General features: G+C 40.4%; 7 protein-coding genes across 9 annotated transcripts; 3 read left to right on the top strand and 4 right to left on the bottom strand.

Moving 5' to 3' along the window:
* Positions 1-8,264: 8,264 nt before the first annotated feature.
* Positions 8,265-15,223, bottom strand: amdhd1 (amidohydrolase domain containing 1). The gene is made up of 9 exons (XM_078243244.1): positions 15,015-15,223; positions 14,385-14,491; positions 14,200-14,264; positions 13,838-14,115; positions 11,967-12,192; positions 10,984-11,108; positions 10,447-10,540; positions 10,187-10,347; positions 8,265-9,108 (listed from the first exon to the last, which is right to left on the bottom strand). The coding sequence occupies exons 1-9, from the start codon at positions 15,149-15,151 to the stop codon at positions 9,003-9,005; spliced, it is 1,299 nt and encodes a 432-aa protein (XP_078099370.1). The 5' UTR covers positions 15,152-15,223; the 3' UTR covers positions 8,265-9,002.
* Positions 15,224-17,627: 2,404 nt separating this feature from the next.
* On the bottom strand, positions 17,628-20,344 carry snrpf (small nuclear ribonucleoprotein polypeptide F). The gene is made up of 4 exons (XM_078243242.1): positions 20,226-20,344; positions 19,050-19,175; positions 18,292-18,356; positions 17,628-17,905 (listed from the first exon to the last, which is right to left on the bottom strand). The coding sequence occupies exons 1-4, from the start codon at positions 20,226-20,228 to the stop codon at positions 17,839-17,841; spliced, it is 261 nt and encodes an 86-aa protein (XP_078099368.1). The 5' UTR covers positions 20,229-20,344; the 3' UTR covers positions 17,628-17,838.
* Positions 20,345-24,405: 4,061 nt separating this feature from the next.
* Positions 24,406-51,416, top strand: ntn4 (netrin 4). The gene is made up of 10 exons (XM_078243241.1): positions 24,406-24,829; positions 26,606-27,159; positions 33,790-34,068; positions 40,960-41,086; positions 42,070-42,255; positions 48,261-48,474; positions 48,919-49,013; positions 49,488-49,556; positions 49,703-49,876; positions 50,292-51,416. Exons 1-10 carry the CDS (start codon positions 24,784-24,786, stop codon positions 50,429-50,431), a joined length of 1,884 nt encoding a protein of 627 aa, XP_078099367.1. The 5' UTR covers positions 24,406-24,783; the 3' UTR covers positions 50,432-51,416.
* Positions 51,417-58,704: 7,288 nt separating this feature from the next.
* On the top strand, positions 58,705-68,172 carry usp44 (ubiquitin specific peptidase 44). Its single transcript, XM_078242786.1, has 6 exons — positions 58,705-58,797; positions 60,955-62,662; positions 64,342-64,540; positions 66,818-66,926; positions 67,082-67,323; positions 68,031-68,172. Exons 2-6 carry the CDS (start codon positions 61,112-61,114, stop codon positions 68,153-68,155), a joined length of 2,226 nt encoding a protein of 741 aa, XP_078098912.1. The 5' UTR covers positions 58,705-58,797; positions 60,955-61,111; the 3' UTR covers positions 68,156-68,172.
* Positions 68,173-71,012: 2,840 nt separating this feature from the next.
* metap2a (methionyl aminopeptidase 2a) lies at positions 71,013-81,477 on the bottom strand. Its single transcript, XM_078281693.1, has 11 exons — positions 81,292-81,477; positions 76,531-76,614; positions 76,365-76,427; positions 76,041-76,143; positions 75,148-75,309; positions 74,558-74,739; positions 73,749-73,843; positions 73,556-73,652; positions 73,009-73,112; positions 72,379-72,494; positions 71,013-72,031 (listed from the first exon to the last, which is right to left on the bottom strand). The coding sequence occupies exons 1-11, from the start codon at positions 81,446-81,448 to the stop codon at positions 71,779-71,781; spliced, it is 1,416 nt and encodes a 471-aa protein (XP_078137819.1). The 5' UTR covers positions 81,449-81,477; the 3' UTR covers positions 71,013-71,778.
* Positions 81,478-82,844: 1,367 nt separating this feature from the next.
* Positions 82,845-97,478, bottom strand: vezt (vezatin, adherens junctions transmembrane protein). 2 transcript variants are annotated; one of them, XM_078242514.1, is made up of 12 exons: positions 97,347-97,478; positions 96,051-96,188; positions 91,683-91,772; positions 91,372-91,556; positions 90,328-90,606; positions 89,243-89,389; positions 88,572-88,719; positions 87,810-88,162; positions 85,988-86,181; positions 85,608-85,714; positions 85,224-85,431; positions 82,845-85,025 (listed from the first exon to the last, which is right to left on the bottom strand). In XM_078242514.1, the coding sequence occupies exons 1-12, from the start codon at positions 97,380-97,382 to the stop codon at positions 84,472-84,474; spliced, it is 2,439 nt and encodes an 812-aa protein (XP_078098640.1). In that variant the 5' UTR covers positions 97,383-97,478; the 3' UTR covers positions 82,845-84,471. The 2 variants fall into 2 exon arrangements, with proteins under 2 accessions (XP_078098640.1, XP_078098639.1); XM_078242513.1 differs by having other exon boundaries at positions 89,243-89,401.
* Positions 97,479-97,906: 428 nt separating this feature from the next.
* On the top strand, positions 97,907-120,858 carry fgd6 (FYVE, RhoGEF and PH domain containing 6). 2 transcript variants are annotated; one of them, XM_078281691.1, is made up of 21 exons: positions 97,907-98,154; positions 99,914-101,990; positions 105,501-105,612; positions 108,681-108,748; positions 108,851-108,881; positions 111,274-111,425; positions 112,315-112,471; positions 112,845-112,932; positions 113,553-113,603; positions 113,710-113,768; positions 113,853-113,924; positions 114,413-114,481; positions 114,653-114,736; positions 115,564-115,643; positions 115,746-115,848; positions 116,332-116,475; positions 116,562-116,664; positions 117,286-117,380; positions 117,490-117,618; positions 117,707-117,855; positions 119,110-120,858. In XM_078281691.1, exons 1-21 carry the CDS (start codon positions 98,145-98,147, stop codon positions 119,150-119,152), a joined length of 3,876 nt encoding a protein of 1,291 aa, XP_078137817.1. In that variant the 5' UTR covers positions 97,907-98,144; the 3' UTR covers positions 119,153-120,858. The 2 variants fall into 2 exon arrangements, with proteins under 2 accessions (XP_078137817.1, XP_078137818.1); XM_078281692.1 differs by having other exon boundaries at positions 99,914-101,981.
* The last annotated feature ends 873 nt before the right edge of the window (positions 120,859-121,731 follow it).

Below are 121,731 nucleotides of genomic sequence, written 5' to 3' on the forward strand. Positions count from 1 at the left end.
TCAACATACTATACTATGACTTTTTTCAACATAGACTATGACTTTTTTATGATTTTTTCGACATACTATACTATGACTTTTTTATGACTTTTTTTCGACATACTATACTATGACTTTTTTTGACATACTATGACTTTTTCGACATACTATACTATGACTTTTTTAAGTTTTTTTTCGACATACAATACTATGACTTTTTTCAACATACTATACTATGACTTTTTTTTCGACATACTATACTATGACTTTTTTCGACATAGACTATGACTTTTTTATGATTTTTTGACACTATACTATGACTTTTTCGACATACTATACTATGACTTTTTATGATTTTTTTTGACATACTATACTATGAAGTTTTTTTCCGACATACTATACTATGACTTTTTTAACATACTTTACTATGAGTTTTTTTTACTTTTTTTCAACATACTATACTATGACTTTTTTTTCAACATACTATACTATGACTTTTTTTTGACATACTATACTATGACTTTTTTCCAACATAATATGCTATGACTTTTTTTGACATACTATACTATGACTTTTTTTCCAACATAATATACTATGACTTTTTTTGACATACTATACTATGACTTTTTTCCAACATAATATGCTATGACTTTTTTTTTCAACATACTATACTATGACTTTTTTTCCAACATAATATGCATAATATGCTATGACTTTTATCGACATACTATCGACATACTTATCGACTTTTTTATGATTTTTTTCAACATACTATACTATGACTTTTTTTCTGGGATAATATACTATGACATTTTTTTCTACATACTATACTGTGACTTTTTTCGACTTACGATACTATGACCTTTTTCGACGTACTATACTATGACTTTTTTGTGATTTTGAGGTACTATACTATGACTATTTCAACATACTATACTATGACTTTTTTTTCAACATACTATACTATGACTTTTTATGATTTTTTTGACATACTATACTATGACTATTTCGACATACTATACTATGACTTTTTTATGTTTTTTTCGACATACTATACTATGACTTTTTTTGACATACTATACTATGATTTTTTTTCGATATGCTATACTATGACTTTTTTTCGACATACTATACTATGACTTTTTCTCGACATGCTATACTATGACTTTTTTCGACATACTATACTATGACTTTTTTATGACTTTTTTTCGACATACTATACTATGACTATTTTTTTTCGACATACTATACTATGACTTTTTTATGATTTTTTTCGACATACTATACTATGACTTTTTTTTCGACATACTATACTATGACTTTTTTTCGACATACTATACTATGACTTTTTTCAACATACTATACTATGACTTTTTTTTCGACATACTATACTATGACTTTTTTCATACTATACTATTTTATGACTTTTTTTCGACATACTATACTATGACTTTTTTTTCGACATACTATACTATGACTTTTTTCGACATACTATACTATGACTTTTTTTTCGACATACTATACTATGACTTTTTTTTCGACATACTATACTATGACTTTTTCAACATACTATACTATGACTTTTTTTTCGATACTATACTATGACTTTTTTTCGACATACTATACTATGACTTTTTTCGACATACTATACTATGACTTTTTTTGACATACTATACTATGACTTTTTTCGACATACTATACTATGACTTTTTTTCGACATACTATACTATGACTTTTTTTCAACATACTATACTATGACTTTTTTATGACTTTTTTTTCGACATACTATACTATGACTTTTTTTTCGACATACTATACTATGACTTTTTTATGATTTTTTTCGACATACTATACTATGACTTTTTTTCGACATACTATACTATGACTACATACTATACTATGACTTTTTTTTCGACATACTATACTATGACTTTTTTTTCAACATACTATACTATGACTTTTTTCGACATACTATACTATGACTTTTTTTTTCAACATACTATACTATGACTTTTTTATTTTTTTCAACATACTATACTATGACTTTTTTTTCAACATACTATACTATGACTTTTTTTCATGATTTTTTTCGACATACTATACTATGACTTTTTTATGACTTTTTTTTCGACATACTATACTATGACTTTTTTTGTCAACATACTATACTATGACTTTTTTTTTCTCGACATACTATACTATGACTTTTTTTTTCAACATACTATACTATGACTTTTTTGTGATTTTTTCGACATACTATACTATGACTATTTTTCGACATACTATACTATGACTTTTTTATGACTTTTTTTGACATACTATGACTATTTTTTCGACATACTATACTATGACTTTTTTATGACTTTTTTTCGACATACTATACTATGACTTTTTTTTCAACATACTATACTATGACTTTTTTATGATTTTTTTCGACATACTATACTATGACTTTTTTTCAACATAATATGCTATGACTTTTTTTCAACATACTATACTATGACTTTTTTTTCAACATACTATACTATGACTTTTTTTTGACATACTATACTATGACTTTTTTCAACATAATATACTATGACTTTTTTTCGACATACTATACTATGACTTTTTTTTCAACATACTATGCTATGACTTTTTATCGACATACTATCGACATACTTATGACTTTTTTATGACTTTTTTTCAACATACTATACTATGACTTTTTTCTGACATAATATACTATGACTTTATTTTTTTCGACATACTATACTGTGACTTTTTTCGACTTACGATACTATGACCTTTTTCGACGTACTATACTATGACTTTTTTGTGATTTTTCGAGGTACTATACTATGACTATTTCAACATACTATACTATGACTTTTTTTTCAACATACTATACTATGACTTTTTATGATTTTTTTTGACATACTATACTATGACTTTTTCGACATACTATACTATGACTTTTTTATGACTTTTTTTCGACATACTATACTATGACTTTTTTGACATACTATACTATGACTTTTTTGACATACTATACTATGACTTTTTTCAACATACTATACTATGACTTTTTTTCGACATACTATACTATGACTTTTTCTTATACTATACTATGACTTTTTTCAACATACTATACTATGACTTTTTTTTATTTACATACTATACTATGACTTTTTTGTATTTGCATACTATACTATGACTTTTTTCGACATACTATACTATGACTTTTTTTTTTATATAATATACTGACTTTTTTTTCAACATACTATACTATGACTTTTTTCTACTTACTATACTGTGACTTTTTTCCAACATACTATACTATGACTTTTTTCTACTTACTATACTGTGACTTTTTTCTACTTACTATACTATGACTTTTTTCCAACATACTATACTATGACTTTTTATGATTTTTTTCAACATACTATACTATGACTTTTTTTTTAACATACTATACTATGACTTTTTTGATATTTTGACGTACTATTCTATGACTATTTTTCAACATACTATACTATGACTTTTTTCTACTTACTATCGACTTTTTTTTTCGACCATACTATACTATGACTTTTTTTTGACATACTATACTATGACTTTTTTTTCAACATAGTATACTATGACTTTTTTCCAACATACTATACTATGACTTTTTTTTAACATACTATACTATGACTTTTTTTCAACATACTATACTATGACTTTTTATAATTTTTTTGACATACTATACTATGACTTTATGTTTTTTTCGACATACTATACTATGACTTTTTTTTGACATACTATACTATGACTTTTTTCTACTTACTATACTATGCCTTTTTTTTAACATACTATACTATAACTTTTGTGATTTTTCGAGGTACTATACTATGACTATTTTGACATACTATACTATGACTTTTTTTTTGACATAATATACTGACTTTTTTTCGACATATACTATGACTTTTTATGATTTTTTTTCGACATACTATACCATGACTTTTTTTTCTCCAAACATACTATACTATGACTTTTATGACCTTATTGAAATACTATACTATGACTTTTTTCGACATACAATAGTGTCTTTTAGACACACTTATACTTACTTTACTTTGATATACTATACTAATGAAAATGTCATTGGCATGCCATAAGTCATAAAAATCAAGAAACGAACAGATTAGAAAGTAACAATCAAAATATGTACAATACATGTGAATTCAAATGTGTAAATTTGTGTTTGTGTTAATTTTCTGCAGAAATGTGCAAAATTGTCCAAGAAATGTTCAAAGGTTCATAGTACAAAGTGCAGTATAAAAACAATATGCAATATACAGAGATATAGTCCCAAATATGTCCGTAATAATAACATATATAGATGTGAAAGCACAGCCTCCTGCCAGTGGAGTGATTTGAAGAGTTTGTCCATGGTGGGCGGGGGGGTCGGCCAGACTCTTTCCTGCCTGCCTCGTGGTCCTGGAGGCATACAGGTCCTGGAGGGATGGCAGATTACAGCTAAATCACCTTCTTAGTGGAACGAATGATACGCTGCAGTCTGGTTCTTGGCTGTAGTAGCAGTGTACTGTACCAGGTGGTGATGGAGATGGTGAGCATGAACTCAATGATACCTGTATAAAAATACACCATTGTTGATTTTGGCAAGCTGCACTTATTCAGCTGATACAGGAAGTATATCATCTGCAACCTTTTTAACTTCATGTCCCGGGTGATGATGGAGCCAAGGAAGCGAGGACTCAACAGTGTTACATACATAATGTACTATGACTTTTTAGTGATTTTTCCAGGTACTATACTATGACTATTTCAACATACTATACTATGACGTTTTTATGATTTTCTGGACATACTATACTATGACTTTTTTCGACATAATATACTAAGACTTTTTTTTCAACATACTATACTATGACTTTTTTATGATTTTTTTCCACATACTATTGCATGACTTTTTTCGACATACTATACTATGACTTTTTTTTTTCAACATACTATACTATGACTTTTTTCGACATATACTATGACTTTTTCTTTTCTTCAACATACCATATTATGACTTTTTATGATTTTTTTCAACATACTATACTATGACTTTTTTTCCGGGATAATATACTATGACTTTTTTTTTCTACATAGTATACTATGACTTTTTCGACTCACTATACTATGACTTTTTTTTTTTTTTACAAATTTCGACATACCATACTATGACTTTTTTATGATTTTTTCGACATACTATTATGACTTTTTATGATTGTTTTTGACATACTATACTATGACTTTTTTTTCTAACATAATATACTATGACTTTTTATGATTTCTTTCGACATACCATACTATTTTTTTATGATTTTTTCGACATACTATTATGACTTTTTTGTGGGGTTTTTCGACATACCATACTATGACTTTTTTCTATTATTTTCGACACACTATACTATGACTTTTTTATGTTTTTTTTTTAGATATACCATAGTATGACTTTTTTTCAAAATACTATGGCTTTTTTATGATTTTTTTTCGATGTACTATACTTTCTTTTTCATGATTTTTTCGACGTACTATACTGTGATTGTTTTCGATTATACTATGACTTTTTTTTCCCCGACATAATATACTATGATTTTTTTTTGACATACTATACTATTTTTTTTTTGACATACCATACTATGACTTTTTTATGATTTTTCGAGGGACTATACTGTGACTCTTTCGACATACTATACTATGACTTTTTTCCAACATAATATACTGTGACTTTTTATGATTTTTTTTGACATACTATACCATGACTTTTTTGTGATTTTTCGAGGTACTATACTATGACTATTTCGACATACTATACTATGACTTTTTTCCAACATAATATACTATGACTTTTTATGATTTTTTTTGACATACTACACTATACCATGACTTTTTTATGTTTTTTTCGACATACTATACTATGACTATTTTGACATACTATACTGACTTTTTATGATTTTTTCAACATACTATACTATGACTTTTTGATGATTTTTTTTACATACTATACTATGACTTTTTTCGTGACTTTTTCAACATAATATACTATGACTTTTTTTTTACATACTATACTATGACTTTTTTTTCTAACATAATATACTATGACTTTTTTTTTTTTTTACAAATTTGGACATACCATACAATGCCTTTTTTTTTTTAACATACTATATACTATGACTTGTTTGTGATTTTTCGAGGTACTATACTATGACTTTTTTTCGACATACTATACTATGACTTTTTATGATTTTTTAACATACTATACTGACTTTTTATGATTTTTTTTGACATACTATACCATGACTTTTTTTTCTCCAAAATACTATACTATGACTTTTTTTCTACTTACTATACGACTTTTTTTTATTTTTACTACAAACTTTTGGACATACCATACAATGCATCAACATACTATACTAATGAAAATGTCATTGGTATGCCATAAGTCATAAAAATCAAGAAACGAACAGATTAGAAAGTAACAATCAAAATATGTACAATACATGTGAATTCAAATGTAAGAGCTGTACACTTTTTATAAATATATATTTATAAGTTCTGCAGAAATGTGTAAAATTGTCCAAGAAATGTTCAAAGGTTCATAGTACAAAGTGCAGTATAAAAACAATATGCAATATACAGAGATATAGTCCCAAATATGTCCGCAATAATAACATATATAGATGTGAAAGCACAGCCTCCTGCCAGTGGAGTGATTTGAAGAGTTTGTCCATGGTGGGCAGAGGGGGTCGGCCAGACTCTTTCCTGCCTGCCTCGTGGTCCTGGAGGCATACAGGTCCTGGAGGGATGGCAGATTACAGCTAAATCACCTTCTTAGTGGAACGAATGATACGCTGCAGTCTGGTTCTTGGCTGTAGTAGCAGTGTACTGTACCAGGTGGTGATGGAGATGGTGAGCATGAACTCAATGATAGCTGTGTAAAAATACACCATTGTTGATTTTGGCAAGATACAGGAAGTATATCATCTGCAACCTTTTTAACTTCATGTCCCGGGTGATGATGGAGCCGAGGAAGCGAGGACTCAATAGTGTTACTTACATAATGTACGATGACTTTTCAAGGTATACTATGACTATTTCAACATACTATACTATGACCTTTTTCGACATACTATACTATGACTTTTTTCGACATATACTATGACTTTTTTCTATTATTTTCGACATACTATACTATGACTTTTTTTCAACATGCTATACTATCACTTTTTCGAACAATGATTTTTTAAAACGTTTTTCCAAGATGCTATACAATTACTGTTTCTACATAATATACTATGACTTTTTTGTGATTTTTTTTGACGTACTATGACTTTTTTTTTAATAATACTATACTATGAATTATTTTACCGTTTTCTGACATTATATAATGAGTTTTTGATGACTTTTTCGTCATACATTACTATGACTTTTAAAACCTTTTTCTTTTACATATACTGTGACTTGTTTTAGACATACTATACTGACTTTTTTTTCAACATGGTATATTATATAGTATGTCATCATAATGTATCAAAAAAAGTCATGGTATAGTATGTCGGAAAAATGTATGAAAAAGTCAATATAGTATGTCGTCAAAATGTATCAAAATAAGTCATAGTATACTATGTTGTCAAAATGTCACAAAAAAATCATAGTATGTCGTCAAAATGTTTAAAAAAAAGTCATGGTACAGTATGTTGAAAAAATTTATGAAAAAGTCATAGTATTGTATGCCGAAAAATGTATGAAAAAGTCATAGGATAGCATGTTGTCAAAATCTATCTGAAGAAGTAATAGTATACTATGTCGTCAAAATGTATTAAAAAAAAAGTCATAGTATAGTATGTTGGAAAAATTTATAAAAGTCATTGCTACAATGTCAAAAAAGTCATAGTATGACGGAAAAATATCAAAAAGTTTTTTATGTAAAAATGTCATAAAATGAACTTAACGAAAATTGTGTATTAACTGTTCAATAAAAGCACTCTTCACAAATGTGAAGTTTTGTTTCAGTGTACTGACAATTACTGACTCATTGACCTCAATAATTTTCTTTTCTTCTGCAGTCTTTACTCTATAGTTTTGATATCTGCTTTCACCTGACGGTCAGACAGCAGCTATTTGATATACAGATCAAAGTAGGGTGAGCACCAGGTCATTTCACATGTTAACAAAGGTCACATCATGTCAATCAATAACCTGTTTGATCACTTGAGGTGTGAAATATTTTACCTGTTTTCTGAGGTGATAATGAAATTCTTTTGCTGCTGTAGTCCCTGAATAACTGCTTTACAGAAACAGAGATAGATGAATAGAGAGGCAGATTTTAATCAACAGTTAACATGACATTTATCTAAAAACAGTAGACAGAGCTAGGCTACTGGTCTCCCCGTTTCCAGAAACATACACATATTTCAAAAAATGTCAAAGTAATACCTTAAAGGTCCCATGACATAGTGCTCTTTGGATGCTTTTATATAGGCCTTAGTGGTCCCCTAATACTGTATTTAGCCTTGGTGCAGAATTACAGCCACTAGAGCCAGTCCCACAAAGAGCTTTCCTTAGTATGTGCCATTTCTGTGTCTGTAGCTATTGAGGAGGGGGGGGCAAGGTGGAGGGTGAGGGTGATGCCTTGATCAACTGCCACTTTGCTCGTTTGAAAGCCATGATGTCTCTCTCTCTGTCCAAATTCTCTGGGTGGACAAAGCAGAGAAAGGGGAGGTAACCTTCCTCCTTATGAGCTCATAAAGAGAAAGATTCCAGATCGGCCCATCTGAGCTTTCATTTTCTCAAAGGCAGAGCAGGATACCCAGGGCTCGGTTTACACCTATCACCATTTCTAGCCACTGGGGGACCATAGGCAGGCTGGGAGAACGCATATTAATGTTAAAAAACCTCACAAAGTGAAATTTTCATGCCATGGGACCTTTAATATCGTATAGCTGTCTATCACAATTATTGATAGCACCTTCACCATTTCTTTCTGATTATAAGTCCATAGTTTTGCCATTATCAACGACAATGTTTCCTTTAATGATGACGTAACGGATCAACTCCTGATGTCCTCCTAGCTGGTAGATAAGATGTTCCCATCTGCAATAAAAGGAGAGGGTCTGATTTACAACACTTTACACAACAATACCACTACTTACAGTTACATCTTTATTTTAGTTAGACCTGGTCCTTTAGCATGGTATATTTAGGTATTATATACATATAGCATTTTAGGAGGAACAACTTTGAAACAGAGTGTGTCAACAGAACTTCCCATTAATTCACCATTCACTATTTCTGCTTTTACTAAGAATGGTGTAGTTCTTATGAGGTGTTCAATGTAGTTTGAAGTACTTAAAGCCCTCTATTGGACATTTTGTGAACCGCATCTCATTCAAGCCTGGATTCTGATATAAGCAACAGCTGTTCAACAAATATTTCCCACAAAGGAATCAGAGCTGTTGCAGATTTATGCAAAAGTTAATAATGTACATATGACGGCAATGTATTTAAAAAAAAAGGCATAGTATCGTATGTCATCAAAATGTCAAAATGATTAAATGCCGTCCCATTTTAGGTGACTGCCACCCAGTGTACAAAAAAGCATATTACGTATAATAATCACAAAGACAAAAAATAAATGGCTCTTACATGTATCAAAATTAAAGGTATTTGTCATGCAGAAAAATAGCCTTGTTGAGTGTTAATTATACGTTATATTATTGTATTATTATTTTTACTGATACTTTAATGTGCAAGTAGGATTTTATTGTTGTAGTTGGTTGAGGTGGTGCTAATTTTAACTGTTTTACTGAAGTTTATAACAAATACTTTAAAAAGATAATCATGTTCTGTATGTAAATATGTAAATGTTCAATCTGAATAGTTACTATTTCGACAAATAACTATAGGGGATTATAAAGTACAATATTTCCCTCTGAAATGTAGTGGAGGAGAAGTGTGAAGTAATTAATGGGAATATTAAAAAGTACAGTACTTGACTAATTGTTATTTTTACCACTGGAACCTTGCTGGTCATCATTACTATCCATACCTTTGTTTTGATAATTGTTGCCGATTTATACACAAAATGTATCTATGATCGTCTCATAATAAATATATGATGCTATAGACTCAGACACCTTTCCGTTTGTGTTAATCTTGACATGTGATTTACCGTGTGGTGTTGAGGACCAGCAGGTCTCCGTGTTTGTTGACCTCCAGGGAGCCATGTGTGTGGGAGCGCCCCAGGGCGTAGGCTGCGTTGATGGTGGCCGCAGCCAAAGCCTCAGGCATGGACATCCTCATGTTGACACACGCCAGGTGCATGACTATTGGCTGAGGACGGAGACAAGACAGAGAGAGGAAAACGCAAATAAACAGGATAGAGACAAGAGATCAGTTGCAACTACCATACAACACTTGTGTTGTTCTCACCATGGAGCAGCAGTAGGCGTTGGGGTTAAAGTCGCTGCCGAGGGCGACAATAACTCCAGCTTCCAACATATCTCTGGCCCGAGGCTGAGGCAGCCTGAACACAAGCAAATTATTAGACAACTCAAAGCTATGAGGGGGGTGTGAGTATTTCTGTGTGTTACAAAGTGGTGGAGGAAGTATTCAGATCTATCAAAAATAGTTGCCAATTATTTTTCTGTCAACAGCTAATCGATTAATCTACTAATCGTTTCAGCTCTTCCTGTATATACAGTACTGTTTGGTAGTTACATTAAACAAAGCATCATATTTAATAAGCTCTTTGTATGTTGAATACAATTTTGTAAAGTAACTAAAGTTCTTAAATAAATGTAGTGGAGTAAAAAGTAAAATATTTCTTTCTGCGATGTAATGGAGTAGAAGTTTAAAGTGGCATGAAAACAAAATACTCAAATAAAGTACAAGTACCTCAAATTTGTACTTAAGTACCGTACTTCAGTAAATGTACTTAGTTACATTCCACCACTGGTGTTACAGTACCGTAGGATGTAAGCTGTAGTTGGTAAAAGGACGGCGGCAGTTCTTGCTGTTGCCATGGCAGCAATCCCCTGGTCTGTGACCTCCTCCAGGTGACTGATGGCCAAGGCTCCGAGCTCTGCACCCAACTGACACACAACTACACACTCAGGTTAACACGATTAATATTCGATAAATTGATTAACAGTCGATTAATTGATCCGTTTATAAACAAAAAATTAATCAGCAATTCGGTAACACTTTACTTGAAGGTACCTACATAAGAGTGACATGACACTGTCATGAACACATGACACTGTCATGAACACATGAACCCTAACCATAACTTGTCATGACAAAAGCCGTCAAAAGCGTTATGTCATAAACGTTTGACTTGTTAATAATGTTTATGACACGTTCATGACAGTGTCTTATGTAGATACCTTCAAGTAAAGTGTAGCCAGCAATTCTAATAACTGATTAGTCAAAGTAATTTCTAAAACAAATGTGCTGCTTTTCTCAGTTTTTATGATTGTACACAGAATGTCTTTAAATTTTGGACTGTTGCTCTGACAAAAACTAACAATTTCAAAATATCAACGTGAGCTCTGGAAAATAGTGATTGAAATGTCCCCCTATTTTTTAAGCTTTAAATACCAAACAACTAATGAACAACAGACATACACATTAGCAGCTAAAGACCCAAATATTTTTCACAGGATTTGGTGGAGACCAGAAGAGAGAAAATAATAATTGGAGTTCTATTTTAAGGTCATAATGTTTCAGAGGGGTGATAATCCCACTTTTAGGCCATTTTGAGGCTGTAACATGTGGTGCAGTTGAACTGTATTGCATTACACTGACAGGTGTTCTTAGAATTTAGTCTACCCATACTGATATAAATGGAGTGCACAACATATGAGAAACACAATGTGTCAAAGGCCCATTTGGGAGTTCTTCTGCACTCAAAAGTGGCTAAAAAACACAGCTTTAGGAGTAAGTGATACCTGAGCAGAGTTCATGGGATGAAGCTCATCTCCGTGGAAGTTGATGTGGAGGCCCATGTCTTTGCCGGCCTGCAGGATGGAACGAGTAGAACTGAGGTCAAACACTCCCTGCTCACAGAACACGTCGATGTTGTCGACTCTCAGAGTCCCAGCAGCCATCTGTTCCTTCAGTCGTGGCAGCTGAACCTGCAGGATGTCCTTTGTTGCTTCTGCAACTGTCTTCCCTCTAAATAAAAGAACAGAGAAGATTGGTTAGATATTTACTTTCAGGATGTGATGTGAAATGAGCAGTCTTGTATAAAGTACTTGAAAGCAATACTTGAGTAAAAGTACAAGTATCTTACCAGAAAATGACTTTGGTAGAAGTTAGAGTTACCTTTTAGAATATCACTTGAGTGGAAAAAACTTAAAACTTAAAGTATCTGATATTTACAGTACTTAAGTATCAAAAGTAATCTTCTGATATTAAATGTACTTAATTGTTAGAAGTAAAAAAAAAACTTTGATTATGAACTTTATTGTTGCTTACTTACAGTAAAGCATAACAGTCGGGGTTTTCACACATTCTTAAACATCAAATTCAAAGTCTGACATCAACAAAGAGAAAAACAGAAACAAATATTTTTTGTGAGGAAAATCTTTCACTCCAATGTACATAAACATTTCTTGCAAGTAATGAGTAACGAAGATGCTTAGGGGGGAAATCTATCAGAGTAAAAGTATACATTTAATTTAGGAACTGTAGTGGAGTAAAATGAAAGAAATTTAATAAGTTTCAAGAAATATAAATAACGAAGTAAAGTACAGATTAGGTCTGCTGGAACGAATTCCGAAAGTCGAATATAATTCGAATAGTAAAACAAGCAATACTATTCAAATGCTGAAATTACTATTGATGTGATTTCTTTTAATAAATAGGTTGGCTAACGTTAGCTAATCTCCCTCTTCTCATGTCTGATGAACAATAAGTTACAGGAGTGAGAAACACAAGGCATTGTGAGCTAACGTTACGTACCGAGTAACGTTAGTACTCGTGCAGTGACAAGCTGCGGCTGGAAATCGAAAGAAGGGTGGAAAATAGTTTTAACATGACTTTAAAATCGACGTCATCCACCGAGCCAAAATGCTTATGTTATCATTAGTTAGCTCGTTCTGGTTTCTTAACTGCGTCGCGAGTTATAGGAGCTTAGCTGGGAGCTTCATGGAGACAGCTAAAGACTATGTTAGCTGCCCTACAGCTGTCAGCGTCAGCTTCTACTTCATATATTTCCTTCTAACAGAACCGTTTGGCTTAGTTATCAATGCCGTTAGCATCGTGGCTAACACTTTTGTTACTTAGTTTATGACAAATCGTTTCAGCTGTGCTTTCTAACATGATGTCATTGTGCTAACCGAGCAACGTTAGCCTTTACAACAGTGCCGCTTCACGAAACATGTAAGAGCATGTTTCATTACAGAGTTCTCTGTTGATTTGGGTTTGTCGCTGTGTGCGTGTTGGAAAATAATGTAAACGGAGAGCGGCGTGCCAGAAATGCAATGCGCCATGACGTAGAGCCCCTTCAACGCCAGGCTGATGTTGGAAGTCCCTCTAGTGGACAGAATGTGTAACAACAACCACATGCTTATAGTGGCATTGACAATGCATAAGCCTGAGTAGCGTAGTACATATTTATAACAGGCTGCATTTAATATTTGAATATTATTTGAATATTTAAAAAAAAAAAAATACAAATGAAATTCAAATGGTATTATAGAGGAAGACTGACAGCTCTAGTACAGATACATGAACATTAGTAAGTACAGCAACAAAGTATTTGTACTTTGTTACATTACAACACTGGAAATAAGAAAATGTTGAGGAAGGTCCATACTTGGGCACTGCGTGGGCTCCACAGTAGGTTGAGGAGATGTTGATGGGCAGGGTGCCCCTAGCCTCCTCGATCACCTCCAGCATCTTAAGCTCAGTCTGCAGATCCAGTCCGTAGCCGCTCTTACACTCCACCAGGGTTGTACCTGCTCGCTGCATTCGGACCAGCCTGCTGCTGAGGGAGGCCAGCAGCTCTGAGGACCTGGCAGCTCGGGTGTTCTCCACCGTGAAGTGGATCCCTCCACCGGCCCGGTGCACCTCCATGTAGGTGGCACCTGCCAGCTGCAAGAGTAACATTGCATTTTATAAAACAATGTAGCTCCAGTTATGGAAGTAAGATCAACAAACAATCAAAACATGATTTACCTTCATTGCAAATTCATGCACCCTGTCACCAGCCCAGACTGGATGGGTGTGGGCGTCAACCAACCCTGAAACAAAAAGCTTTTTAAAATACTAATCACTGATTTCATGTAATTGTATAACCAGTCCAAAAATCCAGTCCCAAAAAATATAACTTGCATGTAAGCCTCTGCTGAGCTGATACTCACCAGGCAGGACACACATTCCTGAAGCATCAATCACTTTATCAAAGTACGCTTCTGGATACTGTGCTCCGATGATTTCTGCAGGCCCCACGGCTTTAATGAGCCCATCACTGGATGAAGAAATTGGTTGCTTTAATGTCACTTTAAAGCCCAGCTTGGATCTGAACATACAGCTATAAGGTTGACAATGTAAAGCTTAGACTAATGGCCACCGTGCAGAGGAAAAACCTTTTTGTAAACACCCTCAGTCCAAACTATACATTTTAATAGCACCCGTATAGAATAGAATTATATTAAATGTCCAGAAACCAATATATGAAGTGGTTATTAATGAATACATTTTAAAAGTGATATTAACAGAAAAGTTTCTCTCTTTCTTTTCTTGGTGTAATGAGCCATTACAGCCTGTAGGGACACCAGTGTGCATATATTTCCCGTTCCCTTTGGCTTTTACATATAAAACCTGCAGATCAACTAGAGCTGGGCTGACATTTAGTATGCAGGTACGAAGAGCAGCTACACAGTTAATAACTAATGCTATTTGTGTAACATTTCTTCACTAACTCATACAATATTTAACAACAGGTGCTCGCACATGCTTATACATAGTATGAAGTAATCTCAGATGCTTACCTCCCTATCACCACGCTCCCATTTTCAATCACAGAAAGATTTTGCATCCCATGTTTAGTCATGAACTTCTCTCCGTTGTTGCAGATCAGGACCACCTGTTTGGCATTCTTCACCAGGAGTCTATAATTTTCGGACATTTTGATTCATCCAAAGCAGAAACACTTCTCTTCAGAGTGACTGGCTTTCAACTAGTTTGGGAACAGGCAAATATTTGTTCAAGAGAGCAGAGTTTAAAGTGCACAGTAAGGGGTGGTGCTTCTGCCACAGACATCACAGACAACCAGTAATCATTGAAGAGGAATTTACAGTGGGGAGAACAAGTATTGGATTCGATTTTGGAGGTTTTCCCACTTACAAAGCATGTAGAAGTCTGTAATTTTTATCATAGGTACGCTTCAACTGTGAGTGACGGAATCTAAAACAAAAATCCAGAAAATCACATTGTATGATTTTTAAGTAATTCATTTGCATTTTATTGCATGACATAAGTATTTCATACATCAGAAAAGCAAAACTTAACATTTGGTACAGAAACCTTTGTTTGCAATTACAGAGATCATACGTTTCCTGTAGTTCTTGACCAGGTTTGCACACACTGCAGCAGGGATTTTGGCCCACTCCTCCATACAGACCTTCTCCAGATCCTTCAGGTTTCGGGGCTGTCGCTGGGCAATACGGACTTTCAGCTCCCTCCAAAGATTTTCTATTGGGTTCAGGACTGGAGACTGGCTAGGTCACTCCAGGACCTTGAGATGCTTCTTACAGAGCCACTCCTTAGTTGCCCTGGCTGTGTGTTTCGGTTCGTTGTCATGCTGGAAGACCCAGCCACGAACCATCTTCAATGCTCTGAGGGAAGGAGGTTGTTGGCCAAAATCTCACGATACATGGCCCCATCCATCCTCCCCTCAATACGGTGCAGTCGTCCTGTCCCCTTTGCAGAAAAGCATCCCCAAAAGAATGTTTCCACCTCCATGCTTCATGGTTGGGATGGTGTTCTTGGGGTTGTACTCATCCTTCTTCTTCCTCCAAACACGGAAAGTGGAATTTAGACCAAAAAGCTCTATTTTTGTCTCATCAGACCACATGACCTTCTCCCATTCCTCCTCTGGATCATCCAGATGGTCATTGGCAAACTTCAGACGGGCTTGGACATGCAATGGCTTGAGCAGGGGGACCTTGCGTGCGCTGCAGGATTTTAATCCATGACGGCGTAGTGCGTTACTATTGGTTTTCTTTGAGACTGTGGTCCCAGCTCTCTTCAGGTCATTGACCAGGTCCTGCCGTGTAGTTCTGGGCTGATCCCTCACCTTCCTCATGATCATTGATGCCCCACGAGGTGAGATCTTACATGGAGCCCCAGACCGAGGGAGATTGATCGTCATCTTGAACTTCTTCCATTTTCTAATAATTGCACCAACAGTTGTTGCCTTCTCACCAATCTGCTTGCCTATTGTCCTGTAGCCCATCCCAGCCTTGTGCAGGTCTACAATTTTATCCCTGAGGTCCTTACACAGCTCTCTGGTCTTGTTTGATTGAGTGTGTGAACAGGTGTCTTTTATACAGGTAACAAGTTCAAACAGGTGCAGTTAATACAGGTAATGAGTGGAGAACAGGAGGGCTTCTTAAAGAAAAACTAACAGGTCTGTGAGAGCCGGAATTCTTACTGGTTGGTAGGTGATCAAATACTTATGTCATGCAATAAAATGCAAATTAATTATTTAAAAATGATACAATGTGATTTTCTGGATTTTTGTTTTAGATTCCATCTCTCACAGTTGAAGTGTACCTATGATAAAAAATTACAGACCTCTACATGCTTTGTAAGTAGGAAAACCTGCAAAATCGGCAGTGTATCAAATACTTGTTCTCCCCACTGTACATATTCTGTTAGATACATATGGCCAATTCCAAACTGGACCCTACAGCCTTCCTACTAGGGCTGCACAATATGACCTAAAATCGATCACGATTAATTGCACATTTTACCTTGCTAACAATAAATGAACAATAATTAATCACATTGTTCTATATAATCTTTTCTGAAGCCAAAATGTTTCCAGACGACGGACACTGCGGTTTCTTTGGGCACAAGGTGCTCAGTTGATTCAGAGTTTGAGTTATCCTACATTGTGCTTTCCACGCGGATGACTGGTCCCAAAGTCATGTGACTACACATGCGGTAGAATGTTTTTAAGGAGAAAGTAGGCCTATCAACAGTACTAAATTGTTGTCATGGGAAAAATACGTTAACAGCTTCAGAATTTCGATGTCAATGCATTTTCGATTAATCGTCCAGACCTACTTCCTATGCATGGAGGGTCCGCGACATTGTCATTCCAAACCAACTAGCGGGGAATGGAAGTGTTATAAAGCCCTCTAACAGGCTTACAGACCACACTCTTCTTAAGTGCAGCGCCTCCTTTGTGCCTAGAGGAAACGCTACATATCTAATGTGAATTCCGTGCGGTTATTTCCAAAGACATTATTTGATAAGACTATTATTGTATGCACACAACAGTTGTCGCCTGATATGAAACCATGATTATAAAAAGTTACGGCAGCGGGAGGATGTAGGGGCTAGATTGGTTATCACATGCAAAAACCACAACAATCATGTTTAAGAAAGGGTACAATAATCATTTTATTGTGTCTGTATCACAAAGTCACAACATAAAATTGAACTTACAGTATCAATTTCAAAACTGCTTGAAAAAAACCCTAAAGCGCAGGCGTTCATTTGTTTCACATGGTGAAAACACAAAACGCACATCAACTCAACTACAAGGTACAATCACACAACAGGGCCAAGTCCTCTTCACCAACATCACTCCCTCATTTCTCCATCTTCCTCCTCTTCTTCTACACCTCTGATGTACAAAACATTATTGCACCTGTGGGTATGAAACACACCTGTTAGCACACAGTGCTGCCATAACTGGCTGCAGGGGAAAAGACAGAAGCACAATAGCTTGATCGTGTAGTGCTCCTTTTGCTACCACCACTGATTTCTTTGAAAAATGACACGTTAATTATTAACACAAGTTAGTTGAGGTAGTTAGGAATCTTAACTAAAAAAATAACTATATCGTTTTGCCAGAAACTGCTTTTTTGCAGCCAGATTTCAGTGTACTGCTGCATTTTTCATTAAAAAACACAAGTATCTTACTTTAAATTACTTTGTTGAAAAGCAGCAAATGTAAAATTAAGTAACTAATAAAGATTCTACTGAACTAGTTATGGAATAAAAATAAAAAGATATTTTAGGTTGACAACAAACCTGACAAGCACTTCACCAAGATGACCCGCCAATGCTCCATCCACGTACTCTTCTGTGTTTGCCAGCTGTCAGGAAAACATGTAAATATAAAAAAGGTCAAGATGCCACCCATAAGGGTGTATTTGCACTGTTAAGGGGGAATCATGTTCGCTGATCTGAATGGTAAAATCCCAATAAATCACGAAGAGGAAAAAAACTGTCCGCACAACTTATACTGCAGAACATGAGATGCTGGCAACTCTGCAATGTATGTTAGGTCAGAAAAACTAGGCACCGTGCACTCTCACAGCCCATAAAAGTATATGATAGAAGAAGAAAAAAAAGAAGAAAAAAATTATATATAATCTCTCTCTTTCTGACTTTGTAGAATCGACAATTGCACTTGTGCAAAAAGTACAAAAGCACGTGTTATAATTTGCTTGTTAAAGAAAATGATGTTCACTAGTTGCTGCTCACATTAAGGAAAAACGGAAGCTCTGAAGCCAGTAATGCTTAATTCATCCAACATTTTCTTTGTGATATGACTCTTGCGGCTTTACATGAGGAAATATGCAGGTGTGAAAAAGTCAAGATGGAATAACAAATGAACAAAAAAGCAAACTGCTTTGTGATTGACTTACCATTGTTCAACAATGCTGCAATATCCCAACGTACTCAAGTCAAATATTCTCTTTGTGCAACCAAGGATGGCACATATCTGTGTTGATGAATAATATTTGTATTGGAACAAGACATACTATACAATACGTTGCTCTCACCTGCATATTCATGTACCCATCCACAGACACCAGGTAGCCCTTGTACTCCATACCCCACTTCAGTTTCACCATCACCGGCTTGCCTGTCAGGCCGTTCAAGAATGGCTTTGGGTTCAAAGGTAAACTCTATGGAGAAAAAAAAATGAGGCAGGTTATTATACACAGTTGACCACCTTTTGGCTATATTACATAACTATACATGTATATTGTGACAGCATTGCCAACATTAACCAAGGTATTACTTATTGTCGCAAATAATGTTATTCTCTAAATAGACAGCTCATGCCAAATTTAGTTTTAAAAATCTGCCAAATAATTTTGGCTTGGCATATCAGCAGCATGTCAAATGAAAACATGCATCTAGTGACCTTTCCCGGATATGTGATGATATAACGTTAATAAATTCGGCCGAACACTCATTTCTTATTTCAAATTAAAAAATGTAAACACAAAACAACTCTCTGAAGCGGATGGGTTTAAATGTATGGCAGTAAAGAAGATAACGTTAGGTAAAACATTTCTAAGTCAATATTTACGTGTTGGTGCTGTGTTGATTGGATGTATGCCAAAATGAAAAGCTGCTGCTGGTGTAGCTGGTTCTGTATTGTACAGAATTGCTGCCAACCCCAGCCAAAATGCTTAATGAGAACACCCATTATTGCACTTCTTTGTTCATACGGTTTCAGCCAACAGTAACGTTAAGTCAATGAGGCTGCGTACAATACAGACAGGCAACCTAAACAACGATGTCTTTACGGGAGAAAAAGCGTTTAGGTGCAGCAGGATCTGGAATGTATAAAACGTACTGCTTGCTGATAAGCATATGCTTTCTGAATTAGAAGATTTTAGAATGGAGTTTGGTGGGCCTTTTTTCTTCACAGAAATTGGGCCAAACTCAAACAGGCGGCATACGTTCACTGGTAAATTACGTTACGTCGCCGAATAAACGATTACATCAACCGTAGTACTATTTAAGTAACTAAATACTACATTGTACGCTGCTTGTGAGCGTAAAAGTGAGATTCATTCATTCATTCACTTTAAAATCATGAATGACAAGCGAGCGTAGCTAATGCTAACTTAGCAAATAGGCTACTTTCTTTGCGCAGTGATAGCGAAAACAATCCCACTGAACATCTAATGAGTTGATGGTAAACATTAGTACGATGTACTCACCATTTCTGTTCTACTCAATGCTGTGTGGGAATTAATAAATTCGGTATGTTTTCGTCACAAGAACGTTCGTACTTCGCAAAGCAGCACACGCTTTACCGCCGAACAGGAAGTACAATACTTTGACCTGTGAGGGGTCTTCATGTTTTTACATACTGCCACCTGGTGGTGAGAGGTTTACACTGCAACATACAGCTCAAGTTCCCCTTTACCAGAAGATGTGTTTTGCATATTAATCCTTCAGGAAAAGGTAACTAAGTACATGTACTCAAGTACTGTGCTTAAATACAATGTGAGTTACTTTTACAATGCATTATTTCAAATATCCTGCTTTACTTCTACTCCACTACATTTCAGAGGCAAATATTTTACTTTCTACTCCGCTATATTTGTCTTTTTGTAGACAGCTCTTGTTTATAGTCACTCTACAGATGAAAATTGCATCTAGGACCCCTTGCCATATTTACATGATGAGTTACCATTTACACCAAAGATATGTTTTTTCTTCTAAAAACTGCTGCTTCTGCCGACTTCTCACATTTAAACAATTGAAAAGTTTAAAGAGGTAAATAATCTAACATGACATCACGTAAATAAATGATAAGAAAACTACAAGTTTTATTGTTTTTATCATGTGCTGTGGTAAATGTAAAAAATAAAAAATAAATTATAGCCTTCCTCTTGTCTCTGACTCTAAAACCTAAAACTATTCAGTTTACAATCAAATAAGAAAAGCCAATCCTCACAATTTATTTTCTGTCAAATAACTAATTTATTATTTGAATAATCATTTTATAGCTGTAACAAGTTAAAGTGAGTTTAAAGTGACTTTATGAGGTGCATGTGTTATTCCCTCTTGCATCATAATACTATGCTCGAACTGACATTCTTTAAAATGTGTCATATGATAACTGTAAGGTTGAGTCCAAAGCAAATTAAGTCATATTTTCTTCTGAACTATATCCAGCATCACTGTCAGTCTCTCTATCTGCCCTGAGTTGAACTATACTGTATGCGTAACACCATGCTCTATAGAATATTTCACTTTAACATGAACCTGGCCAAAGCTCTGACCTGTTTAGGAGCAAAAAGTGAAATGACTGTCATATCTAGGTCGTCTTGGCTCTCTGTCTGGGCAGCTCTTTCTCTCCAGGCACAAACAGTCTGAAGATTTCACTCATTTTTCTGTGTAAAAGCATTCAACTGTTACTAAAGCATCCAACAAGTTCAAACCTGATACATTAAATAAAACCAACATCTGACTTCCTACAGTGAAGGGCTTGGTTCTGTCAAAAAATTCCTCTAAAATTGCACTAGAGCTTTCTTTGCATGTTTGAAATACTCATGTCCTTACATCATTTAGCCTATTTTTCTTCTCTCTCCTTTTGAGTTGGCCCCCGTGTAATTAACCAATCCGTCCGTCAGTTATGGCATGTTAACAATGTGTGTATGGTTGAAAGTTAGGAGCAGGAGCAGGGCCAGAGGGGTGACACTGGCCACAAAACGACCACAAAGTGATAGAAAATGAGTAAAAACAGACACAAAACAGCCACAGAGACAAAAAAGCGTCCACAAAGAGACACAAAACAACCTCAAACAGATGAAAAGAGACCACAATAAGACAGGAAATGTCCACAAAAAAACACAAAACGTCCACAACGAGATGCAAAGCGGTCACAAAAGGATGCAAAATAAAAAAATAAAAAGACATAAAACAGCCCAAAGAGACACAAAAAGCATCCACAAAGAGATGAAAAGAGAGCACACTGAGGTGAAATATGACCACAAAGAGACAAAAAATGACCACAATGAGATGCAAAGCCTTTTAGTTGTTGGTATCATCATTTGGAGGAAGACAGCTTTGTTGAAGAGGCCAGTCGAATCATTCCAGTCTGATGCCAAACAGCCCTTTGAAGTCTGCAGAGGAAAGCTGAGAGACTAAAGTTAACAGTGAATGGGCCTGTGGAGTGCATGAACTGCAGGAAGTGTAAAGCATGGGACTCACAAACCTCACAGCTGTGTGCAAAAGTCCACTGTTTGACGGACAACTTAAAGACCTTGCTTCTTCACCTTCTTGCCAAGAGTTAGATGCGAAGATACCACACTCATGTCTGTACCATAAAGGTCTGTACACTTCGTGCTATGGCTTAGCATAGCACAACATCTGGAAACAGGGAGTTTAAATCTGTGAGAAAGATCCCAGTTTTCTTTCTCCACAAAGAGTAAGACTGATGACTGAACCAGGACAGACAGAACAAAGTGAACAGGTGAGATAGTTTCATTTGGCTCACTGCTTATTGGTCACGGGTCAGAAGCACAGAAAGCAGGTCATGGTCCGATTACACAGCAGACAGAGAAGCCAAAGCCATGCTGTGTTCAGTCGAGCTTGACCCAAATGGGCCGGAGCGGAAAGAATAGTTTTTCATCATGAATTTTTTTGTACCACTACTGAGCACAGGGGGGCACACTGCAGCCTACACAGTGTTGTCTCGTATTGTTCATGCAGGCCCAACAATAATCTAAGTTGTGGTAATTTAAAGCTTCATGTTACATATATTTGAATTCCTTTATCCTGCCCCTCTCTTCTTTATATGGGCTATTAAGCAGCCATTGTTGGGAGAAGACAGCCATGTGGAAAGCAGAACTGGAATTTAAAACCTTGCAATTTATTTGGCTTGCATATTTTACTGGTTTTGTCTGGACACCAACAATGTTGTCAACAAAGGCTTCAGCGGAGCAACCAATCGGTGTAATTTGTAACGCATCAGCAGCATCACTTTGTGTTTGCGCTCTCTCCTTCCAAAGCCAATTAGTCAGAAATGTGGATATGAGCACTCATTTACGCCCCACATCAGCTTTTCATCAGATTCCACGTGGGCTATACAGGGGGCCACACTTGGACGTCTGGTATTAATATAATAGTCACTCACTAATCACACTGTTATCACACTGTGTTAAGTCTGTAGTTGCAATTACCTTAACATTAACATACTTACACATTGATGCATCAACAATAATAATGTACTATATAATAATATATCATTCACAGGGGCCATTATTCTGCAGAACCAGGACTTTTACTTTGAAACATTTTACTGACAATACTTCTGTACTTTCACTTAAGTAAGACTCAAAATGAAGAACTTTTATTTTGGTGGATTTTTGCATTGTTTTGAACAATCTGAATACTTCTTCCATCACTTTACGTGACAGGTTTGTCCCAGATATCAGTGGTGGAATATAACTGCAGGTAAGTACTCAATTAGTTCAAAATACTAATAGATTATGATATATTAATTTAGATGAAGTATCCCAGCAGTATATAAAGTAATTAAAAGTAGCTCTGCATTTACCAGCTGTAACATTAAAGTACATTGATGCATCAATGATTATTGTAGTTTAATATATATGATTCTGAAATGGGCCATTCTGCATAAAGAGTACTTCTATTTCTGGTACTTTAAGCAGATTTTGATGCTAAACTTTTACAGTGGTGGAACAAGGTTTACTCAAGTTTAACTTTACTTGAATATTTAAATGATATGCTACCTCATACTTCTAATCTACTACATTTCAGAGGTAAATGTACTTTTCACTTCACGTCAATTATTTAAGAGCTATAGTTAATTTTCAAATCAAGATTTTACATATAAAAAATATGATCCGTTTATAAAATATGATCCATTGTTACAGATTAAACTATCAAAAGTATCCAAAGCAGTTCAAATGTAACATTAAACCTACCTCATACATCATTTAAGTACATTTTTTGCTAATAGGCCTACTTCTCTACTGCTTTTTGAAACACTGAATGCATGGCTTTTATTTGTAATAGAGTATTTTTATACTGTAGGATTGCTACTTTTACTTACGTAAAATATCTGAGTCTGAGTACTTCTTCTCTTCCAGCACTGCCAGATACCCAGAGACGTTTTGTGGTTGGTCTCTACTGTTGAATGGGATAAAACCTCTCATTAGACTTTAATCCTTATTTCGTTGACTCTCTGAACTCCTCACAAAGGCCCCCTGGAGTTTCCTCATGGACCGTCATGTTGGGAGCCCCCCCGGTGTGAGTAGCAGGTTGTGGGCTCCATCCATTGCGCACAAACTGGATGTTCCTTTAAATGAGAGAAAAATGCGGAGGAGAGGCGGAGCTGCTGCTGCTGTCACTACACAACCTCTCTCCGTCTCCCTGCGATCCTTAGAAATAGATGTGCGGGGCAGAGCGGACAGCAGGCGCACACTGTGGGGAAATGAAACACGCTGCAGGTCCCGAAGCAGCAGACGAGCTGAGCAGAACCGTTCACTTCATCTCCAGTCTTCTCCTCTCTCAGCGGGACATCACACACCGTCCGGGGTCATGCTGTTTCTTCATGAGTTATTATCGGCTTATTGGATCGCAGCTGAGTGAAAGAGAAAGTCCACACTGGATTTGAACCTACGCACTTGTCTCTCCCACCGTGGATGAAATCTTTGCATAGCCTACTTGATGTCTGAATAACTCCTCGTATTTTCTCCCTCTTCTCACATATTTCGGATTATTCCTTTAAAACAAGGAGATATGTTGGTCTTATTTGTAATCAGCCTGGCCGTGTTGTCAAATGCAGGTTAGTGTGTGTGTGTGTGTGTGTGTGTGTTTTTACATTAAACATCCTATTGTCAGTTATTGTTATTAATGAGCAGCGGAGTGCACCAATGCAGAACAATGCAGAATCATTTTATTCTTTCACTAGAAGAGTTCCTACTTTGCATTTCTAAACACTTGGACTCGCATATTAAACGTTTAGAGTTGATTCCAAATCGCCTAAATAATTAAACTCAAGTTTACACATTGACTTCTGATGACACAGAACAGTAGAAGAAATGTCTAAGCCGCATTGTTGTTCACTGTGACAGATTTGAATGGAAGTTCGGTATTCAAAACATACGAGTTGTGATTTGTCTTTTTCGATCAATAGCTTCCAAATTAGGTATATGTACATATATATGCAAGTTGAGTTCTTGTAAAATTAAATCTAGTTTAATTTAAACATTTATTTATTAGTTTACTTCCTATTAATTAGCACCAAATGTTTTTTTTTATTATTCAGTTGAAATGTTTCCCCCATGACCTCCACACATACAGACAGTTATGTAATTCATCATGAACTCCAGTCTAACAAAGAACATCCCTCTAGAAAAGGTTCCTCAGTGCAAAAGTTCAATAATTCCGGCTCTGAGGTTAATAATATGAGCCCATCTGTGAAGTCATTGACATGAAAAACAAAGTGAGCTCCAGGTTTTAGTTAATAAATCCAAGATGGAAGATGACACTGTGGCCCTCGGGGGGTTTGCAAAGCGTCTGGAAGGCGTCTGAATGCTGCTCATCCTCCCCGAGCTGCCAAACTTTATCTGTGTTAGAGTCCACGCTGGCTGCAGTCTGCGGCAGGCAGGTGCACAATGCTTCTATTATCCCTTTAGCATAACATTTCCGATCGAGGTAAATCATTTGTGTACACACACACACACACACACTGAGTCACTCTCAGCTTGCCCACTCACTCTCACACAGACTCTGACAGATTCAGATGTGTCTGTTTACTAAACTCTCCAAAACCTCCAAACCTGCTTAAAGAGGAAGTATAAGCTCCCGGGTCACAGTGGGGCATTGAATGCTGACTGCAAGACATTTTTATTGCTTAATATGGTCAATTATTACACAAAATGATCCGCTTAGATAGGAAGAGTTTTCTTAAATGTTCTTCTGTTGCAGGGGCGATTCTAGGATCAGACCTGTAGGGGGGCTCAGCCCTTATTAGAATGTGATGCGGATACAGTGCCTGACCCGGATAACAGACACGTTTGCAAACTCTAACTTGAAGCATTAAAGTTGATTTAAAATCGCCTATATTCTGTTGTAAGTTTTGTTCAGGTACGGCCTTTGAAATTGGTTTTCTGGCCATTTGTATTGCTCTTCCTCTTAAAATCTAGACTTCTGGAGTAAAAAGTCAATTCATAACGACAAACAACAAAAAACGTTCTCACTTATCTTTAGCGGTACAGTATCTAGCCATGCATCTTTCCCTTTCTCCGTCCTACCAAAGAAATAGTCCCGGTGTGACCTGTTTAGAGGATTTTAGTGCCATTTTAATGCCGCAATGCTGTGTTAAAGTTATTTCATTCACCTCCATTGTATTGGGGTGAAGGCAGACATTTTCAATGTGGACAAATACTATATGCTTGGCTAAATAACACTAGAGGTGTGTGATTTGGGTGAACTGACCCTTTAAGCTGAGGAGGAATAAGGACCTCATGCTTTCATTCTTTTTGTCTCGTTTTATGTCACCTCATATTTGCCAAGTACACGTGTAAACTCTTTTTTTTCTCTTTCTCCATCCATCCAGGTCTGTCGTTGGAGGTGTTTCGTGCAGGTGTGGCCCCTCGCTGTGAGAGCCGGGCCTGCAACCCCCGCATGGGTAACTTAGCCCTGGGTCGCCGGGTCATGACGCAGACCGTCTGTGGCAACAACGGCACCGAGCTCTACTGCTCCTACTCCGACCCCAACACCAACCTGGCCTGCAGCGCCGCAAAGTGCGCCAAATGCAATGCCGGCTTGCCTCTCCTGTCCCACCTGGCTGGGGCCATGTCCGACTCCTCCTTCCGTCACCCTAACACCTGGTGGCAGTCGGCTGAGCAGGTGGAGTCTGAGACGGTGCAGCTGGACCTGGAGGCGGAGTTCTACTTCACACATCTCATCATGGTGTTTCGCTCGCCGAGGCCTGCTGCCATGACCCTGGAGCGTTCGCAGGACTTTGGGAAAACGTGGAAGATGCTGCAGTACTATGCCAGCAACTGCAGCGCCACCTTCAGGATGGAGGAGGGAAAGGCCGGTGTGGGCCGGGACGGGGCCACCTGCAGCTCCAAATACTCCGGGGCTTATCCCTGCAACCGTGGAGAGGTGAGGAGGGAGCTGTATGTCTCTTACCTTAACATCAGACATTAAAATCTGTCTGTGTCTGCACTAATCAATATTTTCATAGTCACACTGGATCAAATTACTCCATGTAATGTGGGAGGTGTGCCTCACAGCGACAAACCTCAGCTCTACAAAGCTTCTTTACTCTTACTGTTTGGGTTCACCGCTCTCATCAGCATCATTTCCAGCAGCAAGAAGCAGCTGTTTTCATCTCTCTAAAAACCCCACTGTACACTTCCTGCTCAGCATCAAACAACAGACAGACAAAGTTAGCAACTAGCTGGTAAACCTAGTGGAGCTTTTAGCAGCTACAGGGCCATATATTTCTCTCAGATGTTGCCCCCAGGTGGCCAAAAGATTTGTTAAAAGCTATAGAGTGTAGTTTCTGCCCTCAACCTCCACGCAGTTGCTAGTAGCCAAGGAGGACAAGGAGGATTAAAAAGACATGATGGACTCTTCAGAAGAGGTCATTATCTTCACTCGAGTTTCTGCGCGGGAAAGTCACGAGACGACACAATCTTCAGAACATAGCCATACTGAGAAATCCAGAGAGAGTTGTGTGGAGCTGATAGTCTTAATTAGCTTTGTAGCAACTCATTTGGCAACGGCTGGAATGTAACGGACGTTCATTAATATCAAAAAGTTACGCACTAAAGCTTCAAATAAGGTAATGTGTGAAATATAATATAAATTACAGGTTAAGTCAAAATAACTTAAATTAAGTATAAGTTCAGGAGTTTCAGTGTCGAGTACACACAGTAAGATTTCTTTTTCTTCAACCACAACGCAGATTTCTTTGTCTTTTCTCTTCACAATTCATTACTCTGCCAGAAGCACTTAGGATGATCAGATTTGTACCAGGCCTTGGTTGAATTCCCTCCATTTCTTTCAATCTAAACACAGTCAGATCGCTCAGAAAGCAGGGAAAAAGAGGGCGGATACACACCTGCAGTGAAACGCTGGAGGGGGTGACAGAGAGTTTTCTGCTCAGCTGTTTCTTTCTCTATGAATGAATTGCTAATTATGTCATATCACACATGCCGTGTATGACAGGTAAATAATGCTAAAGACAGGCACTTATTTTCTTCTTAACAAACGATTTAAAGTGTATCATTACCCCTCCTACTGGAACAAATTCAGTCCTGTAAGTCACACAACATGCAAGAGTCATACGAGAGTCACACGACTGAGCAGAATGAAAACAGAGCTCAGCCAGGTGGGGGAAGGTGTGTGTGTGTGTGTGTGTGTGTGTGTGTGTGTGTGTGTGTGTGTGTGTGTGTGTGTGTGTGTGTGCGCGCGTGCGCGTGCATGTGTGCGTGCATGAGTGAGTGTTTAATAGGCATACTTTGACTGTAGCACGAGAGGGCTTCTTGAAGTCTATTGATGTTTAATTGAAGCAGTATGTCTGCTCTGCAGATGTGTGTGGAGGCGCATGCCAAGCGTGGTGCTGCTCTGGACTCCCTGCAGTGCTCTCATATATAATGTGTGTTTGCCTCCTCTTTGATGGGCTCTCGCTGCTATGACTCCTTTCCAAGTATTCAGCTCTTATGGCCTTATTCTGCTGCTGTATCATAAATCTTTCTTATGTACTCCTGCTGTGTTTCTTTGTACATGTGTTCTTGGTTTAAGTTTGCGTGTGGATTTATGGACTTGTGCTTGTAAGAAAAAACCCTTTTGGCATTTATTACATGACTTTCTCTCCACCTTTTGTTCATGAAGGTGTGAAAAACAGCAGCTTATTTTCTTTTCTGCCTCTCTCTCTGACTTTGTACTTCACATATTGGTTTCTGCACGTTTCTCAGCAACCTGTGCTGGGAGCATGACATTTGACTTCTAACCCCTCAACTGATGACCCAGAGATTAAAAGAGGTCATGTAGCGCTCTGACAGACCAGCAGCTGCTGCTGCTCAGCTGTTCGCACTTTTTCTGCTCCTGTGTGTTCTTGTTGTGATTGTACGTCAACTATAATGACAGTTAAACAGTTTATAAGCATTGTAATTTAGTTTATTTATTGATTATTGACCTTGGAGTTTGCTAAGTTGTCATGGCGAATTAATATGAACTTGAAAATGAGCCCTCTAATTGTTGATCAACTTAATAGAATAACAGTGTTGAATGAAATCTATTTTAGAAAAACAAAAATTATTGTTTTTTTTAAACAAAAAAAATAGGTAATTAACTTAGTTTCAATTAGCACTCAACTGACTCGAGAAAAAATTAATTAATTTTCATTATAGTTTAAGTCATTTATCAAGCAAATAAATGCGGAAAAAAACCTGGTTTCTGCTTCTCAGATGTGAGGATTTGCTGCTTTTTAATGTAAATAAAATATCTTTTAATTCGCATAAACAAAAGAACTACTTGTAATGGACATATGTCACTGCTTCAGAGTAAGATAAAAACACTGAAATATTAAAGCAAAGTAAATAGGGCATATAACTTGAATAAGTAATGTGTGTGTGTGTCTGTGTGTGTGTGTGTGTGTGTGTGTGTGTGTGTGTGTGTGTGTGTGTGTGTGTTTTTTTCTTGTCTTATTTATGAGGTCAGTTGTGTTGGAAGAATGTGAGGGAGAAGAATGAGGCACACCAGCCAACACACATATCCTCTCTCTTTTCCACAGTTCCTCGAGCACACACACACACACACACACACACACACACACACACACACACACACGCTCATCCGTGCCCTTTCAGATAAACACATACAGTTGGCTCTCCGTTTGTCTGCTGGGAAGGAAGTGCCGTTGCTCTGATCGATGTTGGTACTGTTGGCTAGACACCCATCCCCCCCTCTCTGTTTCCCTCTCCGTCTTTCTCCTTCAATCAATGCCCATTGTGCCTGTTTACCAGATTACAGTCCACAGTGCTTTGATGGAATTACGTCTGTTTAAGCCAGACTTACTTTTATTTTTCAGCCGGAAGTGGACACGTGAACCCACTGCCTCAGGACGCAGATCGACTAAACTTAAAATGTGGCTCATTGGGCCTGAAATGTGTTGCATATTTGTGACGGCAGGTATAAAACTTTCAAGACTCTCTTTTTTTTTTCTCAACTTCCATAATTATGCTAATGTTTGATATTCTCCGTAGAGCAAAGATTCTCAGATTCTACATTAGACACACAGGAGTGGTAGTGAGAGTTTAAAATAGCAGCTTGTAAATGCAATTACAGTTCAAAGTTCCCTGTGGAATTTTCTTGTAAACTAATGCATAAATATGTAGTCAGTGTTTCCCACCAAAACACACTGAGGCCCAATGAATGCATTTCCTTTCACACAAAACATTTGCAAAGTATTTTGAAACCTGCATCATTTTTCGGGACATTGCTACCTTATTTTTCCTGTTACCACCACCAACTGTAGATCAGTGAAACAGCCTACGTCTGCATCCTTGTTTGAGTGTGAGTAGAGTTTGAGATATAAAGAAAATGAGGACCCGCTCGTCAAAATGTTGCTCCATAGTGCCGCTGGTGGTCAAAAGCTCCACGTCCATCACTTGCCACGTCTCACTGAACAGGCAGACTTTTATTTGATCAAATTTAACAATCCACACCGACTCAGAGACCTGTGCAAGAAATGCACCTCCATCCAAAGGTTAGCTGTAATTTACAGCAAACAACATCCTCTTGCAACTCAGGAAATGCTTAATGTAATAAACCAGTGGAGCAAAAAAGTGAAAGACAATATAGACAAGAAGTTGAATGTGCAATGTAGTCATTAAACATTGTTTGAAAAGCAGTTAAAGAGCAGTGTTTGAGCTAAACAATAGATTTTTTCTTTTTTCTTTTTACCATCTTTTGTTAAAAAATCTGTATATAACAAAATCAGTGAATGAACACAGATACAATTATTTTCTTCATTTTGCTTGGCCCCCCTAAAAACCCCTTAACCCTTGTATTGTCCTTCGTGTCATCGGGACTTGGTTAGTTTATTTACATTTTGTATTGGCCTGTCCAAACGCGTTTGATCGCAGCACGGGTCTCTGGGAACCCCCCGTGCCAGTTCACGTGAAATGACATCACGTAGTACACGGTCACCGGGGGACCCAAAGCTTAACGCCAGGCCAATGCAAAAACGTCAAATAAACTGAACAGGTCCCGGGGACCCGAAGGACAACACAAGGGTTTAAGGACTCCTAGGGAGACTTTATCCATTCAGGGCTCAGATGACAACACCATCTGAAACTCAACCTTGACAAGACTGAGCTCCTTTTTCTTCCAGCGAAAGGCTCTCCTACCCAGGACCTGACTATAACAATTGACAACTCTGTGGTAGTCTCCACCCAGATTGCTAGAAACCTGGATGTGACACTTGACAACCAACTAACCGATCGTGTAGATCGAATGTAGATCGTAGATAGATGGAATGAGCTCCCTATTGACATCAGGATGGCCGAAAACCTACACATCTTCCGCCGGAGGCTAAAAACACATCTCTTCCGACTACACCTTGGATAATGAAGGGAAAAAAAAAACTGTGTATATATATATACTTTTCATATGGCTCTTTGTAGTATTACCTATTTAGAGCTAATGTACTTGCACTTACTACTTGTTTTCTGGAGTTTGCACCTTCAAGGTTGAACGCACTTAATTGTAAGTCGCTTTGGATAAAAGCGTCAGCTAAATGACATGTAATGTAATAAAAGTAAACATGGGTTTCATCAGCGTATTTACGAACACTAATATTTTGTCTCGACATTCAAAGGAAAACTACGAGGCATCATTGTGTAGTAAAAGCTCCAAGATGGCCTGGTGTGGGATTTGTGTTGTGTAAAGGAAAGCACGACACTGATGTCTACGTGCATGCCAGTGTGGTTGTGTGTGTGTGCTGGTGTTGCTGTGGTGTCACCGGGCTGTCGCGGGCCTTTTGTCCGGCTCTGAGTTATGTGAAGCTGGATCTCCGTCCCCCGTCTTTGTCTGGCCCTGCTCTCCGTGCTCTCCCGCGGACCGGCGCCCCTTGTCCTATTTGTCGTGTTCTCTTAATTGTGGACCACAATGCTGTGACCCCGCGACCTTTTCCAACAACGGGGAAATTAATAGTGCTCCTCCTATCACACTCTCCGCCAGTCATACAGCCAATGAGGGAACCGCATGGGGGCTTTTTGCTCGCATCTTGCTTCAGCCAAAGAAAACGCACATAAAAACGCACACACTACTCGTCCAATGATATCAATGACAGCCAATGACAACAACACACACTTTGTAAAGAAACACAAACACACACATTTCTTTCACAGCGAGAGTTGGGGCAGACACCAACTTTTTCACCCCGACAACAGCAGCGGTGTTGGTTGCTGGTAGCAGCAGTAGCCATGGCGATGGCAGGCAGCCTATAAAGGGATCTTCGATTTGAAGGATGTCCAGGGACCAGACAGAAAGAGGGGGAATAGGGGGGGAGAAAGATTGGGTGCACTCACTTAAGGACACCCAGCACCTTCATGGTCACATGAGGATGTAGTTAATGGCGACAGGGTGTAAGGTCATAGTTTAGTGCACAAATGATACCAAAACAACCCCCCCATTAACATGACAGATGAAGTGACATGAGTAGCATCAATAAACCTGATTGTGCCGCTGAATACAGCCGTCTAATGCCTCTAAATCATGAATTGGGGCTGCTAGAGAGAACAGCATCCAATCTACTGGTTTGTGCTATTAAGAATTTTACGATTCTTGTCTATATTTCAAGGAATAGAGAGGGGAAGCCATAAAGCCTAACAAAACAACTCCACCTTCTGAAGGGAAAACTAAGCCTGTGTGAGTTTATTCTGTATGCTCAAGATCCTCAAAGTGGAACGGTGAGTGTTAGATCAAGTTTTAACAGGTACAAAAAGTTTCAAACATAATGACAAGTGGCCTTCATAAAGCCCAAAGAAAATCCGCCACTCTCGTTCATCCAACGGTCCAAAAACTTGCAGGGAGACAGTCTCATGCTCATATAACACAATCGGCCTCATGCATTTGGCTAAATTAAATACTGATTTAAGGTTTTAAACGGAAACAAGTCTAAACCAAAAAGGAAGTGATGAGAAGAAAAGAAACTCTGTTGCTGTTTTTGCTTGTCTTGTCCTTTTGGTGCTGAAGAAACTAAAATGTTGTGGACAGTTCGGTATGTCAAATGTTATTTTGGGCTATAAAAGTCCTTCAGTTTTGTTGCTATTCGCAGTATGTGCGAAGCCTGTCCAGGATAAACAAGTTTTTTTGATACATTTGGCTGTTAAATATATAGTTTTGCAAAGTCCAGTCAAGGCTAAAAAATGTTATTGTCTAGAAACATCCCCAGAGAATCCATTAAGTCTGGCAGCTTGAATGTGAACCAGTCTTGTCACCTCTTAAAACTCACAAAATGTATTGTGTAGTTCTGGAACTACACAGCCAATTTTGTCCAAAGTTCTGTTAAAAAAATCGGAAGAAAAGACTGCTGACAGCCGAGGCAACAAGGGGCACATTCCTCCAATCAGGTGTTTCAGTGGAAAAGAGCACTTGCCACTCATCACCTTACTGTACTTGAAATCACCTTAAATGAAATGCACTTTAGCCTATTAAAATGAACACAGACTTGTTTCATTATGAAATGTGACGGCAGATCTTTCTCTCTCTGGCTAACAGGTTATCTACCGCACTCTCCCAAAGTGGGAGTCCCTGGATCCATTCGGGGTGGAGGGCCAGCAGCAGCTGAGGGTGACCAACGTCCGAATCCGACTGCTGAAGCGTCAGTTGTGTCCCTGCCAGGCCAAAGACCTTGCCTCCGCAAACAAAGCTCTCCCAACCCAACACTTTGCCATCTACGACCTAATAGTGAAGGGAAGCTGCTTCTGTAACGGACACGCCGAGCAGTGTGTTCCTGCACCGGGCTACCAGCCCCTCAGAGACCGCACCAACCATGTGGTAAGAGATGAGTGTAGAGTCATTATGTGTATTAGAATGCACTTGTTTACTCTAAAAATAGTACTTTAGAATTTTACTTTACTATTAAAGGCACCCTGTGCAATTTGCTTGTAACATACTTATTTGCATTCAGTGTTTCGCACCAAGACATATTGTGTGTATCCTAATACGTCTTCTTACTTACCTTTTGCTGGATCATTGTTACGTTCTTGGCATGTTACCGCCACCAACTTCCCATCAGTGGAATAGCAGGAAACCAAGGGACATCATATTCTGTAACGGCCGTTCATTTGATGGACCGGTAAATGCCACTTTCATTTACCAACACATTGGGAAATTTGACGTGAAGGCCTAGCTAGCAACTGTTGAGATGTTTCCAGCCGAGAAACTAGATGTCCTAAAAACGTTTAGTCCTTTATCACTCTTTTACTAAATACTGCACTGTATTTACAGTCCGTACCGGCCAACTTATTTGAGTGTCCGAAATATATGCATTATACAGTACATATTGCCTCCAAAAGTTCCCACAAGGGAAGGAACAAAGTCGCAACCAGTGACGATAAAATGATGATATCAAATCTCAATTTACTGCTAACTACAGAGTAAACTATTTAGAGTGTGTTATATAGGGAGTAGAGTAGTAGTTTAACAGGGGAGTGATTGCGGACACAGCTTGCATCTTCCTCGTCTTCTTCATCGTTTATGGCTCACATGCACTACACGTTTGCATTATTGCCCCCTGCAATCAGCAGGAAAGAATAATCATATCACCCTTGTGTTCGTGCACACACATGCGAGTGCTCATGGAGCAAACAATGGAGATACAAACAAAAAAGGAACCCGCTTATCAAAACATCGCTCCAGAGCGCCACTAGTGGTCAAAAACTACGGGGTACCTTTTTAAATTTTTAAATATACAATTACATTTATTAAACTAATACTGAAATACGTCATAACTTGAGCGTGGCTGTTGATTCTTGACCTTAACCTTGACCTTTAGTAGTTTGACAAAAACAAATCTTAACTCGTGGTCTACTTAGTAGGCTTTTCTGACAATTTTAGCTGCATCTCACACTCTGTTGAAAGCTTGAAAGATAATCTTTAAATTAAGATTAGTTTTGTTTTTATCAAGAAAAAAAATAGCAATACTCCTATTTTCAATGCAAATGAGCTTGTTTTAAGCCTTGATGCTGTGATACTGAAGCACCACTGTTCCTTCACTCTGTTTTGACCCTTCTTTCACTTGTTTTGATACTTATGAAGTAATCACACCCCATGGGCAGGCTTCTCACTTGTTCTAAGGAAGATTATAAGGTTTGATACTTACAGACAGCTTGCTCACTTTGTGTTGGCAGTCTTAATAACAGACTAAAGGAGGGGTGGTGAGAGGGAGGATCACCTTTCCCTCTCCTGCTTCCTCTGTTCTTCTGGATCTGTCTGGTCAGATAAACAGCTGCCTTTCCTGTTCATAACAAACCCAAGAGATGTAGATATTGATTCAAGGGTTAAGGACGGTGTTGATGTGTTGATAAAGGTGTGAACAGACATGACTGATTCAGGGTTTTTCTTGGAAAAGTATTTCAGAGTTTATGCTTTTATCACAGCCATCTCCACAAACAGAAATGTATCAATTGCTGTATTGCTGCAATCAGCGAGGCTCGACGTGGAAAGTGGTCAACAAGGAGTTTCCTTTACAACTTATATATGCAAAGACATTTAGACGGATAAACAATAGTACTCATCAATGCATACTGTAGTAACAGATTGTTGAGGCTGATAGTGATAATAATACGTGAGCGTTTAGTTTACACTACTTTTTCTACATAAAGACCCAACAAAACCAACATTTTTGATATGGATCTTTTGTTTTTTTTAAAGAATTGTGACCAAGATATGCACTGAAATTAATATTGTAGCTTCTCTCTTTGAGTATATATTATATATTATATTAATATGAATCTGCAAAGTAACTAAAGTTATATCAAATAATGTATAAACAATGTAGCAGAGTAAAAAGTACAATATATGCCTGTGAGATGTCGTGAAGTAAAAGTATAAAGTAGCAGAAAATAGATATAGTCAACTAAAGCACATGTACTTTCTAGTCTGTTTCACGTCCTATAAGTCGTTTAGAGCATGAAATGATAAAACGTCATGCATACTGCAACTTATTAGATCCTACAAATTACATTCCGACAAGCAGCTTAAAAAACACTCATATTTCATCTTGATATGAAGCAGATGAAAATGTTTGGTAGGCCTATTACACGTGATAAATGAAAGAGACGATTCATGCGTTTTCTTTGCTGATACCAGCGGTTTTGTAATGAAGCTGCTGATAGCCGATTTATTGGACACAATCTTTAAATCCGACTATTTCCGTGCCGAGAAATTCCAAGTAGCTCTACGGAGTGTTTTCATCAGGATTTCCTTCTTTTGAGGGTGAAAAATCCTCTGAAGCAATCTTTAGACCACGGGGCTGTAAAACCCTCCTCTGCAGTCCATAATAATAATAATAATAATAATAATAATAATAATAATAATTATTATTATTATTATTATTATTATTATTATTATTATTAATAATAATGCTTTCATGTGTGGCTAACATTACATTTTTTATTACAAATATTAGTCCAACTTTTCCCAGGACTGGAAGTTTGAACAGTAAATCCTTCTTAACCGTCCTCATAACATTACCTCAGGTCATTGGAGCGTCGCTGTGCCGTGTGCCATGTGGGTAGTGTTCGATAAACACACAGATGTTATATAAGGGACTTTTTTTTCAGCAGTTTTATCAGCAGTTTGTTTTGTGTCTCTGTTTCGACCCAGAGCCACTGTTTTCTGGTAAAACCCAAACAAGCAGAGCAGCAGAAGATGGGAGATGAGGGCAGAGATTACCGATCAGTCAGCGAAGGGAAGGGCGTGTGCAGTGATGGAAGAAGTATTTAGATCCTTACTTAAATACTAATACCACACTTTGAAAATACTCCACTTCAAGTAAAATGCCTGCATTCTAAACCTCACTTAAGTAAAAAGAAATGATCAGCAAAATGGACTTAATGTATCAAAAGTAAAAGTACTCACCATGCAGTAAAATGTTCCCTGTCAGTGTTTTCCTATTATATCTGATGTTTTTGAATTAATATTCCTGTGTTACAGTTTTTCTTGATTGCTTTGACACAGCAGTCAACTCAAACTCCACATTTTTCAAAACAGTTAACACACAGGCCGAAACAGTGGCACTCATGGTCAAAGTGACACATTTTGTTTGCAAAAGGCTCTAACCGTGCCAAAACATGTAAAATATGCAACAAAAGCTAATTTTGCCTTCAAACAACACAACTTGCAAACAAGTGTACGAGGTCTTCCAATCAACCATTACACAGTGGACAACAAAATACTAAATACAGTACTCAGTGCGAATCAGTGCACCATTGCTTGTCATTGTAGCCTATTACTGTACATAGCTTTCATGCCAGGGACATTTGTTGTCATATTTGTATGGTTGTCATACTGAAATATTGTAAATATTATACATAATACATGTAAACCAAAATAAAATATTAGAGTATAAGAAATTAAGAAAATAAAAATAAAATCTCTTACAGTAAAGTATTAACATCTATTACTGTAGAGTATAATAAATAGCCACTATTGATACTCAGTCTCTTCTGTCTTGATGATGGTGCCACATGGCCATGATTGATAACGTGATCAATAACAGTTGCCTGAATTTCACCAGAAACCTGAGCCCTTCCAACTATACCTCCACCTCGCACTCGGACTCTGACTCCTCTACCTCTTCCTCTCACACTCATCTGCCTTTGACCTCTTCCATCCATGTTGGCAAAGAACAACACAGACGCTGCACCTTTAAGGCCTGCAGACTGATTGCTAATTGAAGATTTGTGTGAAGGAGTGTCAAACAGGTGCTTCAGTGATGTCATACTGATGTAGGTAGTTTCTAACAGTTAGGAACAGATGGTTTCTGTTTGGTTACCATAGCTAAAACAATGGAGTTTGGACTGCTTGAATGACATCCGTGTTAACTGTTCGCAAAAGGGTGGGGAAAATGTGTCAATCCAATGAGAAAGGGCTAACACATTTGCAGGAGGTGTCTTCTGCTCTGCTGAGACAGTGATGATGAAAACCGAGTGGATCCCAGTTTCTTTAAGCAGGTCAAAGCAATCAAGAAAAACTGTAATGTGTTTGTTGCATTTTACTGCTGTAGATGTTTAACATTGGGCTCATTTAACTCCTTTTATATACTGTTTAATCTACAGCAATGCATAATATTCTATAGAATTCTCGTATGTTTTAGCGACGCTATCCTGTGAGAACCACGTATCTCTAAAAGGTCCACTTTCCATGGTAAACATGAAAACAGCCATGTTTTCAGCTTTGTGACAAAGCATTTTCCAGCTGATCCAAGAGGCTTTTTAAAGACTTTATTTAGCTTAAGAAGGAGAAGAATTTTCTCAACACATACAGGAACACCTCATCCTTCAGTTTATCATGAACATTCAACATCAACACATCTGGAGATACATGGTTTGCACTGGACAGGAAGGGGATGAAAAACTGTCATCTGAAAAGCTGTCAGACAAATGTAGTGGAGTAAAAAGTACAATATTTGCCTCAGATAGTGGAGTAAAAGTATAAAGTTACATAAAATGCCTTAAATAAGTACTTGAGTAAATGTACTTACTGGTCTTCCTTTACACTAAACATACAGTGCAGCATTATAGTCTCCTCTCTTCATATATGTACAGTATGTTTTGTTTGTTTGGTGTGTGTTCTTAAGCAGTGTTTTGTCTGCTGTGTGTGTGTGTGTGTGTGTGTGTGTGTGTGTGTGTGTGTGTGTGTGTGTGTGTGTGTGTTGGTGAAAGTGGCCTCTTATACGTTGAGTCATTACTGTGCAGACACTGTAAACGTAGACGAAAAGAGGTTTTGTTTTTTGTTGTTGTTGTGGTTCCCTCACATGGGCTATTTTGCAATTCAGGGTGATTACACTGTCTGTTAGTTAGCCACAAAGCCAACACACACACACACACACACACACACACACACACACACACACACATAATGACATCCAGGGACAACTACTGGAGCGTTAGCAGCAATTAGTCCAGTCAGGATGTGTGTGTTCTCTTTTTATCACAATTTAACTGCCTCTTTTTACATCTTTCTGTACCTCTTTTCCTCTCTTTCTTTCCAATTCTTTCACTTACATCTGCCTTAACATATTTTCCTCATGAGTCTATTATATACAGTAAATGTCTATTTATAAGGAGTAGCCTACAAGAGGAGAACTACTCAGTCTGTGACACACATAACATGCTGTCTCTACTGTTTTATTGGCTTGTCATTGAGGAGGAGGTTTAATGCAAAAGGAAATCAAGTTCAATAGTTGAATGAGATTTTACCCTTTTTTATTGCATATCTCCTTAGTGTTTGAATCTAATGTGTTGACATGACAATATGCATTTGATGAAGTAGTAAAAGTAATACATAATGGCACAATGCTGCATGATTTAATGATTTAGATATAATTTTGTGTTAGGATCCCCATTGTCACCCTATTTATTCTTAACGGTCTTGGAAATACTAAATATTTTATCTGAACATCCCAAAATGTGTTTCTGGCTTCTGGTTTGGATTTAATTACAAGTTTCTGATAATTTTTTATTTGTCGTAAAATCATTAGCATCACACATCAGACCGGCTCTGCTGTGTCCTCTGTATGGCCGAGTTTACACGGTTGCGTGTGTGCAGCTCTCAGTGTGTACATGTGTTAATTGTCCCGTATCACGGTATGGTAAACATCTGAAATGGGTTGAAATACCAGCTGTCTGGACTCGAGCCAGCTGCTGCTACTGCCCTTTTCCCCTTCTTATTGCCCATTTCTTATTTTTTCCCCTCATTTCCCTCCACTCTTTTCCACTTTTCCATTAATTACTTCTTCTTCTTTTTCATTTTTGCGATATGTGTCATTAGGTCTCCTGCCTCCCATTTTCTTGGACCTCTCATTTATGCAATTGCTTCCCCCTTATTAGTGTGATTGAAATGGTGTAAAATCAGTCATGTGTGTGCGTGTGTTCACCCCGGCATTGCATTACTGATCTGGGGTCAGAGAACATGTTGGCTTTATTCTATAGCATGTGGATGTGTTTAACTCTATACTCAGTACTGTGCGTTTGTGGGAATCAGAGCCATCTATCACCGTGGGAAACAAATATAAGAATTGGTGTGTGTTTTTGTGCATTTGCAGTTATTTTCAATGTTTATCAGTGTGTGTCTACCTCTGTAGTGTGTGTGTGTGTGTGTGTGTGTGTGTGTGTGTGTGTGTGTGTGTGTGTGTCCTACATTACAGTTGCATGGTGTAACGCAAACAAATAAAGAGCTTCCTCAGATGCCTTGCCCCCTCCCTTTCTTCAATCATTATCCAGCATGCATGGCATTCCAGCTCACAGGAATGACAAGGAGATTGTTATTGTGCTCTCAGCGCTGCATACTTGCACTCTTCTCACACACACACACACACAGGCTTTTCAGACCAGAGGCCCGTTCTTGTTTCCAGTGATGAAGCCAAACAATCAATCTCCATTCACTATCACTAATTTTCAGGCGAGGGAGTACAAGAGAGATGGAGTGAGAGGAAGTGGAGAAGAAGAGGGAAAGAGTCGTAGAAAAGAAGATAGAAAGGAGGAGAAATGCAGAGTGTGAAATCTAAGAGGAACCCCCAACATACTTGTCCTTATGTGGGAAACTTTACTCTCCATCACACTGACCTCTTTGTTCCTCCCATCCTTCCATCTCTACCTCTGTCTGCTGTTTTGCTAGTTGATAATGAGCTCTTTCCCCTCTCTCTCTCGCTCTCTCTCTCAGGTCCATGGGAAGTGTGTGTGCAGGCACAACACTGCAGGTGATCACTGCGAGCGCTGCACTCCTCTCTACAACGACCGACCCTGGCAGCCCGCTGACGGACTAACGGGTGCGCCGCACGAATGTCGGAGTGAGTCGAGGAAACACAGTCGCACCTTTTCCACCACAGGAACTTGTCATGCTTTCTGAAAAAGTTCCTAGAATAACATTTTAGAATGTGATTCTCAAATTAAGTTTCAGGTGGGGCTAGTAGTGCTGTTGATGATTATAGGTCGATCAAGTGTGGGGTCACTGCCACAAGAACAAACAACTTAACAGTAACCTCTTCTTACTAACAGCAACAGCCTGTAGAAAAAACTGCTTGAACAAAGCATGGTATCCAAGCCCTGATGAGGATTTAGAGAGAAGATTAAGCTATAAAGACGAGGAGCATTTGGGAGAATTTGGGTGCACCAAATGGCAAACCAGGTGCAAAGGTTAAGAAAATAAAACAAATTGAGCAAAGCAGCAGTCCGTTTTGCACCTCAACAAGCTTTTTTTCTTCAGTGTCAAATTCATAAAATGTGAGATGTTCTTATTTATAGAAAGTTACCTGTTGTGGGGGTTTTAACGTAGTTCCTGAAACAAATATACGTTTGTACATCAATTTTCAGAGCTGTAATGCCAAGTTTTTTGTAAAGAAATTCTCTACCAAAAAAGGTGGCTCCTCTAGGGAGGATAGCGGCTCCAGTCAGTTTGGATTCCCAACAGAGATGCAGTAAAGCCTTAAAATGTCCATAAAAACTTCTTTTCAGTAGAGCTTTGGAGCTGTAAAGAGGCAATCATGTGATGTGAAAATACAGTATAGTATAGATATATTGTGGAGAACATATGAGAAACTACAAACCTTTCCTGTGTTACCTTTCAAGCCTACAGGAAATGACTGTTAGACACATGTGCCTCACAAAAGTCATTTTAGATCTAGTGCTTTTCACAGACAATTCACAGATAAATATATGGCCAATCAAAAGACCAATATCAGCCCTATATAATAGTCTAACGATGCAGGGGCTGATAGTGACTGACAGTTATGTCCTTGTTGCTGATGTGTTGATTTCTTCCTGTTCACACCAGAGTGTAAGTGTAACGGACACGCTCAGAGCTGTCGTTTTGACTGGACGGCGTGGCGTGAGTCTGGCCAGCGCAGCGGAGGCGTTTGTGACTGTCTGCACAACACTGAAGGACGTCAGTGTCAGAAATGCAAAGCTGGCTTCTACAGAGACCCCCAGAGACCACAGACAGCCCCCGACACCTGCAAACGTAAGATACACACACCAGTCACATCTTCCTAAACCTGTTGCTCATTATAACAATGTGGCTCTCAAATGAGATGACTTCAGGAATTTCACATATACATATTAGATGCAGGGATGTTGCCATACCTTATGTTCTTGCAAACCGCAACGTGTAGAACACACTGTAAAATGTCATGTAGCATGATTAATCACACAAACATTGATAAAATGTTGCTGGTGTGAATCATAACATTATTCTCATACACACCACACTGGCACAGCGCTCTCATTCTCATAAGGAATGCTGAGATCACAAGCCGGGACGTGCTGGATAACGCTGATACCTGATGGGCACCTGGCCGTGTGTGTGTGCGTGTATGTGTAGACGGCCCACGATCCAGCCAACGTTTCCACCATAGTTAATCATCAGATGGTGGCATTCCTACGTCTTGACTCAAAGCCCAACACACAAACCCCTGCGTGTCCATCTCAGCTTGTTTTGCCATTTTTCATGCGTGACTCAGACCTCGAGTAGCTTATGGGTAATCATTGGTAGTAGTGTGTGTGTGTGTGTGTGTGTGTGTGTGTGTGTGTGTGTGTGTGTGTGTGTGTGAGCTGCGTGTTGCCGTCTGGTGATGAGATGAGTCTTAAGTAAACACACGATAGTCATCCATAAACACAGAGCAGTGGCTACATTCCCCGTCTGATTATGTGTCAGATTTGACCCAGCGAGCTCAGTCCTGCAGGTATGCTGGACATGATTACTTGTGTGTGTGTTCACGTAGGCACACACATTGAATTTAAAACAACTGTCAAATTCCAGCAGACCATTCAAAAACATCTAGGGGGAGAATATGTTACCTATTAGCCCAATTGTATCACTCAGTCGGGGTGTCATGTCATGCATGCTTTATTTCTTATTTCTTTATATCAAGAGGTGCCACAATATGCAAGCAAAGGCTGAAACGCTAACAAAAGGCCTGTAGTTAGCTAAAATCATTAGATTTAAGCATGTCAAAAGATTATTTTAGCAACCTATGTCTACCAGAGAGAACAATTTAGCTGTTAGTAAGCAAATTTTAGCTTTGTGTTAGCAAGCTAAGGCACTTGCAAACATAATAGCTTTCTGATATATCCACATTTCACTATAACACAAGTTGCATACTGCCAAAATGCCTCAGCTTAACAGAACTATAACAGATTGTAACAGCTTAGAGAAATATAGTTAGCCTAAAACTGACAAGTGTGATGACAAATGTCTGTGCACACCTAATGTTAGGCATACTGAGTGTCAACATCTCTTTCTGCGGATGCCTCACATTTTATTGCCTGAATCCACTTTTGTCTTCCTAAAAGCTCAGTTTTTTAGTTTGGCGGCTTATAAAAACTTAGTTATGGGTTCTTTACTCGGGGTCAGCCCTATGTTGCACAGCAACTATGTTTTTCACTGAAAATTAGGCCCTATGTTCCCACAGCCCTATGTTCCCACAGCCCTATGTTCCCACAAAATTAGGCCCTATGTTAGGGTTACATTCCATCTGTAGTCCATTGCTACTGGATAATAGGTTGGGTGTAATTGGCTATCAAATTGGGAGAAAGGGGGATAACATCTGATACAAATTTATGAAAAAGGAAATGTGGGAACATAGGGCCTAATTTTGGAAAAAAATCTTAGAAATGTGGGAACATAGAGAACAGAATTGACAAGGAGGCACCTTAACGCAATACAAAGTCAACACAGAGCGATGAATTGTTTTCTCCTCCGGTGTGGGCAGGAGTTAAATGCGCTCCGTCTCTATGGTGAACATGGTAAACATCATGCCCACTTAGCATCAGCGTGTAAGCGTTACCATTGTGAGCATGTTAGCATGCTGACGTTAGCATTTAACTCATTAAGCATCACAGGCACACAGAGCTGCTAGCATGGTCTAGTTTTCCCTCATAAATCTTTAAACTTGTCACAATCATATAGCGTGTACGCCAACCAGCATAAATACTCACTACTTCTACATACTTACTTTTACATCTTTGTTTGAGGCTAACTGTTCTGCTTAGAGTCCATTAGCATTGATTCAAGATCTTTTATTGGAGCAGATGTATGCCAACATGGCACAGCCGTATTCTATTAGTTTTTTATTAGTATGTATTTATGTTTTTATTTAAGACCATAAAGTTTAGGTGTGTTGACTTATCTGATAAGGTAGAAAATTGATGCACCACCTTTGTTTAAAGCAGACGTGTTATTATAGGTCATACATGGGGGTTTTATTGTGCCTAAAAACTTGCCTGTGGATGGGGGTTGGAGGGCTAATGATCCTCACTGACGGCTGATCAGATAGATAGAAGGAGCGACGGCATTGCTTTGGAGAACCCCTGAGACGAAGGTACAGGTTGTGAAATCCTGCTGACAATGGAGGAATTTCCCTCCATCATGAGGAACATTTTCTTCATACCAGGCTTCGAGGGGCCCTGGAAAGAAAACACTCCTGTCAAGCTGGTACACACCGAAACTCTTTAGCGGGGGGGAAAGTTACAATGTGTGTTTTATATGTGTGTGTGTGTGTGTGTGTGTGTGTGTGTGTGTGGAGGGGGGGAGGGGGGGAGAAGTTTGTTGTCTACACTTGTTGCTCAGGCAGGTATCTTGTCATGTCTCATGAAGTTTTCAATGTCAGAGCTCTTGCAGTTATACACACACACACACACACACACACACACACAGGAGTCTTTGTGTAGTGACCCCCTTCAAATGCTCAATTTTCACGCAGATATATAAACACACATACTTAGCAAACACATCGTCACACGTGGTTTGGCTTTACATCGAACTGAGGTGGTGCTGTAATCTGTGTTACATTAATTATTAATGTGCAGAGGCTGCTAACTTAACAATAGTGTAGATAAGAGCCTGATACACACCCGCGAAAATCTTATCTTGTAATAGTCGTTACATGTCTGGTATTTGTATGTCTTGTGTGTGCTTGTGTGCACGTCTATAAAATCTATAAATGTGATTATTTTATTGGTATTGCACAGTTTGGTCTAGTAAGGGTTATGTTGTCCCGGGTGATTTGTCTGATAAACTGTCTGATCAAATATGGGAAACCTGACATTCCTGCTCCCTTTTATTAAGGAATTCCGAGGAAAAATATAACATAGACGTAGGGCACCTGGGTAGCTCACCTGGTAGAGCAGGTGCCCATATATAGAGGTTTACTCCTCGACACAGCGGACGCCAGTTCTACTCCAACCTGCGGCCCTTTGCTGCATGTCATTCCCCCTTTCACTCCCCTTTCATGTCTTCAGCTGTCCTCTATAAATAAAGGCTTAAAAATGCCCAAAAAATAATCTTAAAAAAAAAAAGACATAAATCACATACATTTAATACAAAATATTGTACATGTTTTGTAAAATAGCTGTTGTTCAACAACCTTAACAGGACCTAAAAAACATTTTATAGTTGTAGAATGGCCACATACTGCTGCAACTAACAGTTATTTGCATTATGGATTAAATTAGTTATTCTTTTGTCTATAAGATGTCAGAAAATAATAAAAAGTAGCCATGACATCTGAGGTGATGTCTTCATATGTCTTTTTTTTGTCTAACCAACAGTCCAAAACACAAAGCTATTTAATTTACAACAATATAGAACAGAAAGAAGTTAGAACCACTGTTTACCACAGTTTAAGCTACGGTGTGTAGTTTCTGCCGCCCCCATGAGGAACTCTAAGTAATGACAACAACACTGTTGGCGCGTCCACATGATAAAAGCCTTCCGTGATCGCGCACAGCCCCCACCCCTCCTCCACGCAGTTGCTAGTAGCCAAGGAGGACACTGAGGATTAAAAAAACATGGTGGACTCTTCAGAAGAGGTCATTATCTTCACTTGAGTTTCTGTGCGAAAGTCACCGGACGACACAATCTTCTGAACACAGCCATACTGAGAAACACAGAGAGAGTTGTGTGGAGCTGATAGTCTTAATTAGCTTTGCAGCAACTCATTTTGGCAATGGCTGGAATGTAACGGACATTCATTAATATCAAAACGTTACGCACTAAAGCTTTAAACTAAATAAGACTGGTGGTACCTTGGTAACCTATTTTGGATTGGTAGAGACCAAAAACAGAGTTAAAAGTATACATAAACTACAAACACATGCTACCGTTTCTCAGTGTATTTGATGTGTAAATAGGCAGTTCTTTACCAAAGCAACTTTATAAGGTATTAATATGTCAGTTTTGTCATTACAGCTAACTGCCAGTCTAGCTTCAAGCATCATTAAACAGTAGAGAAATGGCTCCAAACAACACCCCCTCTTTGTTTCTCCTTCCTCGTCTTCTGCCTCTCCTTCACCACATCCCCCCCCCCCCCCTCGTCCTTCCCTAAGATAGGGACAGATTTATGGGGGCGGCCTGACACCTCCTCCTGCAACAAGCTACGGGTCTCAGTGTCGATAACAGTAGAAAGACAGCAGACAGTAGTTTTCTCAGACTGTCAGTGGAAGTGTGTGTGTGTGTGTGTGTGTGTGTGTGTGTGTGTGTGTGTGTGTGTGTGTGTGTGTGTGTGTGAGATAAGAAGGAGAGAGAGGCCTTTGTATTACAAGTTTCTGCAACAATAGCAGACAGACAAATGGAACAACTGATGAATGATGAAATACTTAAGTCCTGGTAATACATTGTAAATTGGGGGTCAACAAACTGTCAGCTTAAAAGACCTTTAGACTCAATGCTTTTCAATGTGACTTTTTTCGTTTTCTTAGATATATTTTTAATCTTTATTATATTTCATCATTTCTTTAGATTATTGTTTTACTTTTTTATATATATATATTTTTAGCCATGCCAGCATACTTTGCTCCAGACTGAAATATCTCAACAACTTTTGAATGGATTGCCATGAAATTTAGATCAGACAATTATGATCCCCAGAAGATGAATCCTACTGCCTTTTTCGTCTACCAAAATCATCAAGTTTAAATTTGTCCAATATTTTTGCTTTATGACCAAATGTCTGCAAAACTAATGACAAAACACTGACACATTTTAACCAAATATATGTAGCTTCCCATTACAATTTCTTCAGAGACAAACTACCAAACAACTCATAGGGATCTTATATCCTAGTATGTCTTGTAGCACTTTACAAACTATTTCCCAAAACACAGTTATTTCCAAAAAACGTGAGTGATTTACACTGTCTAACATTACTGATGTAGCTACTTACTTTTCATCTTTGGTGTGATAAAGAAACAAATCAGATTTTTTCCAGGAGAATATTCTCCATGTCTGTCAACATTTGCTAATGGTTAGGTTGATGGGAATGTCATTAGTTTTGCAGGTATATGGACATAAAGTATCATAAACTGGACAAATTAAAATGAGGAGAAGTCAGGGGGATTACCAAAGTCAGTAGGAATCATCCTCTGGGGATCATTTCACGGCAATGTTGTAACATTGCCATCCTTACTTTCTTTCTCATGGGTGTTGTGGCTTTTGATTTAAATATTGCAGCATTCAGAGCCAAAAATGTAGTTTTTCAAACAATAACAAATCATCAATTAAATGTGACTTTGGTATAAACACTGTTAAAAAATAACACCATAAATGAGATTAATGGCCTCTGTTTGACACCATTGTTGATGCTGTTGTATCTTAACATTTAAACCACAGCTTTGGGGGTGTTGTGGTGAGACAGCAGTTTAGACACACAACATTTAACCACACTGTCCCTGGTTTGATTCAGACCGGTGAGACCTTTGTCATTCTTCTATCTCCCTATTTGTTTTCTGTTTGACTCTCTACTATCTACAATGGAAAAATTGTGTTTAAAAAATAAACTAAAGCCACATCTGTAAATCTTGGGGCTTCCTGTCACAAAAAAGGGTGTTGCTGGGTCTTCCTTAACCGAACGGCCTCCATTTGTGATGTAAAGAAATTATCATCTAAGAAATGTATACTAACGATTTATTGATGTCAAAATGCAACATGTAACACCTTCATATCTAAACTACTTTTTTTTTCTCTCCCAGCATGCAACTGTCACCCCTTGGGCTCCATGCCCTTCCACTTGGCTGACAGCTCACTCTGCGACCCTTCCAACGGAAACTGCATCTGTAAACCTGGAGTAGGTGGAGCCAACTGTGACAGGTGCATGGTGGGATACTGGGGCTTCCACGAGTATGGCTGCCGTCCATGTGATTGTGCAGGAGACTGTGATCCGTTTACTGGAGACTGTATGTTTGGGTGAGTAAAAAAACAAAACCATATTCTCTCCAGATACCAGTACCTAAACTCAGAGTATATGCTGCTGATGAGTATCATTTTGGCCTGATGTTGGTTCAAGAGTCACAGGATTCATCCTCTGAGGATCATGGTTATCCAGGGCAAATTTCGCAGACGTTTGGGAATTAGTCAGCAGTAATCATTTGTATTGTATGAACAAAGGAGAAAGCGTCCAGGTGGGCTCCAAAATGATCAAGAAACAATTTCTGGGGACCATCAATATCCATGCTGAATTTCATGGTATCCCCGACAGTAGTTGAGATATTCTGCTCTGCAACGTATTGAACACTTGAAATTTTATCAAATTTGCCTCAATAAGCAATGAAGTAAGGTCCATTTAACATTTGTTAAATACAGATTCACATTCCCATGTGTGTGTGCTGATATTGTAATGTGCTTGTGCAGCTCTGATCTGGACCTGTACAACTTAGAGGGAAACTCCAGCGAGCCGGTGAGGATCTTCAGAACAGACGAACTCTTCTCTGCCCTTCACTACTCAGGTGAGATACAGAGACTGTATGTGTGTGTGTGTGTGTGTGTGTGTGTGTGTGTGTGTGTCTGTGTCTGTGTGTGTGTGTGTGTGTGTGTGTGTGTGTGTGTGTGTGTGTGTGTTATTCATCCTCCTCCACAGTCCAGTGACTGAGCATTAATGGTTAAGTAATGAAAGTCTTCATAGGGCCTTAGAAGGAAAGGGGTGTGTGTGTGTGTGTGTGTGTGTGTGTGTGTGTGTGTGTGTGTGTGTGTGTGTGTGTACGCTACGTGTTCCCTTCTATTAGACCCCCCACCACCAGCATGTAACTGCAGCTTTCATAGGCACATTCCTCACTGGACACACACACTGTGCTTGCATTCTTAGGACGCCATGCACAGTATCTAATACCACACACAAACACACACACACACACACACACACACACACACACACACACACACACACACACACACTAATCTGTACCCGTGTCTGTCTCTTGCAGAGAAGTGTGAGTGCAAAGAGCAAGCCCTGACCAACAGTAAACTGTTCTGCACCATGAATTATGCATACGGTAAGAATTTTCTGGAACGTAAAAGTGTTTGTGTGTCTTTGCATTTCTTTGTCCCCAATGTCTGATCTTCGTCATCTTTCTACTTTCTTTCTCAATATTGCAGCATTCAGAGTTATTAATAAATGTATTTTCTACCTGACTCTTAGTCCTGAAGGTGAAAGTGCTGTCAGCCCACGATAAGGGCTCCCACGCCGAGGTGGAGGTCAAAGTTCAGAAGGTCCTCAGTCAGAACGCCAAGGTGAAGATACAGCGGGGTCGGGTCACTCTTTACCCTGAGTCCTGGACTGCACGGGGCTGCACCTGCCCCATCCTCAACCCAGGTCAGACTAACACTCCTATGAATGTCTCACCCAGTTTTTTTAAAGACTGATACCGAAAGTTTAGGAAACTTTCCATTAATGACACATAAATAACCCACTGAAACCCAGAATAATCACAAAGATAAATTACTAAATAATGGTCTTTTCATGGGATTTGTGGACAATAACAAAAATATAGATTATCAAAACCCTTATTAATAATGTACAACAATATGTCCTGGTATCAAACAGCAAAATACACCAGTTTTTTAACAAACACATCCCAGCCGATCAGAAAAAGAAGTACATTCTGAAGCTTTTGCATGAAGGCCAGTAACATTGCAATACATGTAAGCTGTTTTGAGAATCAGTCAGTATAGCTTTAAAGTTGATTGATGTGGATTAAGTGTCCCTGACCTTTGGCGTCATTTCTCAGGGGTGGAGTACCTTGTGGCGGGCCACACGGACCGTAAGCAGGGCCGCCTCCTGGTCAACATGAAGAGCTTCGTCAAACCTTGGAAAGCCAGCTTGGGGCGCAAAGTCCTCACGCTGCTCAAGAAAGACTGCAACTGGTAGACGGACCGTTAAAAAACTGGAGGACAGATGGACACATAGACAACAATGTCGTGAACTTTCTTGTCCTCCAGGTGTGGAATATTGAATTGAGCAGGTTTTTAGGGGCTGAACTGTATGATTGAAACCCCCTGTATTTCCCTGCTGTTGTCCAATGAGAGCTTGTGGCGGACTGCACCAGCTAAAAGCACACAGGATATAAATTTATTAAGACATATCATGTCTCGCACATTCCTATGTAGGATTTCTTTTGCTGCTGCAGCTCAAGAAATGGAGGAATTCAGCGCTTTGGCCAGAGTGACTCCCTCTGGACGCATTGAGATACATTAAAACTGAATCTCTTCCTCTCTGCAGCACTTTAGCCTAAGGTGGACTGAGGGAATATGGACAGACAAAGAGAGGAGGATTTAACATACACACTAAATGAGCCCCCCAACATGGACTGTGGATGGAGCATGTCCATTCTCTATTACAGTGGACACTCCTTCGCACAGGCAGCAGTGTATGTGTGTGCTGAAATAATGTGCAAAGCACCCAGAGTGACGCTGAACAAGCCATACAAGCCACTACAGGTGGTTAAATCTTAGCCAGTCCAGGTGTGCCTGTGTTGAAATCAGAGTGCATGGGTTTTACCCCAAACGTGAATGTATTTGCCTGTGTGTGTGCATGTGAGACAGAGAGAGAGAGGGTGTTTGAATGCAGAGGTATATTACGAGCACAGTCCAGATTCAGTCCAGCTCTGAAGCTTTTCCCTAGGTTTGTGAGTGCACTTTCAAAAACAGCCGTTCCAATGTTTATGATACAGCGTCATGTATATTGATGCATCTCATATTACACTTAATTCAGAAAATCTTTGTTATTCCTTCCTTTGTGCTCTTGTACAGTATTATTTGTATATATCTATATAAATATTATGTTCATCTTTCTCCCTCTGTTTAATTGTTTTTGTATGTCGTAATATTAAAGGATAATTACAACTTTGGTCTTATTTTTAGCACTTGGTCATTATTTCTATCGGTTATGATTATGTATTACCTGCTAAAGTAATTGCTGAGATCTGGGAACACGGCAGTGACGCTTTACAAAAGTCCAAACAGGTGTTTAGACGATCAGACAGGTTGTGAACAGTTTAGCCAGTCTAAAAAAAAAAAAAAATGGGGAAACTGTCTTAGTTCACAAATATGGTGAATTAGGTCAACCTGTACTATAGAAGAAGTGCATACAAATATCACACAACTAACACAACTAACAACTAATGAGTAAAGCTTCGTACAAAGCAAAGGAAAAATTGTAGCTTCTTGATCAACCTGTTTCTTTATTCTTTTACATTCACGTCGTTTTGATAAATTGTGATTTGAACAAAGCAAAACATTCAAATGTACAACTGAAAAGACTTGTAGGAACTTTTCTCCAAAATATTGCATTATATCCATTATTACTATTAATGCAAACATAAGTTCTTTACTAGACCTTGCAGGTCAAAGTGGCCCATCAGGAGCCTCCCAAACTGTGCTGGATATGTGTGAAGGAATTTTACCTTAATTTTCTCTCCCAAAAAAGTTTTTGCTCGTCGTTCTTCGCCTTAGCAATGTTGCTACGTTCCCATTAGGCAGCAATTAACTTGGCGAGTACGACATACAAAGCAAAACAAAAGAAACAATAGACAAAACTACAAAAATTAGACCCACGTTGTAATAAACCAAACTTATCTTTTAATAGTTTACAGCAATCTCACTTTGTCATTGAAACCTTGTTGCCGAGCAGAACTCTTCCCAGACTCACTTACATGAACTCTAACTCTCAACAGGTTGATATAACTGCCCAGGCCTTGAAATACTTCCCATAAATTGGACAAAAATATCCTTATCACCCTACTCTTTCTCACACACACACACACACACACACACACACACACACACACACTGTCCCTTCAGATTAAGTCATCCATCACTCTCGCTCCCAAAACACTCTCCCCTACATTCACACAGCGCCACAGAATGTAGACCATAACAGAGAGGCCGAGGTGAGCACACACACTCTGTTTGGGTTTAGGCGGCCTGCATGTTTTCCACCGCCTCTTCGCCCAATCGCCGTGACGTGGTTGGCCGAGAGATGTGGACACATTCCTAGCGCGTCAAACGGCGCTCCGCAGCAGGCTGGGTCAAAGGTCACTCACCTGTCTCTTCTCAACGAAAGGTGAGCGGGAGTGGATGTTTTTTTCACAGCTGTGGCCCGGATAGCCTCTTGTACCCACGTTTCCTCATTCACAGCCCATTCACAGATTAAGGGCAGAGGGGGCATGGCTCCTCTTCGTTTCTGCCAAGCTGTTTCCAGACGGCAGAAGGGGTGAACGAGTGCATACGGGAAGAGGAATGTGACTGGAAGGAATGCCTCAATGCCAGTGGTGCAAAGTAACTAAGTACATTTACTCAAGTACTGTACTTTAAGTACATGTACTTGAGTATTTCCATTTCATGCTACTTTATACTTCTACTCCACTACTTTTAGGCTATTGGTTACTTTACAGACAGATTTTATACTTAAAAAGCGTATTACAAGCTTATAAAGTACAGTATAATTATTAAAATCAATCCAGTCGCTCCCAACCTTTCTGGCTAGTGACCCCTTAGAGAAAAGAAAGATGTCTAGTTGGGGCCTCTTGTCCAATTTTAGATGTCTGTAGCCAGAAGGTCGGCAAAATAAAATGCACATTAATGCGTGTTTTCATCCACTACTGTTCTGTGAATACCATATTAGGAATTGGGTGCATCACGATAAACCGTTGGTGGCACTAATTCTCTAGTCCAGTGCCATTAAACCATTAAACCGGAGAGACGGGTGCAGTTTGTTTTATGTATTATTTTGAGGAATGTTACGGTCTCTTCATAGGTCCACACAGATCTGATGTTTTCAGCTGGACTTTTAAGTCACAGGCTTTAATCATGTACGTCTTGTTTTATTCACTGTCAAGTCTGTTTCCATTGCACTTTGTCACATTTTCTTGTTTTCAATACACCAACCTTTCCACCTTCTTTTCCACAAATTCAAAATACGTATAAAATAAGGTGGATGGAAGCGCACTTTCTGAGTTCTTAGCAGTTCCACCAAAGAGAGATGTCCACTTTATAACTATCTGAGGCACATTTTCCCATATTTCACAAAGATTAGAGAAAAATGTGTGTCACAAAACTTTGTTTTGTATTCTATCTTCAACTATTAATCATCTCATGGCATTTCAGATTTCGCTGGTGACCCTTTAGAGGGGGCTGACCCCTAGGTTGGGAACCAGTGGACTTTCTGTTTATAAAACTAGCTCCAGCTCGACCAGCTACATCAGTAAAATGCTGCTTACACACATTTTTTCTGATAATACTTCTGCACTTTAAATACTTCTGTACTTTTACTCATGTAGGATGTTGAATGAGGGACGTTTACTTAGGTACTTTTACTGAAGTAAAGTACCTAAGTACTTCTTCCACTAACTGCTCAGTGCAGATCTTCAGGTTAGTCGGAGGAAGGAGGTGTTTTATGTAGTGGGAACTGGCCTTGAAGCATAGACGCAACAGGGAGCCACAAACACATGAACTGCTGCAACTGAACCATGGACCTCCATCTCTCTCTCTCTCTCACTGTCTCTCATGCTCGCTCGCCCCCACTCATTGTCCCCAGCTTCACTGGCCTTTCTCAGCCTGTGATGGAGATGTCCTGTGGGGGGTTGCGTGGTGTGGGAAACTAGTTGATGAATGAGTGTTTGGCATGCTTGCACAGATGCATAGTTTGCGTCAGTGTAGCATATGTGTATGTGTTATTGTAGTAATGGCGAATAGATGCATGTGTGTGTGTGTGTGTGTGTGTGTGTGTGTGTGTGTGTGTGTGTGTGTGTGCCTGTATGAACACAATACCCCGCTTGTGTTGCTATAGAATTGAGTTATGGCCTTTGTCCTGTCAGCATTCTTGTGTTGCTATTGGCCACGGACTGCATGGCAGCTCCCGCAGGCTCGGGGACAATAACCCCCCACCTTCCCCTGCCCTCGCAGGGAGTCACAATGCCCCTCTTCGGCAGCACCCATCACCCTGAGACAGACGCCCAGAAACTGGCCTGCTATGGGTGTCACAGAGCTACCAGCACCCACAGGTCCCGAGGAAGGCAGAGGGAGGGAAATGAAAGCAGAAAATATGGAAAGAGGGGATTTCTTCTCAGGAGTATGGTGAGAGGAGGTGTGTGCTGGATAAGTGAATCATGTGGTCAGTATTATCCCATCAGCTTTGATTTACTTACAGAGGAAATGAGGAGATTATGGCATATAGGAAACCAGACTGAAACTTCACATGAAAATATCCAGCTCTGTCCTCAGAAACTATTCACGCTCTTTGGTTTTCACTTAATTGTGCACGCGCGCACACACACACACACACGCACGCACGCATCAGGAATGTTTCTCTACCTGAAGAATATGAGAGCAAGCCAGAACAGGGAGGGCGATGTTGACATAGCAGAGTGATTGAGACGCTACTGCTGATTATTATACAGCCATGAAAACAAGGACCTGATGTCACTGAGTCATTATGAACGAACCCACGCATCAACATGACAACAGACAGACAGTTTGGGAGGAAAAACAGGCCCTTATGACAAGTCGGGACACTACAAAAACAGATTAAACATCAGAGGCTGTCAAGTAGCCAATGTTAACATTCGGCCTCACCAACCATAGCAGGCAGGCTCCAAATCTGAAAGCAGAAATTACAGGAGATGTGTTTGTTTACCGGCAAAGTAAAGCATTTCCCCCTGGCTTCACCGGCACCTGTGTTTTCAACCACCACAAAACCAACACCATATCCAGCTGTGTTAACACCACCATGAAACCACCGGAATGGCTTCCTTTCACTGACATTATCTAACCACCGTCCAATAAAAACAGATTGCAAAGCTACATGTTTCTCTGTGTGTGTTTGTGCATTTCTATTCTTATGAAGTCCAGGTGACATACCCATTTGCAAAAAAACTTAATTTATGGTTTAGATATATACTGATGAGGATTTACTTACAATTATGTGTAAGATTCTCTTTCTTTTACTTTACCTCTCAAGCAAACAGTCCCATCTTTCTTTGGCACCCCCCCTACTTATGTCTAAGAAAAGCTGAGCCCCCCCCTCCAAAACCGAAGTTGAGGTAACTCTCGAGATAGAGCCTTACTTTCTTTTTTGATACAGAGGAGTTATCAGCACTTTTACGTTTCTCCGCCATGTTTTATTCATAAAATAGTGATGCCGTGGCGGCAGGAAAAATGAGGATGATAGCAGCTAGCAGCTGACCTGATGACAGCAAGGGTCACAGGTTAAGAGATCCCGGAGGTTTGGCCGACTAAGTAGCCTGCCTACAATTTTAAGCAAGAACAAAAATATATAGTTTTTATACAGACTTTTGTATACATTATATATTCTAGTATATTATCATAATTTGTTTAACATGTGCAAATATTTTCTTTTTTACCTCAACCTCAAACCATATAAAGACTTGCGCACCCCCTATGATCTTTGCCGCCCCCCTGAGGGGTCCCTGGACCCCAGGTTGGGAACCACTGGCTTAGCTTATAGCACAATGACTTGAAACAGGGGGAAACAGCTAGCCTGGCTCCGTCCAAAGGTAACAAAATCCAGCCACTTGTAGCTCTAAAGCTCACTAATTGTCACTAAATGTACAAATGACAAGTTGTGGTTTTATGGGAGTTTTGCGCCTCAGTGACTTCCTGGAGTCTCAGTTGCAATGATGTCAGAACTCCAGAAAGCAAGAAAGCGTAGTTCTCAAAATGACTTCTACTTTAAAGCTGCATTAGCTGATTTTTGACCAGTATGGAACGTGAAAACTTCAGGTGATAACTACCATGCCAGTAAATAATACACATTGCCACACACTCAGCAGACATAGTACAACTTTGTCATCCCTTATGAGTCATATCCATCTGAAAAATGGCCATCTGAAAAATGTATTCTCTGACATTGTATCCATGTTTCAGTCTCCACCAACTCCTGGGAAAAATATCCATCTCTTTTGCTTCTAGCAAACTTTATCTGTTTACTGTTTGGTGCTTGGTGGATAGTGTACCCTGGGTTTTATCGGCTTGTTTGCTGAAAACAAGGGCCCATGAGAAAAGCTGACATTGAAACGTACTGTAAACATGTTGTAAAACCAAAACAATGAGCTAAAAGAAGCACAAAAGCAAGGTCGAGCTGCAACATTGAGTGATGAATCTCTAAGGGTTTATTTATTCAACTTTAACTTAAACAAAATAGTGTGTAATGCAGCTTTAAAGATAGAAGTTTAGCGAATCAACGTGAGGTCCTCAGAAGTGTTGTAACAGAAAAATGTGCGTTTATGAGAAAGTGCTGATGAAAAGAGGACAGGGAGGGAGGGGGAGTTAGCATGTGTGGACATGACGGCGGTGAAGGCCCGGGGACATAGAGGGAGAAAAACATTAGAGGTGATCCGCAGGCATCGCATGGCACATCAACACATACCTCTTTCTCTAAGTCACTCACAAACGCCCCTTAATCTCTCTCACACACAACCCTGTCGTCCACTGACACACACACACACGCGCGTGCAAGCACACACACACACACACACACACACACACACACACACACACACACAAAAGCACACACCTATTACCACACTCCCCCTGTTCAGTGGGGGTTTAAGAAGGCTTGTATGGATCAGTTCCCCACTAATCAGTACATGAGAAGGATTCTTCACATGCAGTCATGTTGCGTGTTTTGAGATTAAAAGTCCTCCTTCAGGCGCAATTTCCTGAATGAAAACCAAGTCCTCCCTTTATTCTTTCGTCAAGATGTTTAATGTGAAACTATAATATTTACACAGGGATTCACAATGTGTTATAATAACAACATGTAATAACAAACTATCTTTCACTGAAGCTTCCTTCTACTGTATACTCATACAATATTCACAATTTATCACACACAGTAATTATATTTTCCCCTGTTATGGTTGATGTTGTTGGAGTTGAGACTTACAGTAAATCTGCACAGCAGACATTACAGTGTTGTTGTCTTATAAAAACTCTGGCATAGACTGATAGGATCTACATAGTGAGTGCCACCAGCCCCCATTAACCAGCATGAAGTGCTACACCTGCATCCCACACCAGCACACAAGACTTTAAATTACCTCCTAAAGGTACAACTGCAGGGCTTTAGGGCAAAGGATAACAAACACACACTTGTGATCCATGAGAGAAGGGGCTTTTTAGGGTTAAAGTTAATGCTATTCAGACCTTTTACTTAAGTAAAACTAGCAATAAAACAATCTATTATAAGTAAAAGTCCTGCAGTAAAAGTATACAATCAACAAAAAAATACGTAAAGTATAAAAGTACTTTCCCCTTTCACACTGAATATTATGATTTTAATATGAGTATTTTCATTTTCTGCTACTTTATACATCTACTCTACTTTTTAAAGACATATTTTACTAAAAATAATAATAATAATAAAAATACACTTATTTGACAGCTGGAGTTACTTTGCAGAATACAAATTTTACAAACAACATAATGTATGATAAGAATTTGTTCTTAAGGTATTGCTACTTTTAGGCTACTTTTTGGGATTTCACTTTTAAATAAAATTGCCTTTAATTATATTTGTGATAACAAAGTCATTGGGGCAACAGACCTACTTGATTGTAAATGGTGCAGCAGTTCCCTCTAATGGTATAACATTGCACTACTATTCAACATCATTGCAAAGCATTGATTTTGTCTTTGGCTTGTTGCTTATTTGTATGAAAAGTGACACTGTGACACAACACACAATAAACAACAACTAAGAAGTAGGCTACATCAAGGCCCACAAAAGCACCACAATGCAACAACTGACAGGAATACTATAAAAAAGGAAGTAAACTAGGCTACAATAAAACCAGCATTTAACAGACTGACACTAAACTTATAAACGGAAGAAAAATCTGTAAAATGACAATATAACAAAACTTAAAATACACAGAAAATGTTTTAAAAGAAGATAAGTGAACATCTTCACCCTCAGATAGGCTACTATTTTGAGATATTAAGTCATTATTTGGAGATACTATCTGTTGGAGATACTATTATGTTGAAAAACTGTCATTATTCTGAGAAAGTTTCTCATTATAATGACTACAGGACCTTTTTACATCACATTGGCGGAAATTGGCTTCCATAAAATAAGTAATTAAACAACAATAACAACAACAACAAAAACGTCACGTATAGAGGACGCGCTCAAGGCAACACCACGCGACAGGGACTGACAAGATGGCGATCATTTTAGAAACAGAGGAGTTGCTGCCATGAAGGAGAGGCTCGGTATGCTCGTTTCTTTTCACACACAGTCATTCATAATACATGTGTAACAGTGTAGCCGATGATACGTTTATTGTTGTTTTAACACATCCCGCAGGTTCGTTTTAAAGCTGAGGCTGCCGCTGGGAGCTGACCTCCGGCTAACTGATGAACTTGTAGGATTATGGCAGTTAGCCTGGCAGGCTAATGCTAACTAGCATGCTAGGCTAATGTTAGCAGGGCAGCTAGCGCTCACTAATCTTTTTAATAAATAAATTAAAAACAGCAGAGCTGACATACTTGTCGCTTGTTTGCGTATACTTGTATGTTAAGATATTTCAGACAATTGTCCTGTAAGGGTTTTACAGTGGTGAAGATTGTCTTTGTGTATAATTTCAGTGTTTTGTAATCGCAACTCCTCATAGCTGTATCAAGTACACGCTAACCTTAACTGGAGATGTAGGCTGGCTGTTTCCACTGTCCTTAACACGCGTCTCGTTCTATTGTTATGTCGTACATTTTGTTGAAAGGCTAGACAAGCTCATAGTGTTTTGTTGAGACTTGTTTAACCCGTGTTAACATTAGGCTGTGGGGTGTTCAGCCACTTAATAAGACCATGCAGTCACAAGGACAAACCAGGCAAAGCGCGCTAACTAACGTTACCAGATAGCCAAAACTTCGGGGACATTATAAACTCTGGAACAACTCTCCCGAGAGTCGTCGCACTGTTTGCTAAACCACACATATCAAGTCAATCACTGTATTCCTAAAGCTCCTTAGTGATTACTGTAACTTACAAAGTGGATAATCATCAGCGAGCTTCGGATGTGCACATCGAAGTTACTGATTACAGTGACCGTTATTCTGCTTTTTTTTTTATTGCTTATCATGATACCACCTGAAGAATCAAACTGAAATGACTTCACACTCTGCGAATAAGCAATGTTAACAAGACGTAAGGTTAGTTATCAACTCAACAAGGTCTGTCTTGGATCCCTCCTGACAGCCAGCCATGAGATTTTATTTATATCACAGCGGCTGCACACACACACTCATGACGTCACAATCTGATGAACATTTACAAAATAAATACGCCCACTCCAATATAACTGGTAAACAAACGCCTACGTTGACCTGAACGCTTTGAGTCACTCTTATTTTGCTTTTTTTTAAGTGGTAAATGAAATAAAGGCACAATACAGCAAAAAGAAACAAGACATTTCTGAAGTTAGAAACCTCATGTTTCATTGCCCTCCCATCTTTCCTGTGTTCCAGTCCCTCCATCACTTTCACTCTCTGTTACCTACACCATTTCCTAACAGTCAATTTCTTTCCTTGTTTTTTTTTTTTCCACTCTTCATTTCCCCAGCAAAGTTAGTCCTGTACCCAGACAAAGGCTGCACCACTTTGCAAGCTCAGTCCCCCTTTTGTCCGATAATCTTTCTTCTTTGACCTCAGTGGGGGGGTTGATAGGGCTCAGCCCACTCAAGGATCCCCACTTTCTCAGCTGAGGTACACCAACCCCCAGGGATGTGAAAAGAAGCCAGGAGAGGTTGAAGGGTTGTAGGGTTCTGGGTTGAGTTTAGTTGTCTTCAAACCAAAGTACAGCCCATTGTTCAATCAGTGTTTTTGGACAACTCTCCCACAGTCAGAAGCTTCTCTACTGCCTATTAGCTGTTTATCACATTTAGAAGGTTTTGATGAAGGAAAATATGTTCCTGTGAAGTCACCCTGACTACTGTCACTGTGCCTGCTGAGTTTTTATTTCTTAGTCAGTCTCTGGAAAAGCTCAAATGTTTATCTTGTTGATGGTTTCACATCCAGGTTTAAGAGCTGATGTTAACTTGTACACCTTTCTGCTTTTCAGTGGATGCACCAGGCAACACTCAGTGCAGTTGTTTTACTGTTGGCCCATGTTTCTGTTAGGAAATGTGAAAGCCTGCTTTCCATCTGGCAGTTTGCCGCGGTTTACTGTGTGTAGCTATAAAACAGTTATTGGAGGTTGGACGTAGTGACTTTGAGATAACAATTTTGTGTTTACAGGAACAGAACAGGTCATACAATATTAAGACAAGATTACAATAACATAATCATGTAGAACTTGCATATCTAACTTACTCTGTTTTGAATCACAGATTCCCTGCATCTGCATTAACCACATCTGTTCTCTCTCCCCTCTAGAAGCCACCATGCCTTGGGAGGGTCCCATTTCTCAGCTCACCATGGTCACCATGGTGATATGAAGCCAGTGTGAAACATTGACACACAGACTCACACACAGACAGTCAGTAATTGACTGACACAGCCAGCCAGCCAGCTCGGCAGGCAGGCGTGTGTAATGGATAGGTGTAAGCATGTGGGGCGGCTGCGGCTGGCCCCAGACCACTCCATCCTCAACCCCCAGAAGTGGCACTGCGTGGACTGCAACACCAGCGAGTCTATATGGGCCTGCCTGGGCTGTGCTCATGTGGCGTGCGGGCGCTACATCGAGGAACATGCTCTGCAGCACTTCCAGCAGCAGCACCACCCGTTGGCTATGGAGGTTAATGAACTTTACGTTTTTTGTTACTTGTGTGACGACTATGTCCTGAATGATAACGCCACCGGAGACCTGAAGCTGCTTCGTAGTACGCTCAGCGCCATCCAGAGCCAGCACTATGAGGTTACCACCCGCAGTGGGCGCACCCTCCGCTCTGCTAGTGCTGCCCCCGATGCCCTCATGCCATCCGGTGCCCGCGAGCTGCAGCTGAGGGACGAGGACAGGATGTTTACTGCGCTCTGGCACCGCCGCAGGGTGCTTATGGGACGCGTCTTTCGCTTATGGTTTGCACTGACTGAATGCGGAAAGAAGAGGGAGGAAGAAGAGAGAAAGAGGGAGGAGGAGGAGGAGCAGAAAAGGGAGGCGAGGGAGAGGAGGCAGACTCTAAAGAGGCAGCTACAGGAGGAGCTGGAGAATGCCCCTCTCAGGAAGAGTCGCCGGTTACGTAAGAGAAGCCAGAGAGTTGCAGATGCTGCAGTCGCCACAGCGTCGCGGAGGGCATGCAACAAGACAAAAACCCCTGTGCCCCCGTCTCTCACCCGCAGGCCAAGGACTCAAAGCCGTGCCACTGCTACCCCCAAGAAAGTTGGACGGACGAAAAAGGTCCAACCAGCTTCCAAACCCCGGAGCCGTTCTTCTACCACCAAATCTAAGCCCAAAACACCCTCAGCGACCCCCCGTTCTGCTCAAACACCTGTTCGCCGCAAGCAGAGTACCAAACAGGGTGGCTCACCCTTCAAACGGCGTCCCACAGTCACTCCTGGAGTGACAGGCCTGAGGAATTTAGGCAACACCTGTTATATGAACTCCATCCTGCAGGTGCTGAGCCACCTTCATGTCTTCAGGGAGTGCTTTCTGCGACTGGATCTGACCCAAGCACTGGAACTACTAGCATCTGCCGTCCACGGCCAGCTGGCAGGGAAGCCCTCTTCCCAGTCCCCCCTGATCCAAAGGAAGGGATTTCAGGCCAGCTCAGGCTCTGGGGCAGGGCTGAGCGGTGGGGCCTCACGGGCCCGCAGCATGGAGCTGATACAACCCAAAGAGCCCAGCTCAAAGCACATCTCGCTCTGCCATGAGCTGCACACCTTGTTCCAGGTTATGTGGTCTGGCAAGTGGGCGCTGGTATCGCCTTTTGCCATGCTCCACTCGGTGTGGCAGCTGATCCCGGCGTTCAGGGGCTACGCTCAGCAGGATGCTCAGGAGTTCCTGTGTGAGCTGCTGGACAAGGTGCAGCACGAGCTGGAGAGCACCGGCAAGCACACAACCACTGCAGGAGTGCCACAGAAACGCCTCATCAAACAGGTGCTCAGTGTGGTCAACACCATCTTTCATGGCCAGCTCCTCAGCCAGGTGCGACACACACACTCTCTCACTCACTCACTCTCACACACACACACCTACCTGCAGTCACCTTCATCTAACCATTCTTAACTCAGCAGTGGTCACAAGCTTCACCTGATTCACTCCCCATGATGCCTGCACACACATGAACCCACTCAGATCTGCCTACACACCCCATTGATAATTCAACAGCCATCATCAACTCTGACTGAACTGTATTACTAATTCATAATTGAGACTAAATTAGGCTGGATGGATTCATCTATCACTTTATGTACTTAAATGGAGGTTAAGCTTCCATCTCTGACCTTAATCTTACATTTTGAGTATGTTTTTAAGGTTGAGTCGCTGATGGTTTTACCTTTTTTCTTACCTTCTTCCAAACGTGTACCTTGTTAACGCAGTATTGATCTTGGTACGACCCTGAGTAGAGCTGAAACAATTTGGCGTTTAATCGATTGCCAGAAAAATGATCTGCCACCAACTTTTTCAATCATTGACAAAATAGTGACAAAATGTTATTAGTTGTCTGGTTTCTAATTCTCCACTGTGAGGACTTACTACATTCTGTCATATTATTTATTCTAAACTGAATACCTTTTGGCTTTGAGACATTTGACAGTCCCTCCAGAAAAACGTGATTATGCGATCGCATAATTCAATGAATAATCAGCCAAAGTCAGCATATTTATGCGGGGGCCGCATTTTTTTTTCAAATACGCCGCACTTTCGCCGCATAATTTGCAGATTTCTGCGCAAAATATGCGGGGCTTGCATGATTTCATATTCCCCGCATTTACGTTGCAAAAAAGTCACATATCTTAGCAGAAAGTTGAAAAATGTTGGGTTTACTTCACACAAGAGCAGCCATTTTCCCCTGTTGCCATGGGAACGTTATGAAGTGATGTTATGAAGTGCCGTAATTACGCGACGTGAACATCATCGAAAAGCTGCAAACCCTGCAATGAAGCCATGATGAAACCGCAGTTTTTGCAAGTTCCCACAATTTTTGCAAATTCCCACAATTTCATTGCATAAAATTGCATAAATATCCCGCATATTCCATCGCATTTTTTAAGAAAATGTGCCGCATAATCAAGGATTTTTGCCCGCAACAATCACAAAAAAACTCTGCATTTTTCTGGAAGGACTGATTTGAAGACCTTGATCTTTTCTAGGTATTTTTATTTTAACAGTTTTTTGACATTTTGTAGCTAAATGATTAATCGATAATGGAAGTAATTGTTAGTTGCAACCATAATCTTAAGCAGTACAGCTTTCCTTCCATTGTTACAGTGTACATATTAATTACTTTAAATGGTGGCACCTGTGCTCCGTGAGTTGAGTAATGTAGGGAGTGTAATGAGTTAGTATGAGAACAAGAGATCAGTGTCTACTTGTGGAGGCTGAGCACACACTGTGACACCTGCTCTTGCTGAATGGAGGGCTGTGTAGGGTTTTGGGGATATCTCTGCCCTGTGGCTATTGACCACTTTTATTTCATATATTTTTGATACAGTATAAAGAGACAGGAAAACAGCACACAGCATGGCCAGGGCAGTAAGATTGATTAGGGTTAGAATAGGGCTGTGCAATTAATCAGGATTACGATTTCTAAGGTTAGAATAATATGTATAATATACTACTACACCTGCTCATGTCTTCATGTCCCTCCCTCTCATACGCAGGTGACGTGCCTGGCCTGCGAACATCGCTCCAACACTGTGGAGCCTTTCTGGGATCTGTCACTGGAGTTCCCCGAGCGGTATCACAGTAACAGCAGGGAGCATGCTGCTCAGGCTTCATGCCATTTGACGGAAATGTTGGCCAAGTTCACGGAGACTGAAGCGCTGGAGGGAAACATCTACGCCTGTGAGCAGTGTAACTGTGAGTTTAAATAATGTAAACATACACACACACACACTTTATATTTTAACTCAGAGACTTGTCATTGATATTAACACATTTACATCTGCCGTTAATGTGATATTGAAATCCAGACTGTGGCTAGGTCTGTCTTTTCTGATACCCCCCAATCCATGTGTCTGTGTGTACCCAAAACGTTCATTTAAAACATGTCAAGCTGTTCATACTTGTCTAGACTCCTGAAAAACTATCAGCCGTATTGGTTTTCTTATTGAGTATTGTTGTGGCCTTTCTGCATGGTTTTACACAGGGTGGGAAATTAACTTTTTTGCCCACAGTGGCTGGTGGATGCCCAATTTTACCAGCCACTTATATTTTTTACCAGCCACTTTTTCCAGAATTCAAATTTATAAAAAGTGCACTAGTATATTGTGAATTGCTTCAATACATCATTTTCTATTATTATTGATAAATATTTTATTAATTTAGATAGCAAATAAAAAGTGATGTGGAAAAAAAAAAAGCCTGCGAGACCATGGTATAATTGTGTTTGGTCATATTCTACAGTAACTGTAGGCCTACATGTTTAATGAACAAAAAACATATTGACTGTTACATAGCGTTTAACAGTCCCTCCAGGATTTCACAGCCTTTTTTTGAGATTGTTGCATCCCAAAATGCCTGATTTTGCAGGAGCTTTTGTAAAAAATTGCCATAAAAGTTGCCATGTCTTTTGTATTTTTGTTGCAATGAAGTTGCGAGAGACAGTGAAAGTTGCTTTTTTGTATAGTTCTTTTAAAAATAAAAAGGAAACTTGGGGAGAATAAAACTACTCTGGGCTGAGTTTTCCTAGTAAGCTTACCAAAAAGGCTCAGGATGCTGCAGATGTTGGTATAATATGAAAATGGCTGGTGGGTTTAAGACAAAAAATTATTTATTGAATGAATCAAATTTTAACATTTCTGTCAGTAGCTTGTCGATCTTTACATTGTTAGTTTATGTCCTGGCCTGGGACACACGTCATACGGTTTGATAAAGGACTTTAACTTATTTATCATTGCACTTACAATAACGAGCGTAGCTGTCCTCAATTTAGGTCATCCTGTACGTCTCCGTTTTTTCCTGCATCCACTGTGTGTGTGTGTGTGTGTGTGTGTGTGTGTGTGTGTGTGTGCGCGCGTGCGCCGTCAGTCGCGGGGGGAACTGAGCAGCAGAGAGCTGACAGGATTGAAGCAGCAGCTTTCAGCGACTGAAAAATCGTTATAGCGTACATTGGTGTTAAAATGTATACAGGTTGGCAGGACGGTCTGAAATGTTTTGCACGGTCTTTCGCTGTACGTTTTGTCAATGCGCCACACGAAAAGTTCTTTCTCTTTTTCTTTACTTCGCCCTCCACAGTTTGTACATTCAAAGCTACTGCTGACTCAGCGGCGGGCCTCTTAACACCGGGGATATGTCGCCACATGTTTTTAACCGATCATTTTCCTTTCGTCTGTACCTCAGCTCAGCTACATGGTGTCACGGACTAGCGCTGAAAACTACTCGACAAAAGTCTGGAGTTGACGGAAATATGCGTGGTCAAAGCCCCGGCTGTGAACGGTTTCATTTCAAGTTCTTCACAATAAAAGTCCTCCGTTATTTTGGTATCTGAATGTTTTTATTATGAAGCAGAAAAATCCAGAAATGTTGTGCATTGATTAGCAGTAACGTAACGCGACTCCTATAAGCACTGTGCGTTGTTTCTTAGCAACAGCATTCTTTGACAAAAGCTGTCCAATCCGTTACAAGGAATGTTTTACAATCCACCCGCCACTGTGGCTGGTATACAAGGCAAAGTCACCCGCCACTTTGAAAAAAATACCCACCATTGGCTGGTGGCGGGTGCTAATTTCCCACCCTGGTTTTACAGTTTAAAGACCGAAAATTCAGATGAGAGGACCGAGGGATAAAATGTTACAGAGGTCCCAAAAGGATTGTGGCAGTAATGTTTTGCAGTTACCTGTCAACCTGTTGTGTACCAAATCAATTTCCAAGTGCCCCTACCTAACTAGAATACACACTAAAGGCTACAAGAGAGGAAAATATTGTTGGAATTTTCTGCCATAGTAGATGTTTACACATTTGTCCTAAATTAGAATATACAGCTGTTATCTAAATGAATTGAGTAGAATTGAAGTTCTGTGATATTTAGAGGTGTCCCGAGCCCATCGTAGCTTTCATAGCTGTTGGTCACAAGAATGCAGCAAAGCTGAGGCGACACTTTGAATTGCGTTTTGAACTCTCTCCTCTTGTTTGAAGCTGCTCGACGGCGGACCTCCTCCAAACCAGTCCTCCTGACTGAAGCACAAAAACAGCTGATGGTCCACAAACTGCCTCAGGTCCTGCGGCTTCACCTCAAACGCTTCAGGTAGGATGACCTTAACACCAGTCAGCCAATTTTTCTTCATTCAATAATATTTTTCCTCATGTGACCCGGCTGTAATTACTCGTTTTGAGGACTGTTGTGATGCAGACTATTAGCTCAGTGGCTGACCGGCTTTCTAACTTGTGATTGGTCCTCAGGTGGTCTGGGCGGAACCACCGGGAGAAGATCGGAGTCCACGTCAGCTTCGACCAGCTTCTCAACATGGAGCCCTACTGCTGCCGAGAGCCTGCACCCAAAGGTGTGCCCTGCTCCAGTCCCAGCAGCCCCAGCTCGCCACGCCCAAAGCACTTCCTCTACGACCTCTCCGCTGTGGTGATGCATCATGGGAAGGGCTTCGGCTCTGGCCACTACACCTCCTACTGCTACAACACAGAAGGAGGTGAGTGAAGAGCACAGCAGGATTTAACGGAGACCTGTACCTTTTTGTTTGAAACAGGTTTGCGTGGCAGCCCAATTCATGTTCACAACCTGGAAATGAGATAGAACTTAACTCCTGAAAGACATTTTTGTGCCAAATATGCCCAGTATGCATAGTAAAGATAAATACATACATAGCAGCAGAAGATATAAAATGTCACAGACACTGGTCTGGTGGTGGATGGGTAACAAGTTGTTGAAGATATAGCTTTTCTGCAAGTTTATGGTTGTTGAATAGGTGGTTTGATGAATTACCCTTATTGAGTTTTTACTTCACATTCACAATTTAAACCCTGATCCAAATCAGAAAACAAGACACAGATGATCAGAAACCTGGACACTGTTAGAATCATATATATATATATATATATATACAGCGATATGAATAACCACATTTCTCATGTTCCATGTAAATGCCATATCCCGAATAAGATCAAAACTGGGATACTAGTGCGAATGCAGTTGCACTCGTTATACAACTCCACACTCCTCATGTTGAGTAAATGATCTTCATGTGTAATATTGGTTTGTTAAGCCCCGTGTAAGTAAATGGGTGCATTTGGCTAATAATTGAGAATTCCTGTTAATTCAGGCTGATTTGTTGTTGCTTCTTTGTGTGCTACGACTGCCTCCTCATTAAATAGTTTTCCCCTTGTTTTCTCCCCGCAGGCTTCTGGGTTCACTGTAATGACTCTAAGCTGAATGTGTGTTCGGTGGAGGAGGTCTGTCGTGCTCAGGCCTACATCCTCTTCTACACACAGCGAGTAACTCAGGACAAAGACCGGCCGCTATAAGACCACAATCCCCCTCCTCAGCTGCAGCCTGACCACTCAGCGAGAAGCTCCCTCTCTTCCCTCTTTCTTTGGGCATTTTATATCCTGGGAGGATGGGTCTTTTTAGTCTATTTTTCTAAATAAGGAAGGAAAAAAAGAGAGATAGGAAGGACTCCTTTTAAAAACCTGGTTCTGCTTTGTGAACTTCTTGTATATGGTGTTTATATGTAGGTATTTTTAAAAGACAAATGGTGATGTTTGTGATTTGTGTACAGTTGTATTTTATAAAGAGTATCAGCCAAGATGTGTCTCAGTAGCAGCCAACCGACTCAAGTGTCCTCTACAGGTCGTACAGGTGTATTCACGCGTCTGCCTACCTGCGTTTGGTGGATGTTGATTGTAAATGCTGTTTGTTTTTGTTTGAATCAACTGAAATGTCTCTCAGTCACTTTAGATAGTCGTCACAGAACTGGATGTAGGGTTGTAAAATGTCATTCACTCACTAGAAATGGCCTCGCTGTGTTCTAGACAGGCACGTTTTGATGGATGTTGACAAAGATGGCTGTATTTCCTGCCAGAAATGCACTAATTTCTACAGAATCTGCTGTCAGCATTGTTTTTAGTTGAAGATCTGTACACGAGCAGGGCAAGAAGTTTATTTTTCTCTCTGAAGTACTCCTGGGTCTGTCAGGGAAACTTGGCAGACCTCAAGCCAAAGCCGGGGGATAAGTGTATGGAAAAACCTCTCAGCATTTCCAAAACGGTTCAACATTTGCTGGGTGTTTTTTTTTTTTCTTCCCCTCTCTTCCCTCTTTCACTAAGTTTCCAAAGGGATGTTTTTTTTTTTTTTTGCTAAATGCTGCCACCTCTCTTCTCCAAAATGTAATTGTCTTCAGAGTGTGAACCATTCCCAAACCACACGTGTACCAGGAAAGTGCCCTTTGTTGAGTGTATTTTTTATAGTTCATATCAATTCAGCGAAGTAGAATCTGCACAGTGGCAGTCCCATGCAATACCAGCATTTAGATTTTGAATGTATTTTTATACAATCCTTCTCAGAGGTTTTAGAAAAGAGGCCATTGACTGTTTTTATACAACTGCCGATTGTTCAACACCACCAGCAGTTATGACTGTTCTATCACCATTAAGTAGGTGTGTGTACTGTATGTGTACATACTGTATCTGTTAAGTACAATATCCAGATTTAACAGGATCTCTGGAGTATATGCAGATTGTGATATTTATCTCCATAATGGAGAAAATTGTACAAAAAAAGGTATTCTCCACCTCAACCAAGTTCCCTCTGACTTATCTTTCAGAGGGGAATTCAAAGCACAGTTCATATCGTTTCTCGTTGTGACACATTTTTGGTTACTACTCCATGGATGTGTGTATGTGTGTGAATTTATGGAAGTTATACTATGCAAATTGTTACCTCAATTTTTTTTTCTAGAGAAAATTACCTCAATAAATGAGAATATTTTTTCATTTTTCTACAAAAGATGAGTGTCTTGCTCGTTCTCATTTTGTACAGGAGGCTAGTCAAGGCAACTTTATTTGTTGCCCAAAATCAAAGTAAGTGTCTTACCATCAAGTATTCTTTTTATATACTTCAGATAATACCTAATTATAACCTTTTAACATTTCCATGTGTGTGAATGGCTTTACTATTAAAAAGTGCTTTGAGTGGTCGTTAAAGGTGTCTGTATATAAATACAGTCCATTTACTGGAGTGCAGACTTCTAGCTCAGAGTATGAGAACAAACAGTTACACTTTACTTGAAGGTATCTACGTAAGAGTGACATGACACTGTCACGAACGTGTCACAAACACTTGACATAACGCTTCTTTTAGTGTCATTCGGTTTTTGTCATGACAAGTTATGGTTAGAGTTCATGTGTCACGACTGTGTCATGACAGTGTCATGTCACTCTTATGTAGATGCCTTCAAGTGTTACTGAACAAACTAGATTTGAGCAGCCCTCTAAAGATGTGTATTGTAAAATTCATACTTTTCATTTTTGCAAGACACTACAGGTTTGCAAATAAGGCATTATCTAATGCTAAGTGTCAGTGAATTTACAAGAAATTTACAGGTGCAAATAGACAAAGTGTAGTAAAATAAACACCTAAATGTGTATTTTGAGTGTTTTTTCCCCTCTAATCTGAAAGAATAGATGCAAATAACCCATTTTAAAAATTACCAGTGCATAAAAAAACCCATTGTTTTGCCTGTAGTGGTTCACCCTAACCAAATGCTGTTAGCTTAATGTTTAAGATTTGAAAGTGGTATCTCTATCTTCTCATCCAACTCTCTTAAAACAATGTGTATTCCCCCTAAATATCAAACAAACGTTCACTTTCTCCAGCTTCTTAAATGTAAGTATTTGCTGGTTTTCTTAAGTCTTCTATGACGGTAAACTGAAAACCTTTCAGCTTTGGACTGTTGGCTAGACAAAAACAAGCCATTTGAAGAGGGAATATGTGAGGGAAATTCATCACTATTTTGTGACAGTTTATACACAAAAAAATGAGTAATCGAGATAATAAAGCAGATTATTAAATAATCTATAATCCAATATAATTGTTAGTTGCAGCCTAAATCTGAACCGCTGAAGTAAATATAAAGTAAAACCACTGGCTTTAGCAGTGATAGATTAAGTTTAAATCTAACATGAAAGAGTTACTAGCTTCATGTTTAATGTGTGGTATTGAGCTTTGTCATCTAACTCAAAGAAAATAAACGCTTTCAGTTTCTTAAAAAAATACTTTGTTTACTGATAAATCCACTAATAGTTTCAGCTCAAGATATTCGCTAATCTTAATATACTGTTGTCACTTTTGAGATTATAGAAATCAGAAGAGGAGAGGCCCACAATGAACTAAATCATTTTAATCAACTTTTTTCTTTCTTACAAAAACATTTTTAGGGAGCTCAAAATGAAGAAAGTTTGATTAGGGAACATAAAGTGGCAGCAACCATTTCAAAGATATTTTAAAAAATATCAAAGAAACAATGACTAGGGGGCCAGAGTGCAGAGTCCCCACCCGTTGCGACAGAAGCCAAACATAAGATGCAGATGCACGGTGTTTGTATGAAGATTTATGTTGTATGTTTTGCAGAGATTCCTGGCCATGCGTTGGCCTAACCACTTCTTAAACCCAGCAGTAGCATTTGTGCTTAATTTAACTCAAGCACTAAAGAACTGGAGGCTCAGAGTGGAGCAATAGAAAACTTTAAAAATGAAAAGCGGGTTTCCCACAGTCACCGTTTCCTTGAATACTGGGGGGGGGGGGTGCACTAGATTCAGCAGCAGCTGAAATAAAGGTTTGACAGTTTTGAATATTTTGCAAAGTGAGGTCCGCAGGACATTGCAAGAAACTATAATGTTTCCTCCCGACAGAAATGTGTTGGCTTGTTTTTAATTTCTTTAGCTGTGGGTGATGACAAAAAAACTCAGAAAGCCAATCCTTCATCCTTGCAAGCTGTGAGTGGTGCATTGTGGGTAGAATACAGCAGCATTTGGCATCCCTCAAAGTCCTTTTTAAAGCTCTTTTCTGTGGTTTCTCTGAAGGAGTTGCTAACGGGGTCTGGAGGTGCTGTGTGGTAGTGGTGGTGCTGTTGAAGGGTGGAGTCAGGCGATCAGTAGTCGTCTCCCCGGCTCACCACCTCCTTGCAGGTGGGCCTGAGCAGGATGGTGTGCTCAAACTGAGCAGTGTAGCAGCCCTTGGTGTCGCAGAGGGGGGGGTAGGGGTCCACGATGCCCAGGTCGCAGAGGTTCTTCAGGGCCATCAGGTATTTGCTCTCGCCCAGACGGTCCAGCCAGCGCCGGCAGAACGCCAACGTGCCAAAGTTCTCGTTGATAACGTTCAGCAGGTGCTTTGCTCTGGGCAACCTGGAGCAGAAGGAAGTGTCAGTCATTTAAGACCACAATTTAAATATGAACAGTTCTACGTTGTAGAATGGTGACAAATATTCAGTCTGTTTCTCTGGTATGCAATCTAACTGTATTCACTACAAGATAGCCAACTAGCGCTAGCCACCTGGAGTCATGACAGTCATGTAAACGGCAGCAGGTACACACATAGTGCAACCAGTATGTAGGATTTATGAATTAGGGGCGTGATTTTTGACACAAAATATGTCGATCAGATCTTCAGGATTTGTATCAGACTGTTAACAATATACTACCATAAAATAATAGTGGCGTGTGTTTTGTGCAGCAATGCATCAAACTCTTACCTGATGGGGACATGGCCGACGTCAAAGTTTTTCATATAGTGAGAGCACTCCATGTCATCGTGGACCATACCTTTACCTGTGCTGCCAAATGTCTCAATGGCGTAAACTTCTCCCTCCTGCAGTGTGAAAACAATCAATCAATAACGGGACGACTGCTGAATCTGAAAAAGCCTCTGAAATGATCAAAAATTATGGGCTCAAAAAGACATACAGCTAAGGCTGAAACTAACGATGATTTTCATGGTCTATTAATCGATTAGTTGTTTGGTCTGTAATACGGTGAAACATGTTGAAAAGTGTTTCCCAAAGCCCAAGATGATGTCCTCACATGTCTTGTGTTTTCAGTCATTGAAGAATTCAGAAAATATTCACATTTAAAAAGCTGGAATCAGAATTTCCCATAAAAAGAAATTACTCAAACGATAAACCGATTATCAAAAAAGTTGGCGATTAATTTAATAGTTGACAAGTAATCGATTAATCTTTGCAGTTCAACGTACAGCTAGATTGTCAACATTTTAGGCTTCACTCGCACAGACACGAGATCATGAAAAATCTTGAAAATGCAAATATCTGAGTCATAATATTCCAAACGTATAGTGAGAATGATGACGGTCATAATTGACTCACCTCCATTCTCGTTGCTTCTCCTCCTTTAACGATGGGCACAGTCTTGCCAGCATGTATTCTGTACTGACCGATTGAATGGCCGTTCAGGTTGCGGATTGGCTTCACTGGACAGAAGATACAAGGTTCATGAATAAAACAGGCATTAAGATATTTCTTAACACATTTATGAATTGACATCAGGGGGTTAAACTATTGCACTGTTGTGATTGTACGGTTTATTTTACCGAGATTTAAAGGTGCTGTAGGTAGGATTGCAAAGATCCAGGACTTAGCCAAAAAATTTGAACGTCGACAACTTCTCAGTCCCTACCCCCCCAGTAAGTTAATGACTGACACTTATAAGTCAACAAAGCACTTCATACACAAGATTCTGGTATATTTTAATTAAAATAAACCAATGTATTTAATACACATTTAATCAACATTTTAGGTAATAGCAGTATCGGATCAGACTTTGTATCAGCAGATACACAACATTAAAGGACTCAACAGACCCAAACAAAAAACTTTATTGGGACGTCCCTAGTGTGCAGTTAGAAGAGTTTACCTTGATACGTTTTGCCATCAAGCTCGACCTCGTAGGACTCCATCACTTCTTGAATGGCCTCTCCAACGTCACACAGACGCACATCAATGCCAGCGTTCTGCAACAAACAAACAAACAGGAAATCATGAGCTTCAGGCAGCATATAGATAAAACACATCAGAGTGAGTGAGGCGTGTTTGTGTAGTAGTCATACTTTGATTCCAGTATTGGTGGCGTCTCTCACAGCCTCCAACAGCTTGTCATACTTTGGATTAAATGTGACAGTGAAGGCACAGTCAATGATTCGCCCTGCAAACAGACACCAAGCAGAAAGCAGAGCATCCTTGAGTTGATGTACTCCAAGATGATTTTTGTTTTTAGAGGTTATGTTGAAACTATATACTCTTGTCAAACGTCCAGCAGCAGAATATTAGAAAAGCAGATGGGAATTTGGTTTTGGCCACATTTTAAAAAGCACGACTTCTAATGTTGACAAAAGATCAACATTAACAGTAAGTTTAATGATACAGGATACTTGAAAAATATACTATTTGTGAGAAGCAACGTATATTTGAGCCCTCTGAATGCTACTTATAATTGTTTTTTTGTGACATTACAGCTAACCACTTTGCAAATCATTATACTGCATTTTTTATTTCTGCATGTATTTTTTCACACAGGCAGCTATTTGTTTCTATTCACATCTGTATAGTAAAAACAAAGTGTGTAATCACAGACAGAGTAGATCTGTCTTAATCAATCTCCACTTTTTTGGAAAATTATAACCGACTCAAACTGTTTTAAGTGTAATGAATTACGTATCAGTGCCGAGTTTTAAGAGTCTGACAACTGATTTTCATTCTTATACAGTAATAAAAGTGAACCATTAGCGGCCTGAAGTGTAAATCTGTAGTGGCAGCTACTCTGTCTATCCATTATGGATTAAGAGTGGTCCTTGAATGCATCGCTTTTCAACATCAGCACAAAGTGTCGTTGAAGCAGCACTTTATATTCCTGTGGTACCGTTAATGTGCGTGCCGAAGTCGATCTTGCAGACGTCATCGTACTGCAGGACAGTGGTGTCTCCGGCGTTGGGAGTGTAGTGGGCAGCACAATGGTTCAGGGAGCAGCCAGTGGGGAAGGCCAGGCCGGCGTTCAGCCGGTCCTCCTTTATCAGCTTACGAGAACAGTCCTCCAACCGCTCACTGGAGGGATGGGTGATGGACAAAGCGGAAAATAAATGACTATGCAACAGAGCCAAATAGCTTAGAATGCAGCTTTGCAACAACTCTGTCAAGTTCAGAGGTGTGCAAAGTCTGGCACTGTGGGGGCCCCCCTCAGGCTCTCAGACAAAACTGATACAACTGCGCCCTCCCTAACACCTAGTAGCACTCCGATTTGGGGGACAACCATACTATTACTATTTAGCCAATGTTTGTTTACATTTTGGCAAATTAGCAGTTTCTCTTTGCAATGTACCCATAGGGGTACAGACAACTATCACTGGATAACTTATAATAAATATAATAAACTGGATAAAGTTCCAGACAGCCACATAATAATAATAAATATAATACTCATTAAGTGGATCGAACAGATAAACGCAGCCTCACCAGATTTCAATCATGGTCATGCCGGGTTTCATGAAGCCGCGGACATGCTGGCGGACCTGTCTGTGGGCCTCGGCTGCCTGTCTGAAGTCGTTCCACATCTCCTCGTTGGCTTTATCCAGAACTCGCTTCTCCTCGCTGGTCGTGCGCCACGCTGCACTGCGACTGGGAGAAGAACACAACAACATACTTTTTTTTTTTTGGGCTTCAAAGCAAGAATACTGCTTTTTAGCGGTGGAGCAATTCTGGATAGTCAGAGGTGAAATTAAGCATGTTAACACTGCAGGTAGTAACTGGTTTTACAACATTACCAGACTTGTAAGCCATCTGGCAATAATCAACAGACCAGGGTCAATGAATATATCTGCACAGAAGCACACAGTGTAGTACTGTACACAGCTGCAAGGTTATCACCACCATTTCTAATAACATGCTAATTTAAACAATTTTTGTAAGCAGTTTTATTGCTAATATAAACACCTGCAAACAACATTAACTAGTGCGATTTCTAGTGCTCTCAAACTAAAATGTGTGACCTTTAAAGACCTGAAGTCAGGATACTATCAACCGACAATTTCTTTTCTGCAATGACCTGCAAATACTACCCTCAGAAGTTACAAAGTGCTTTACAGGAAGAAAAAAAGGGGGGGAAGACAGACAGAAGAGACAAACAAGATAATATGACAGCAAGCTGAATTATGTACAAGACGTATAAAATCAAGAAAAGGCCACAGAATGTTTTTTATTTAAAGATGCATTTTAAAGATTTGGCTTTCAAGAGTCGTAAAGCAACACCAGCAAAAGCCCAATCTCTTTAAGCTCCGACATGATTGATGAACCATGTAGGGAACTAGCCCAAACACTAATAGAGGTTTAGGTGTGTGTGCTCTTCTTACCCATCCTGTACGATGGGGTATTCACACTCCTGTCCGATGGGGAATACTCCACTTGGGTATAACTCACAGATGGGCACAGATGGAGGATCAGTCTGAGATTTGGCTGGAAGGAAAAAAGAAAAGACTCCATCAAACCGACTCTGCGTTTGAATTCAGGACAACGCCAGACACGACGCAGTAAAACTTCAGCTGGGAACAGATCGCTCTTTTCAACTGTGAGATTATAAAACAGTCAGGGATATTCGTCACAGCACTGCAGCATGAAATGGAGTTTAACTACTAATTTTTTTGCAGGACTAACAAATTAAAATGTGGTCAACTTACGTCCTTTCTTCTTCTTTTTCTTCTTCTTCTTTTTCCCTGTGGCATTTTCTCCATCATCTCCATCTATGCGAGTAAAGATACCGCTGTTACACCAACCACCATGTGATGCGTTGAGATTGTTTTAGTGAGAAGATGATGTGCGTTATATCAGGTGTTAGACAATCACCTTCCTCGCCATCCTCCTCTTTCTCTTTGTCTTCTATCGCCTGCTTCTCCAGCTGTTTGGTCACCTCGGCCACTCCATCAGCCTCTGCAGCAGCAGTAAGAAGATCATCAACAACGACTACACATAAACAGTCCAATAAGCGATTAACTAGCAGCGGTTAAAAACTCTTATAACGACCTCATCATCATTTAGAGCAGATATATTAAATCTTTGTTCACAGAAGCTAAGAAAAAGGCTATTAGGGGTGTAAAGAGTCCCCGATACGAATCGTTATCTGGTTGTATTATCACAGATACGACTACATCAATACACCGACCTAAATGGACCAAGAATTGACCAAGATTCAGCCGATGGCCCGGTTCTAACGTTACGAATTGGTTGACTGAAGCTTTGTGTCGATCCAACGAAGCTGCTGCGATGTGCACAATGATGTTGATAGAGACGGGTGTGTGTTTATTTGCGAGGGAGACAAAAGCCTCACCATTTGTGTGATTAAGGACATGGTCACTCATGTTCAGGGTGGCGGGGATCAGCCAATCAGTGCCTTTGTTTGGGTTTGCAGAAAGAAAGGTGCCGACTGCTAGGTTTGGTTTTTGGAGTTAGCGGTGAAAGTGGCTGAAAGGAATACTTGGTAGATATTGTCAGTTGTACTAGTCTGTGAGTCATCCATCCATGGGTGTGTCCATAAACATGTGAGTAGACTGGTATAAATATAGATATGTATTTGGGTGTGTTAAGTTTATATTGACGTTCAGATGTTTCAGCTCATCATGTTCAGTTACATTAGCACAAAAGTCCGCTAGCCGCACGCTAACGCTCACAACAGTATTATTGTGCTTGCATAATACTGTTGAGGTGGTTCGGGCATCTGGTAAGGATGCCCCCTGGGCGCCTCCCTAGGGAGGTGTTCCAGGCACGTCCAGCTGGGAGGAGGCCTCGGGGGAGACCCAGGACTAGGTGGAGGGATTATATCTCTAACCTGGCCTGGGAACGCCTCGGGATCCCCCAGTCGGAGCTGGTTAAAGTGGCTCGGGAAAGGAAGTTTGGGGTCCCCTGCTGGAGCTGCTACCCCCGCGACCCGACCCCGGATAAGCGGATGAAGATGGATGGATGGATGGCATAATACTGTAAGTGATTATTATTGGAGTGCTCACAATGACTGTGTAACGTGGACCTGTGTTTGAGTTACTGTCTCCCAAGATTACAGCAGCAAGGAGGCAGTTGCATTTAACATGCAGCTGATGTTATTTGGTTATAAGTGGCTAGCTAATTTACTATTCCCTGGTCCCTTTTACAAAATATATATTTATTTAAAGGTAGGCAATGCTTCTTTTATAATATTCGCATTTTAATGTATAATGGGAAATTAATGTGTGTACATTAAACAAATATTAACTGCATCTATCAGATTGAAGCGTATCTCATCGTTTCAACAACGAATTGAAATGAGTCGTTCCATCGTCCCTGAACCGTATCGTAGCCCATGTATCTAGATACGTATCAGATCGTCTTATAACTAGAGATGGCCCGATACCATTTTTTGCTTCACGATACCGATACCTGAACTTACGTATCGGCCAATACCAGTGTGTCATACATTTTATTATGTTTTAACAACTGTATACTACTATCCCGGTATGGATGTGATATTATTTCTATCTTTGTTGTCAGTCTGGCTCAGGTTAAACTCTTTGTGAAACATGAACAATGAATGCCACAGAACGTGGTAGCGAAACTGCCTGCGAGCTTCTCCTGTACTGTACGGTAATTCCTCTACTATGCGACAGTAAGTCGCGTGGTTATGACACAATCATTAGCCTATTTTTTATAAAAACGTCTGCTACGGAGCCATAACGTGAGATACAAGGTAATGGAGCCTTTTATACATTGTCGTGTTTCTTTAGAAATAAACAATGGACAAATAGAGTCGTTAAACGCTTTAGATGTAAAGTTAATCGCTGTCAAAGTGGCACCAAAATGAATGGCAGTCAATGGGATGCTAACGGGGGGTGAGTGCTTGTTAGCATCATAATGGCGCCATAGGAGCTACGCGTTCCGGGGAGAAGCTTACCCCCTTGTGTGCTGCGCTTAAAGTTCAAATGATTTCAACTTTGACCTAGTTGCCGCTGACCTTTCAAGGCGCAATCATGGGCGCAACCAATTCCAGAACATTCCTTTGCCTTTTTGCCCTACCTTGCGGTTTTGCCGCGGATCATGTGTAGGCGGCTTAGGGTATTGAAATTAAGTACTGAATGACAAGGCATTTTTTGGTACTTGATACTATGGAGACAATTCGGTCGGTGCCTAATGGCGTTTTTCCACTGCTAGTACCAGCTCTACTCGGCTCGACCGCGGTGCCCCGTCCTCCATTTCCCATTGCAGATTTAGTACCGCCTCATGCGTGAGGCGAGCGTGGCTGGTCGTCATACCGGCGCCGCAGTAAACTGCCGTGACCTAACGCAACACACACACACACACACACACACACACACACACACACACAACGTCGAAGGTGTGTTGTTGTTGCCACAGCCAGAAGACACATTTTGTTTCAAATGAAGCTGGAGGTTTGTTCAGGACACCCCCCTCTGTCACTTTCACGTCACCTTGTGTGGCATCGGCTCAGCTCGCTTGGAACCTCGACGGAGGTGGTACTAAAAAAAGTACCTGTTAGCAGGTACCAGGGACTTTTTTTCGTAATGGAAAACCAAAAAAGGCGAGTAGAGTCGAGGCGAATCGAGCAGGGACCATGTAATGGAAAAAACGCCATAAATGTATCTAAGTTCAATACCCTGCCCTGGCTAAGAATGAAGGAAAAACGTTAACTAATGTCTACTAGAAAGGCAGAATAAATGCTTTAGACTTTCTCTCTCTCTCTATACCGATTACAATACCTCATAACCTCAGGGTTATCTACCAACACTAACTACCACTTTACAATCTTTATGCTACACACTTGGAACGCACTGCTGTCATTTTCAAGTAAGGTAAGGAATTGCTCAGCAGCCCGTCGTGACTTAAATGGATGTAAAAGTGGAAACACAGGATTGTATAATGATACAGACAAAGAAACTGTATTTAACATGGATCCGTCACAACATGACTGACACCTGATCCACTTAATGCATTCAGATAGAGAAGAAAGATCGGATCGGTGCATCCCTATCAAAGAATGTCAAACTCTACAGCATCCATTATTTTTGTTTAATGGTTACGTAAATCATACATGATTTGTAGTTAAGAAGAAAACCCTTTAGGAAAATATAAAAGGAACAATATTGAGTGTATTGTGAAAGATCTGCTAATGTCTGGTAACAATTGCTGCTTGCTGTCAGCTACTCTAAATAACCATTATGGATGCAGAGAGGGTCTTTAAGGAGTCAACGGTAAAATTATGGTTGAGTCAGCTGCAGAAAGTAGAGTTTACATAATTAGTTGACACTGCTTGCTTTCCCATAATTCTGCACAACCTTCTTCAACCCAAACTCCACACCTCTCTCTGGTTTTCTTTAAGGGTGTAGCACTCACTTCCTAAAAGGGTAAGAACAACTATTGTTTTTCTCCTTCTCCACAACAAGTAGGTATTCAAAGTTGTAATAATACAACAACAAATTGAGAAGAACATTTCGATCCATTTAATTAACAGATTGTTAATTATCACAATTTGTTTTTCGTTTGGTACGAAAAGTGTATGGGGATCATAGGTTCATCGTGTTTTAGTGCGAGTTATTTTTGAAAGACAGAAAGCATCCTTTGGCTGTGCTTTCCTTACATAATAATTCTCTCAAACGGGGAATTACGAAACAGGAAAACTTGGCTGAGGCTCAGTGCAGTTGGCAAGGAGAACAGGAGCATTTAGATCCGCAGATTCTTGCGTTTTCTCTCAAAACAAGCAGTATGTTACTTTTTGTATCAGCTGTGTTAAATGTCACTGTCCCTGGATGAGCTCTGACTGAAGCCCGGCGTGTTTTATAAGGCCTGACAGCAACAGCACCCATTGCCCTCAACCCGCATGGCTAATAAGGATCAGCGTCAAGTCAGACATTTTCCGACATCATCCTTCCGGCGTGACTTTTAAAATAAACATCACAACACAAAATATAATACAAGACATGCAAGGTATGACTGTCAAAAGTAAGATACTGACAATCTGACCAACATTAATATTACTTATTAAATATTAATTATTCAATAAATTACATTGTTTTAAATGGGTGCTCAAGAGTCATGTTAGCCAGAATCTGGAAATCCAAATTAAGTTGCCATATTACATTTAATTCAACAGCCCATTGACACAATCTCCTATTCAAACAATAAGGCTGTGATAAGGATTAATATGTGCCATTTATATTTTTATCTATACACACTTATAAATCAAAACCTCCCTGCTCTCTGTAACGTAAGTCGTTAATACTTTATTTTTTCTAAATATTTGTAAATCTTTGTCAGTATATTGTTATTTATTAACTATATAAATTGTTTTACAAACTTAATGAAATGTACCTCACAAAAAAAAAAAAATCCACATTTCATCCAATTGATTAATAACAATGACATGGTCCTTACCATTTAAATTCTGGTTAATAAATTGATCAACACCCCCAAAAAAAAGAGGCGAATACTTTTATTTTGAAGGCTATTTCCCCTCATTTCCGACTTCGTCGCAGCTAACCGCGGCTAACTCGACGCAGCTGTCTGGCTGTAATAAGCAACATTAGCTTTGCTAGCTTGTTAGCAAGAAACTGCTCAAGCCAGCCTCACCTGTCGTTGCGGACTTGTTCTTCTTCTTCTTTTTCTTCTTCTTTTTCGCTGCCTCCCCGACGGGGTCGGCCTCTTCTCTGTCCTCCGCCTCCCCGTTCAGCTCCCGGTCTGGGACTGGTTTCTGGTCTGCAACCTGCTCCGCAACCACGTCCGCCATGATCGCAGGCGCTGCTGGAAAAGGAAGCGCTAGGGACTGTGGGAGTGCTGTGTATGATGCTGCCTTTAGGGACACTCGGTGTTTTCAGAATTGTTATCAATAATATTCTTCATGTTCTTCCTCTTCTTATTGTTATTCTTGGCAGTATTAGTACTAGTACTAGTAATAGTAATAGGCTACTATTATGTAAAAGAAAAGTTAGGAACATGCATCATGTAAGCACAAGATATACTGTAATTATTAAGGCTCTTCTTGTGTTATAATGCAGTGAGCCTTCAGGCACCTTGAGCATCTAATGCTATATAAATGTCTGGTTTCACTAATTGTTTAACAATCAAATGTTGTGCACACATTAAATATATGTTTTAATATGCAAAACTGCACCAAAAAGAAGATTCTGTGTCAAAGTTTGTGTTGTCTTTCTCATTCTGCTCTAATGAACTAAGTGCTGTTTTGTTAAAATAAAACAACATCTTAAGAGAGTCAATTTCTGGTACAGGTGTGTTTGATAGCATTCGTGACTGGACCTTTAAACATGTCTCCCCAGAAATCGGAGCTTAATGGGAGCATTTGAAGGCAGCATAAAGTAAAACATGCCGAATCAGCTGAAGGGGAGATCGGGCACTGTGTGAGTCTAATGAGGACTGGGTTAGGACCCTGTGGAGAGGTATAAACTGATAAACTGCACTGATTCAAATATGATCAATATCATGTAAATATAAAAAGGGTAACATTTACTAGGCTAAAAAAACAAATTAAAGGTGTGATATGTGAGCAAAAACAATCAAACTAAACACTAAAACAGTCCATAGCATTATTTATGGGTTTTAAGTTAATTTTTACACAAAACTATATGCATCAAAAATCCTACATTATTGCCAAAAGAACGCGTCAGTCACAGAATTGACCACTAGGGGGCAAACCTGTAACAGTCAGCAACCTAATAAAAAATAATGTCACTAATAAAATTGTGTGGTGCTTTATATTTAGAAGCATTTATGCCACTTGATGCACATTTGCACAGGAGAAGACAGTTCCAGTATATGTTGCTCAGTCAAATCCTTATCTGATGTGTTTAATGGCAAACTAAAATGTCAGAGGTAGAGTTACTGAAATATGGGGTTTCCCTTTTTAAGTGTACTAAATCCCAAGACAGGGACACTTATATGTTAAGTCTTTAGTCCACTTCACCAGGTCTGTATGTAACTCTCCAAAGGCAGGAATGGCTTTAAAGTGGAGCACCAGCTGGTGTGGGTGAGACAAATGCAAAATCCTACAAAACATATCAAGTAACACACCAAAGCTGTTTCTCTACCCCTACCGTGAGAGCCTCTGAAACATGAGCGCCACAAAAGACTTCAGGATACATTGAACACTTCCAGAATGGTATTTTATTTCAAGTTGGAAAATGCAGGAGGAGGGGGGGGTAGACCTCACCCAAAGAGAGGGTGCAGAAAGGGTCAGGACAAGGCAGACATGGTGACAAGAAAGACTGGGAAGATGAAGTGTGGTGGCACATACACCAGGGCTGTCAGACTTTTATGGCAACTTAATAAGAAACATAGTTATAGATTGCCCTCACATGAGAGAAAATCAACCTTTATTACTATACCCGTACAGCTATTTGATTTAAAAACCTCACAGCAGCACACAGTTCAGTCCATAAAGTGTGGAGTCATAAACAAGTCTTTGTGATCTTTCCTCCCAGTGTGCCCCTGTAAACACAGACGCCGTCTTCATGAATTGTTCTTAGATACAATAGCGTTGTAGTCGAAATAGGGTTGTGAATGTCGGCTATGTGTCCGACCACCATCGCGTCCAGTCAGACAGTAAGTAGGGAGATGGATCCCAGAAAGGGCCAGACAAAAACAAAGCGCTGATAATAAAAATAGCATTTCTACTTCCTCTTCATGCAGAGCTCCCTCTCACACATTGTGTGTGCATATAACTGTCTGACTCTAGGAATTAAAGTCAGCCGAGTTCAACCTTCTTCTTCAGGTGTGTTCGGGTAGAAAGTGAAGCATATTTTCCCCTTGCGTCATTCACACGAACTTGACTTCTGGACTGTATTTTTTCACCTGAAACATTCAATATACTAACTACTGCAGTAGTGGAAACATTTACCCAAGTACTGTACCTGAGTACAAATTTGAGCACCGGAAATCCTAAAAAATAAAAAAATCTTAACTTTGTTTTATAAATACTCTGAAATGGGCTATTATGCTTTACGAGTACTTTTATTTTTACACTTTAACTACATTTTGTTGACAATATTTAGGTTCAGTTGAATTCTGAATACAAGACTGTTACTTGTAACAGAGTATTCTGACATTGTGACACTCTTTCCTTTTATTTCTGGACGTTTCATAAAGCTCCGAGATGAGCTTGAAATTTGTCGCATAAGATGAAATGTTTTTAAAAATCAGGCAGACAGCTGTTTGCATCTCACTTCGCCTTCTGTCTGAACACAAAGAAGTACCATTGTATCTCAGAATATTGCCTCTTGACCTTTCAACTCCCCCAGCGCACAATAATATAATAATATAATAATAATAATAAAAGTTACTCAGATTGGCGTGTTTTGAAAAACTGCATTTAAATCCAATCTTTTTCTCTCAAAGAATCCTATTACATCATTACACTTTTTATATATATATATATATATATGGAGCCAATGTTTCCTACAATCTTCATTTCCAGACATACTGAATGACTGTGAACAATATACACTGTTGATGTTACCAGGTAACTGCACTGCACTACATTTTGGTCTTCCGATCTTAACACTATAAGGTCATGTTTTAGTGGTTCTGGTACCTGAGTTTTAACAGCAAAAGAGCAGTAAGAATTGTGGGTAATGTACAGTAAAATGGACGGATGGGTATAGAGAGAGTGGCGTAAATTTGAAATGCCTCCACACAAGAAACGGTTAAGATGTAACACAGACCCATCGATAAAAGACACCCAGACAATCAGACATAAATACAGTCTCTGCTCAGTGCTAGGTTAAAGCAGCGGGGGTTTTAATTTAAGTCCTTCTCAAGGGTTTGACTGTCGCTCTCCTCTTCATCCTCCTCCTCCTCCTCCTCATCACCGAACGTCTGCTCCTCCATGGCGATGAGCGAGTGCGAGCGTGCCGCCACCTGAGCGGCGAGGGCGGAGCTGAAGCTGAGAGCCTCTGAGCCGTGGAGCTCCGTCAGTCTGTCCATCACAGTGACGGCAGGGACTTTAGGCTTCAGGAAGCAGTCCAGACCGTTCTGGCCCTCCTCCAGGACGCCGTCGTATTGGTGTAGCTCAGACGCTCCTCCTCCTCCTCTGGTACACACTGAGGTTCCTCCCAAATCCCCTTCCTTCTCCTCCAAACCACAGCTGAACTCCGTCACCGGCTCTGCGAAGGGGTCAGGCCTCACCCTGCCATCTTTTCCTTCCCCTTCCTCCCCTTTGTTTCCTGCAGAGCACTCTGAAAAGTGGTTTCCTTCTTTGTCGTCACTTTCTATGGATCCCAGAGAAGTCGGAGCGTCTGACGGCTTTGTGGCAGGATCTGAACTCTCACTGTGAGCTGAAGGTGTCACAGCAGCTGCACGAGAGAAGAGGAAATATATCACTTAGGGTTGAACTCATATATTGATTTGCAGTTTTAACCTTGTATTACAAATCTGATATGGGCAAGTCCGTCACAGGCTCAATCCAAGAATATTAACAATACCAGCTAAATCACCACCAGTCAAACTCTAACGTCCTCATCTATAAATGATGACAGGAGAGAGGTGCAGACCTTGGTCGCTGAAAAGCAGCTGCTTCCTCTTCATCCTCTCCCCCTCTGACGCACGGAAGCCCAGCACAGCTTTGAGCTCCGACAGGACGCGACGGGACTCCTCCCTCTCCCGGCGCTGCCGCTCCCGTTCCTCCGGTGACAAGATGTCAGACCAAGACCCTCTGCCTTCACCGTCAGATTCGGAGTCGGACACGTAGGCCTCCCACTCCTGGTCCAATGAAACAGCAGGGGAGGTTGACAACAGGGAAACAGATCAGGATGGAGGCCACATACTACAGTGTTATAGGCCACATACTAGGGACATGAATCTTGACTGTGGAGAGGAAATCTTGGTGTAAATAGGAGGCACACAATGCAAGATGCCAGGTGGACATTTCATCTTACCAGCTCTTCTGGCACAGGGTCTCTGTCCAGGATTAACGGGTAGGATGGAGGAGGAGCAGGAATCTCGGTTACAGGGGTACCACACTGCTCCAGACCCTCAGCATAACCTGAAGAGATGGTGTGCGTTATTGCAAACTGACTGTCGTGCTCTGGTTGGTCTGTTTCTTGCCCTACATTGTGAAGGAGCCACTTCCACCAGCACTGTCAATAGTCTTGAGTCATGGTAAAGGAAGGAGGGAGCCTACGCTAAAAATAGGCCCTGTGTAAATATGGAAACTAATATACTGCTAACGGTGATGTCACTGTTCTGTATTGGCTGTCGGCCGTGGCGTTACATTTAACGAACAGCAATGAGAGTCTTTGCGTTGGAACCAGCTCACCTGGACAGGCGTTGGCCCGTCTCAGCATGCGCTCCACCTGGCAGATGGTGTCCTCCCAGCAGCCGGTGCTGGCCTGCATGTGAGGCTGCAGCTGGTGCAGCCGGTCACTGAGGTCCTGGTAGCCCTCGAATGTCAACTCCGTCGGTTCCTTGGACACCATCAGCTTCTCCAGGTCATCCTCCAGGATGATCATCCTGACGATATCAAAAACAGAAGGAGGAGGAGGAATGTTGACATTGACAATTAGGCGACTTTTACGCTATATGTTTTGCCAAGAAACGAAACAGAAAGTGCAGACGAAACTCAAGCTAGACTTGGCTGCTTTAAGTTAGGTTTATATAGTTTTCTGTCTAAATGTTAAGTTTCACAAACATGACATCCAAACAAACGGGGGAAGAGAGCGTCAAACTGTAAGTTGTCATTTACAAAACTACGATTGTAATAGTGGTAGATGACTTTATTGTCCCCGTGGGGCAGTTGGGTTTGCAGCACAGTCGCAAGGCACATCAGACATATGATACCATAACAAATAGTCCATACATGGGCGCCCGGATGGCTCAGTTGGTAGAGCTGGCGCCCATATATAGAGGTTTACTCCTCGATGCAGCGGGCCCAGGTTCGACTCCGACCTGCGGCTCTTTGCTGCATGTCATTCCCCCCTCTCTCTCCCCTTTCATTTCTTCAGCTGTCCTGTGAATAAAGGCCTAAAAATGCCCCAAAAAATAAAAAAATAAATGGCTTGCGGTACAAAAGAGAATTTGGATCTGTTCTTGGTCAGAAGGGGTGAGCAGAAACGACGCCTAGATGGCAGTAGTTTAAAATGAGAGGCCAGGGGGTGTGTGCAGTCACATACAATGTCGTTGGCCTTTCTCACCAGTCTGTCTTTGTAAATGTGTTCAATGCTCGGTAATGTTATCCCAAGTAACTTGCTGGCAGTTACTGTTTTTCTGATTGTCTTTTTCTGTGACTCAGTTGTATTTCCGAACCAGCAGATAATACAGCAAGTTAAAACACTTTCAATAAAAATTATTACCTGCCGTTTTTTAGTTTTTTTTTAAATAATTTGCACAATCCTTTCTTGTTAGGGCTTCAATGTGTGGTCATAACTATAAACTTTGATGCCGGGGCTCATATTAAATGGCACTTTTATATTCCGGTGAGCCTTTTCCACAATCTACTTCTTGGTAGTCTCAGAATTTACAAATCCTTCTAACTGTTTTTCTTCATCTCCATCGGCTCCATTGTGAGTGCTATGAATTTAATAAAGGAAATCATTGAGGGATAACGGCTATCTGTCTGCTTTATTAAAAGTACAAATAGTTTCCTATTTAGTCCCTAGTTTTTTTACATTCAGTGTATAGTTTGAAAATTCATATTTGCCCTTTCATTAATTTTGTGTCTTTTATTTGTGACTCATGCCATTTTTAATATTATTTTCATATTTGACAAGAAAATCTCAACTCAAGGTCCATTTAGTAGATTTTTCTGTATTTTCTGCATTATAATAGTATATTGCAGAAATGTTCTGTTTTTTGATCAATTAAACTGTAAATAATTACATGTTTTAGTACAACATAGCACTACTTGAAATGGTGTAATTTACATTTCTTACTTTTAATATATTTCTAGTACATCCCTACAATCCTACTTTCTATACCCTCATTTATTTCTTTACTTTGTACTAATACTGCTTTGCTGGTGGAATGACCCAGTTTCCCCTCACTGATCATTAAAGTCTCATCTCCTCTTATGGGAAGTGTAGAATGAGGGCAGTCAGGATTGTGAGAGTGTGAGTGTGAGTGTGTATGTGTGTGTGTCTCACTCGCTGAGCAGGGCCTTGAGGTGCAGCTGCAGGCTTCGGATGGAGGTGTGCAGGGTGTTGAGCTCCCGGCATTTCTCCCTTGCTCTCCCCGTCCTGTCAGAGCCCGTCGTCCTCAGATGGGTCTCAAAGTGTCGGTGGAAGTCGTAGCTGCGCTGCACTTCACAGAGGCAGCTGCCCAGAGCGTGATGGAGGGGCTCGGTCACAGCGGCGATGGAGCGGTGCAGTGGGGGAGGGGGTGGGGAGGTGTCTTCGTTGGGTTTGCCCTCTTCTGGCTCCTCTACTCGGTGTGACAGGAGAAGAGCCAGTCGACGGAAACATTCAGAGCTTTGTCCCACCCACAGCTGGAACAGCATCTACAGGACAAAACAACAAACGTCTGCTGAACAACATATATGCATATAAGCCCTTCATCACAGAACCATCACCATTCCTTTCTTTGGCTCTTTCAGCTGTCAATTGTTGCTTGTTTCAGTCCTTTCAATTCAAGAGCCAAAATGAGATCAGTTCATGAATACACTCAATAGGCTATGTGACAAAACTGTAAGTGTTTGCAAGGTACTCATATTACAGGATAGACAGCAGAGAAGTGGATAAAGTAGATTAAGATTAAGCTTCTTCCCGTTCTTGTTGAGAGTTAGCTGAGCAGATCATTACCACTTTCATGTCTGTGCGGTAGGTCGAGGCTTCCGCCAGCAGCCAGTTAGCTTAGTTGAGCCTGGAAAGAGGGGGAATCAGCTAGCCACTCTGTCTGCAAGGCCTTACCTTCAGGGCAGGCAGGCTATAGTCATCAGTCAGCTCCTGAGCCTGCTCGTCACCCAGGTGCTCAATCCCCAGGCCGAGTCCCAGCTCCTTCAGAGGCACCGCAGACACATAGTTGGTCACATTATCGATCTCAGAGTTCAGAGGGAACGTTGGGGGGGAGGGGGTTAAGGACACATCACACTTCTTTGAAAAAAAAACAGTGTGCACCTATTTGTGTCTCATAAAAACATTACCTCACAAAATTCTAGATTTATACAGGGTCATTTCATATTTCAAATAGCATATTAATGCCTATAAAAGTCTACAAATCGTCAACAACTGAATGAGATCAAAAGAGGTCTGGGGATTTCCGACCTCAATCAACATTCTCGTCTTGCTGAGTAATAGCCGTTAACCTCAAAAAACAAGAAACCAATAACATTTTCCCTCCATACTCATATATATACTCCTTTTTGATCGAGAGTATCTTTAAGCATATGTGTGCATCTGAAATAAAACAAGTTATAAAAACAAGTATAAGTCTTTGTCACAAAAGGGTATGAATTTATGCAGTCTGCTTTATACTTATGATGCCAAAACCAGGCTAATTACACGCTGTGCCACTAGAAAGGAGTTCCAAAATAAGAGCACTATTTTGAGTTATTAAGTCTTTATCTCAAGGTAAAGGATATGCCTTGAGCATGTGACAGGTGGCTCTACGAGACGCTCTGAAGGCCGTCCGGAGCGCCCGGTACAGGGCCTTCCTCAGTCCGATCAGCTGCTGGCCTCGTGGCACCACCCCCGGCCCCGCCCTGCTAAAGGAGTTGGCCGCACTCACCCTGTCGAGCAGACTTGACAAGTGAAATGTGATACAACTGTGGAGACGTCCCAAAGAGGCAGGGGGGCACACGCAACACTGAACACCACATCACTAAAGACGACACACAAAACTAACCAACAAACTCAGACAATGAGCGCTAACACAGGAGTGTTAAAAACACAATGCAGTTGTGACGAACAAGACAATGTGACATGCTATTGAAGGAATAGTTCAACATTTTAGGAAATAATGTGCTTAAATCACTTTCTTACCAGGAGATACATGACAAAATCGTAAGCACTCATGTCTGTGTGGTAAATATGGAGCTACAGCTGCAGCTGGTTAGCTAAGCTAAGCTAAAGACTGGAAACAAGGTCAAACAGCTAGAATGGCTCTGTCCAAATGTAACAAAATCCACCTATCAGCACCTTCCAAAGCTCAATAATTAACATCCTACATCTTGTTTGTTTAGTTCTTACAAAAACTAAAGTGTAAATAGGACGTTCTGGTCGGACTTTCGGATCCAGGCTAGCGGTTTTCCCATTTCCTGTCTTTATGCTAAGCTAAACTAAGCTAATTGGCCGCTAGCTATGGCTTCATATTTCCCGTACAAATATGAAAGTGGTATCAATCTTCTTATCTAACTCTCGACAAGAGAGCAAAAGTATTCATTTAACTTACTTAAGTGATTAAAGTACGTGCTTTTATAGACAATGCTAAAGCTATACACACAGACAGAGACAAACTGTGTCTAAAACAAGAGCTGGCATAAATAATAAAACACCTACAGACACACTACCTGAGAGAAGGTAATTTAACTAAGACACCACCCAAAAGTGAATCAACTGAGGAGGCTTGAACCAAGCAGTGACAGTAGGAGACATGACAGGAAATGCACATGGACATTCTGAGATTGGGTGATATGCATGTAGGTAAACATAAAACAAGCACACTTACAGGGTGAACCCTCTGGAGATGACCTCCGTCTCCTGCACCAGGCGCAGGGCTTTACGAGACAGCCCGGTCAGAGTCTTGCTGTTGTGGACCAGAGTCTGGAGTTGCGTGGCCCGTGCGTGGACGGCTCTCTGCATGCGGCCCATTCTCCACAGCATGACTCCCCTCAGTCCAAGCCAGCCCAGCAGTGCCAGGCCCCACGGGGCTGCCGCCAGCGACCACAGGCCCTCAGAGCAGACACCCAGCAGCACCGCAGACAGGCAGACCAGCCCCGCCACGTCCCTGAGTGAGGACAACAGGAGGGAGTTGTGATTAGTGCAACCATTAACTGTTCATTTGACAGTTTAGATGAAAGTGCAATACTAAATTCCTGGAGTGTCCCTTTAATAAGACACTATTATTAGAATCAATTCACTAGCAATTACTGTTTTTTTTTTTTTAAGTTTCTTTAATCTTTGTTATCTTTGTAGCATCCCGAGAATACCAAGGCTGTAATAAATACATATACTGAATTGATAAAAATTCTGCCATTCGTTTCAAATGTCATTAAATGAAAACATTTATTTTGTTATATTAATAATGCTGTAGATACAAATACTAGTCTTTTGCATCTGTGTTTTGTCAAATTTCAATTTCTTGTCTTGTCAGAAGGTGCTCTTTTTGCAGGTCTTTGTTGAAAACTTCAGTGCTTACACTAATTAATAAAGTCAAAAATGACTGTATATACCCAGGATATGGACCCCAGGAAGAGCTGATGTTCTGCATCAGCTAATTGGGATCCTAATCAAATCAAATCAAATCAAATATAGATGGGATGGACTAAGAGGAACACTCCACAATATCACACAATCCAAAACGTTATCCCTGCAATACATAATCTTTAAGAGACTTTCCTTCCAAAAAACTATACTTTTCTGAACGTTTACTTTTACTATTGTTTTAGAGGCCATAGTTTCAGTTTGTGCTGGGGTTGTACTGGAATGCATTATATTCTCTTGCTTTGCCCATCCTTTGGTGTCTCTATGTATTTGTTTCCTAACAATGTACCATAGGGAGGGCCTGGCTATGAGGCTTGGTCTGGGCAGGCTGCTCGCTCGGCTGGATGAGCCAGAGACGGACGAGCCGAGGGTGAGCAGACTCGGGTCCAACAGCTCGATCAGCTCCACATCCTCCTGCAGCAGCACATCCTGGTCCAGAATGCACTTCACAGAGTACTGGCCGAAGACGCAGTCCTACAAGAGAAAGAGAAACACATTAAAGAAAAAGTGCATAAAACAAAGAGATGCCTTTAAATGTAAAACAGAGTGAAGTTGCTGGTTTCAGTGCCAGCATTCCTTTCCGTTTGCCATTCTACCTACCAGCTGCTGGCCCATCTTACGAGAGGCAGCCGCCTGGTGAATCGGACTCCATCTCCACAACGCTTCAGCCAGTCTCCAGAAGCGTCCTCCCTGCAAATCACAGACAGGGAAAAGGTTATAAATCAGTTAATTAGGTTCCATTCCAGTTTTATTCAGGGCTTTCCATTATTTTGTGCCCACAATGGATAAGTGAAATATATTCCAGATTACAATACCAAAAAACATTTTGGTGTGCTTCCTTTAGCTTGGCTTTATTTCCCAGGAATCACACATCTAATAAATAGCAACTGTGTGCACTCAAAAACACACACTCGGTCTTATATAGCTCTGCTGTGGCAAAAAAACCACATCAATTTGTTGAATTTCCATTTCGGTGTTATAACTACATGTTTACATTTTCGGCATCAGTAAAACTAAAGCTTTTATTCTCTGAAATTACACGGTTGACAGATGGAAAGGAAGGATTGCTTTGGTTCTAGAAAAAGAAACACATTTGTACGCCTTTCAATGGAGACACTGCGTACACTACACAGAAACAAACGCACACTTCTGTTTTATTTCTTGCTTCTAAGGAGTCTCTGCACCGTGGACTCGCACTGTAAACAGTCTGAGACATCCAATCACAACCAGAGTGACATAGTGGCCAACATTTTAAAGTGTGTTGACATTTCAATGCAGAATAAACCTCAGGTGGTTCAAAATGTGCAAGTTGTTGCAAGTTTTTCTTGCAAGTGCTAAGGAGCCTACAAAAATCCCAAACTGTGTAATGCCTAATCATGAATAGGATCTAGTATTCTAACTAATCTGCTTAGAGTGTTGGGACTCATTTTGTGTTGTCTTCCCGTCAACCAAGCAACTTTTAGTTTTTCTGGGTCAAGATTGGAAATCAAAACTTCTTTTTTTTTCCCACATTTTTGTCCAAGTTTTTTGTCACTTCTGCGCTTTTTTTTTTAAAACATTTTTTCTTCTTTTTTGAAGCTATTTCCAAAGATTTTAATCTTTTTTTTTTTTTTTCAACATTCTTATATCAATTTTTTTCTTCAAATGCTATAAACTTGAATAAAACACCCAAATTCAATGAACATAGTGAACTGACCATTTATTTTACTTGTGAAGAGCGTTGTAGGGAACCATCTACGTTATTTTTTTGGACAATTCGGTTGAAAGAAACACACATTTCTGATATAGAAACTTGTTGAAAATGGGTCAAATTTGACCTGAGGACAACAGGAGGGTTAAAAAAAACTGAGAATCCTGTAGAAACCAGCATCATAACATCCTGTGGAGTGTGTGCGCGCTCCAGCCGGTTATTGATTCAGACTGGGCAGCCTGTGAGCTCAGCTGACCCCTTTTCTGTGGGGTGAAGCACAAGTGTTATTATTCCAATGGCTGCAGTAGTATTGATTCATTATTTGAGACTGGGTTTCAGGACTGGGCATTCACACAGCAACAGTCATCAGCCTCCAAGTAGGCCACAGCCCCTGTTCCGTCTTCTCTGTAGTATCAAAGCGGCTAATCCTACCACAGAGATGATGTAAACCATGTACAGATTAACTCACAGATGCCTGCACTCCCACTACTGTATAATATCCTGCCACAGTCAGCTCCTGCTCATCAGTATTCTCCTGGTGTCATACAGAAAACACTCCAGCTTCCAGACACTGGACTGATGGCTACTACGTGCGTGAACGGACACACACACACACACACACACACACACACACACACACACACACACACACACATCACACACACACACACACACACACACACACACACACACACACAGCTGCATTTGTTAACAAATCTATGTGTAAAGCATGTAGTGCTTTGAGGGAATAGTTCAACATTTTGGAAGGGGGGAAAAAATCTGTCCATTCAGTACAGAGGCAGGAGATGATTAGCTTAGCTTAGCACAAAGACTGGAAACAGGGGGAAACAGCTAGCCTAGCTCTGTCCAAACAAAATCCTACCAGCGCCTCTAAAGCTTGCTAACAAACGCATTATATCTTCTTTAATCCAAACAAAAACCTACGTGTAAAAACATCAAGCTGGGGTTTTACCTATCAAGCCAATAATTCCTCCGTTTCCAGCTTCTCAAATGTGAGAATTTGCGGATTTTCGTCTCGTTTATATCATTGTGAACTGTATATCTTTTGGGTTTTTGTCGGACAAAACAAGCAATGTGAAGACTTTGCTGTTATGAATCCGCAACTAACTAGCTAAGTCTTTGTTTCAAGTAAACTAACTGGTTCCACATCTCAAATGTGAATATTTGCTGGGGTTTTTTTTTAATTTTTTTTATTACTTCTATAATAGATTTGAACCAGCAGCCTTTGCGATTATGATCCCACTTGCAAAAGTTTTGGGCTAATCCTGCTTCAACATACAAATGAATTGACATGACATCCAAATTATCAATATTCAGGTCAAGGACATTCACATATACAGTACGTACCACAAATGTGTATGTGAGCTGTGTTTAGTAAGACCTTTTACTGGTAATGTAGAAAAAAGATAAACTGTGGTCCGTCTATGTGAACGAGGTGTTTTGTCTCGGCTCCGACTTTATCTGAGCTCCAGGAAACTGGCCACACAGGGACGACCCCTCTCATCCGAATCACTCATCCTCCTTAACTCCTTAGAACAACAGCGTACCAGAGAGGAAGCGTGACACGTACGGAAAGTTCCTGAACGAAACAAACACAAAACTGTTTCCCGTCGAAAATAAGGAGGGGGGAGAACGAGGAGAGGCAGAGTCATCTGATCCTGAAGCTTCCCAGGACAAGTCTGTGTGAATTACAGGGCGACTCAAACTACAGTCTTCGACGGTTGGATTACTGCAAGTGCAATTCAAAGTTCACAAGTTCCTTTGATTGCGGAGGTGAAGCGCACACAGATCCAAAAACAAGCACACATGTGTAAATATCAACAAAAACGCAAACTATTTGTAAGAGTAGGTTCAGGAATTACGTCAAGGGGAGAGCAGAGTGTGGTCGCAGTTATCACATTCAGACTATCTCTTCTAAAAATCAGGACAACAGCAGGAGAGAGATGCAGAAAAGGAATCTGCCATGTGTGCGATTAAAGATTAAAGAACATGCAACGCAAAATACCTGCATCTGTGTGTAGGAAGCCCTGGTTGCCATGCTTTGTCTGATTAAAGCGAAGCAAAGAAAACCAGTGCACATAACGGTCTGTGGGTGATTGTTTGCCAATACGTGTCACTGTTTGGAGTCAATAGTCAAATGAATTACTTTCTGTGACAAACACACGCAGACAGACACACACAGCCCCGGGTCAGGGATGCAGACTGTTTGAATAGTGATGGAGTAAGTTAGGCCTAGCCCCTCTCAGTCACATAGTCGACTGAGTTTGACCTGATGGGGTCTTGGTTCATCTAAAGATGCAAATAATCCTTATTTTAATTATTGATTCATCTGCAGACCATTTTCTTTATTAATTGTTTGGTCTATAAAAATAAATAAAAAAAAGTCATAAAATAGTAATAATCATCTAATGTCTCGTTTTGTCCGACTAACCGTCCACAACAAAAGATCATTACAATCACAATGAATGAATGAAGACATTTATTTCAGACATATCAAAAATAAAACGTCAAAAAAATTTACTAATACGTTAAATAAGCAAAACATTCAATAAACAATAAGTAACATTAGTCAACTTAGACCTGTCTGAAAAGGAGTAGGAAGAAGTATACACTTATTTAATCCTACCCCTTTTCCATAACTCAGTAAATTATTATTATTATTTCATTTACCACATATTTATATCTTATTTATATTATCACATCTTATATATATATATATATATATATATATATATATATATATATATATATTCACACCACTGATTATAATGCATTGACTTTGTATAGTCGTGCAAACAGCTAGAACCTTGAATTTAAACTTATCCCTTAAATTATAACCCCCCTCTCTATCAAAAAAGAACTTCTGAACATTACCTGTTAGTTGTCTGTTTTTTGCTTTATACATGATTTGTGCAACTTGAAATTCAACCAGATCAATGAGCTTCAAAGCTCTGGGATGTAAAAACAGTAAGTTGATGTGATCATAATATCCTGCTTTATGAACTGTTCTTATGGCTCTTTTTTGTAGTGTGATCAGTGGTTGCAGTGAGCTTTTATAGGTGTTCCCCCACACCTCCACACAGTAATTTAAATAAGGTAAAACCAGAGAACAATATAGAATATGAAGTGATTTGTGATCCAATACATGCGTTGCCTTACACAGGACTGAGATGCTTCGTGACACTTGAGGAAATTAAAATGTCTTTAGGAGAGGACAGGCATGTGTGATATTCGTGTCAAGGATGGGAGGAACTCACTGAAGTTTTCCGTGGATCTTCGTCAGGAGTGGTGAGGTCTCCCTCTTGTCCGCCATATTCGTCGTCCTGCGATGCTGTTGGACATGCCTCAAAGTCTGTGTGCCCTAGATCATGCAGGTACTGGAAAAGAGGGGAGTTCTGCAAAGAGAAAGAGAGACAGATTGACCAGTTGTTGAGGAATGATGGATGAGAAGGGGGGAGAAAATGTGGTCATCAGTCTGATGCGAGTTGAGCTTATTCTGCTCTAGTTTTTCCCCAGAGTGAATCCAAAAGTGTCCTGACTCCGATAAGCGAGGGAACTGATTCGTCAAGCTAGTCTACCTTCCCTCAGGATTAATCAGCTGAAGTTGAGGAACCTCCCTCACCCACATCTCCCATATCTCCTCCATGCAGCTTACTTTTCTGTTCTGGGAGCTAAGTGCCTTCACATGTGAATCTGTAAATCACTCATACAGATGCCAGGACTGTCTTTGGAGCCTCTCATTGCACCATGGAAACTGGACTACATCTAAGCACAAGTCATAATGTAATAATCCTATCTACTCATAGAGGGATCAACACAGGCGCTGATGTTTCTTACCCTAAACAAAGACAGCTCAGAATCAAATCAGCCATGAAATAAGCAGAGAGGAGAAGAAAAAAAAACACCCCATGCCAGAATATGTCCAAAAGATGTCTGACCCAGTTCTCCCCCAGCTGCTGGGAAAACATTACTTAGCATATTTGCTGTGTTTTGGTGCCTCTCAGTTTAATGTAAATGACCCATCATAATACGCTATATGCCCAGATAGCAGCATAACAATGAAATGCTACTCACATGCATTGTCACACGAAGTCGCAGCAGCTCATGTTGTCACCATCCAGACGTAGCTACGTGTGTGTCAAGGATTTCATTTTTTTTTTTTCAGAACCGACGCATTGGATCTGGTCATCCCCACCCCACCACTCTCCCAATCTAGTAGCTTATGATGAAACACCAATAACAGTGCGCACACTCGCACAGCTCAGCTCCCTCTCATGACCACCAAAAGCTCTTTGGCAGAAACACAGTTAGCAGCCAGCCAAATATGTGGATTTCTTTTAGATTGCCAATGCATGGCAACAGGGCAAACGGCTGCTTATGTGATCTCGCATGCCTACTAGCTTGTTAAGCTATCTGTGTGAGTGTGTGAGCCATAGAGCTAAGCTGCCGTTAATGAATCGGGAACCCAGCGTCTACATTTACCTCAGAACTCCAAGGTATGACAAAGCATCCGTAAGTTTCAATAAAAAATAAATAGCGACTGTAATACAAACCTCAAATACCACATCTTCGTCAAACTCCTCAGTCATTGCTCTCCGCCATCTATACACAGCCCGTTCTGCATTCTGAAGTTGTAGGCGACAGTAGTGAGGAACAGCCAGCCGTTGAGAAGTTGGTGGTTAGCCGGTTGCTAAAAACGTCGCTGAAACTACAATTCCCATAGTGCTCGTCTTCAACCGCCGCTTGCTCGCTAGCAACAAACAAGTGTTCGTGCTAGTTAGAGCGCCTCCGGTGAACGCGAAAGGCAGTGGTCACACCGTTTGGAAAGCTAGGCAAGATAAGCGTGTAAGGTTAGCGAGAAACAGCCACTGCATTACCGGAAATTGCCTTCAAAATAAAAAACACATTTTAACAATGTTTTGACAATCAGAATCACAACAAACAGTAGCAATTATTTTTATTTATTTACTGAAAATATACAGTTGAACATATGTGAATGCCTACTTCTGTACTTTATGTCGTATTACAACAACTACAATAGATATTATCTAACAATATATTTGTTTTGAAATGTACAAACGGAACTGTATTGTTTTATTGTGTCCTACTTGACGTTATTGGGAAAAGCACCGTGGCTAAAAACTTCGGGGAAAATGGAAAAAGTAACAGGCGTAAAGACTTTATCCGTGCATCCGCTGCCGAGATAAGGAGCAACAGCGATGGATGTGCATGTTTTCTTCCTGGAGTGGCTTCCAAACTGACAATGGTGTCGAAGGAGGAAAAAACGCAGATTTTCTCGCATTTCCATTGAAAGTAAATTTACTCATGGAGAAAGGAGCAAGTCGGGAGTCATGAGCACAGGTTTGTTTCGTGGGGGAGCTAACTTAACTTAGCAAAATCCTGCTGTGCAAGCGCATATTGTGGTTAGCTAAAACTAAATATAAATACGTATTGAGTTTATTCGCAGAAAGTGGGAAACTATGTAATTTGAATGTTATAACGGTCGATAGCATCTACTCTATTTTTACTCAGCCACAGTTAATTACAGTTTTTCTTAATAACAGCTTTCAAAAAGATATAAAAGAGGACGGGCTCGACCTCAATTTGAGTGCTTTCTAAAAACGCAATCACTCAGTCAAAAATGTCCCTTTCCGTTTGATTTTACAGCTACTGTTACAGCTGGAGGGGGTTAAATCCTTTGTCTTAAAACATCTGTCCTGCTGTTCATGCAACAAGTCGGACTCGATAATAAGCACTCAGTGTTAACATCTCACATATAAAACAGTTAACCTCTGTCATGAATGAAGAGGGGTGCCCTCAGTGAAATGGTATATGTGCGATAGTGTTATTATGATTGTTTGTCTTTCCACGACACGAGCGGGTTTAGTCCAGGTACCTGGCGTTGCCTTTTACAGCGAAAACATAAGGCCAAACTCCCCTCAAAAATCTTTGAAAAAAGATATTGTAAGCATGTACTGGCAAATTCGGCGTATAGATAACGAGACCAAGTAACATTTTTGATAAAGTTTCTCCTTGCTTATCACCGCCATCCATGGTAAATTTAGATATGCATTTGTGTGAACCAATTCTTAAAGTTAAACTTTTCAAATATAAAGCGAATGCCGAATTGAAAAGTCGCCCTAAATGATAAGTACCAAATGTTAATTACTGTCTCACAACGTACGTATTGTTGTTTTTAAGCGCAATGACGTTATACTTAATGGTTTTAAAACAGAGTTTGGAGCGAGGCTCTGTCTGCAAAGGCAGAACAGCATGTATTGGGGGCAGAGCGAATTTTGGTCGTTGGCCTTTTCGGAAACATCCGCTCGATGACTCGACTTCTCGTGGTGTCGGCCAGCCAAGACTTTCAGCCAGTAGAGCGGAAAAATATCGCCTACTATCTCAATTCACAGCTTTCTATTAGTGTAGAGACTATTTTTTATTTAAACTTTATTTAACCGGGTTAATCACAGTGAGATGGTCTCATCAACCTTAAATTAATAATAGTCGAATGTATTTATTGTTATAATGTTTAGTAGTTCCATGTGGGGGAGAATGCATACAATATAATGCACTTTAGTGTAACTCAGTTCTGACAACAAAACCATGTCTTTTAAAAATGTGGGAACACAAACTGTCAGAAGCAGACAGTTACCAGTAGGAGGACACAACAGAAATATACCAGTTATATTTATATTATTGGTTGCTGCTGGTGTAGGCTAGTTTGTACCATTTAATTAAGACAAGAACTAAAGACATGCCAAGCTTTCTCAAGTAGGAAGGAGGGAACAAATTCAATTGTGAATCTGAATTTAATCAATCCAGTTTTACTTTGTATTTCCTGCCTCAAGTGAAGTGTAAGCCCTTCAGTACTCCTGATTTTGATGCCTGATTTTATTTCACAGATTACTCCAACCCTTAGTTCTTTGTCCCTAAGATTGACCTGTGACCCGAGCTTTAACCACAGCTCGCAGCTGTCTATGGTCATAGTAGAGGAGGAGGTGTGGATGAAGCAAGCTTCTATATGATGTGCTGGTGTTGCAATATTCATTTCAAAGGAAGTGTGAGTAAATCATTTTTGACTCTTCTGTAAATCTCCTCCCTCTTTTTTTACATGCAGGTGTGAAGAAGCCTCCATTAGCTCCCAAACCTAAACTCCCTGCTACCACCAAACCCTCTCCCCCACCCATCGCCCCCAAACCAGGTCTTCTCTCCCAGTCTTCACTCGTCTCCCAACCTTCCCCTGCTACTCTCAAGAGGACAAAACCGGCTGTTGCCCCCAAACCATGCATTCCCAAATCCACAGCCTCGTCTTCCCCTGTTTCACCTCCGCCACCTACACCCAGTGAACCCTTTATCTTATCTCAGGAACAGCAGGAATCTTTAGGCAATAACCTCTCCCTTCTCAACTCCAGAAATGGGATTTTGTCAGAGACGAACAAACGTGACTCGGATTACATCATTCCCACTTGCTCCTGTGGGCTCCAGGAATGTTCCCAGTGCCAGCGTCTGGAAAACGGAAATACAACTGAGATTGGGAGCGATTTGCACCAAGAGCTGTTGCAGAATGGGATTACTACAGAAGGATTCACAGGGACGAGGCAACAAGAGAAAGCAGAAAACCGGGAGGAGGGAGTAGCTGTCGAAAAGGGTGAAGGTGGAGGGATTAGCAAGAAGCCCAGGGATAAACCTCAAAGACAGAGACACCTGGACAGGGTTAACAAAGAGGCACAGAGGACTGAGGAGCAGAAAGCTTCAGATACTTTAAAACATCAGGAAAGTGCTGTTGCTGAGCCTGATGTTTCAAAAGCAGATGTACAGACTGAGACCAAAAACACAGATTTAACAGACTCAGCCTGTGATGTTGCAGGCAGCATCATTGTCTCCCAAAGGGCCATTCCTCATGAGTCTTCTGCAGAATCCTTTCAGGGAGAATGCAGTGAGCCTATTAGCCAAGCATCTCCTACCAGGTTACACCCTGATCTGCAGGTCCCTGCTGCTCCCAGTAAGCCTCTCCCGGTCCCTCACCCACGCAAACCTAAAAAGCCAGCCCTGGTGAGGCAGGATGGCCTGGAGGACAGAGCCCAGGATCAGGTGGCGGAGGAACAGAAGCAGGGGCTTGAGATGCGAGAGGATGAGGGGAAACTGACTCTAGCTGGTCTGTGTCTCAGTTCAGAGGACGAGGAGCTCAAACAGGACACATGTGACAACCTTTTACCCCAAAAAGACTCAGGGATTGGAGATGATGAGACCAACGCACCCGTCCCCCCTCCTCGACAGACCTCACTCTCGCCACGCCTTTACAGAACAGTCCACATGCCACCCTCTCTTAACAAAAACACCTCCCACTCCTTAGTCCTGCTCTCACATGCTGACTCAATGAGCCACACAAAAGGGGGCGAGGAGCACCGGTTGGAGGAGGATGAAGGGGACGGGTACGGCGACTTTGAGCGCTACCCGATCACTCACAGCCTCCCCAAACAGATCAAACTTGGCTGTCACCCTCCTCTGGCTAATGCGAGGAAAGCCTTTTCCGCCGACGATCAGCAGTCGCCGAGGGCGCCGCCCAGAAAACCTCAAAGACACAGCCTGCCAGCAGCCCCTCCGCCCTCCATCTGCCCTCCTGCACCTCCACATGCTAACACCCCAATGAGGGAGCTGCCTGCGCCTCCTCAGGAGAAAACAGCCTGGCGCTTCTCCCGACCCTACGTGACCTTCTTCAGCAGGCAGATGCCGTCCAGGAGCAGCGTGCCGCCAAAGAGCCGAGCTCCAGCGCTGGGGGGCAAGCAGAGGGCACAGTCCTTCTCTGCAGCTGACCTGGCAACCCGGGCCGACTCTCAAAAGAGGAGCCTCTCTTTCCGGAAGCTGCTGGAGCTCCGGCTGTCTGTCAAGATGCTGCCAAAGCTGCTGGCCAAGGGAGGGCAGTCTCTGGACTGTACCAGCGTGGACTCAAGCCGGGGGGAGAAAAGCCTGGAGCGGCCCAATAGCTGCATAGTGGAGGCTGATATTTGCGGAGAAAATGGAGAGGGATCAGTGGAGTATGAGAACGTTCCTCTGTATGAGGAGATCCCCGAGTACATGAACCTGCCGTTTCACAGTGCGAGGCTGGGCTGGCCACATGACTCCGACGGAGCAGATTCAGACATCTATGAAGTGCAGGATCCCTATCACAGCTACCACGAACATGAGTACGAGGGGTACGCCATTTTGCATATTTAGAAGTTTGTAAACATATTGTTTAAGGGTGCAACTAATGATTATTTGTATTAATCAGTCTATTTTTTGTGGCATTTCATGCATTTATTAGAGAGATTACAGTAGAGAGATGACACAAATTTAGGGAAGAGAGGGATGGGGAATGACTTAACAAAGTTTGCTAGCCAGATTGAAACCTGGAACGTAGCCTTAACTCCTAACACATCTCTCTTCTATTTTTATGATTAATTGATTTAATTGTTAAGTCTATTAAATGTATTTTTGTCAATCCAAAACCCAGACATATCATTTGCAGTGACATAAAACACAGAAAAGTAGCAAATTGTCACTTTTAAGAAGCTGGACACAGCAAATGTTATGCATTTCCCCTTCCTAAATGACCACTAACACAACACTGCAACTAATAGATTAACGACTAATCGTTTTAGCACTCATCTTGTCTTTAAATTGTCTTTCTAAAGTGATCCAGCAGTAACAGGTGCCGTATATATGATGAGAAAAAAAGTTTTTGTGTTGTTGCTGTGAACAATGGCAGCTTGTGTTTGTGATGAAAAGAGCCTGAGGGTCGCTGTAGGCCGAGGTCCAGACCTGCTCTACAACAGTTGCTGCCACCATGCAGTTTCAGGTGAACCGTAGCTTCAGTGTGGGAACCGCTGTGTGTGACAGGTTGCACAGGTGACATTAGTGGTTTGTATTTACAAGTGTAAAAGTGAAAGTCAACCTTTGAGCCAGTGGCATTGAATTTGAATGGTGCATTGATGTGCAGCAGGTCGGCCTGTTTTCCTGTGGGTTATTTCCAGTGGCCAGAGCAGGAAATGTCTGAGAATCGCCACACAGCTCTCTAGAACAGGGAAAATAAACCTCCAGCAACCACCAGCCTCCTCCTCCTCAGCCTGCACGCCCTCGCACTGTGTTTAGCCTCTTCCTAACCTCATCACTCCGCTTTTCTGTGAGTGAGTTTCTGTTCTTATCCCGGTAAATGAACAAATAAATCATCATTTAAATCACACCTGTGGAAAAGCAGCAGAGGGCTATACAGGAAAAAAGGCAGTCCGTGTACAGCGGGTTTATCAGAGCATTTCCGCTGAAAACGACACTGATAAGAGCGCTCAACCAAAGCAGTAAAGTTGCAGGCTTCAGAACCAAAACAATGAGCTGTAGAGCTGTGTCCAATGATAGCTCTCAGTGCGTTTGTCGCTACAACTAACCCTGTTAGTACAATAGTAATAATACAATACTTTGATCCGACTGTTTGCTGTCCTTGCTCCTAAATGGTGGAATGAGCTCCCTATTGACATCAGGATGGCCAGAAATCTCTTCCGACTACACCTCAGATAAACATAAAAAAATAAAAAAAAATAAAATGTATATATATTTCTTGAAGCTGCACTTTCATATGGCTCTTTGTAGTTTTGCTTATTTAAAACTAATGTACTTGCACTTACTACTTGTTGTCTGGAGTTTGCACCTTTAGGGTTGAAAGCACTTAATTGGAAGTCGCTTTGGATAAAAGCGTCAGCTAAATGACATGTAATGTAATCTATTTAATATAAAAAATATTGATTAGTGCAGCTTTAAGAGACTCAAAGTGGAGAATCTGTGGCATTCTGCTCGGTAAATGACTCAAACAAATAATCTATTGTCAGAACTAGTGTGTTAGAAGCGTCGAGGGACACCGCCAGCAACTTTCACTCAGTCCCCTTGTCCCATTTATGCCAGTAAGATCACATTGACCCACTCTGTTCTTGATATTAGGCCCAGTCCACACTGTTGTGATGAGGAGCTGTTCCCATGATAGCTGCCATGCTTCCTGTTTCCTCTGTCAGACCGTTGCACTACGAGTGATGAAGTCGAGGCCGCGTTAGGTGACCATAAGGGTTAACTGGTGATAAATCAGCCATTGAAACAATTAAGATGTACCTCTGCTTCTTAATTCTGTCCGGTATGCAGAGTGTTTAGCGGGTGATTTAGAGAGGAGAAAGAGGGAGCGAGTCAATCTGTAGTATTTTCCAGGCATCTGAGCCTGTTAAGTTTATGTAAGTAGCCTCAGGCTGTAAACAAGTGGCGCTCTGTGCCTGATCCAGTGTTTTGGAATGCTCCACTATAGAGAAAGCATAAGAGAGAAAGAAGTTTGGGGGGGGTATTACGATTTAGGTAAAAGAAACTGTCGGGTGGCACGTAAGAAAAACAAGGAAGTGGAGAGAGTGGGCCATTGCTGATGAGAGTGAAAGGACGTGAGAATGTTTGGAGTCCCATAGTCTTTCCTAATTATATTTATTCTGATCACTCACCCTTTTTTTTGCCAAGATACAACATCTACAAGCCGCTATGCAGCGCTGTGTAGGAAAGAGAAACGGAAGGTCAGGGCTGAGGAGGCAAAATCAACACATTTAGTCTTCCTCATTTTATTTCATCAACCTTTGAAATCAGACAGCGTAACTGTAGAGAAACGATTAAAACGTAAAAAGTATTATGTGTCTATGGATATAGGCCTACTTAAAACATGATAATAAAAAAAAAAACATAACCTCCCTGGTGGCGATAATAAGGACTGGGCATTAAGGTTGAAATCAACATAACAATAAAATAATATCAATATATGTCATGTGTTGTTTTTGGTGCATGGCGAGCCCATATTCATCTGATAACAATTTGTTTGAAATCAGTAACTTAGACAGCAAGATTTTGTGAAATGATTGCATCATATCGACCTCAATACAAAAGTCAAGGTTTGATAATACTGAATTCATAATGAAATAATAGAAATAATAATTACTGCTGCAACTAACCATTATTTTCATTATCGATTCATCTGCTCGTTTTTTAAAACGAGCAGATGAAAAATACCCATAACTTCCTAATCACTATTACAACTCACTGTTTTTGCTTGAAACTAATTCATATCCTGATTGTTTTAGCTCTAATAGTAATAACAATAGCACACATCAAATAAGATCTTTTCTTATTTAAGGGGGAGTTTGTAACCCTTTAATCTGTTTTAGGGGCTTTTTGAAACACTCAATCTGTATTACTGAACTACAATCCTTCTTATCGTCTATATTTTATCTCATGCAAGGTCTTTTAAAATTCTACTCAACCAGGGTTGGCATTTTCTTTAAACCTCCAAAATGAAAAAATATTATATAGAAATTATTCTTATTGTTAAAGATGCGTGATCAATTTTGATATTTTTCATTGTATAAGACCTCTGAATGAGTTTCACTCTTGTACTGACTCATATGCTTCTTTTGAGTAAAGATTACGTGTGCTCAATTTATCATCAAGTCCCCCTCTTGCACAAAACTTTAATCTTTATTTATCCAGGGAGTGTTTTTCTGAACTCACACTAACGCTCCTCTGCAGCCCCGCTCTGCTTCTCCTGCACACATTTAAACATTCCTTCTAAAGCAAAGCTACATTCTGTACCATTTACTCTTTCTCTGACTTTCACTCTGTCCCCGTTTGTTGTGTTGAATGTGTGGTGTCTACAGTGGCTGGCTGGGGCAGGACGTCCACTCTGAGGAGGAGGAGATCCACAGTTCAGATGAAGAGGACCACAGCTCCACCTCCAGCAAGGAGCACCTGGACGTAGCAGACCGACAGGTAATCACCTCCCTCTAAACTGTGAGGGGACTTCAGTAGTTATACAGCAATGAATATAAAGTAATAAACAAATTAAGTATGTATCAAACTGAAACTGAAGTGTTTGCCAGCACCTGATGACGGATAATTTCTGTTCTCGTTTAGGCTGGTTATAAAACCAATACAAATGTATTTAGTTTCTATAACGACATGCCTCTAGTTTACAGTTTACAAAAAAATGGTTTAACAACCTTGTTGGTATATTTTTTTCAATAGCAGTTCCCATAAGTCTTAAACAATATTTTTTTTAGAAAGGCACAGAAAATTAAATGTCAACTTTAATTCTTTTGAAACTGTCATTTTAACAGAAATAGTCCATTATGGCGTAGTCTGACTCACTGAATGTAGACTGTTAGTGTAAGCTTGCCATTGGCTGGCTTGCCATTGGCTGGCTTTTTAGGCCGGCATTCTCCTGCCCTTCCTCTATCTCTGCTATTTTGCAAGGGCTCCGTCGCTGCAGCCGGGGCTTAGCCCCGCCCAAGATGATTGTGATTGTGTTTAAAGAAATACAAACAAGTCAGAGCGGTTTTTTCTTACATAGCTGAATGATAATGGCTGCTTCCAGACCTTTCTCTCTCGCAGACACAGTGCTGTGGAGATGGGTCTGGCTACACGAGACTCATTATGGCTGAAATAAATGAAAACACACATTATTTGTTTTATCTATAAAATGACCACAGTGACATCTTCAAATTGGTTTTGTCTGAGGAAACAGTCCAAGGCCAAATGTTTTCCATTTATGGTTGAAAAGTCATTCAAACTCTTCATAGCAAAGATTTACGAGAAGTCAAAAAAAGAATTGTGCAACAGAAATGTTTTGACCTCTCAGATGTATCTTGCGACCCCTTGAGGGTTCCTGGGGTCCGTTTCAGAAAGCAGGTTTAGTGAAAACTCTGGGTGTTCCGTTTCAGAAAGAGAGGTAACTTAACCTCAGAGTCAGTTACTATGGTAACTGAGTCTGTGAACCTAACCTGGTCAGGAGCAGGTTTCTTCTCACTCATTTCCTCATTCATTCATTCAGTCTGTATCAGGCACATTTTAATGCAGTTTGTTATCTGCATGAATAACAACTTAATAAATAAAACTTATTGTTAGGCAGATTATAAAACGTTTTTTTCTCAAACGTGTCATGTCCTTTTGTCGACGATCCCGTTGATGAAAAAGCTGTATTACTTCACAGAGAGTTTACGTCGGGAGATGCTATTGAGTCCCGACAATAGATGTATTTTCATTTCCACATAACCGATTTGAGAGGTATTTTTGATCACAGTCCATCAGATATGTAGATACCTTATATCACTAACATCCACCATTGTGGACCTGCTCTAACATCCAAGCAGATTCTTTGTGTCGCATTACGTTTTTTGGAAACGGCAGTTTTCTTTATAACAGTAGCGGATCATACTGTAATAGTAAAGCCACTGTATGCAGAGCCGTAAGAAAAGTGTGACTCGCTCTGAAACGTTTTTTAAACATTTTTGTAGTGTTCCCTGGACACAAACCAGTGAGAGCCATTAAAAAGAAATAAATGATTATACATTATAGTTCTGTTAATGATCATAGTGCTGCAGCCTCAGAATGGGATTAGTATAGCTTACTTTTTCGCCCGCGGGATTGCACCCAAATGAAATTATAGGTGTAATACAATTCCAGTTTTCACCAGTAATATTATAAGTTAACTGTGATCAAATATGAAATTAATACACTGCTAATGCTTACGCATTGACTCGAGCAGCAATTTTCTCCCACACCAATTCTCTCTCTGTTGCAGCAGCAGCCGATGTCTTGCTTTTTTAACGAAATATATGTTCAAACTCGCTGTTTGTGCGCGAGTATTTCCACCCACCCCTTTGTTTGTGGTTGTTACCATGGTGAATCGTAGAATCATGGCTCCATTCATGCTGCCTTTTTATAGTGGTGGTGCACGCGCGTAACCCTGAGTGAACCTACTCCGAGTTGATTGAACCAACTCAAATCAGCTGTTCTGGAACCGAAAACTCTGAGTTTCCCATCTCAGGGTAAATCAACTCAGACATCAGGGTTAGACTCAGAGTTTGTTAAACCTCCTTCCTGAAACGGACTCCTGAACTCCCATGTTTGGACCCACTGCTTTGATAAGGCTGCTTTTATTCACACTTAAAGCGTAACTCTCGCCAAAATGCAACCTAGGGTCTTTTTGTGAATGTACCCGAGTCAAACTTTCGTTTAAAAGCATATTTAGGAAGAGTTACGGTTTAAGAGATGAGGAAAATGCTACAGAAATGTTACCAGATCATAACTAAAGGACCAAGAACCAACTTTTTTGGAAAAATGGCTCTGAGCTGTTTTTTAGACATGATGCCAACATGGCAGAGCATTTACGGATTACAATGGACGTCTCACATCACTGCCGGTGACTAAACTGTCACTGCCGCTACTGGAGATTGTGTGCACATTTGCTGCCAAGTGTGTTCATTACAGCTTTCCAGAAATGTGTGTATGTATGTGTTGAAAGGGGGGATGGTGAGCAAACACACAAGGGTTACAGGTTCAGGAATAGCTCTCTCAATGAGCTTCTTTTTTCTTTTTTTCTTTTTTGTCCTGTGTGACCCTCTCTATGATACTGTCAGCACCTGTGTCCGACGCCCCACAAACCTCCAGGGTATCACAAATACAGGCTCCGATAGGACCAGTAGGACATTTCAGTCAAGTGAGGGGGCCAAGGCCGCTGTCCAAATTAAGTCATTGAAAGACCGCCCCATTACCATTCAACAACACACACCATCAGAAAGACACAGGGAGAGGAGAGAGAGCGAGAGAGAGAGAGGGAGAAAGAAAAAGCTTGCTGCTTTACTTTGGGGCCTGACTGAGCTGTTGTTTGGGCTGTAAACTCAAACCTGATGGTTTTACAGAGCAAAACAGGATCTGAGTGATCATGGTGATTTGCAGCGAGCCTGTGAGTGTACTGTACAGTGATGTGTTTTGGTAAAGTCGGTTGCTGTTAGCATTTCTGTAGCATTGCTGAACTGTTTGTGTTTCTCTTCTTTCAGCAAGAGGATGAGATGAAGAGGAAGAAAGTGGTGCACATTGCCCAGGAGATTATGAGCTCAGAGAAAGTGTGAGTGGTTTTATAATGAACCAGGGACATGTAACACTCCTAAAGTGTGATCTCAAATTTGCTGTACTTTATCTAACTGATGTATTTCTGCTCTTGTATCAGGTTTGTGGATGTCCTGAAGCTTCTTCACATAGTAAGTGTACTTATTTATTTATTATTTTTTGTTTTTTTACAGTGGAGGGAAGAAGAGTGCCCAACATAATAAATCCTCCTGTATGTTTTGCTACTCGCGCCGACACTTGTTTGTTTTGAATGGTGTTCAAAAGCTTTTTCCCAGGGATGGGCATGAATTAATGAGGTCTTGGCTGGTATGCTCAAGTGCCTGTACAGAGTTGAATAATGCAGTTCCTTACCAGCTGAGGCTTTTAAAGTTGCTGTGTCGGACAGTTTTGGTTTCCCGTGGGCAGCATTGGGCAGGTAAACGCATGGCCACAAGTAGGGAGGCTGTGCTTTGATCAGTCCCATTACCAGGGAACACTGTCAGGCAAGAGTGTGTTTGTTTTTGTGCAAGAAAAAGGGAGCATGAGTGAGTCTTCAGTCCAGGTTTGGTTTGGCTCTGTTGACGTGAGCTGCCTAGTTTGTCTGGTGAATGGCAAAACATTTTTTTCCCGTCTTTGTTTGGAGAATTATCATTATCTTATTAATCTGTTGCCAATAACAGAAAACGAAAATAAACAGAAATTATGAAAATGGTCAGCTATTACCAAGAGGTATTTCAAAAGGGACTTTTACTGCACTGAAAAGATACATTTTGTAGTTTTGTTTTAGTATGTCCATGTTAGGCTGGCCAATGTGTATACAAATCCAAATGACAGTCACAATTAGTTATACATTTAAATACATACTTGTGGTGTTCCCTGAGTCTGTAACATGCTCTGCTTTAAACAATACATTTAGACGACGCTTTCATCCAAAGCAACTTACAATTGCTATATACTGTATATAAGGTCGCAACTAGGAGTTAAGTGTCTTGCTAGGGACACATTGGTTGATGCATCGCAGTGGGAATCAAACCCAGATCTCCCACACCAAAGGCATGTGTCATATCCACTGCACCATCACCACCCAAAGATTCTGTTTCAAAGAAATATGCTAAAATGCTGTATTATCGCTCATCGTGTTGCATGCTTCTCTGTTTTGAATGAAGACTAACAGGAACTATGTGACTGGATGACGTCTGGTTGTTGTAGTTTTTTTGAGGGGAAAAAAAAAAAATGAGCTGTACACACTGACATGAGAAAAATCAGGTTGTGCCTTTTAATGTCAGTATTTGTAAAGTAGCCTGTAATATATTAAAGTACTTTTTATGTCTTTCCTTGTTTGTTAGTTGTAACATTTGACAGGGAAGCTCTGCCTTTATATATGTTTATGACAAGGACAGAGTCTGTAGTCGGTCTGTCCTGAGGGGGATCCCAGGTGAGACGGGTCGAGGGTCCACCTGTCTGGCCGCCTCAGACATGGCTTTAGTGAAACCCACGGCAGGATTAAGTAGAGTACTTGGTCCTGTGGCTGACGGGGGGAGGGCGTGGTGCTCTGTCCAAGAAAAGAGGTCATATCACATTCTTCTCTCTGCGTGGACGGCCTGGCAGCTGCTTCCTCAGGCCACAGAGAAGACCTCCAGACACACACATACCTTAGATAATCCTCTGTGTGTGTATGTGCAGTGTTTGTGCAGGTGTGTGTGTGGGTTGGTGACTATGTGTCATATATTGCCATATTTGTGGCAAGTCGTCCAGCCGATGTGTTTACATTTTTGTCCCTATTTTTGAAGTTGGTTTATTTGTAACCAACGTTCATGTGTGTTTTGTGAATAAGATGGCGGTTTTGTCAGGACTGATAGTGGCCAGAGTAGCCATTTTTTGTGTCACATTATAAGTGCACTAGTGGTTGATTTATTTATTGTTTTTGTTAGTTGTGTATCTGTTTCAGCGTGAGAGTGTTGGGAACTGGAGAAATGTAACTGGCTCGTCTTGTTTCTTGTAGTTGATATAATAAACCTGATGAGAAACATTGAGCATGACATTTTGTATAAAGATTATACAAGATAAACACTTCATCACAAATACATATCACATCAAATTAAATCTATAAAAATGTTTTATCACGTTTTTTTTACTGCTAAATTAACTCTACTTGTCACCTGAAATGTTCAGTCCATTCGATGTGTATATAACATACTTGTGTGTGTGTGTGTGTGTGTGTGTGTGTGTGTGTGTGTGTGAGAGAGAGTGGGAAAGAGCACATATTAACCAGGACATTGGGATCCTGCATGGCCTCCCTACTTCCTTCCAGGTGTATGTGTGTGTTGGCACACTGGACAAAGTCAAGAGTGCTGAGTCAGGTGTGTGTGTGTGTGTGTGTGTGTGTGTGTGTGTGTGTGGGGGCAGGTTGGAGGAGGGGGGCAGTTTATGAGGTGATATCCAGGTGTTCCTGTTCAGCTGCAATACAGTATGTTGTCATGTCACCCCACCCTGTACAGCTGTGGTGTGATATAATGATGACATTCCCCCTCCTTGTCTCTTCAGGACTTTCGGGATGCTGTTGCCAAGGCAACCCGTCAGAATGGGAAGCCCGTGGTGGATGAGCGAATCCTCAGCCAGATCCTGTATTACCTGCCACAACTCTACCAGCTCAACAGAGACCTGCTGAGGGAGCTGGAGGACAGAGTGGCACATTGGTAAACACACACACACACACACACACACACACACACACACACACACACACACACACACACATTTTTGCAACTACAGCTCCCATAATGCTCTGGGGGATGTTGCCACAATTCAATGAGTTATCATGTGGGCATACTTGAGCCCTGTATTTTTTTTAGCCTGTATTTGTTAACATTTTGGCAAACTAGCACCATTATGCAATATTAGCTATTAGCAGTTCCTGTTTGCAGTGCACCCATTGATGTACAAACAACCATCACTGGATTACTTTGATACTGAAGAAAACAACGTCAAAACATAAAGATTCTCATTCAAGTTCTGCAGTTCTAAGGAGCGTCTTTTTTCTATGATTTCTAAGTGGATTTATGGTATCATATTTTCTCGATGGAGATCTGAGATAATGTTTTCTTCAGTCAAACTGAATCTAAATTATGTGTATCATGTCCGTGTGTTCAGATTTGACTGAGTAATGACTCTGGGCAGGAGTACAATTTATAAAAAAATAACATAAATAAATAAACGTATTCAAACCACTTATATAGTATTTTAAACAAATGTGAACGCTAAAGTTAACATCCAAACAGTCTGTTGTATAAGTCAGATGTTACATTTTGCAGAGCTGTTTCCTGTTTCAATATTGACTTGTTGTAATTGTTATCTTTGTGCAGTTTTACAATGCGATTAACAATTTTAATGGACAGTTTGGGCACTTTCACCATTATTCGTTTTCTTCCAAATACCGGTAAGTCTTTTACCTACTTAGTGTTTAACTGAAGGGTTTGTTTACAACCTCTCGGATCATTTCCTCCTCATGTCCTCATGGTCCTGCTCTACTGGACTCTTTTTTAGCAATGTTATTGAAGGGAGCTGTTTATGTCTGTCTGGTTACAGGAGCGACCACCAGAGACTGGCGGACATCTTTGTCCAGAAGGGTCCTTACCTGAAGATGTACTCCACCTATATCCGGCAGTTTGACAACAACGTGGCTCTGTTAGACGAACAGTGCAGGAAAAACACAGCATTTGCCGCTGTTGTCAGAGAGTTTGAGGTAAAGCTGGAAAAAGGGTTGTGTGTTTTTTTTTTTTTTTTAATTATGTGTATTATGTGTTTTCCTGCAGTGAAGGTTGGAATAGGATTACTTTTCTTGTTGTTATTGCATTATTACTCTTGGCTCCAGGCCTTTTTGTCATTTTCTTTCAAACATCTAATCACCTTTTCAAGCAGAATTTTAATGGGGATTGTTTATTTTACATTATCTAAAAAAATTCTTCATACCTTCACAGTAACTACAGACATTATAAAAATAACATAGTTCAGCTGTCTACAACTTTAATCCAGAAGCATGTAGCAGCCATCAAAACACTCTACACGTATCTCAAACGGTTAATTGGAAGCTTCAGTGTCCGTTTGTTTCGTCTCAGATGAGTCCAAGATGTGCCAGTCTGGCTCTGAAACACTACCTGCTGAAGCCTGTGCAGAGGATCCCTCAGTACCAGCTGCTGCTCACAGGTACGAACACCATGACACACATCCACTGTTATCTGTTCTACAATCCTGTGCAAAGGTCAAAGGGTTTATTGAATCAGGGCACTCCTTTATTGGTCACACGTGAATGGAACTTAGGTCTAGAGTCACGTCTTTCTTTGTCTTGGTAGAGCAGTAGTGGTAGTGTGCACATCTCCACCGGTGAGGTGCAGGGCAGGATACAACACAAAGAATGAAATGCCCGCACTCTGCTAGTACTCCCATACGTTTATTGTGCTGCAACGTTTCGACCCTGCTGGGTCTTCCTCAGGCAAATGGCATTCAACAGTGGCTCAAGCATATACATAGGGCACCATACTGGCACCCAGTGGACAGTAACAGTAATATAAACCTGAGGCGTTCCTGTTTGACACATGGGTCAAATTCTGCAGAACAATTTGCAAATAAAAATACATTTTTAAGGTAAATGAGGAGCTGTCTGAACACTGAAAATTATGAATTTGGCATAAAACACTTTTTGTAGAGCAAAAATTGATTTGTTTCTTATAATTCATATTCTGCACAATGTACAAAATGTAGGTGGATGTTGGCCTTGCAGGTCGAAACCTTTTTTGCTCAAAATGAATTGAAACCTCTTTTTTCAGATTATCTGAAGAACCTCCCAGAGGACTCTGAGGATTATAAAGACACACAAGGTTAGACAATACTCACCATTAGTGTCTACCAGGACATCAATTTGCGCTGTTAACAAAGAGAACGTATGCCAAAACACTAATGTTTTTATCTTTGCTATCCGTGCAGCTGCCCTCAGCATAGTGAAAGAAGTGGCCAACCATGCAAATGATATTATGAAACAAGGGGTAAGACCTTATCCCGCACAACGCTTTAAATGTTGTCTACCTCGGCATCGGGTTTCTCCTCACCTCTCTGATGTTATTTTTCAGGATAACTTTCAGAAGCTGATGCAGATTCAGTACAGTCTCAATGGTCACCATGAGATCGTTCAGCCTGGCAGGGTAAGTCTCAAAAGTGTTGCCAGGACCAACATGTAAAACCCTTCCTCAAACCAAAGTTCCTACCCCAGTTAGTTTTGTCAGGGTGGGAGAATTATCACACAGGTGTAAATTCTCTCAAAAGACTGCCAAATACCGGTGTTTGTGATATTTCAAATAGCTGTTTAACAAATACGAGACATAGACATATTTTATCTGCACCGAAATTCACATTAATTAAATAACAAGACTTTAAAACACATTTGAATATATCTTTAAGTACATAAATACAAAATACTGCAGACTCAACAGGTCTCTTAACTGATAATAATAATGCCAAATATGCTCCTACATTCACCCTCTTCTGTGCTTCCGATGGTTCCTGTTTCTGTCTTGGTTATTTTAAACTTATTTTTAGAAAATTAAATATTCTGTAGCCACTGGACTCTAAATACTATATGTGTTTTTTTTTAAATGCAACCCATTGACACCGAACGTGTTGATATTTGCAGGTGTTTCTGAAGGAGGGCACACTAATGAAGCTGTCCAGGAAAGTCATGCAGCCACGAGTGTTCTTTCTGGTGAGCGATACATGGAACATTGTTTGTGACTCCAGTTTACATTTTGCTTTTACGTTTCTCTTACCTGTCTTTACTCTCAAAACGGAGTTGATTTAAATATTTGTTTGCAATTTCTTGTACCGCTGTAAATCTGTCTGTATGTTTTACTTATTGTGTCTGTGTTTTCTTCAGTTTAATGATGCACTCATGTACACCACTCCGGTCCAGTCTGGCCAGTATAAACTCAACAGTGTCCTCTCTCTGGCTGGGATGAAGGTTAGAGATGCACTGCAAACACAACACACTGTAATGGTGCCCCAGTCATTTTTTATTTAAATTCTTTACTTTAAAGTGCTCATATTATGCTTTTTGGCGTTTTCACTTTCCTTTATTGTGTTAAATATCTTTTTTGTGCACGTTATTAGGTTTACAAAGTGAAAAAGCCCAAAGTCCACCCCAAAGGGACTTACCGTCTTCCAGAGAAAACACTGTTCACAAACTGCTCCAAACAGCTCTATTGAAGGCCAGCCTTTACTTCAGAGACAAACGTGCATCACTTTGTAACACACGTTATAATGTTCGCCTAGCTGCTAGCGTGGCACTCCCTCATACTCTGCAGCAGTACTAAGCTAACAGTACTTACTGCACATGTGCGAAGTGAGATGCCTCACTCTGTAGCTAAAACAGAGAGCTCAACACAGGGTGAAAAGAGGAGCTGCAGCAATGTGCAGTTCAACAAATATATGGTGTTTTCTGAAAATTAAACTTATTCTGGTACAACCTCTAAATACAATTATGAACCTGAAAATGAGCATAATATGGGCACTTTAAATTTCTTTTATATACTTACTTCCTCGAGCTACACTGATTATTCCTATTTTTACCAACTATGTTGTCTCTTTGTTCTCATGTTTAAGGTTGTTCTTTATTTATTTTTAATATTTGCTTCCATATTGCATTTTTTGTGTTAATCCACACCGAAACTTAGGGTCTAGGGAATTATTGAGGCTGAGTTTTCAGCAACAGTTTGAACATTGCTCATACATTTTACATGGTGCACAATCTCTGGTGGTTATTAATGGATTTCTGGTGTATTTTTCTAGGTGAGTAAACCCAGCCAGGAGGCCTATCAGAATGAGCTGAACATTGAAAGTGTTGAACGCTCTTTCATCCTGTCTGCCAGGTCAGCAGTCCAGTCTTCATCAGATTCTGCACATAATGAGCTTTAAATGTAATTGGTTGTGTTCGCTGTAGCTGAGAGTTTGGATGTATTTTGTGCTTGCAGCTCAGCTACAGAGAGAGACGAGTGGCTGGAGGCCATCGCTAAGGCCATAGACGACTACACGAAGAAGAAAATAACCTTCATATCAAGTCGAAGTCAGGAGGAGGTAAAACAAAAAAATCTGTGTGGGTGTATGTTCTAAATTAGTCTCGCATTGCCAGACCTTCCTCCACAGCGCTGCGGAGGAGGGTCTGGCTAGTCCACACAGCATTCTGGGATGGGAGAAAAACGTGCTCTGGTTTATTGGCATTTCTTTAAACCAATCACAATCGTCATGGGCGGCGCTAAGCTCTGCGCGGAGCCCCTGCAAAATAGCCTCTGGAAGGAACTTGTTTTTGTGGAAAGTGTACGTTCAAAGGTTGTTTTAGTCGTGCTACAGAAAAATCAGATTGGACAGATAGTCTAGCTAGCTGTCTGGATTTACCCTGCAGAGATCTGAGGAGCAGAAAGGCATCGGCAAAAAGACATGCATCCGGCGGAGTATCCTGCAGCACCGGAGCAATCCCAGAAGTGGAACGTCGTGGATATAGACTAGTTCTAAATCAGCCCTGAATGTGTCCATGTTAACCCTTGATCTGTCTTGACTCAGGCAGAGGGTGTTGTGGACACCGGGGCCCCATTAGGCTCAAAGGCTCCCATCTGGATCCCAGACCTGAGGGCCACCATGTGTATGATCTGCACCTGCGAGTTCACCCTCACCTGGAGGAGGCATCACTGTCGCGCCTGTGGCCGGGTCTGTACCACTCTGACTACCATTACTCCTACAACACATTGTTTCATTAACTGCCTTCTCAACGCAGTTACATGTGTGTCTGACAGGTGGTGTGTCAGGCATGCTCTGCCAATAAGTACTACCTAGAGTACTTGAAGAACCAGCCGGCACGTGTGTGTGATCACTGCTTTGTTAAACTGCAGGAGAACAGTAAGTAAAGATGGAGTTCAGTTTCATCATATTTAAAAAACCAAAAATAATGAACAATAATGAATGTATCTACTAACAAGTTTGTTTGTATTGGTCTTTTCCTGGGATTTGTTGATGATACTGACAATTAAAAAAAGTATAGAATACCACCAGACTTATCCTTAAAGGGGCTCTAAGCGATGTTGGGTGACGTCACTTCTTGTTGACGTTCGAAATATTGTCAAACAAAACGGAGGCTAGCTCGCCCCTCCCTCCTCCTCATCCCGTCCCCCCCCCCTCCCTTCCGTCGCACTAAAACCCCCAACCCCCACCCCCAAATCCTTCTTGTCGGTTATTGGCTGGAACACTTGTTTGTTATGTTTGGTGGTGCAGGTTGGCGCAGTTTGTTTTTGTTGGCGTTTGTGGAGCCTGGGCTGTCTACAGAGACCGCGTTTTTTTTACAGTGTGTTCAGGGGACAGGCAGCTAGCGGATAGTGAGGAGATGTTTGCTGTATGTGACAAAAATGTTGTAGCCTAAAAAAACGCATGACATCGCTTAGAGCACCTTTAAACATGAGATTATTTACTTGTGATGGAACCAAATGGTTTTGGTCAATTTACTGTTTTTTGGTTTTTTTTTAGGTGACCGCTGTGCCTCAACATCAGTTTCTCCTATCAAATCTGGAGCTTTCTCCTTTACTAGAAAACAGAAGAAGATTCCTGCTGCACTAAAAGAGGCAAGGAACATAAATTATCATTTCCTTGGTATGTTTTGGGTTCATTTTTAGCATCTTATGTGTAGCGAGTATATGAAGTTATTTGTTTTTTCTCATGCTGTTTTTCCAGGTGTCTGCCAACACTGAGAACTCCTCCATGAGCGGTTACTTAAACCGGTCCAAAGGCAACAAAAAGCAGTGGAAGAGGCTGTGGTTTGTCATCAAGAATAAAGTCCTGTACACCTACGCTGCCAGCGAGGTACTCACACTGTTGATTTTTTTTGGTTTTTACTTAACTCTGTATAGCTTTTATACCTTTTTGGTTGAGTAATTATTTCTGCCTCTAGGATGTTGCAGCTTTGGAGAGTCAGCCGTTGCTCGGTTTCTTCCTGAGGGAGGAGAAGAACGGGCCGGCTCAGAAGCTGCAGTTTAAGCTGTATCACAAAAATACTCTGTTTTACATCTTTAAAGCTGACGACATCCCCACCGCACAAAGGTATTTGAATTTTAATGGCAGGCAGTGCCTTCAATTTGTAATCCTATAACATTTTAGTTGTGGTTGATTTGGCGACCCCAGCGGTTATCGTGGTAATAGCAAGTGCACTTTAAAGGGGCTCTAAGCGATGTTGGGTGACGTCACTTCTTGTTGACGTTCAAAGTATTTTCAAACAAAACGAGGCTAGCTCGCCCCTCCCTCCTCCTCATCCCGTCCCGTCCCCTCCCCCTCCCTTCCGCATACTAACCCCCCCCAACCCCCACCCCCAAGTCCTTCTTGTCGGTTATTGGCTGGAACACTGTTTATTATGTTTGGTGGTGCAGGTTGGCCAGTTTGTTTTTGTTGGCGTTTGTGGAGCCTGGGCTGTCTACAGAGACCGCATTTTTTTACGGTGTGTTCAGGGGACAGGCAGCTAGCGGATAGTGAGGAGATGTTTGCTGTATGTGACAAAAATGTTGTAGCCTAAAAAAACGCGTGACATCGCTTAGAGCACCTTTTTAATACGACAGCAAACACTCAATGAGCCGCTACTTTGTCAGAAATACAGCAGAGGAGGTGTTTCTGTTTACAGTGCAGTAAAAAAACACACATTGTTTCAATAAAGAAGTCAATAAAAGATAAAGCTGTGATTTGATTAGGCTACATCCTGCACACAGCCAGAGTAGGACACAGTAAAGTTGGTTACCTTGCTGAGGAGTGGCAGGTGTGTGCAGCCTCTTGTTTCATTACTCCCTGCAATATTTAAAATGGATGCACTGTCAAAAAATGGTCTTGTTTTGAAGACGTATTTTTGATGTGGTCAAATACATTGCATTGCAAGGTACATGTGTCACCAGTTGAATGCTTTTAATGCAAAGCAGCAGTAGGAAATGTTAGCTTTGCATAATTACATGCTGCATAGTTTCCTGTGAATCCCTCATGCGTTTAAATTTAAATCCATAACAGGAATGGCGGACTCCACCACTGAAAATAAAAAAAACTACCATATATAGACAATAATTACTAAGTATTCTGTACTGTTTTTTTAGTTGTATGTACAGTAAATGTATCTATTTTCAGGGGGCACACATAATCCACTCTGTGGAAACAAATTTAATGACCCTAAAATGTATCTGCCTACTGTACAATTATTCTATATTAATATATTATACCATTATAACTTTAAATGATGTTATTAAGTAAAGGTATAGTATTGTTCACTTGAATGTGTTTCAATTTGTAGCTAATGTTCTGCTGTGTATTTTTATCTTTCAGATGGATCGAAGCCTTCCAAGAGGCAATGATTCTTGAACAGTAATTTGGTTTTACAGCAGTGAAGTCGCATCACAGCCCCGGAGCCAGTTGATAGACAACTTACGACCCCCAATTGATCTTAGGTCAGGGGTCACCAGCTCAGGAAGGACTCCCGATAGACTGTTCAACAGAAACCCACTGCAGAACGCCACATTTACTGTACTGTATGTGGGGGAAACCGGACTGCTTTTCCCTCAAAGAACTGGATTCTTTTTCTCTTAACACATTTTCTACCAACATTCGCTAACGTTACTGATGCTCAGCTGAGGTCAGAGTTTAATAGTTTGTCACAGCTGTGGGTCAAAGGTCAAGTCCAGGAGCGTGTGTGCGTGTGAGTGTGTGTGTGTGTGTGTGTGTGTGGAAGTGAGACAGAACAGTTGTCAGGAATATTTAAAGCCCTCGGAAATCCTAGGAAGTCTGGGAAGTATTTTTAACTGTAAATGGATGAAGGAGCTACTTTTTGTGTGAAACAAAATATACACAACTGGCCGCCTTCTTAGTAGTTAATAAAACCTACCGTGTCATTTTTGTTAAGGCAAAATCTAAACGTAGAATGGAAAAAAAAAAAACACATAAAATATTCAAAATGGTAAGATGTTTCATCTGTATCGTGGATGCAAAGTCTCGTTGATGTGTGTTCAAGAGTTTGATGTAACAAGGTGGGATTTTACTGTGAAAATCCAGCTTCTACAAAGAAACAGGAAGTTGATATTCTGCTCTCGAGGTTGATCTCTCTGGTTAAGAGGTTTTACACCTGTATTTTAAAATTTAACATACAAAACATTTAAGTGATGGGTTAAAGAAACAGCATCCTGGAAAAAAACTGGAAATGTCCTGAATAATGTAGCTATTTTTCATACAATTAAAATGTTTTTTTTTTGTTTTGCCTGTTTAGCCACATTAGATATGGTTAATGGTTAAAACGGTGTATAGACATAAAAGAGCAACATTGACCTTTTTTTATATCAAAGCCAAAAGCTAATATTTATAAAATAGGAAAATGTATTGTTTGTAAAGCACAGGCTGCCGCTTATTTAGGGTGTCAGGGTTTGTTAGGAAATATGTTTCCAACAATTATTCTTTTAAATTAAAAAGAAAACGTAAAGAAAAAGGGGATTTTTTTTTTTATGGGCAAATACTGTGGAAAGTATGCATGAACTATATTTCTAAGGAAATGCTCAAAAGGAAGAAAACATTTTTAATTTTGCAGAAACTGTGCCGTATATCTCCTGTTTTGAGATGAATTGTAATAATATAGGTGCTCTGTTTGACATTTTTCACAAAATAATGACAAATTTAAGCATCCAGTTCGCATGACTACTCACTGTCTAGCCAGGGTACTCGAGGTTTGTAGTTTCAAAAACGGTCATTTTTGAAGGTATGTTTCTTCTTGGTTAGGTTGCCATATGTTGCACTACCCTGTTATGGCAGATTTCACAGTGGGAGAATCCCAAATTCCTACTTTTTTTTAGTGAAGTGATACTTCTGTCATTTTAGCTCAGTGGCTGAGGTCGTCATACAATGTGTGCCTCTTTCAGATTTGTGTTAGTGAGGTATACGTCTGCTAGTCAGGAGCTAGTAAGCATGTATTTCTTAATGATTGTACATTAACTTCGGCCATTTGTAAACAACTACTCTATCAGAGTTAGATTCTCCTATAAACAATGATTCTAAACTGTCAGGCAACAGTTTTTAATAAATATATATATAAATACATATCTTGTCCTGTATTCATTTCCTGTTCTGTCACTTCAAAGGATGAAAAGCAGGGAGCTGTACAAACCACTGTCACTACTTAATTGCAGAGTGCAGACAAACGCATGTGGGAGGAAGTAGTTCAACTGTTTGTCATTTGCATCTATCGTCTGGGTCTCTCTTGGAGCAGGCGATCAAAGCACTGGTTTGTGTGATAAGACTTTTTTTTTTATTCAGTTCAATTCAATTTATTTATAGTATCAAATCATAACCACAGTTACCTCGAGACACTTTACAGATAGAGTAGGGCTAGACCACACTCTATAACTTACAAAGCCCCAACAATTCTAGTAATTCCCCCAAGAGCAATCATTTAGTGCGACAGTGGCAGGAAAAACTCCCTTTTAGGAAGAAACCTCGGACAGACCCAGGCTCTTGGTAGGCGGTGTCTGACGGTGCCGGTTGGGGATGTGATGAACAGTGGCAATAGTAGTCACAATAGTAGTCACTGATGCCAGAGCTCTGAATTGTACTTTATACTCTATTTCCCCCTCTAAACTTCTCCCTGAGCTGCAACACTCGATGTTAGATCCATCCTCTTAGGCAGTAGAGCACATGTGTCAAACTCAAGACCCGCAGGCCGAACCCGGCCCCTGGCAGGTTTTGATCCGGCCTGCATATCAATTTAGGTTCACAATAAATGTTGGCACCAAAACAAAAAGACCGGAAACTGTTTTTCAAACGGCAACTACACGACACTTAGAGCAGAATTTGGTAGATTTGCCGACTTTGGGACGCCCAGAAATTTCCACAGAAGCAGAGAGTTTTCGAAACTAAAGCTGGGAAACAGGTTGCTGTGAGTTGACTTTTAAAATGTGATCTTTGTTT

This window comes from Sander vitreus, chromosome 23, assembly GCF_031162955.1.
Source record: "Sander vitreus isolate 19-12246 chromosome 23, sanVit1, whole genome shotgun sequence".
NCBI lineage: Eukaryota > Metazoa > Chordata > Actinopteri > Perciformes > Percidae > Sander > Sander vitreus.

Excerpts from the sequence above, each read along its gene's own strand:
- amdhd1 (XM_078243244.1), bottom strand. The coding sequence starts at position 15,151 with ATGTCCGAAAATTATAGACTCCTGGTGAAGAATGCCAAACAGGTGGTC. Across the intron at positions 14,265-14,384 it reads AGGAATGTGTGTCCTGCCTG|GGTTGGTTGACGCCCACACC; the intron begins GTGAGTATCAGC and ends TTTTTGTTTCAG. Across the intron at positions 9,109-10,186 it reads CTGGTCCTCAACACCACACG|ATGGGAACATCTTATCTACC; the intron begins GTAAATCACATG and ends CTTTTATTGCAG.
- snrpf (XM_078243242.1), bottom strand. Across the intron at positions 18,357-19,049 it reads ATGGGTACATGAATATGCAG|CTGGCAAACACAGAAGAGTA; the intron begins GTGAGAGCAACG and ends TTTTCCTGACAG. Across the intron at positions 17,906-18,291 it reads CTTGGTGAAGTGCTTGTCAG|GTGCAATAATGTTTTGTACA; the intron begins GTTTGTTGTCAA and ends TCATACCCACAG.
- ntn4 (XM_078243241.1), top strand. The coding sequence starts at position 24,784 with ATGTTGGTCTTATTTGTAATCAGCCTGGCCGTGTTGTCAAATGCAG. Across the intron at positions 41,087-42,069 it reads TGCGCCGCACGAATGTCGGA|AGTGTAAGTGTAACGGACAC; the intron begins GTGAGTCGAGGA and ends TGTTCACACCAG. Across the intron at positions 42,256-48,260 it reads AGCCCCCGACACCTGCAAAC|CATGCAACTGTCACCCCTTG; the intron begins GTAAGATACACA and ends TTTCTCTCCCAG.
- usp44 (XM_078242786.1), top strand. The coding sequence starts at position 61,112 with ATGGATAGGTGTAAGCATGTGGGGCGGCTGCGGCTGGCCCCAGACCAC. Across the intron at positions 64,541-66,817 it reads CGCCTGTGAGCAGTGTAACT|CTGCTCGACGGCGGACCTCC; the intron begins GTGAGTTTAAAT and ends TCTTGTTTGAAG. Across the intron at positions 67,324-68,030 it reads CTGCTACAACACAGAAGGAG|GCTTCTGGGTTCACTGTAAT; the intron begins GTGAGTGAAGAG and ends TTCTCCCCGCAG.
- metap2a (XM_078281693.1), bottom strand. The coding sequence starts at position 81,448 with ATGGCGGACGTGGTTGCGGAGCAGGTTGCAGACCAGAAACCAGTCCCA. Across the intron at positions 75,310-76,040 it reads TACCCCATCGTACAGGATGG|TCGCAGTGCAGCGTGGCGCA; the intron begins GTAAGAAGAGCA and ends TTCTTCTCCCAG. Across the intron at positions 73,653-73,748 it reads CCACCAATACTGGAATCAAA|AACGCTGGCATTGATGTGCG; the intron begins GTATGACTACTA and ends TGTTTGTTGCAG.
- vezt (XM_078242513.1), bottom strand. The coding sequence starts at position 97,382 with ATGACTGAGGAGTTTGACGAAGATGTGGTATTTGAG. Across the intron at positions 91,557-91,682 it reads GTAAGATGGGCCAGCAGCTG|GACTGCGTCTTCGGCCAGTA; the intron begins GTAGGTAGAATG and ends TTTCTCTTGTAG. Across the intron at positions 89,402-90,327 it reads ATCTCCAGAGGGTTCACCCT|TCTGCTCGACAGGGTGAGTG; the intron begins GTAAGTGTGCTT and ends TCACTTGTCAAG.
- fgd6 (XM_078281691.1), top strand. Across the intron at positions 108,749-108,850 it reads ATTATGAGCTCAGAGAAAGT|GTTTGTGGATGTCCTGAAGC; the intron begins GTGAGTGGTTTT and ends CTCTTGTATCAG. Across the intron at positions 117,856-119,109 it reads GACATCCCCACCGCACAAAG|ATGGATCGAAGCCTTCCAAG; the intron begins GTATTTGAATTT and ends TTTATCTTTCAG.